The 131099-nt window shown below is 42.8% G+C and overlaps 1 protein-coding gene and 1 long non-coding RNA gene across 7 annotated transcripts; one reads left to right on the forward strand and one right to left on the reverse strand.

The window, feature by feature from the left end:
* The first annotated feature begins 12491 nt into the window (after positions 1–12491).
* On the forward strand, positions 12492–15775 carry LOC140719737 (uncharacterized). The gene is made up of 2 exons (XR_012096990.1): positions 12492–13505; positions 14882–15775. It is a non-coding gene; the product is annotated as an uncharacterized lncRNA (long non-coding RNA).
* A 3419-nt stretch (positions 15776–19194) lies between these two features.
* LOC140719736 (KH domain-containing, RNA-binding, signal transduction-associated protein 1-like) lies at positions 19195–85365 on the reverse strand. 6 transcript variants are annotated; one of them, XR_012096987.1, is made up of 11 exons: positions 85209–85365; positions 81425–81546; positions 79304–79420; positions 78033–78179; positions 74354–74475; positions 70855–71098; positions 66465–66532; positions 65487–65545; positions 64363–64543; positions 61300–61359; positions 19195–26554 (listed from the first exon to the last, which is right to left on the reverse strand). XR_012096987.1 is itself a non-coding variant. In XM_073034565.1 (9 exons), the coding sequence occupies exons 1-9, from the start codon at positions 85297–85299 to the stop codon at positions 64449–64451; spliced, it is 1065 nt and encodes a 354-aa protein (XP_072890666.1). In that variant the 5' UTR covers positions 85300–85365; the 3' UTR covers positions 62545–64448. The 6 variants fall into 6 exon arrangements, 3 of the variants coding, with proteins under 3 accessions (XP_072890666.1, XP_072890667.1, XP_072890668.1); XR_012096989.1 differs by lacking the exon at positions 19195–26554 and adding an exon at positions 50515–52855; XR_012096988.1 differs by lacking the exon at positions 19195–26554 and adding an exon at positions 50515–53483.
* Between the last annotated feature and the right edge of the window lie 45734 nt (positions 85366–131099).

The following is a 131099-nucleotide window of genomic DNA, read 5'->3' on the forward strand; positions in this document are numbered from 1 at the left end:
TCATTCACCACAGCCGCCTTTTTGAGCTGAGGTTACACACGGTAGCCTCAACTACATCAATGTTGTTGAGGGCACCAGTGTCATTGATAATAACTAGCCCATCTTGTCTGCCCCGATCTTGTTGAAAAAACATTTCAATTTCCCCAGTATGTACTGATTCATCAGCACCTTTGATTTGGCCTACGATATTGGTGTAATCAATAAAGCTGAATATGGCATTAGAGCTGTGCGTAGCCAGTCACAGGGATAAAACAAGTAGAAACAGGGGACGAAACACAGACTTGTGGTACAGTTGTGCTGATGGAGATCGTGGGACAGACGTTGTTGCCAATCTGAACTGATCTTGGGTCTGCAAGTGAGAAAATCCAGGATCCAATCGCACAAGGAGGTACAGAGGCCAAGGTGGGCTTATTGGTTAGTTTAGTGAGGCTGATGGCATTGAATACCGAACTATCATCGATAAAGTGGATCTTTGCTGTCCATTTGTTCCAAAGGTGAGTGAAGAGCAGGTTCCCACTCTCTTCTTTGGCACAGGGATAATTGAAGCCTGTTTGAAGCAGGTGGGTACCATACACTGCCAAAGTAAGAGGTTAAAGATCTCAGAGAACACACTAGCCAGTTGATCAACACAGGTCTTTAGCATTTGACCACCTTCAAAGCACGTGCCTTTCAACCTTGGGAAACAGATACCCCCTGTCCACATTAACAATGCTTCTCGTAATCTTGTAAATCCCTATCAGATCTCTCCTCAGCCGCTGATGCTGCAGAGAAACCACCCAGGTTCATCCAGCCTCATGTGATAGAACATGCCCTTTAAACCAGGCAGCCGCCTGGTAAATCTGTTCAGCACCCTCTCCAAAGCCTCACATCCTTCCAATTAGCGATTTCTGCACCAAGGTGCAAACTGCACTCTGTCTATGCCTCTCAACAAGTTCATTTTCTGGTTTTATTATCATTTAACCATACATGAATGCAGCTAAATGACCCAGAGTTAAGGTGTAAACGACATTACCAACAGCACACTGCACGTAACATGTAGCAAATGTGACACATAAACTTATGATTTCAGAAAAAAAAGTCACGATGGGAAATCCTATCACCCAAGAAGCTGAGTGTCCAGCTTGTTCTTCCATTGGGCAAACACTGGAGGGCAGCACCGAGCAAACTCCGGAGGCAGTGTCTTGCACACTTCTATCATGTCACCTCTGTACCTCCTTTGCTCCAAGGAGAAAAACCACAGCTCGTTCAATATATTCTGGCTAGCGATCAGTGCTAAAGGTGCAGCAATCTCTTCCCTTAATTTCTGTAGTAACGTGGGTTATCTCCTATTTTACACGAATGACTAATCTATCCAAATGTTTTTCAAAAGCTCCAACGCATCCTCGTTTCTGACCTCAACTTATTTCAGCACGTTAGCCTGTTCCACAGATTCATCAAAGTCTCTCCCACTGGTGAATACTGAAATAAAGTATCTAGAACCCATTGGAAATGCTCTCTAAACAACCTCCATATTTCTGTTGCACTTTTCCGAGGTAATCTTTGAGGAAATAACAGATAGGATAGACAAAGGAGAGTCAATGCGTGTTGTTTACCTGGATTTTCAGAAGGCCTTTAACAAGGTAGCACACATGAGGCAGCTTTACAAGATAAGAACCCATGGTATTACAGAAAATATACTAGATGGGTAGAAGATATGTCTTTTAATTGCAAAGAATCCTTTATTTATAAACAATCTAATATTTATCAATGCAGAATATTCCAAACATTTTCAGAGCACAAATTTAAACCGATTTCCCTTCCCAGAGTGAATGTAGTTTTTTGAAACCATAACTACTTGGCCTACCAAAAAATTATTCTTGTTTAAAATGCAACCCTTGTGAATGAGGGACAGGCAGTCAGCTGACAAATAGTGACACATTGTACAGGTGTCAAAATGGTGGTTGTGATGTGTCCAGTGCGGTAGTGTAGTGGGTAGTGCTTGTTGCTCTCACTTTCAGCTGCCACCGCTGACTAGCAGTTTTGCCAAAAGGAGAGCTGAATGTATAAGTCTCTCCCTGACAGTACATAGCCTCTCCAACAGTAAGCCTCATGTAGTACCTCCTCACAGGCAACACACAGAATCTGAGTTCCTTTCCGATTCAGGCTGAACTACACAGGGCGGGGAGAAGGTCTGGTTCCCTCACACATAGCATGCAGGCCCACTGGCGTGTGGACATACCTTGCTGCTCATGAACCAGATCCTCACCTGTGGGTAAATAGCCCCAATACCTTGTGGGCAGCCACGGGAGAGACAAAGGCTACTGGAGTAAACCCAGATAGAAAAACCAGAGTGGAGCCCCGAAGGCAGATGGACGTACTACCGGCAACACCTGCAGTCAAGCTGGTGCGAAGCGGATTGCTTCATAAGCGTTTCTGATGGATCTTGACGACTGGGCAATTCAGAATCTCCATACCTTCCGCCCAGGCCTGTAATCCTGATCATCGTCACCCATTGTCCTTCGAGACAGATGGATGCCAACACTTAGAGAACATAACGTTGGTCATCCAGTACTGACAACATTAGTAGAGTGGTGGGAGCATTGTATTTGTATTTGTAAGGTCTTCAGTTTGGGGGTGGATGGGAAATGACTGGGCACAAAACCTTGGGTTGTTTAATGTGGATCAAAGTCCAAGTGTAGCCCTTTCTGTCACTTCTCCAGAGTTTTTCCATTCCCAGTTTTACATGTGTTTTTCCATCAGGCTTGACATCCATTGAAATAGACATTTCAAATTGTAGGCCAGGCGTTCTTCTTGAGCTTGGATAACATCTGGTGTGGCTGCAGGATCTAGACCCGTATATACATTTCATATGGTTTCTTGCCCATATTGCGGTTGAAGGAAATGAGTTGGCAGATATTCTTGCTAAGGAATCATTTGAAATTAAGGATATTAATGGAGCGGTGTCTTTGCATAAGGGGGAGATGAAAGCCATAATTAAAAATTCTGTTCAATGACTGACAACAAAGTTGGAAAGGCAAAGAAAGGAAGATATTTATATAAAATCCAGAGGATGGTGGAAACTCAACTTGTAAATGTGTATAAAAGGAGAGAAGACGTTATATTTACATGTTTACATATTGGATATACTCAGTAGGATAATTCCCTGTTCAGAATTAACATGATACTGGCATCTGCACAGTGTACTCATACAAAGGAAACATCTTACTGCTAAATTGAGACTGACAGAATTTAGCATGGAAAGTTTGTTTGGATTTACTGCCATCGTAATGTATATAAATACGTATTTGACTTTCTGAAACGAGGTAGACATTTTGATGTTGTTTGAGTTTTATTGGTGGGGGGGAGTTTAGTGGGTAAACTTCCTGTCTCTGCTCCACACTCCAACTCATTAGTTGGCAGTTATGCACCTTATGTTGGTCCACCAAGTGTCACTAAATGTTACAAGATGAAGAAGCAGCAAAAGAAGAGACTTCATCAGAGCACGACAGGTTGTGGGCTCTTTGGGGGGAGGGAATTCTGACCCACAGTTGCCTGGCAACAGTGATCATTGCAGTTTTCAGAGAGTGCTGCCAACTGGGCACAAAGTTTGTTCCTTCAATGCTCCCAGTACACTGGAAGGAGAAGTGAAGAAGTGGCCAATGTCTCCAGTGTTCAGCCTGCTCACACCCATTCATTGTGGTCGCACACCTTTTCCTTTTGTGGTTATTACTTGTACTGGATTCCCAAAGCAATGTTCCGTCAATGATCTGGGAGCAGAGCGTCAGGCAGAGAGATTCAAGATCGTTTAGTCGTTCTTCAGTACACAAACGTAAAGGAGAACAAAATGATTGTTACTCTGGATCTGATGTTTTATAAAAAACACACAATAAGCATGAGGAACACAATAAAAATAAAATAAAGATAAAAACAAACCCATAAAAGACAATATACTAGTAACCGTTATATACATAGACATATATGTATGTACCTAAAGTGCCATTAGGTTTTCTCATCGGGTTGGGTGGGTAATTGTGTGGAAGTGTTTATCAGCCTGATGGCTTAGGAGAGTAACTGTTTTTGAATCCAGTGGTCCTGGCATAAATGATGGTGGTGGGACAAACGGTTCATAAGAAGGGTGTGTGGGATCCTTCATGATATTGCTGGTCTTCTTGCAGCACCTTTCTGTGTATAAGTTTGTCCTTCATGGCAGGTAGGCTGGTGCCAGTGATGTGTTGGGCAGTTTAACTATGAGCTGTAGAGCATTCCTGAAGTATCCTGAAAAGATGAAAGCTTCTTTGGGAAGCAAAACTGTAGTCTTTCAACTGACTCTTTGGATTATCTGGCCATTACTGCTCAAAGTAGAGAAGCATTTGGGACGATACTTGATTTCATGTAGTTTAAATATGCAGAAGCCAAAGTCGCCCTGTCTCCTGGCTCCTTCTGCCAGTCCCGTCAGAAATCTCTATCGGTGCTGGTCTGTGGTTACCAGGTTGGCTTCATTAGCCATCTTCCACCATCAACGCCACACACACTGGCATCTCTTCCATTTTGCATATGTCTGCCCTCACCCTATCCTCCCACCACTCCAACAGGGATAGGGTCCTTTTGACGTCACCTACCACCGCAGTAGCCTCCACGTTCAGCATGTAGTTCTCAATCATTTTCACCATCTCCGACTACCGAGCACATCCCCCCCCCACAACTACCCAGTTTCAGATTTCCACAAGGATCACGCCCTGCGTGAGTCCCTTGTCCATTTGCCCCTCCCCACTAATCTCCCTCCAGCTACTTCTCCGTACAAGTGGAACAAGTGCCACACCTCCTCTCTCATGACCATTAGGGGCCTCATACAGTCTTTCCAGGTGAGGCTCCAGGTGAAGCTCCAGTACATCAGTGAGATCCAACGTAGATTGGGAGACTGCTTTGCCAAACACCAGTGCTCCATCTGCCAGAAAAAGCTAGAGTTCCCGGTGGCCACCATTTCAATTCTACATCCCGTTCCCATATGTCAGTCGATAGACTCCGCACCTCTCACAATGAGGCCACACTCAGGCTGGAGAAGCGACACCTTATTTTCCACCTGGGTAGCCTCCAGCCTGATGGTAACAACATTGACGTCTTCAAATCGACTGCCTTCACCATTCTGCATTTGGGTTTTCCTCTCTCATCTTATCTCCTGACCTGCCAATCACCTCCCTCTACCTTTCTTCCATGGCCTTCTACCATCTCCAATCAGATTCCCCCTTCTCCAGCCCTTTATCTTTCACCCAAACACTTCCCAGCTCTTTGCTTCACTCTTCCCCCTCCCCAGTTTCATCTTTGAATCTTTTTATTGATTTTCAGTAAAAAAAATATACAAATCAGAGAAGTTCAGCAAACAGATAATGCAAAGGGCATATAAACAGCAATAAAGAAAAGTATATATTGTCAAAATCAAATAGGTATAATGTTACGCTGTTATACAGTATAATCAGAAAAAAAAGCCACAACTCCTCTTAACCGATCGTAAAAAAAAATTGTAAAATTTTATTTATATAAGGGAAAAAAAACTCTGCTAAACTAAATAAGAACAAAAAAAAAGAGAAATAAAAAAAGAAAGGAAAAGAAAGATTGGGCAGTCCATTTGAGGAAAAAAAATTTTAAAAAAGGAAGAAGAAAGAACATCCTTCCAGTCACCTCTGAACCTTCACAGATAAGGATTTTCCCCAAAGAGAATAAATAAAAATAAATAAATTAAATCATATGAAAATATTGAATAAAGGGTCGCCAAACTTGCTCAGAATTAAAAGATGTCCCCTCCCCAGTTTCAGCTATCATCTGTTACCTTGTACTTCTCTCATCCCCATTTCTCACTCTGACTTCTCATCTCTTTTTCCCCAGTCCTGCTGAAGGGTATTGGCCTGAAACATTGACTGTTTATTCTTTTGCATAGACGCTGCCTGGCCTGCTGAGTTCCTCCAGCATTTTTATGTGTTGCTTGGATTTCCAGCATCTACAGATTTTCTCGGCCAAGTTCTCCAAAGCGCTTGTAATAGCCTACCAGCCCATTTTCGTATAAAACTGCAGAAGAGTATACCCTAAGAGAATTGATGCACATTTAAAGGCAAAGGTTGGTCCCGCCAAATATTGATTTAATTTGGTGTTTAACTGTCTACTGCCCTTTATAGTATTTTTTTGATGTTGAAGTATTTTTCATTTAATTATTTTTGATTTACATATTTTTTCATTTACATATTTTTACAAGTCTACTGGAAAGAAGAGATAACTCATATCTAAGGGTGAGCACAGAGGTGTGAAAAATGGGAGCCTTGAAGACTTTAAGGAAATTGTATTTTTAGGCAGTTAACTGATATATGGTAAGCATGCTCAATTATAACTGTTTATGCATAGCGATTTTTATAAGTTCAAACAGTGTATATAATATATAGATATGTGTGTCTATAAGAATGCATACTATGTCCCATGCATTTTGTTACACTGTAGTATCAGACACTGATTACTGTCTTCAGTTGGTAACTTGCGAATTAACGATCACTCAGGAGTTCAGATGTACAGGTGTACAAGCCTTTATTCAGTTGATACAGGTGGGTAGAGAGGGCTTTGAGGGTCACTCCGTATCCCTGTAAACACAGATGTAAACATACAAATAAAAGCAAAGATGATGATTGTCTGTGTAGATGCCAGTGTGAACAAACAATGCCAACTCCACTTGTCCTTCATGTTGCTGAGACAGAAATCATCCTAACTCAACATACCATGTCACCAAAACTGATGTGCATGTTGAAACCTATCCATAGGTATCAAAGCTATCTCAGTTTTACTGCTGCCTTTACCGAGTATAACCTAAACCCACAGTGCCAGTCCTAACTTGCCATCAAATGTTCTGGCAAGGACAATGCTGCTGCTATCTGGGAATATCAGCTCTCAGACATCTCCCATTGGACCCTGACCCACTACCAAACACTGGTCTTTTGCAGCTTAGTCATTAATCTTGCATTGACAGTGTAGCCATGCAGTTCCCCAAACAGGATTGTCCTATTCACAATCTGTCCTTCACCCTCAGAACTTATTTTTCCCTTATCATCCTGAACATCATCTCCCACAGCCATCTGAAATGCACTCCCACCCACCTTGTCACTCTGTTTACTCTAATGACTCAATTCTGTTTCTAATTCCATTGTATCTTTTCTGATATCCAAAAGTAGTTCCTCCGAGATGCCCTTTTTTGCTGAATGGTGGGTACTGCTTCACGCCCTCCACACTTCCCAAGATTAGGTGGTCACTTTGCAGAACTCTTCTGTTTATTGTCTAGGGGCAACTTGAGCTTCAGATGGTCATGGTCATTCTCCATACCACTCCTTCCCTGATCTTTCTCTTTGGCTGTCTAAACTGATCCAGCGACGGCCTATCTGGAGATGAGAAACAGGATCTCATCTTCCAACTGGACACATTGCAGTCTTCATGAATCAATACTGAATCCAACGGTATCAGATAACTGCCCTTTAGTTGCATTAGAGCCATCCAGTTCTGATACAAGCTGAAACATTTCTCTCTCCACAACACCGCCAGACATTCTGGCTATTTCCAATATTCACTTTTGTTTCAGATTTCCAGTAACTCCTGTGTGTGGCATCACACAGTTCCAGCATGTTCTTTTTCTCTCTGTACCCATTCATCGATTACCCAGACATAACTGAAAGGAATTTTGTTCCCCAGATAACCTCGGTCTCTACCCAGTCACAGACATTCTCTTTCCATGTATCACTACAGCTTAAACCAGCATGTTTTCTCACTTTTCCCAGTTCTGATGTCCAGAATTACCAAAAACACAATTTCTCTTTTCACAGATGCTGCTGGGTGTTTCCAGTGTTTTATGTCGTTTAGGTTTCCATTATTTGAAGATTTTTCTTCAATTTCATCCATCTATCTCACGTTCCTTTATCATTTCATTCAGTTTTCTGGTTTTCAATGTTTTAACAGAGTTGACGTTCAGCTACATCTGGAGTGTAAATACTGAACTACTTAATCTTTTGCTTCCTTTCAGACAACTGAACCTTGGAGTTTGGTCAGATGTTACATTATGCCTTGTGGTTAGGCTACATGAATCACTCCAGTGAGGCAGTTAAGAGTGAACTGTGAGTGTGTTTGGACTGTCACTCTGGTAAAAGGAGGGAGGTTTTCAAATCTGTGGCTAGAACAAGATTTGCAAGGTGTAAGGGTTGATATTTTTTGATGAAGATTCAGCTAATATGCTTGAATAATGTCTGCCCCAAAAGGTGGCCGCACTGGTTGCATATAATGTTCATGATTTTATTGATGGTGTTTTGACTTTAGGCCTAGGCAGTAGTGACAGAATTTAAACCCAGGGTTTAAATGAAGTTGATATTTTATTGAACAATAAGGTTATTGGCATAAGGAAGCAATGTAAGGTAACACTTGCTCTGCATCCTGCTGTTCCTTTCACTTGCAGCACCTCAATACACTGATGTGATTAAATGATTTGTATATAGGCCGCTACACGTCCCACCTCCCCAAGATAGATGACCTATTTAAACTGAAAGCATTGATAACTGGGGCAATGACCATTCCTAGTTCTTCCCCTTTGCCATCAGTTTCTTTAACCAAATTGCTAATTCTACTTTAGACTATATTTTGCACAACATGCACTGTCATTTTAATATCTTAGTTGTGTCATGAACAGTTTAACAAATTTATGACCATGATTATGTGTTCTGCCTGAATGGTTTTTGTCTTGTAAAAATTATATGTAACTTACCTTTTGTTTTTTTTCTTGCTCGAGTGCTGCCTATCTGATACCATGTGCTGTGATGCTGGTGCAAGTATTTTTCTCATTTTATCTGAGCACCATGTACTTGTGCATATGACAATAAACTCCACTTTGACCTTGAGATTCCGGCTGCCAGACCTGGAAGTTTCTGAACTGGAAGCCCACATTCCTCTTCTGTTATGAAGAAATACAAGTGGTTTTAGGGACATTTTTCTTCTTTTGGTCAAATTTGCTGGAGTCATTTCTGAGGAGTCTCCTGCCGAGCGTGTGAGGCATGTCTATCAGAGAAGATGCTTCTACTCTGTCTCCATTTAGGAAGGGTCACAATGCTGGAGTTTTTCGAGGATGTAACCAGGAAGTTAGACGGGGGAGATCCAGTGGATGTAGTGTACCTCGATTTTCAGAAGGCATTTGATAAGGTCCCACATAGAAGATTGGTGGGTAAAATCAAAGCTCAGGGCATTGGGGGGGGGGGAAGGCATTGACATGGATAGAAAACTGGTTGGCAGATAGAAAGCAAAGGGTAGCGGTGAATGGGTGTTTCTCGGAATGGCAGGTGGTGACTAGTGGGGTGCCACAGGGCTCGGTATTGGGACCACAGCTGTTTACCATTTACGTTAACGATTTGGATGAAGGCATAGAAAATAACATCAGCAAATTTGCTGATGATACTAAGCTGGGTGGCAGTGTGACATGTGATGAGGATGTTAGGAGAATTCAGGGTGACTTGGATAGGCTGGGTGAGTGGGCAGATATTTGGCAGGTGGTGTTTAATGTGAATAAGTGTGAGGTTATCCACTTTGGGAGTAAGAACAGGAAGGCAGATTATTATCTGAACGGTGTAGAGTTGGGTAAGGGAGTAATACAAAGAGATCGCGGAGTCCTTGTTCATCAGTCACTGAAGGTGAATGAGCAAGTGCAGCAGGCAGTGAAGAAGGCTAATGGAATGTTGGCCTTTATTCCAAAGGGAATTGAGTACAAGAGCAAGGAAATCCTCTTGCATTTGTACAGAGCCCTGGTGAGACCACACCTGGAGTATTGTGTACAGTTTTGGTCTCCAGGGTTAAGGAAGGACATCCTGGCTGTAGAGGAAGTGCAGCGTAGATTCACGAGGTTAATTCCTGGGATGTCTGGACTGTCTTACGCAGAGAGGTTAGAGAGACTGGGCTTGTACACGCTGGAATTAAGGAGATTGAGAGGGGATCTGATTGAAACATATAAGATTATTAAGTGATTGGTCAAGATAGAGGCAGGAAATATGTTCCAGATGCTGGGAGAGTCCAGTACCAGAAGGCATGGTTTGAGAATAAGGGGTAGGTCATTTAGGACAGAGTTAAGGAAAAACTTCTTCTCCCAGAGAGTTGTGGGGGTCTGGAATTCACTGCCTCGGAAGGTAGTGGGTGCCAAATCTCTGGATGCTTTCAAGAAGGAGCTAGATAGGTATCTTATGGATAGGGGAATCAAGGGATATGGGGACAAGGGAGGAACCCAGTATTGATAGTAATTGATCAGCCATGATCTCAAAATGGCGGTGCAGGCTTGAAGGGCTGAATGGTCTACTTCTGCACCTATTGTCTATTGTAATGTTACCCCTGATGCCTGGTGAAGCAGGGATTTCAACAAGCTGCCCTTTTCTTTAAGCTTTAATTTTATTGCTGTGTCTCTTGTGTTATACTGTGTTGTCTCACTTCAGGCACAAGGGCAGCTTCTACCCTGCTGTTATAAAAGCTCCCTAGGACGATAAGATGGATTCTTCACCTCGCACTCTACTTTGTTATAACCTTGCATCTTGTTTATTTACCTGTACTGCATTTTCTCTATAGCTGTTACATTTTATTCTGCATTTTGTTATTGTTTTACCTTGTACTACCGCAAAGCATAGTGCAATGATTTGATCTTTATTACAGTTGGCAAGACAGACTTTTCATGGAACTTTGACATACAATTAATCAGTACCAGTACCAAAATATATACAGAAGATATCAGCTCAGATGGCATGAGTTTAGATTGAGTCATGAAAATTTAATACAGTTCTATTCCTCCTGGGTTAAACACAACAAAGTCCCAGATGACATAAATTGCAGCTCTGTTCTTATGAGAATTTCATAATCCAACTGATTTACAAAACATTGATAACTGAAGGCCAGTAACCGAGTTGCATTTTGTTCACAGTTTTTGAAAACTTTTTGCTAGATTGATAGATATAGCCACAACAATACTATTTTAAATATTCATTAATGTCTGCTAGATTTGTTGTTGTTTTGAAAATCAATCTCACTTAACTTCGTGGGTCATAAGTCTATAATTAAAATTTAGGATTACATGGATTGTTTACAAACATTTTAATGACCAACACAGACATGCCTTTCAAGCTGAGCACTACAACTGAAAGTGAAAGAAGAATGGGCAACATTCAGATTAATCAGCATGACTCACTTTACATTTATTCAATAGAGTGAAGAATATTTTATTATTTTCCTTGCATAAGGGTTAGGTGGCCCACAAGGGCAACACCAAACTTCTTCAGGTGAAAAATATTTTAATTGCAGATTATTGCCTGAAAATTAGAGGTTCAAAGAATAACTTTCTTTGTAACACCACAAACTGGTATCACTAACTACTTTAGCTAGGTTAGCTTTATTAGGAACTCTAAAGTTTTACATGTTCCAAATTTGTTATTTGAAGGCACGGGTTAACGATACCCAAGTAAGAAGTCCAGATTCCCATTCTGATAAATCTAGTTTAAAAATACCCCCACCCCCTTGAGGAAAGTGATGGACTACATGCAACTGTAGGCTTCAGGTAACTATTTGTAAATTAGTAAAGAGGAGACTTTTTTTTAAAAGATAGATTTGTTTCAGGACAAATTTTAGTTGTGGCCCCAAGCAATTGAGGTAATGATTTTTAAAAAAAAAAAAATGATTTTAGTATCTAATACTGTGTGTAAAATGTCACCTTGCCCTGACATGGAAAAGGCTTGTAGCCAATAGGACCTTGCGCCATAGTGACAGGTAATGTGTAGGTCAAAAGGTGCTCTTGCTTCTGTGACATAAAGCCTCTCAATAGGAATCAACAGATTTTAAGGAGTCCAGCGATCAGCAGAAGGCTATTTGACTTAAACTTTGTTTCTACCTCCACAGATGCTGCCTGACCTGCAGAGTATTCTCAGCATTTTCTGTTTCTAATTCACACCACGAAGCAGTCCTGACGTGGGCACAGCAGCCAAACTCCTTGTACTCAGTGCATGTGGATAAGGTACAGGACAGGAGCTCACCAATCGCTGGAATAGTTCTGTTATGTTTAGTGAGAACAGGAAATGGTCTGTGATAACACTCATTTGAATGTCAAATATACCAGGAAGAAATAAAATCATTCAAATGATTGGAGAAGCAGCAGAGATCTGCAACTTCCAGTAATTCCCTCCCTCTTCTTTCCCCCATCCTAGTTTCACTCTGCCCCCTCCTCCAGCTATCACCTCTCTCATGATTCTGCCTTCTTCTACTACACATAGTGCTTTCCCCTTACATTCCTTCTTCACCTTTCCTGCCTATCCCCTCCCCCACCCCTTGATATTTCCTCATGATTCTCCATTTTGTAGCATATGGAGTAAGTCGCATTTCTAGCGGCTCTCTCTTTTAATATATTTTATATCCCACTGACAGATCCCTTTTAGCTTTGATGATTTATTACTTCTACTGAAGGATTTATTACTTCTACTGAAGGATTTATTACTTCTACTGAAGGATTTATGACAATTACAATGGCCGAAAAAAGTCGTTCTGGTATTGAACTGAGACGCGGCAAGACTTGTTCTGAAACGGAGCAAATGGAACAAACCAAGAAAACTGAGGAATCTGTTACATTAGCAGGAATATTTTCTTCATTACAAGACATGAAATCGGAATTCAGTTCGCTTAATAATAAAATTGATAAGCTGGCCGGTTCAAACGGGAAGCTTGAAAAAGCTATTTCTACGATTCAAGACTCTTTGAAAAACTTGGACTCTCAACTTCAAACACGTCAGCAGACTACAACGTGAATTGAGAATGAGCATGATCTATTCAAGCAAACTATTAAAGATCAAGGAATGAAGATATCTTCGATGGAAAAGAAAATCAATGAAATTACCTCGGAACTATCTAAAACGAAGAAAAGAATGATTGATTTAGATAGTAGAGGGTGTCGGAGGAATCTGCGTATTCTGGGACTGCCTGAAAATACTGAAGCTGGCGATCTGTTAAAATTCTTCTCATATATGTTGTACTCACTTTTCAATGAGAGCCTCGAAGCTAGACCCTTAATTGACAGAGCTCACAGAACTCCATTTTCTCAGCGTTCATCCAAATTATGTCCTCGAGCAGTTGTACTTTCTTTGAATCATTATACGACTAAAGAAGCTATTCTTCGAGAAGCCAGAAAGAAGCAGAAATTAATCCTTAATTCAACACAGATTCGTATAGTCGAAGACTATCCTCCTGAAATCTTTGCGGAAAGAAAGAAATATCGAGAAGTTATGAGTGAAATGTATAAATTAGATTTAAACCCCTCCCTTCGCTTTCCAGCAAAGCTGATAATTTTTCCTGAAAAATCTGTCACTGAGAATCTACTCTCCTCAGGAGGGATGGGAATATATAAAAAATCTTAAAAGTTAAGCCTACAATAAAATATTAAGTTATTCCAATTACTCAATAGGCAATTTTGAAGTATTTGCTGTATGAGTTGTTTATGGATCTTCTGAGTTAAATACATTCTATACCTTTTCATTCTTTGGTATGGGACGTGGCTGATTTAATTTTTTTTTACCTTATTAATAATTAGTGCATATATAACTGTTTTGTAGGGATCCTTTATAGTATTGTATTTTAATGGTCCGTGTAGGACATGTTGCATATTAATCTTTTTTATTTTTTTTATTTGTTTCAATACTTATAGTTTTAGGTCTGTTAAATATATACTCATTTATTTTTATTTTTCCAGAGAAAGAATATTGTTTGTAATATTATTTGCTCAGATTTATTCTTTTTTTGAATATGTGTTTAAGCTACTTTAGCTGATTCTAAGATGGCCGTTGTTGATTGTTTTTATTAATGTTAGACATATTATAGTAGAATTCTGTTTCTGCCTTTTATTATGGCTAATTTCCGTGGGAATTTTGCTTTATTTTTATTATACGGAGCTGCAAGATGGAGAACAAGGTTAAAGGTTATTAGTTAGCATGGGACCAGCCTATTGGTTCCTTAATTCTTACCTTTTGGGAGGCGGGAGGGGTCTATTAGAGTAGGTACTTTTCTTGATTTGGGCAGTTCTTTTGATGGATTTCTCTTTCGTAAATGCGTCACTCCTTCTGGTTGTACCTGCGCCTTTAGGTTTAATCTGTACTTGCGTAACATTTCTTTTATATAATATTAAATTCAATTTTAAACATGGATGTTAATAAAATCAATATAATATCTTGGAATTGGAACGGTGTCAATCACCCCATTAAGCATAAAAAGATATTTAAATTAAAAACACTTAATGCAGATATTATTTTTGCGCAAGAAAATTATATACGAAAACAGGATGAGGACAGGTTTTTCTGCTTCTGGAAAGGGCCTCTGTTCCTTGCTCAGCCTCTTGTCAAACAAGTGAACAATGGAGTTCAGATTGGCCCATGATTTAATCCAGAGAACAAGGGGCCCACTTTGGTTTAATTAAACTCAGCATTCACCTGGCCTCATAGACGTAAATGAAAATCATCACATGCGGCTAATGTCAATTAGAGGCAAAACTGACTGACAGACGGCTATGGTGCTGCTTCTGTTAAACCTGGAAGGATATGATGCTGCCAAGTAGCTACAGGCCTATTGCTCTCACTTCTTTGCTATTTAAAATGGAGAAAATTATAGTAATTAGGCTGATGTTTGTTTTTGAAGAGAGACAATTACTTAGTCGCCATCAATGTGGGCTTCGGAAAGGGAGGTTTCCCTTCTACTACTGGGAAATGACTTGGATAGAGAGGCTTTTGATTAGACTCAGTAAGCTTGGTATTGGTGGATATTTGGATTTTTTTGTTTGCCAGTCATTCAGATTGAGGGTGGAGGAGGATGTGTCATATTTTCTGTTCTTTTGCAGTTTTCTTTCTGGGCCACTTGATCTGAAACTTCATCACAGTGACACTGATGTGCACGTAATACCTGGCAGCAACAATTCCCGTTTCCACACCGAGACACAGCAGTATCACAACTGAGATCTAGCGATCAAGACCATGTTTTGATTACCTTGGTTCACATTCATGACGACTCGTGCGGGAATCTGGCATCTGAGAAACCGCTGTCAAGCTGCTGAGAAAACCAGCGCAGCAAATGGCCACCGTGAGCAATCCTCTGAGCTCCTCCAACGGCAATTCATCCTTCAGAGAACGCAGAAAATGAAGCTGCAGATGAAATAACAATGCCTTTGGGTGTGGCCGTACCAGCCAAAGAACTGGTAGAGGGCGAGAACATCTCGGGAGCTGGTCTGAAAAAGACTCATCAATATCACACATAGACTCCGATCCTCTGGGAACCATGTTCAGCTGGGAGAAAAATGAAAGCTGGAGGGAAGTAACAGGGTTCAGTACATCAGCGGTAACTGTCAGTGACACTAGTTTGAGGGATCCACCATCTGACAGTGAGAAAAGTAGTTTTGGGGACAGTTCTTCCCACAGCTCCTCTTCACTGACTGAGTCTTTGGTCCCATAACGTCTAATACGGAAAAGAGACATTTTTTGCCCACTCGTGCTGAAACACAAACCAACCAGGGAAGGAATGGTCAACAGAAGTCTCTATTTGGAGTGTGCTGCATCTGGGTTCCACACCTGGAGAACTGGCTTCACTTCCAACAGAGCACACAGGTCCAAGCAACTGGGTAATGGAGAAACTGTGGCTGCATACACATTTTTGATGTAAAAATTTTTGTAATAATTTATGTATCTTCGTTATTAGAAGGAAATGGTATTTTTTAATAATAAAAGCATATTAACTTTTACTTTGCTGCAATCTCATTAAATACACCCCTTTACACCAATGGACCCAGAGTTTAATGCAGCTGCACAGTAGACGGAGATCGAATTCCATGCGGTTGGTGGAGCACAAACCATACCCTAGCAGGGGATCTGGCAAGACAAACAAGAAACTGGTAGGGAGAGCAGATTCGGATTTTATTATTGTTGATATCGATGTGTTTAAGGGCAATGCTGAGAGATAAAACTGGATTGATACCACTTGAGTTAACGATGGGTTGCAGTATGTGATTGCCAGGAGACCCAGTTACTGAGCTGAGTCAGGGTTGCAATTGGAACACCAGGAGAAAGAATATTTAGTTAAGTGAGGTGAGAAAAATGTCAAACAGGAAACTACCAATCTAAAACCAACAGGCGTAAGATGAAGACACTGCTCACAGATTAAGGTGTACAAAATGGAATGCTCCAGAACTGGGCAAATTAGACCAGGCCAGACTCTATCTATTCTAGAGCACAAAGATGATACAGTATAAAACATTCCTGGTCAGGATTCAGCTGGATACACAGCAGGAATATCAACATTGAAGGATTAACTGAGCATATCAAGACTCTCAGGTAGTTAGGCAAGTGATAGCGCAGGGTAAGAGATATTGTGAGATGAGCAGGACAGGAGAAAAGACAGCACATGTACTCTCGAAGGAGGTACGGTTTCTGATACCTTATGAGGAAATGACCAGCTAGCCAACACATCCTCCAAACAAAAAAGGAACATGTGTGCTCTGTGTTTTCTCCATGGCGACTTTCCTATGTGCATGGTACTTTGTTATGGTTAAATGGGCATCGAACCCCAAGTTTCTCATGGTTCCTAAGGGGAATACGTCATTGGAATAATACTGCAAATCCCTCAACAGCTTTGAAAGAAGATTGTTGCCCTACACCAAGTTCACAATATCAGGCAATAAAAGCATTGACATGGACTGCAGTGCATGATGCTCCAAACCACACAGTAATAATTGATGGGAAACACAGAGTGGTGAGAGCTCACTTGTGTTATCAACACAGAGCCCTCTGGACTTGTCAGGAGGAGGAATGGACATAGTAGAATCCAGTTGTAGATTTACCCATTACAATGACTGTCTTCTTATGGTTGATGTTAACCCTAATGACTCTTTCATTGTGTTGTATGCTCAGGGAAAAAAATTAATGTAACAACACTGCCTATGTCCTACACCAGAGGCAGTTTGAGGCTGTAATGGACCAGGCTATAACTTGCTGATCGAAGGACTTCGCACACCAATTTCAATCAGACCGAGGACACTGGCAGTTCCACGGATAGGAACACCTCAGATGCTTGACTTCATGACTGGAAGGAGTGACAATGTTGATCCATTGGTGCAACCTTCACCCAGTGGTCGCGCTGTTTGATTTTCCAGTTTTCGCCCTATTGTTGATATGATGAAACTGATGTCCACCCAGTAAATAGCAGCAACATCTCTGGTTCTTGCACTTGGACATAGTGACATCACTTCTCAGTATGATAAACCAAGACAATGATATTCGTAAGTTGGTTAACATTGCTGATGGCTTTTGGGGGAATCCAGAATGTTTTTTTTAAATACAGCACGATAATAGGCTCTTCCTGCTCAAAGAACCTTTGCTATCCATGTGACCACTTAACGTACTAAGCTGTCCATCTTTCATATGCGGAAGGAAACCCATGCTGTCACAGGGAAACATGCAAACTCCTTACAGACAGTGGTGGAACTGAACCCGGGTTGCTGGGACTGCAATGACATAAGACTAACTACTATGCTACGGTGTTGTGCTCTGAAACCTTTCTCAATCTGCTGCAAGGACCAATTCAACAGGTGATCATTATGAGGCAGAATGGAGCTCTCTGAATGAAGATAGGGCAGAATATTGTCTCCAAGTCCTGCACCACTCCACCAAATGCAAATAATCCCTGGCAGAGCAGAGAAAACAATATTGGAGATGAGGTGAAAACACCTCCTGAAGTGGCAGTACCACCCAGGGAAATGGCAGAAGGCCAGTAGGAGAAAGACTTGACATTTAAATATATTGTCACAGTGCAGAATTCTGGCAAATGGGAGAAGCAGGAGACCAGTCTGACCAGGAATAGTAGACAATTTTATTTTTTGTTCTTTTGCAGTTTTTTCTCGTTTGGAATGGGATGCCCTCGGAGAGTGTGATTAGTCCAATATTGTTTAATCTGATGATTAATGATATTTTTGGTGTTGCGCCTGGCTTTGATTTAGCTTTATATGCTGATGTTTGGACTCTGTGGAAAAGGGGTCATAATACTGCCTATGTGGTAAGGTTTTGTGCAAACAACATTATCAGCAGTGGAAGAATGGTCTTTGGACAGGTTTAAAATTTTGTTTCAAAGTCAAAATATATGTTTTTTTCTCAAAAGCATAGTGTGGATTATATTCACCTTACTCTGTATGGGTGCTTGCTGTCTAGGGTTCCAGTGTTTAAATATTTGTGGCTATGCCTGGATGCGAGATGACTTACAGAACACATATGAAGTTTTCTTGATGATAAATGTACACAGGTCATTAACTTTACGCTCTGTGTGGCTGGCTTCTAAGGGTGTTTTATTGACAATTCATCGCACTTTAATATGCTCTTGTTTGTATTATGGTTGTATGATTTATAGGGAGGCAGCTCATTCTGTTTTCTATAGGTTCTACAGACCAGTGCACTTAGAATCTGTAGAGCAGCATTCCAGGTGGCAGCTAGAGATGTACTGGGGGATTAACTAGGTGGGGTGTCTCTTAACCCATTGAGAAAAAATTCGAGCCTTACATCCTAAATTGGGGAGGGGGTGTTCCATTTTGATGTATTCTGTTTTAATGGATTGTGGGGAAAATACTAGCAGACTTGGTAAATGTTTTGGGTAGATAATTAGGGAATACGTGCTACAGTACGGTCTTGAGTATTTGAGGATTATCCCAACTGTGACCTGGCCAAGAGTTCCACTGTGGAAATAGATTTGATGCTACTGGAGGATAGACTGGGTCCTGTGGGAGGTGAGAGGATGTCTAGTCAGTTACCACAGTAGTGTATTTCCTTTTTACCTATCTTTATAGATGGCTCTAAGAATCCAGTTAGTAACTGGTTGGGCTCCGAGATATTTATCCTCTGGTTTAACGCTGAGGAGGGGAAAAGGCTGACAGATGGACTGTCTGTGTATACAGCAGAATTTATGGGCATTAGCATTAGTCTAAAATGGGTTGAACAAGTTAAGCCAAATAGAAACAGACTCTGCCTCATTACTGCAGAATTTGGAACCGAAGTGTTGAAGGAAACCTGATCTGTTGATGGAAGTGTATTATCTATGTTCTGGAGAGTGCACAAATAGCACTACAGTTTTGTGAGTTACCTGCACATGTGGGTGCATTGGGTAAAAAAAGTGCAGATGTTATAGCAAAACATGCATTTATTAAGTCTGAAATAGCTATTATAGTTAATATGGGGAAAGTATGCAACCAAATCTTGCATTAGGTTGGCTGGCATTGGGAAATGATCATGGTGCGCCACAGATATTCATTGGAACCTAAACAATTTAGACAATTAGGAATTGGTTGTTGTCTTCAGAAGGAGTAGCGGACCGCACAACCCCATCTACATCGGTGGTGCACAGGTGGAACAGGTCAAAAGCTTTAAGTTCCTTGTGGTGGATATCACAAATGACCTGACTTTGTCTAACCAAGCAGAATCCACTGCCAAGAAGGCCCACCAGCGCCTTTACTTCCTGAGAAAGCTGAAGAGATTTGGACGTACAAAAAAGCTGGATGAACTCAGCAGGTTGGGCAGCATCTGTTGAAAGAAGCAGTCAACGTTTTGGGTCGAAACCCTTCGTCAGGACAAAAGAAAGAGGGGGCAGGGGCCCTATAAAGAAGGCGGGGAGAGGGTGGAAAACCAATCAGAGGAAAGATCAAGGGGTGGGGGAGGGGAAGCAGGGAGGGGATAGGCAAGAGAGGTGAAGAAGGAATCTAAGGGGAAAGCACTATGGGTAGTACAAGAAGGCAGAGTCATGAGAGGTGATAGGCAGCTAGAAGAGGAGACAGAGTAGAGGTGGGATGGGGAAGGGAGAGGGAGGGAATTACCGGAAGTTGGAGAATTCGATGTTCATATCAAGGGGCTGGAGACTACCCAGACGGTATATGAGATGTTGTTCCTCCAACTGAAGTTTGGCCTCATCATGGCAGTAGAGGAGGCCATGTATGGACATATCTGAATGGGAATGAGAGGGAGAGTTGAAGTGAGTTGCAACTGGGAGATCCTGTCTGTTGTGGCGGACGGAGCAAAGGTGCTCGACGAAGCGGTCCCCCAATCTGCGTTGGGTCTTGCCGATGTAGAGGAGGCCGCACCGGGAGCAATAGGTTACCCCAACAAAAGAGATTTGGCCTATCCCCTAAAACCCTCACTAATTTTTATAGATGCACTGTAGAAAGCATTCTTCTAGGTTGCATCACAACCTGGTATGGAAGTTGTCCTGTCCAAGACCAGAAGAAGCTGCAGAAGATCGTGAACATAGCCCAGCACATCACACAAACCAATCTTCCATCCTTGGACTCACTTTCCACCGCACGCTGTCGGAGCAGTACTGACAGGATAATCAAGGACACGACCCACCCAGCCAACACACTTTTTGTCCCTCTTCCCTCCGGGAGAAGGTTCAGGAGCTTGAAAATTCGTATGGCCAGATTTGGGAACAGCTTCTTTCCAACTGTGATAAGACCGCTGAACGGATCCTGACCTGGATCTGGGCCGTACCTTCCAAATATCCGGACCTGACTTGCACTACCTTACTTTCCCTTTTCTAATTATGATTTATTATTTACATTTTTATTATATTTACTTCGATTTGTACTTCAGGGAGCGCGAAGCGCAGAATCAAATATCACTGTGATGATTGTACGCTCTAGTATCAATTGTTTGGTGACAATAAGGTAAAGTAAATTATTCGGTAGATCTGGGGCGCCTAGTTTGCAGGATATTCTGGAACCTGAGTTAAGTCATGTAGGGCCCTGGTGAACATTTTAATTGAAACAGAATTGGGATGCAAACAGGATTTGATCCTTGTCATGCCTTCATTCTCCATTACAGTAGGTGGCAGTAATGCACCTCCCCATTAGCACAAAAGATGACTGTTCAGATTTAGGCCGTCTCTGGACTTTGTCTGGAATCTGATATAAGAAAGGAACAGGTTGATATTGGAGAGGATTATGATATGCTTTGGAAGGAGAGACTGTTGATTACTGTTGTTACATACCCCGTGGGTATCTTGTCACCGTCTTATGACCATGATGTAATTGAGTATCTTGTGAGCATTATGTAATGGTCTTGTGATGGTGGGGTGAGGTAATTTTCCTGCCAGTGTGACGTCACATGATGTAATTTTCCTGCCAGTATGAGGTCACGTGATGGCATGTTCCAACAGGTATGTAAGGGAAAACACCTGTTATCATGCGGTTTGTTCGTTAGTTTTGCTGAGTATTCATCTCATGACACAGTTTCATTTTAAAGTGGAGTTTTACTTTCTATTTTAAGGTGCAAAGGTTGTTGCTGGCAGTTTCGCCAATTGCTGCCTGTTTTTGTTTGTTGCACCTTTCTTTTACCTTTACAGTCTAGTATTGGAGAGTGAAGACCTTACCAAAGTACAGGAACTAGAAGGATTGAGTAAAGTTGTTATCGTTTGGTGATTTTATAAAGGATAGACCTTATTGAATCTCCGATAAGGAATAGTGGCCTGCATCTGAGATAACCCCTGCAAGATCAGGAAGTGTTCACCTTCCAGCAAAAAGGTCAGTTCCTTTAAGCTGTTTTATTAAAGATGAAATAGTGGCATATCTAGATAGCAGTGATAGGACTGGGCAGAGCCAGCATGGATTTACCAAGGGCAAATCATGCTTGACTAATCTATTGGAGTTTTTCGAGGATGTAACCAGGAAGTTAGACGGGGGAGATCCAGTGGATGTTGTGTACCTCGATTTTCAGAAGGCATTTGATAAGGTCCCACATAGGAGATTGGTGGGTAAAATCAGAGCTCATGGCATTGGGGGAAAGATATTGACATGGATAGAAAACTGGTTGGCAGATAGAAAGCAAAGGGTAACGGTGAATGGGTGTTTCTCGGAATGGCAGGTGGTGACTAGTGGGGTGCCACAAGGCTCGGTATTGGGAGCTGTTTACGATTTACATCAACGATTCAGATGAAGGCATTGAGAATAACATCAGCAAGTTTGCTGATGATACTAAGCTGAGTGGCAGTGTGACAGGATGAGGATGTTAGGAGAATTCAGGGTGACTTGGATAGGCTGAGTGAGTGGGCAGATGACATTTAATGTGAATAAGTGTGAGGTTATCCACTTTGGGAGTAAGAACAGGAAGGCAGATTATTATCTGAATGGTGTAGAGTTAGGTAAGGGAGAAATACAAAGAGATCGCAGAGTCCTTGTTCATCAGTCACTGAAGGTGAATGAGCAAGTGCAGCAGGCAGTGAAGAAGGCTAATGGAATGTTGGCCTTTATTACAAAGGGAATTGAGTACAAGAGCAAGGAAATCCTTTTGCATTTGTACAGGGCCCTGGTGAGACCACACCTGGAGTATTGTGTACAGTTTTGGTCTCCAGGGTTAAGGAAGGACATCCTAGCTGTAGAGGAAGTGCAGCGTAGATTCACGAGGTTAATTCCTGGGATGTCTGGACTGTCTTACGCAGAGAGGTTAGAGAGACTGGGCTTGTACACGCTGGAATTAAGGAGATTGAGAGAGGATCTGATTGAAACATATAAGATTATTAAGGGATTGGACAAGATAGAGGCAGGAAATATGTTCCAGATGCTGGGAGAGTCCAGTACCAGAGGGCATGGTTTGAGAATAAGGGGTAGGTCATTTAGGACAGAGTTAAGGAAAAACTTCTTCTCCCAGAGAGTTGTGGGGGTCTGGAATGCACTGCCTCAGAAGGTAGTGGAGGCCAATTCTCTGGATGCTTTCAAGAAGGAGCTAGATAGTTATCTTATGGATAGGGGAATCAAGGGATATGGGGACAAGGCAGGAACCGGGTATTGATAGTAAATGATCAGCCATGATCTCAGAATGGCGGTGCAGGCTCAAAGGGCCGAATGGTCTACTTCTGCACCTATTGTCTATTTCCTTTGTTGTGAATCTTTTGGACAAGGCATCTCTTGGCTGGGATCAACAGTAACGTCACGTCTTCGAAGAAATCAGTTTTCAAAGAAGTCTCTCCTTACTGACTATATAAATCACTTGGACTTTCAAATTTACCACTATAAGAACTATTCCAGAGTTTGGCTGTTTGTTAAATTGCCGTATAGTAGTTAACTTCCGGTTAGGTTAGTCGTTTCACTTTTGTTGAACAGAGTTTAATAAACGTTATGTTTGTTTATAAAACCTGACTCAATTCTATATTCATTGTTGCCCATCACTTAACACTGTGAAGTCTTGGGATTGGTGGACAAATATATAATAGGTTTAAAAAAATTTTTTGTTTCGGAGGACCATACTGGTCAGGATGGGTAAGGAGCATTCTAAGGGTTATTCTAGATAATGGTACTCCAGAACGACATGTTTGTAGCCCTGTCCTGATCAGTTACACTAAGTTATATTTTTTCTGAAGTTGATCCTGACATTTCTAAGTCCTTGTATGCTGATGATAGAGCCGTTTGAAAAAGAGGCAGGAATCTAAAATATGTAATTAATAAGCTTCAGGCTGCTGCACTGAGAGTAATGGGGCGAGCAGTGAGGCTTACATTTTCAGTAGCAAAAGCTCAGGTTATTTGCTTTAGTAAATGGATCAACAGGCCAACTGTTGACCTTTGACTGTAAGGACAGATGTTGGAACAGGTGTCAGTGATTAGGTTTCTTGGTATGTGAATGGCTCTGAAACGTGCATGGCCACATCATGTCAATAAAATACTTGGCAGATGTAAGGCTGTCCTTCAGTGTTTGGTGGAATACGGTTGGGGGGCTAACAGGGTATTAAAGATTACTTTGTAATATGCAGTGATTAGAGCCGACAGATTATGGCTGTGTTTCATATGCGTCTACTGCCCCGACTTCTCAAATCACTGGATGTTATTCAAGCCCAGGTTTTATGTCTGTGTTGTGGTGCAGTTGGGGCTTCAGTTTCTGCTCTGCAGACAGAAATGGGTCAGATGCCACCTGTATTTGTGAAGATTGCAGATGGCTAGGAATTACTGGGTGCCACTCAGTGGTCATGAGAATGATCATCCAATTAAGAATGTACTGCAAGATTGTTGGGAACATCAAGATTGCAAGATTTGCAATTTCTGGATGGGAAGGAAATGATCAGGCAGAGAACGTGGATCTGTCTAATATGACCTATCATCCCAGTGTGGCTTTATCCATTATTCCTCCCTGGCTAACTCCTTTACCTGGAGTAGATTTGCTTTTGGGAGAAAGATGATTCACCAGGTCTCATTACTACATAGAAATCAAACACCCATCAGAGCCAGACACTAAGGAATGGAGTGAAGCAAATGACAAATTAATGGTTTTTGGCAGAAGATATGTCCTGAAGCAGAGAATAATTTCAGAGGCTTCTCCTGACGTAAGCAGCATCAAGAATGACACTGTTGTCCTGGTGGTGAGGCAGGCATTATAATGGGTGTTGTGGAGCCACTCACCTCACATGCTGAGGAACCTACAACTGAAGACATTTCATTTAAGTGGTAATGGACAATTTAAACCATTAATCTCTGCCTCCACCAGTTCAGTGCTTAGTACATCAACAAAAATTGAAGAAATACAGATTCTGGAAACCTATTATAAATGGAAAACACTGGTGGGAAAATAGGAGGCCAGGTGACATCTGTAGAAAGAGAAACAAAGTTAACGTTTCAGATCAGAGACAAAACCTCTCCAACCTGAAAAGCTAACATTTATAAAGCAGATGCAGGCTGATCTATCACACCTACATCAGCTGACCAACAGCAATACAGCCACCTTCCTTATCTGACTCATACACTTAAAATGTAGACCCTTTGCTTTCCAAGATATAGTATCTTATGCATTTAAACCAACATTTTGGTGCCATTTTGTTTTTACATTAGGTTAATAACAATCTTACTGTCAGGTACAAAGCAATTTTTCTATATAAAAGAATTGAAAGCAATATCCCATTATATGAAGTTTTGCCTAGAAGATGCTGAAGGGAGAAAAGCACATCTAACTTGTGTTCAGACATTTCTATTGAATATGATTCTGCCTTATTGTACATTAGTGCACCCCAGATCACAGAACTCTCTATGCAAGTAGGTCCCTTATTTGCTGCTGGTACTTGGCCAATTTTGTAAATTCAAAACTTCAAGTTAATGGCTATATACAAGAGAAAACAGGATTTTTTTTTTGCTGGGCTTGGTCCATCTAATTCTACCATGTCTCTCCATAATGCCCCATTTCCTCCATCATCTCTAATTTCAACATTCCACCATAATTGGATTCACCCAACCATGGCAAAGTTATTGTATTTATACACTCTCCAAAGCGCTGCAATTCCTCTACACCAGCCCTAACTTTATAGGACAATTTCCATGTCTGATGTTGCAGTTGCATATACACTTTATCACTTTTTCAATCCTACTCCAAAGACGAAAAATCTAAATCTGCAGATGCTGCAAATCTGATAATTGCAGAAAATGCTGGGAAAACTCAAGGCAGACAGCAATTCTGATAAAAGAAACAGTTAACATAATGAACGGAAAGTCTAACAATTTCTATCTCCACAGATCCTGCACGAACTGCCACATTTTTCCAACATTTTCTTCAAATATGTAACTTCAGATTTCGCCCACCCACCAGCCAGCTAAAGAGTAGATGCAAATTGCAGTATCTATCCACGTTCCATCACCCCTCTCCAGTGCATAATTTTACTGAGGTCCTACGGAACACCCATCTTATGTATTGCCTGTGTACAAGCAAGTGTTTGGGAGGCTAGTGGGATGGATTTGTGGAGCTGCAGGAATCTTCTGCCACGTGGGAACTCTTTACCCAGCTGCATTTCTGAATTGTGAACAGCTTGGGTTATGAACAGTACAGTTATATCCTCCAGTGTCACGTTCCTCCTGAAGTCCTGTGCAATATCTACACACTATCTTAACCACTGGATCACTAAATGGTGGTGAATCTGTGTAATTCTCTGCCACAGGAAACAGTTGAGGCCGGTTCATTGGCTATATTTAAGAGGAAGTTAGATATGGCCCTTGTTGCTAAAGGGATCAGGGGGTATGGAGAGAAAGCAGGTACAGGGATTTGAGTTGGATGATCAGCCATGATCATACTGAATGGCGGTGCAGGCTTGAAGGGCCGAATGGCCTACTCCTGCACCTATTTTCTAGGTTTCTATGTTTCTATAGATCCACCATTTTCTTCAGACATGATTAATTTTTCAAAAGTTTTGTTCTGGCCTTGTTTCTGACTGAGATATAACTTTGTTCTGAAAGGTCAATGGCATTGGGCTAAATGCTGTTACCAATCTCATGCACTGATGGCTCTATCTCTGCATCAGCTTTAAAGGTGTCCCTGTCTCTTTCCTCCTATAAAACTGTATTTGACAAGAGGATGTCAGTGATTAAGAACAAGGGACAAATCTGAAGTAACGCCACTTTGAGGCTGTACAATACAGAGTTCAGGAGCTCACTTCACGTAATGTATCAGTTGAGACAGCTCTAAATCCAGGCAGGCGATGGATAGTGCCAGATCCAGCTGAGGGGATTCCTCTGGCTCTGTTTGCAAACCTGAAAGATAAATGAGACAGTTACAAGCACTTTCACATTATTATCTCTTGATCAACAAAATAATTTTGCTGTAAAGCAGCTGGAAGTGAGTTTGTTCTAGATCTAATGTCTACATTAATCCTTTCCCAGAATTCAGCTTTCAAATACCCAATGGTGATCAGCATTTACATTGAAAGATCAGCCAGCACAGCTGGTGGTCTAGATTATCATCTAACATTTATGTTAACTTAGATTTTGGAAATGCAGCACAATTTCAAAATTTGAGGATTGTGATTTGAATTAATATCACGATATAATGGGGAACGTAAAAAAATGTTTGTTAAGTGCACAAAAATAAATCTTTCAAATAATTTTGATCAGAAGAACACTGAACAATAATACTTCGTTCTACTGAGTCTGATGCACCAAGGACTTATTGTTTCCAACTTCTAGCACCATTTGCTTGCAAAATGTTTCTTCACTTCCCAAAAATTCTGGCTCCAAGTTCTAAACTTATCTTCCAAATTCCTGGGAAATCTGCCTAGATTTTGTAGCATTTTTATTCAACTCAACCGATGGAACCGAGACATTATCCTGTCCATGGCCAAATATCCTTCTCACAGTGAGCTATCCAGAACTACTCACAGTACTCCAGGTGCAGTCTGAGCAGAGGCGTGTATAGCTGTATTTTAACCACTCTTGAAAAAATTCTTAACTATAATATATTCTCTGCAGGGTAGCTAGAAATGAATGAATGGCTCAAGCTTCAATGAGCCTAGGAAGCCACATGGCCCACATACTGCTGGCTAACCATTAATGTTTAACGCTAATGGAAGATTTATTACACCAGGGCAACACAGCCGAAGGATTCAATCATACAATCCAATACCCTTACTCCTATGGCTACAAAGGTCAGTTGTCAGCTTAAGATGCATTAACAGAAATATTAGTGAAAAAGGGTGGTACTATAGTGTAGCAGTTAGCTCAACTGCTTTGAATCACCAGCAAACACCACTTGGGATTCGATTCCCAATGCTGACTATAAGGAATGTGCATGTTTTCCTCCTGGTGGACCCATTCCCTCCCGCATTGCAAAGACAAATAGTTATCGGGTTAGTAGGTTGTGAGCATGCTATGTTGACACTGGAACCACACCCTTGATGATTTTTTTTGACGCAAATGATGTATTTCACTGTATGTTTCGATGCCTATGTTACAAATATGTGAACCTAATACATAAAGCTAACCAAGATGATTTTAAGAGCCAATCAAAAAGACCTAAAAGGTCCTCCTGTGAGAGAACAGAACTACCGAGGCAATTACAGTCGGCCCTCCTTATCCGCGAGGGATTGGTTCCGGGACCCCTCGCGGATACCAAAATTCGTGGATGCTCAAGTCTCTTATTCAACCTGTCTCAATACGGTGGACCTTAGGACCCAGCGGAGCCCAAGACCTTATTTAACCTGTCTCAGTGCGGTGGACATTAGGACCCAGCGGCAGAGATTGGAATCCGCAGTGTTTCTGTTCACGATAACGATTGAAAATAAAGTGGAAATAATAAAGCGATTGGAAAGAGGTGAAATACCATTGGCCATTGGAAAAGCGTTAGGCTATGTCGATCAACGATCGGAACAATTTCAAAGGATAAAGTGAGAGAGGCTGAGCCCCGATGAAAGCTACAATTATTACTAAGCAACACAGTGGATTAATTATTGGGTTTTGGGGTTTTGGGTTTTTGATCCTCCACATCAACCCGGCACGGCAGAGAGCGCACTCGATAGTGATCTGTCACTAGATCGAACTTGGGAACTTCCCAAGCCCAGCGCTGAAATATACGTTCTTAAGTGTTTTATATGCATAGAAAGGTAAAATATGTACTATATACGAATGCAAATGTTTGACTGACGCTAAATAATACCAGATGTACCTGTTAGTAAGAGAACTTACAATTTTTTTCGATACTGATCCGCGCCACGCACATCCTCCCATATACTTTAAGTCATCTCTAGATTACTTATAATACCTAATACAATGTAAATGCTATGTAAGATAGTTGTTATACTGCATTGTTTAGGGAATAATGACAAGAATAAAGTCTGTACATGCTCGAACAACAAGTGCTGGAACAGCACTTCCGGGTTTTCGCGATTCATGGATAAGGAGGGTTGACTGTATATTAATTTCCATGCTCTCCTGTAAGCAGATTCAAAGCCCTGGGCAGTTGAAGATGTCTTTGTAATAAGAGGAAGAATATTAGTGTCCCACAGTGATTGGTCTAAATATAAGTTCATCAGCACATTACATTGAGATCGCAGCTATTATTCACAAGGTTTAATAAAGTGTCGCTTACACCAAAGTCATCATTGAGAAAATAAACCAGATTTTTTATTTTGAAATACTTTTTCTGATTCTTGACGTGGTTTCAAACAAATTCTCTCAATTCCGCATTCATTGTAGAATCCATTTTTTTGATGTAATTATAACCAATGTCTTGCAGTTTCAAAAAAGGGAGTCCAATCAACATTCACAGGATTTGTTCATGAAATCAGACTTAGCAAGCTGGGGCTCATCAACTGCAGAGAATACTCATTAAGCACACATATATATTTAGAGAACTGGACAGGTGGATACAGAGCGAAAGTCTTCACTGGTTGAAGAGACTAGAACATGGGATCAGTTTAAAGATGTGGTACAAGTCATTGAGGACTCAATGAGAAGTTTCTTCACTCAGTGAGTCTTGGCAAGTCTCCATCTGGTGGATAAATTCCTGAATATTAGAGCAATCAAGGATATGACGGGAAAATGTTGTTGAAGTAGGAAAAAAAACAGCCACGTGGATGTGACTGGATCTTTCCTGCTCCCATTTCTATATCATGGCATTACTTAGGGGAGCAGCTGCAAAGTTTGACAATATTCAGCTATTTCATATTCAAATTAAAGATTGAAAAGTACATATGCAGTATACATTATTCAGATTTATCTTCCCACAGCCATAAAAAAGCAAACCATGGAGAGAAAATACCCTCCACGCAAGAAAAGCAAATTGAGGTGGGAAAACACAAGCGAAAAACACCGAATATAAAACATCAAACCAGAAAGTCAATGAAACAGTCCAGAAATGTGCAGTTTCAGATTCATTCAGTTCAATCTAGCGCTGTGTATTCTGTTGACTGTGGGCCACAGAAGCAGTCTGCCCTAATCAAAATCACACAACACAGCAACACAAAGTAAAGGTGCAGGCAGAAATCAGAAAGATGAACCACAGAGAGAGGTCCACAAACTACTTTGACTAAACCTTGCCCAAGACCCAAGACTCTCTGGTGTGTGTGTGTGTGTGTGTGTGTGTGTGTGTGTGTGTGTGTGTGTGTGTGTGTGTGTGTGTGTGTGTGTGTGTGTGTGTGTGTGTGTGTGTGTGTGTGTGTGTGTGTGTGTGTGTGTGTGTGTGTGTGTGTGTGTGAGTGTGTGTGTGTGTGTGTGTGTGTGTGTGTAAGAGAGAGAGCGCGTGCGCTCTGAACACACTCTCTCCTGCTCTCATCCTCGTTGATTTAAATCTTGATGCTTTATTGGGCAAGAAATGGAGTCAATCATGGACCCATGATTGGTCTCTAGGATTCCAGGTCTCGAGTCTGCAAACATCGCTTGAAACCTCACTAATTTCCCTCAGAGACAGCAAAGTTGCAGATCGCTCATCAGCCCGAAAACACACCACTAAACTGTAGATCCCAGGCTCCAATAGTAGCTGAATCACTTAATAGCCAGCATTACTAAAATGTGTAACAATGATCACTGTTACAAGTTAACTACTAAATGAACAAAAAAAATTGTCAAAAGCACAAGCACCATTGCAAAATAGTTGAGAGATCCACGGGGAAATAGTATAGGGAAGAGTAAGTGGATGAGAGAGGGGGACTGAATGATTGAAAAGATAAAGATTACATTGGTTTTATTTGCCACATACACATCAAAACATAGTGAAATGTATTGTTTGCATCAAATCAAATCAGAGAGGATTGTGCAGGGCAGCCTGCAAATATCAGCATGCTTCCAGCACCAACATACTGTATCTCTAAATAATAGTATGCTCACAATTCATTATCCCTTATTGTCTGTGGGATCTGAGACCCAAACAAGCTCCTTACAGACAACAGTGGAAACAGCTGGCACTCCAACTGCTATGCTACTTTGCCGCCTCTTGCTTACACTCCTTGGTTCAAGCATTAGATCTGATGATTGCATTCACTTCCTTAGTATCATGATTATTCTATGACTAACTTCAGAATCAAAGTGTTGTGTGGGGCACGGAAAGGAAGAGATAATTAGCAACTTAGGAAAAATAAGTTGTTTGAATGAATAATTACTTAGTTACAAAGGGTTAAATTAAAATGAAGTAGAAACACCACAGAATAATGGGAAGGAGCTAAAGATTGTATTTGTTTCATCCACCTGAGGCCAATGTTCTTCTCAGTGGCAAAGGTTATGGGGTTTCCGAAGTGCTGTCCAGATGCCTGAGCTAATGCAAGTGGTAGTAAATAACAGGAGAATAGGAGTAGAAGCAGGACTTCAGTCATATGTACAAGTGAAGAGGATGAACATTTTGGAGTTGGATGGAGTGCTAAGTACGCCACTGTATCTTGGGAGATTCTAGAGCCATAACAGCTGAATTCTTCCTGGTTAATGTGGGCTGATGGGCTTGGTTCTGTATCTCTATCATTGAATGACAGATGGAGAGAAATTCCCTTACACTTTTGACTTCTGCTTTGTGGCAAGTCAGGAAGTGGTCCACCTGCAGGATACCTAGTTTCTGAACCATATTCATAGACAGAATATTTATATGGATTTTCAACTTGAGTTTATAGTCAATGCTGACTAGCCAGGTGAGAGAATGTGATGCAAATGCCCTAAGATGTAAAAGGAATATGATTATATTTTTGTTGATGCCCATTGCCAGGTAACTGTGTGGAATGTATGTTGCTTGTCACATTATCAGTCTAGGTCGGGGGTTCCCAACCTGAGGTCTATGGATCCTTCAGTTAATGGTTGGGGTCCATGGCATAAAAAAGATTTGGATTCCCTGGTCTTGCTGCACACCTAAGTTTTAAATGGAATTGAACAAAGTGCCATCAACAAATGCCCTGATTCCAACAAATGAAAGGAGAAGGTTATTTATATGATCTAGGGCAATATATTGTAGTTGAATTCCAACAACCATTTTCCTTTGAGAGAGACACAACTCCAACCAATGCAAGCAGTGGATGCTCACTTACCCGATTTACCTTGATGTCACTCTCACTTCAAGAGCTGATCCATGCCTAGAACAAGGCTGCAGTCTAGAGGAGTAACTGTCAGAATAAGACTAACTAATGGTGGTGTTTGATGCAATCTTTCCAACAGTGTCTAGGGATTGATAGTTATTAGCCACTCTGAATTCCTGGACAGCAGTTTGGACGTATTGTTGGGTTAACTCTGTGGCTGTATTAGAAATTGCTCATTCTGAGCTCTAGTCTTCAAATTTATAGCCAGGCTGCTGGCCTCAATCTTTGCTATTTTGTGCTCCCAGCTATTTCTTGTCACCATGTAGAGGGGACTTAACTGGCTAAAACTGAAATGCTGGTGAATCACAAACAAAACAGATCCTCTTACCATTTCTGGCTAACGATACTTGCCAGTCCTTCTCGCTGGCATATAAGAATTCACACAATGAAGATCAAGAATGGGCATGTTCTTGAAGTTGCTTCCAAGGATTGCAGAATTTTGAGTGATAGCTTAATCGTATCTAATGCAAGCTGCCTTTGTAGGTCAACCTTTTTAGATGGTACCTTGTTCTAACATTGCTCCTTTATCCATTTCTCATTGATCTCCTACCTTGATGGTAATGGTGAAGGAAGGGATGTGCCAGGTGGTAGATTGTGGCAGAATTGAAGTTTGGTGCTGTTGATTGCCCAGATTCAAGTATGAACTTTCTTCCTTCAGGTTTGTTCGCTGCCTGCCTCAACTTGGTGCTAGCTCGATGATTCAGAACCTTCACTGGTGGTGGTATAGAACTCATCTTGGTGACCATATAATTCACCTTGCATAGATTCTGTTCTTTGATTTTGATGAAATACTCAATATGGTGTTCAATCTGCAAGAGTATCTTGGGTGAGGAAGCAAGCTTGCCTGTCCTTATTTGACCTGATAGCAAAGATAGGTCTCTCAAACCTGACACAAAACATTGTCTAGCAGACAGCAGTGATGGTGCTGAAACTATACAAGGCACCTCAAGGCATTAGAAAGATACCAACTTTCCAATACCATCTCTACAGGGTCTTCCAAGTTCTCTGGAAGGATAAACAAAGAGAAGTCAGTGCCTTGTCACAAATCTCTAATCCTTACATGTACTGTGGTGGCTACCTCATTAATATACCCAACATTACATTCCTGACATAAGACACCATTCCGAGTTCTATCAGGAGAAGAGCTCAATAAGCAGGCAGAAGAATAAAAAAATTAGCTCAACGTCTCCTTGAAGAATGCAACATCCCCAGACTCTTGGGTCCTTAACTGCTCGAGATGGAGATGGAAAATTCTGGATGGTGAACACGCAGAAAGAATTCTGGATTGGGAGTAAATATTAGGAATCACAAACAATCCAACTATCTTATCTGTGGAAGTGTGTGGTTTGCACAAGAAGGTCATAGTGCGAGCTCCTCAATCCATAAAACCAGAGTGGAAGTAGCCATCCTTAACCTTGAAGATCGCTCAAGAACAAGAGATAATGAGATACCCCCGACACCTGTATGTGGTCGTGCTGTTGTCACTAGTGGGATTGTACATATCTAGGAATTGTGATGGGGTTTGGGGAGAGCTGTGCCAATGACACAGCTGACTGGGTCTACAACCCTCTGCAGCCTCTTGCAACTCCACTGCGTTAGAGCCTCTATACCAGTCTGTATGGCAACCAGTCCGAATACGCAACCAATGTACATTTGTAGAAGTCTTTAAGTTCAAAGTAAATTTACTATCAAAATACATATATGTCACTACATACATCCCTGAGATTTGTTTTCTTGCAGGCGTACTCAGTAAATCCAGAAACATAATGAAAGACAACATCTGATAGGAGAGACAAACAACCAATGTGCAAAAAAAAACCCAAACTGTGCAACAATAAAAGGGAAAAAATAAATAATAATAAATAAGCAAGCAATAAATAGAGAATATGGCATGAAGATTCCTTGAAAGTGAGTTCAGCGTTCAATGATAGCGTGAGTGAAATTGATCGAAGTTACCTCCATCGGTTCAAGAACCTGATGGTTGACAGGCAATAACTCTCCTTGAATCTGGTTATGTAGGGCCTGAGGCTCCTGTGTACTTTCTCCCTGGTGGCAAGAGCGTGTTTTGCTGATACAGGCTTCCCCCGCTATCTGAAGGCAGAGCGTTCCTACAAAACGGTTCGTAAGCCGGAATGTCGTAAAGTGAATAAGCAATTACCATTTATTAATATGGGAAAAATTTGAGAGCGTTCCCAGACCCAAAAAATAACCTACAAAATCATGCCAAATAACACATAAAATCTAAAATAACAGTAATATATAGTAAAAGCAGGAATAATATGATAAATACACAGCCTATATGAAGTAGAAATACTTTTCTGCAATCATTGCAGCACTGTCTAGCGTAGCAAAAATCTCACTACTTAGCACTCCCTCCAGTAACCTTTAACCTATGAAGCTGCCAAATCATACCAAATAACACATAAAAATACACAGCCTATATAAAGTAGAAATAATGTATGGACAGTGTAGTTGCAGTTACCGGAGTCAGGAAGACAGCCAGTACACTGATGATGGTGTGTTAGGCTGAGTCGTCACAGGTTGGGGAGCTCCGCAATTTTTCCAATAAATGCAGTTTCATCACATTAAACGCTTGCTGTATCTATCAAGCTCACTATCTCCAAATAGTTGTAACCTCAAATTATTTTGGTACAATTTACAAATGTGTGCTGGGTCCATCAATACATACTTTCCCCGTGAACAATAATCTGGATAATTTCTAGCAGCTTCCCTCCCACAAGATTAGAACCAGCTTGATGTGATTGCTTTTATACTTGTACCTAATTAAACGATGCCATAATATAATGAATTCTCTGTTACCTGATGATTAATTACAAAGCTATGTCCAACGCAAATACATCCTCCACCCTTCCCTTAGAAGGTCAGGGTAAATTCTATTTTGACTTTATCTACTGGTTCAAAAAAAGAACCACCAGCCATTTTAAAAGTCTTTATCAGTATAACCTTAACAACATCAACCTTTCTTTTCCATCTTTTTAATAAAGGATATGCTGATAAGAGTTAATTATTACCCTTGCCTTGTGTTTTGAAAAAAGATCGAAGTGGAATAGAATCTATATTCTGCCTGGTATCTTCCAGATACTAGTCCCACTTAGATCTAACCAATGCCAGTTGGTATGAAAACAACTTTCAAACAGTTGTGTCCCAAATGTCCCTGCTGTTGCAAACATGCCATATGAGAATAAGCATGGCAGTCAATCAATACGTTGTCTTTGACCCATCATCCAAGCTCCACTGGTACAATCCAAAACTTGATCCTTTCAGATTTCTCAAAGGCAAATATTGCCAGAATCCAGTAAACCAGCTTGTATTTACTCTTCAAAATCATAGGACTTGGAGCACATTATGTAGATAGCAATTATAATGCCTAATATATACAAGATTGGTTGCAGACAAATCCTGTATTCTGTTCCAACACTTATCCAATTTGCAAACTACGTTGTGATCGTTCTCATGGCTGCTCGTTAAAATAAGCCATTATGATCACTATTCTGCCTTTCCAATCTGTGCTAATCTTTAAGACATTGTTCCCTCTCCGACTGTTATAAGCCGAATAAATTAATTAATTTGGATAAACATGTCATTGTTTTTTTTATTTAATTCAGTAATTACGCATGGAAGTTGACTCTGACTTCCTGATAAAGTAGATTAAAGTATATCAGTAGACCTGTAGATAGTGCATTTAATTCTAGTGTTAACCCATTTTCCTTTTTAAAAATTGCAATTAACAAACCCTTGTAGAAATTTATCTTCCATCTTACTGATTTTTCATGATATTGATTTCCATCTCTGTATTCTGCTCAAAATATCACAACTAAAGCAACCTTTACTTTCCTCTGAATTTTCAATGCTTCTGAATCTAGAATCACTACCGAATTTGAAAGTCTCACTTGCCACATAATGCTTGGAGTATCATCATCTTTGGAAGGAATTCTAGATATTATGACAGAACTCTTTAACATGAGTATTTTCAGGTGTTTGTAACTGTTAAGGCTGATTTAAACTTCTGCATCAAATGAACGCCGTCAGTATGACATAGCCGCGTAACCTACGCTGTACCCTACGCCATAGCCTGGATGCACACCTGTCCAAAAATGTAACTGTGCGTCGCGGCGACACAGACAGCAACAACTGTGATTGGTCCACATGGTAGCATCGCATTTCCTCCTGTCTATAGGTATACGGTGCGTACACTGATTCAAAATAAATGGTTGGAGACGATGAACCAAATCGTCAAATCTACCTGCCGACATCCGAAAATATTTGAAATGCATTTCCTTGTCCATGTCTCAGTGGCTGGACAAGCACAGAAAATTCATCCTCCTTCTGCTTCAATCCGTTCAATGGTCGTACATACCATCTCCTACGACGTTTTCTCTCTTTTCTGCGTTGCAGTAATTTCAATAAAAGTAACCCTTGTTCAACATTTATTAGCTCCAACTCCAACATGATGCGCTCAGTCGCCATTGTTTGAAGTACACGAAGAAACTCTACACAGTAGCAAAGGAACACCACCGCCAGCTAGCATTTTTGCAGTGAATTGCAGAGTGACGTAGACACACCAATGCACAGGTATAAATGCTCATAACGGCGTAGGCCACTTACGAAGGCTTCAGCGTAGGCTACTACGCAGAGTATAAATCAGCCTTTAGGGCATGGCACAATATAGACAATACAGAGTGCTGTAATATAGACTGGAGAAGATCAAAGGAATACACTAGTCAGCAGACAGAACTGAGGTGGAAATACAGTGCCATTGAACAACACTGAATCAGTGGGTTTAATTTGGCTTTTGTGACCAACAGAAAAAAACTCTTTACCACCAAAGTGAAAACCGATCTCTACAAAGTGATCTAAATTAATTACTAATATAAAACACAAAAAATTGATTGTATATCCGCCTGCTTTATAATGACACACCAAATCATCACTGGTGCACCTGACTGGTTTTAGAAGTCAAATAATTAGTTAAGGCTTCTTAGCTGTATTTAAACCTGTGTGCAGTCAAGGTGTTTCAATTGATTATAGCAAAAATAAAGCTGTATTTGGGAGGTCCAACTGCTGGTTTGTCAGTATCCTGGCAAAAACAACACCATGAAGACAAAAGAACACACCAAGCAACTACTCAAAATGGTTATCAAAAAGCACAAGTCAGAAGAGGGACACAAGTTCCAAGTTACTGAATATCCCTTGGAGTATCGTTGTCAATTATCAAAAAATGGAAAGAATATGGCACCGCCGTAAATCAGCCTAGAGCAGCCCATCCTCAAAAACTAAGTGACCTTGGGGTTGAGTAATTATGCAATCAATTATTTTGTGTTTAATACTGTAACTGTAAAAACTTAAGACCAATTTGTAGAAATTTGTTTTCATTTTGACACAAAAGAATCTTTTCTGTTGATCAGAGTCAACAAAAGCCAAATTAAATCACCTCTTGTAAAACAATAAACAATGAAAACTTCCAAGGGTGGAGCAAATTAAAATGTAAAATTTGGACCTTTAAAGCACCCTAAATACACTTAAATTTAATCAGGCACCAAATATGTCAAAAATAACAAGTCTATAGGAAATCCAAAGTAGATTGTGATCTTAACTGATTTAATGGTTATGGCAAGAGAAATACTATTCAAATCTACCCTGAAATAACTGAGAAACTCCCCAGAACCTTGTGTTTTTCCAAGTCTTACAGAATGGTCAAGAACAGTTACTAACAGGAGAAAATCTGCAGATGCTGGAAATCTATGCAACTGTTAATTCATCCAGAAATTCGATCTAAAGCCTCAATAATGAATGTACTGCAATTAACAAATGATTTGGCCATTCGTTAATATCTTTAGATCAATTATCCTTTGAAAGACAAATCTTTTGCAGAATGGTCAGAGAACTCTGATTATTAAGTAACAGGTCTTCTTTTGAGGAAAATAAAAACAAAGATGCAATGCTGATGCTTTGTAAGGCACTGGTGAGGCTCAGTTGGAGTTATGTGAGCAGTTTTAGGCCCCCTAGCTAAGAAAGGATGTGCTGACATTGGGGAGGGTTCTGAGGAGGTTCACAAGAATGATTCTGGGATTGGAAAGCTTATCACATGAGGACCAATTAATGGATCTGCGCCTGTACTTGCTGGAATTTAGAAGACTGAGGAGGGAATCTCACTGAAATCTATTGAAGACTTAGATAGCATAGATGTGGAAAGGATATTTCCTATAGTGACAGATTATAGGACCAGAGGACACAGCCTCAGAATAACAGAATGTCCATTTAGAAGGGAGCTGAGGACCAAAGGGTAGTGAATCTGTGGAATTTGTTACCACTGGCTGTTTTAGAGAAAAGGTTACAAGGTTTATTTAAGGTGGAGGTTGATAGGGTCTTGATTAGTCAGGGTGTGAGAGGTTATGAGAAAGTATTGGAGTATAAATTGTTTGCTGTGTAACCAAAACCATGTAGTCAGCTTTGAACTTGCTATTTGCTAGAGAATGAAATCTTAAGAATGTAGAAGACAATGGTGTGTTAATAAGAGGAAGCTAAGAGATGTGGATTATGTAGTCTGAGTTTGCTATTTGCTATGCTTGTATCCAATTCAGTAGGAGAATGAAATCTTAAGAATGTGGAAGACAATGGTGTGTTAATGAGAGGTAGCTAAGAGATGTAGATTAGAACATCTATAGGTAGAATATATAGTCAATAGGTAGAAACAATAGTGACGGGTGTACTTGTGATACGCAACTGTAGACCGATTGGATATGCTAATACAACTAAACCAGGAGATTGCTATAAAAAATGCTATGTACAAGGATCGGTGGGCAATCAGCGACTAGCTCAATGACTGTCTCAGCTTTGATTTGCAAATTAAAGTTTAACCCTTCTTGAAGAATCTTCTGCGTCTCCTGGTTGTTTGTGGGGCAAGAGAAACCACAACAAAAGCAGGAGAATGGGGTTGAGGGAAATGGACTAACCACGATGAAATGGCGGAACACATTCGTCAGGCCGAAGGACAACAATTCTGCTATGACTCAGGTCTTAGGATAATGCCCTGATAGTGGCATCAAGTCCCAAGACCAAGGGGAGACTTGTATATCAGACAAGATGTTTCTGAATCAAGGAACACTTGATGGAAACAAATTGAAATAGGAAATTTAAGATGATGGAATTGGGAACAGATTAATTTCAGGGGAAATATAAAAGAACTGCAAAGTTGATTTCATAAAAGTTTAGGTATCTTGTAGGAAAGGGCATAAGAAATATTATTTTTAAATAGTAAACTGGATACTGATGGGGATTAGATAACTCAACTAAATGGTTGCATGCCAGGGGAGTTCATGCAAAAATGCAGATTATAAATGCTGTAGTTCAAAGTGCATGTGGTATCAAAGGATTCATACAGTATGCAACCTTGAGATTCATCTTCTTGCAAGCAGTAACAAAACAAAGGTCACAGAATCCGTTAAAAGAAAAATCCCACACAACAAAGCCATCATATACGAAAAAAGAGCAAATCACAGCAACAGCAAAAAGCAAACAATACACAAAACACTCAACATCAAACCCCAAAAGTGAGTCCAAAGCCACAAGCCACTAAGGTGAGTAAAGCCAGTCCAGGAGCCAATGGCTGCGGCCACAGCCACTGAGTCGAGTCAATTCACTGCTGTGTTGATGGCTGCAGATCTCGATCAAATAGCAAAAAATAATAAAGTACATTCAGCGCTGAGGACATTAAGCATCAAATTGCAGCTGAGAGTGAGTCCACAGCCACAAGGCTCCAAAGTGATCAAACCCTGCAGTGGGATGCAAAGTTCCAGCACCTTCTACCAGCTGCAGCAAGAGGGAGATTGGTCAAACGTAGGCAGACAGCACTAAAAACCCGTTTATTTTCCACTCTTGACCTAATCAATTTAGCTTTATTTTAATCAGCACGGAATAATGGAGCCAACCACAGGTTTGTATTCTTTTCCACAATGGTTGCTCATTTGTCCCGTTGGGTGCAGTCTTTCATTGATTCTGTTGTCTACTGGATTACTGAGTATGTCAGCAAGAAAGTGAATGCAATCATATCATGCAAATAATAAAAGACATTCAGCAACATTAAACATCAAACCACAGCCAAAAGTGAGCTGCTGATTTCTGTTGAGATGATACTCTTTGACTTCATGTTCAACTGCTGTCTCATTACCAGATGAGTGAATAGCTGATTTGTATAACAGAGTGACCATACCAAGTGTTCCTTTTGAGGCATTGATGCAGTGAAGAAGCTTTCCCATTGACCTGTGGAGGTGAGAGACACCCTGATGGTAGGTTGCCTCCCAGGTGCCAGGGTCAGGAATGCTTCAAATTGTGTCCACAGCATTCTAAAGGGGGAGGGTAAACAACCAGAAATCATGGTACATGTTGGTACCAATGACATAGTTAGGAAAAGGGAGGTGGCCTTGAAGAGAGAACATAGGGAGTTCGGCAGAAAGATGCAAAGCAGGACCTCCTGGTTACTAATCTCTGGATTGTTGCCTGTGCCACATGTCAGTGAGAGAAGAATAGGATGACTTGGCAAGTGCAGGGGCAGGGATTCAGATTTGTTGGAGAGGGTGACGCGCATCTGCAACTATGCGTCGCGGCAACCCTCTGTTGGAGAGGTTTAACTAATTTGGCAGGCGAATGGGAACCGGAGTGATAAGGCTGAGCATGGGGCAGTTGGTAATTACGGTGGCTGGAGCTTAGGATGATGATGCCTAAAGGTGACTCCTTTGCTTGCATCTTTGGAAACAACTCTATATCTTTTTTCTTCCTTTTCAGGGTTCTTTTGAAGACCCCAACCTAGAGTTACATACTGACTTCAGTTATCTGCGGGAATGGGACCCACTCGCAGGGCCTCGCAACCAGCCATTTTTCGATATGCCAAGGATGCAGCCTAGAAGACTAGCACACCTTCAAGGTGCTGGATTTTTGTGGCTCTAGAGGCAGACGGATTTGAGGTCAGTGCCACTGCAGAAAACTGGTGTGTCATGATGTTCATGGAAGATCAAAAGCAGCGACACAAGACTTTTAACACCATGGATCGGCGAGTTGTTTTATGTCATGTCTCCCCTCTCGCTGTGAAACAGGGACACATCCTTTTTTCTTATTAGGAGAAGACAGAGGACCTCTGATATGTCGAATTACCAGGTAAATGAGTAGTCTTTGGGATTCTGTAAGCCTGTCATTATTGATGCCTTGCTGCACGCTTGAGTGCTTGGTGGAGGGTGCAAATGCATTTTTGCTGGTGGTGGAGGGGGTCGTCATGGGGAGGGTGTAGTTTCAGGGTTCTAACAAGTAACTGTCATTCATTCTTTGGGGCACTCCTCTGTTTTCGATGTTTACGAAGAAGAAGAATTTCAGGATGCATATTGTATACATTTCTCGGACTTTAAATTGAAACTACTGAACTAGTGTGTACTGAGGCTGTAAGGACTGATGGGGCAAAATTGCAGTCAGTGTGATAAAGTATAACAGGCCAGATCAAAAATGGGGATGAATACAGGACTGAAGGTGTTATACTTGAAGGTATGCTGAATACAGAAAAGGTAGATTAACTTGTAGTGCTGTTAAGGCTGATTTATACTTCTGCGTAGCAGCCTTTGCTGTTGCAAGTGGCCTACGACGATGTGAGCATTTATACTTGTGCATTGATGTGTCTGCGTCACTCTGCAATTCACCACCAAAACGGTTGGCAGTGGTGTTTCTATGCCACTGTGTTGAGTTTCTTCATGTTAAAACTCAAAACGAAGAAACTCAAACTTCAAACAATGGCGACTGAAAAGGATGGTGGATTTTCTGTGCTTGTGCAGCCACTGAGAGACATGGACGAGGAAATGCATTTCAAATATTTTGAAATATCCAAAAATTTCAAATATCCACGGCAGGTGGATTTGACGATTTGGTTCATCGTCTCCAACCATTTATTTTGCATCAGTGTATGCACAGTATACTCAAAGAGTGGCAATCACCATGCGAGTTTTAGCTTCAGGTGGAAGTCAACAGGCTAGCTACAAACTGGTGTCAAGTACAGTGTCCTGCATAATTTCTGAAGTCTGTAAAGCTTTATGGAAAGCATTGCAGCCAGAGTTCCTTCCCTGCCCTTCAGTCGCCCAATGGGAAGCTATTGCAACGTAGGAGGAAATGCAATGCTACCAAGCGGACCAATCAGTTGTTGCAAACTGTGTTGCCGCGACACATAGTTACAGATGCGCGTCAGGCTATGGCGTGGGGTACACAGCTATGCCGTACCTACGGTGTAGATTTGACGCAGAAGTATAAATATCCAACGATACACTATGTATCAATAGCGCAGGCAGGCAGAAGGCGTGGAATGGTTCTGCTGGCTAAAAAAAAAGAGAAACCAAATTCTTAGAAAGAGTTGACATAGGATCAGAAGATGTAGAATCCTTGTGGGCAGAGTTACGAAACTACAAGGGTAAAAAGACCCAGGTCTCCGAACAGTAGCTAAGATGTGGGGTACAAATGACAATGCAAGATGGAAAAGGTTTACAAAAAGATGCAACAATCATGGGGGATTTCAATGTCCAGGTAGAATGGGAAAATCAGGTTGGTGTTGGATGTCGAGAGGGAATTTCGAGAATGCCAATGAGATGGCTTTTTGGAACAGTACTAGGGAAATGGCAGTTTTGCATTGGTGTTATGTAATGTCCCATATTTTGTTTGGAGCTTAAAGTAAAGTAACCCTTTGGAGACAATGATCATAAATGATTCCGTGTTATTTGCTCATATTTTGCTCTTTGCACGATTTGTCCTTCTTTTAACGCATTGTGTGTTTGATGTTTTCTTTCAACGGGTTCCACGGTGTTGCTTTGTTTTGTGGCTATCTGTGTGAAGTCAAATCTCAGGGTTGTATACTGCATATTGTTTAACTTTGAACTTGATAGAATACTCCCTGCAGTTTGAGAAGCTAAAATCTGATTTCAGTATTGCAGTGGAGTAGAAGTGGTAGAGGCAGGTTTGGTATTGTCATTTAAAGTAAAATTGGTTAGGTACATGGACAGGAAAGGAATGGAGGGTTATGGGGTGAGTGCAGGGTGGAGGGACTAGGTGAGTGTAAGCGTTCAGCACGGACCAGAAGGGCTGAGATGTCCTGTTTGCATGCTATAATTGTTATATGGTTATATATAGTGTGGACGGGGTAACAAAGATTTCTAGAAATGCTGTCATGACGTGCTGGAACAGGTGGCGGCATTTCATTGTTTTCCTGAACGCAACCCCCCCACACAACCTAACAATTTCAGAACTGAGACTGAACTGAGACTGAAGCCAGAAGAATTAGAAATGTACTCACCAAATACTTTGACCCATAACTTACTGAATAAATAAGTATACTTACTTTGCTGTTTTCTGTACTTGCTTGTATGAATGTGGTTTACGTATTTATGCAAGTTCTTTTCTAACAATAGATGTGTAACAGCCTAATGTAACATTACATGTAAATACAGGATAACAGTGATGCAGACATGTTTTATACATTTAACAAGGTGCTTTATTAATGCAAAAGAGTTGGTCAGTTTTTCAACGTTCATCAGTCAGGTCATACTGTCCATGAACTCCCTGTCCATTCCCTCCATATGCTCCAGTATGTTTTTTTTTGTTTTAAGTCCTCCCGCGCGAGAGCCAACAGCTGTCCGTCGTTTGGCAACTTCATTTTAAGTTTTTCTAGTTTATAACTGCACAAACGCACTTTCACTGTGAGATTTGAAACCAAACATGTTGCTTGTTTTCTGTAGATGTGTCCTGCACATGCCCAGTAGATTTGCCCAAATACCCATTTTAATGTGGACATAGGTATTTTCAAAAACGCTTGGTGTGGATGCCTTATCGTTTTTACTTGAAACAGGCATTTTCAAAATTATCCGGTCTACTGTGCACGTAGCCTCAGTGTCTGAGGCTTCTCGCTTTAAGTGTCCAACAATAATTTGCCAGCATTGATGGATTCCAGTTGCCCTACTATCTTTTCTCCATGACCGCAATGTCCTGTTGAAACCTTTCACCATGTTCGTCACTAACAGCACCAAGATTTGCAGGGAAGAAGTCTAAATGGGAATGCAGAAAATGACTCTTTAGTGATACGTTGTATTTCATGCTTTTATATGCTTGAAGCATGCTTTCAACCAGCTGCATGCAGTTTGGTGCTCTGTAGATGGAGAGAAAAATTTCAACAACTTCCTTGAATGCCTTCCATGTGATTTCTCCAGTCTCACTTCAAACTGCCTGTCATTGATGACCCATTTGATTTGTGGACCAACAAAAATGCTTTCCTTAATCTTGGCATCAGTTATTCTGGGAAGCATCTGACTCAAATATCATAATCCTTCACAGAAGTTTTTGTGTCTGGTGATAGCAAATTCTATCCTTACAGTCCTGAACCCAATAATTATTACTGAAACCTGTCCTGCCATGCAGTAGCCATGCTGCCTAAGAAGATAGGAAACTTTCCAGCTTACATTGTAGGCAATATTTTAATTGCCTTGAATTATGAATTGAAATAATAAACATAAGTGATTTCAAAAAATGGTGCGTAATAGGGAAATTTCATGGTGATTTTCATGATCAGTAGCTCAAAATTCGTAAGATACACCTAAAGGTATTCAGAAAGCAAATTCTTTGTTGTCCAGTGTTATGGGTTTTGAGCACAATGCACTAAATGTGCATTCTTTAAACCAAGCATCAACATATCGATGTAGTTATACAGAAGGCTAGAAGGTGGCTATACTTTATTAGGAGTTGAAGAGTTTTGGCACGTCAACAAATATACTCAAAAACTTCCATAGCTGTACTGTGGAGAGCATTCTGACAGGCTACATCACACTCTGGTATAGAGGGCTACAGCACAGGACCAAAAAGAAGCTGCAGAAGGTTGTAAATCTAGTCAGCTCCATCTTGGGCACTAGCCTACAAAGTACCCAGGATATCTTCAGGGAGCGGTGTCTCAGAAAGGCAGCGTCCATTATTAAAGACCTCCAGCACCCAGGGCATGCCCTTTTCTCACTGTTACCATCAGGAAGGAGTTACAGAAGCCTGAAGGCACACACTCAGCAATAGAGGTCCAGCTTCTTTCCCTCTGCCATCCAATTCCTAAATGGACATTGAAGCTTTGTACACTATCTCACTTTTTAAAAAATATACAGTATTTCTGTTTTTGCACATTAAAAAATCTTTTCAATATCTGTAATTGATTTACTTGTTTATGTTTTAATTTATTTATTATTATTTCTCTGCTAGATTATGTATTGCATTGAACTGCTGCTGCTAAGTTAACAAGTTTCACGTCACATGCTGGTGATAATAAACCTGATTCTGACTTAACTGTGGTAACATAATTAATGCACAAGGACTATACAAATGTGCTAAGAAAATATAAACAGTGGTTGATACCCCAAGGCTACAAGGCATGACATAGTTGTGGTCCTTTTTAGGATTTGTCAACTACTTTAACAGGTTCCTGGCAAACCTGGCTACTGAGCTTGAACTCATTACTAAACATTGTGAAGAACTGGCCACGCACAAAGCAGCGTGAGATGGCTTTCAAAAATGTAAAGGAAATGGTGACATCAGACACATCATGATCCACATCGCCCAGTGAAACTTGCCTATGCCACCTCACCTTATGGTTTAGGTGCAGTCATATCACGTAAGTGATGGAAATGAACACCCCATAGAATCTGCATCATGTTCCCTCATTGCTGCAGAGAAAAATTATGCAGATTGACAAGAGGCCTTGAGTCTGGTTTGGGGCAAACATGTTTCAAGCAAAATTCCCTCTAATTTGTAATGACCAGTGTGCGCAAAAATCTTGTACTGAGTAGTCCATTGCTTAGTGACAACCGGTGCACACTGAATTTTACAGGTAACTTGCCCTTGACGGTGGTTGCCTTAAGTGGGGATTGAGAGTTGTTATACCATCCATGCTGAGAAGAGCTACATACTAGTTAGTTAAACGTGGCCAAAATGCAAGTATTGGCTTGAAGATACCGTGGAATTTTCCAGACCCTTCCTTTCTGGTCACTAATTACTTGGTAGTAGTGGCTGCGACATGACACGATAAGCAAAGGCTTTGGGCCTACTCCCGGGTTTTGATCTCACGGCTCAATCTTGGTTTAGAATGTTGTTGTTCGCTTCAATTGTTTGCATGATTTGTTTTATTTTTCCTCATGCATCAGGTGCCGATATCATCTGGAGAGGACACATCAATCAGTTGAAGAGAGCAGAGTCCATTGTTAAGAGAAGAAAAGCGGCCATAGCTGTCATAGTCCATGAGCCAGGACACCAAATTTGGGCCACCGGTACCATGTGGGGGGAATAATTCTTATTGTGATTTTTGGCGAGGTATACACCCCTAGTGCTAGAAAATATGTGATAGCATTGCAGCTGTGGTAGCTTTCTGTGTGTTATCACTTGATTTCTAACTCCATGCTTTTCGAAACTATACATAGCACAGAATAAAGCGTTCTACTTCAAACTGATGGTTCTCTATATCGACGCTTTGTCTTTGAAAATTGGTGGGAATATAGCTCAGACTGTATGTTTTTCAGGAAAATTGTTAATATTAGCATTTCTACAAATGTCATCTATTACTGGCAGTGACAACACAGTGACTATATATTACATAAGATGTACTTCTGTTTTCATGTTCTGTATCACAGTTATATCTTGTATATCACCATTTGTATATGCTCATACCTCCATACTGGATCAACTAGAGCAGCTTCTTGTTGGACTGCTCACTGAATCCTGACACCAAGACTCAAACAGAGGGTCACTACTCTGGTTCAGTCAGTTAGTCAGGACATAATATATGCTGCGACATGTGGTCAACATAAACCACCAAAGCACCTTTTAAGTCCTTATGCAGTAAAAACACTGAGCTCATCCAAACACTGAACAGGCTTGGGCATGGGGTGTCTTACTCCCAACTTGAAGAGAACGACACTGCTCTGTGTCTCCAAAAGCTAGCAACAGCCTCCGACCAAAGAGTTGTACTTCCAGCCTCCATTTAGCCTCATGTCTTCACCAATCTTGCATGGGACAATATCAACAGAGATGAGGAAGCTCTCACTGGAAAGGGTATATCACATAGAGTCATGGCATAGTGGTACAGGCCAATGAACTGAAGCAGAGATCAGTCACCACTGAGGATTAAGAACTGGAAGTATATGTAGCAGGTGCACGTGTGGGCCCACAGACTCTCCCAACCAGGGAACACTGAGTTCATGAAACCAAGAAAGCTGCTCCTCTTGCCTGCGAGAACCTGGTGAGGACAATTGCAAGGCAAACAGATCCAGAGAATCAGACAATCCCAAGATGGACTGGTTTTAATATCAGCACCAGGGGAAGAGGTGTTGGCTGTCCACTCTATCTATTCCTCTTAATATCTTGTATACTTCTATCATGTTTCCTCTCACCCTCCTCCTCCCCAAAGAGTAAAGCCCTGGCTCCCTTAATCTCTGATTATGTATTCCAATGCTTCCACATCCTTCCAATAGTGAGGTAACCACAACTGGACACAGTACTCCAAGTGTGGCCTAACCAGAGTTTTATAGAGACTGCATCATTACCTCACGACTCTTAAACTCTACCCCTCAACTTATGAAAGCTAACACCCTTTCTTATGTCCAACAGTAGTTGAACAATCTGCTGCAAAGTCCACTCTTAGCTGAACTGATAACCCTGTGGACAGACTTTCTGGAACACCTCCATCACAATAATGCAGAGCTATCCTCAATCTGGATATCATACATTGACACAGTAGAAAACATAGTACTTGGGCTTCTGCGCGCCTCTCATGAGGGAGACTAGAGGTTGCACCTCCATTTTATAAGAACCATGATCCCATGGTACTTTGCCTATGATAAGATGAATTATGCCAGGTATCTGTCCCCTTACTTTGCTCTGATGATGAACCTCCCAGAGAAGAATCCTTCTGTGTATGAGGCCTTCAAGACAAGCCAATTCTCACTGCAGCTGTCAAGTAAAAACCCCTTTGGGCAGATCCCTGTGGACCAGACTATTGAAGCCACAGTGAACAAACCACAGACTCCAGGAGGCACATCACGGTTCAGCCTGAACGCTGGAGTTATCAAGCGTTACTACATAACAACTGAGCACCGCAGTACTTTCCTGGGACAGTTAAGGGAGATGGTGCAAGGCAACAAATCAGAGCTTTGTCATGCAGAGCTACAGCAGCCAAGAATCCAGAAAGATGAGGAAGCAGTTTCAGCAGTGGTTAGCATCATACACGAATGGGTCAACCCATCTGCAGAGAAGCCGGAACTCACTAGCATCTCTACGGCAAATGCAGCCTCCAAGGACATTGCCTCTGACCTAATGAAGGCACATGAGATTGGTGAGCAATGCCATGCAACCTTCAAGGATGAGAGACTAGAGGAAGACCCATCAGCAAAGAAATTCCATGACCCAATGAAAGCCAACAAGCTGAAAACATTCAGTGATATGTGTAAGAAGAGAGAAGTATAATCAAATGGGAGGGCAATCATCTTGAAAGCAGACAGGTTTTTGTTTGGACGCACCATAGTGATGGCACAAGGGCGCAGTCTACGTATGGAGGATATCCTTTCTCATCCCCTTGGACCATTGCCCTGAGCCCTGTCCACACCAGAAGGGTTGCTGCGAAAGACAAATAAAGCTACTTTAGCCACTACCTTGCAGAAAAATGTAGCAGTAGAAAAGCAACGCCCAGGAAATTCTGCTACAGTGGTTGATGGAATGAACTTGGTCCAAAGAGTGAAAGGTAATCAAGTTACTTTCAGAGATGTTGCCACAACAATTCTGGGTGTGGCTCTGAGGGAAGGCAGTCAGAGTAGCAGAATAGATGCTGTGTTCGACACATACAAGGAGAAGTCTATCAAGAATAGTGAAAGATCTCTACGGGGTGAAGAGACTGGTCATGAGTTGCAAGATATCACAGGCACACAGATGATGTGGAGGAGCTTCCTGACCAAAGTCAGTAACAAAAATAGTCTCATTAGCCACAGTCCATGAATGCAGGAAAGCGGAGTACAGAGCAAAGTTACAGAAGATTCTGTATACAACTGTGAATGACAAATGTTACAGAATCACATCTCAAGACAGTGAGGAGGTGTCGGCTCTTCAGTGTCAACAAGAAGGTGGCCGCCTACTTCTCCATGCTGCCCATGCCACAAGAGAGATACCAATCTGTAGTGATCTGCTCAGAAGACACAGATGTCTTTAGCAGTTTGTGTCAAGATTGAGGCCCCATTGTTCCAGAAGTGTGGCACTAGAACCCATACAAGGCTCACAGACATCAGGAAGGTTGCTGTCACTGTTGGCACAGAGGTTTGTAAGTCTCTCACTGGGTTGCACACATCTACAGGATGTGACACTGTAAGCGCTTTTGCAGGCAAAGGGAAGACTAGTGCCCTAAAACTTCTGACCAGCAACAGGGAAACTCAGGACATATTCTTAGAGTTGGGTCAGGAATGGGACCTCTCCCCAGAACTGATGGACAAACTGGAGGCATTTACATGTCTCCTGTATGCCCCAAAAGGATTGGCCACCAAGGTCAATGAGCTCAGGTATCAACTCCCACCATGCAGACACTGCGTAACAAAACACGCACAGCGAGCTAACTACCAGGCTGGTATATGGAGAAGATGTTTGGAGAAGGACCCAAACCCAAGCCCTGTTGGCACAGGATGGAAGATGGAGAGAAAAGACGAATCTGAACAGTTGGAGGTGCACTGGATGGAAGGCCAGCCAACACCCGATGCCATCCTGGATCAACTGGCCTGTAACTGTCCAAAAAAATGTTCACTCCCAAGATGTATGTATGTTGCAAATGGCCTCAGGTGTACTGACATGTGTAGACTGGCAGACTGTGAGAACCAGGCATCCGCCTCAGAGGTGTGGAAAGTTCAGATGAAGACGTGGAAGACTTGGAAAATTATGATTATTAATAGGTTATGAAAGCATGGAAAACAAAGTATGGAAAGCAGTCTTTGATTAAATATGCTCATTTTACAACCAAATGGGGCCTAGGTTATGGTTGTGTGGAACCCCACATTTGAATTATTGTACTGTAATTCTCTACGCTATGACAAAAGCTTAAGATTGGTTTGATTTGATACAATATGGAAAATATCATGACTTTGATAAAACTCCAGAAATCTCTCCAAATGAGATCTTTTAACCTTTTGGGGGGGGGGGGGGGGAGAGACATTTTCTGCTGTACTGTAGTTAATACAGAATATATACAAAAAGTGATTACTTATTTGAATTCCTGAATAAATTCTCTACAAATCCAGGTGATTATATGTGTCCTAGGGCTTTTATTTACTTCTCTGTAGCGGTGTGTTATATGAACTCCTCAACCCGGGCCGCTGTTTCCTGGTCGAGGGAGCTCACCACGTAGTAGTAACGTGTGTCCTCTGAGGTTATCTGCCGAACGTGGAATTGGGCTTCTGCTTGCTGGAACCATAGGTGAGGTCGCAGTGTCCAGAAGCTTGGCAGTTTCAACGAAACCGCATGAACAGATGCGGCGTCGTTCATCTCCGGTCCAAATATCGTTTGGGCCGTCAGGGTCACCAATTGTAGCAGTGTGCTACACGCAGCACTGAAATAACGACACGGAGTCGGTAAACTGCAGTTAAAAAAAGATTTTAATCGAACTTCGCGGCCTCGCTTTAAAGCCTCCCTGATCCCGCCCTCCCCGGGCACGGATGCTGTAGGGGGGCACGTATTCACAGTCCCGCACGGGCTTTTCCCTTTGTTGGTGAAGCAGACTTGGTGCCCTTTTGGGACTGGCCTTTATGCTGGCGCGCTGGCTATTTATGAGCCGGTTCGAGTGCGCTAGGAAGTGGGTCACCCCATCTCCAAAATAAACAACAAATATTTTTATAAAAATGAAATTATTCACTCTACTGAAGTTGGGCTCTGTAACTGGGAGTGCCGCCAACGAGTTTTCAATGTTGAGAGATCACTGATGACAAAATACCACTAGGTTGAATATATATGTTGTACTTTATATTGGCCACTTTTCAGAAATGCTTATTTTAGGGTAGTGTTATAAAATGCTATCACGTATTTTCTAACTCTAGAGATGTATACCTTGCTAAAAATCACTAAGAGCATTATTCCCCTCAGATGGTACCGACCAAACCTACTGGTTCAGACTATCAGAACCACTTCCAGTAGTCCCAGAGTCAACTCCTACAACCATAAAGAAGACCCCTGAACCTGATATTGTTTCACTGCCACAAGTGTCATCTGCCAAGCAGAGTGATCCCACTTGTCAGGAATAGTGTTTATCCTACAAAATCCTCCACAGTGATTAAATCTCTAGGCCTGAATGGGACAACTTAAAATTACTATCATATGGATGTCTGTATATAATAGAGATGCATTCTGCATTGAGTTTAAAGTATGTTGTGTATTTAATATTTCAGTAAATTTTGAATGATCCGTGTGTGTGTGTATACACAATGATTAAGCATTCGTGTTTGCTGAAATAACTCATTGGGGGTTATGTTATAACGTAAATTGCATGTCACACGTTACCATTTGACACATGGGCATCTCGTTTAAAGTAAGCACAAAGTTAGACACGAATTACTGGACTCCTGTGTCTTCCTTTGAATCAGTTTAATGTTTTGAAATTACCAAACATAATGCTGGCAACGAGGAACTGCTCATTGGAGTTTAAAAGAATGAGGGTGAATCTCACTGAAACTTAATGAATATTGAAAGGCCTAGCTAGAATGGATGTGGAGAGGATGTTTCCTATAATGAGGGATTCTAGGACCACAGGGTGCACAGACTCAGAGGGACATCCATTTAGAACAGAGATGAAGAAAAACTTCTTCAGCCAGATGATGGTGAATGTGTGGAATTCATCGCCACAGATAGTTATGCAGGTCAAGGCACTGGGTATAAAGTTGGAGGTTGACACGTTCTTGATTAATCAGGGCGTCAAAGGTTACGGTGAAAAGGCAGGCAAATGGGGTTGAGACGGGTAATAAATCAGCAGTAATAGAATGGCAGAGCAGAAGCAAATGGCCTAGTTCTGCTCCTATGTCTAGTCTAAGAAAGTGATGCAGAAGTAGATGTCAGAATCTGGAGATATAAAATTTACTGGAAACACTTTAGCAGTTCAAGCAGCAACTGTGGGAGAGAAGGAATTGTTAATGTTGACAATTAGAACCATAGAACATTACAGCACAGAAACAGGCCTTTTGGCTCTTCTTGGCTGTGCCGAACCATTTTTCTGCCTAGTCCCACTGACCTGCACCTGGACCATATCCCTCCCATCAAAGCTGCTTGACCTATTGTTTCTGCAGCAGACTGCTCCTCATTTGAACTGAAATGCTCACACGTGCAACATATGAACATCCCTCCACACCCAGCCCTAAGTTTAACTCATTTAGATTTCAGTATCTATTCCACTAAATATACTTTTTCACGACTATGATTAGTGCATCTTCAACCTGTAACTTCCCTTTGGGATTTGTGCTTTTGAACCATCTGTAAGACCTAGTGTTTTTGGTTGTATCCTGAAGGATTCAGTGACCTGCACTGTTGAGAAATGCAGGTACGGCCACGAAGGCCTTTGCTGGAGCAGACTCGGGGCTGGATTGAAGTGGCGGGGCCCGGGCCTGGGCCCAAGAGCTAACAGCAAACTGAATTTTAGCTGAGGCAGGTTACAAAAAATTAAGGTATTGGGGTCGAGGACAAATGATGAACTCCGTGAGACTTTATTTGGCTTAGCGCTAAATGGACTGCAGCCATCCACAACAGACCCAGTGCTCAACTACCTTCACGGCTATGGACTCATTTTCCACGATTCTGTAGTTCACACTCAGTGTATTATTTGTTTACTTTTTAAAGATTGCATGATTTGTTCTTTTCTTCGTACATTAGATGTTTCACCGACTTTGTTGTGTGGATTTTTTTTTCACGTAGTCTAGTTTCTTTGTCTTGTGGCTGCCTGCAAGAAAATGAATCTCAAGGTCGTATATGGTATACATACTTCGATAATATATGCCACCTTATACTTTGAACTTAAATGCCACCTAAGCCTTGACATAAGCAAAACTTTCCACAGTAACTCTCAGAATGGATTAATTGAATTATAGTGTTCCAACTCAAAAAGCCACATGAATAGGAAATGAACATTGTTGCAAACTCTGTGGCACATCAACGAACAGCATGTGTATCAAACTTTACAAGTTGCTGCTTGTTTGTGCTTACATTCTAGAAAGGTAGGGGTGGATCCTGCATCACTGAATGCAAACAGTTAACAGCCAGAAATCATCATGTGACATTGCGAGGCTCACCTCAGAAAGGTACAAATCACAACTTTTCCCCGAAGAGCCTTGTTTTGAAAAGGTCAAATTAAGTAACAATTGCAGCTATTGAAATCAATTCAACCTTGAATTATACGAGGGGTGATGGATAAGTTCGTGGCCTAAGGTAGAAGGAGTCAATTTTAGAAAATCTACCACATTTACATAGTCCCCTCCTCCATTTACACATTTAGTCCAGCGGTCATGGAGCATACGGATCTTGGACCTCCAGAAAATGTCCACAGCAAGGGTGATTGATAAGTTCGTGGCCTAAGGTAGAAAGAGATGAGTTATTAACCAAACTTTTTGCATAAAATCACTCAGAGTTGAACTGCATATGCATGTAACAAGAGCTGTATAACTCATCGCTTTCTACCTTAGGCCACAAACTTATCAATCACCCCTTGTATTTACATCAGCCAAATTGCTGAAATACCCTGGCAAAATTTGCTGTACAATTTGTTCTCTGCATCTTTTTTCACCCACTAGAAAGTTATCTTCCACTACTGGCCACTGGAGTAGTTCCAGATAAGTGCACATCAAATGTTATTGCTTTGTTCAAGAAAGGGAGTAGGGATAACCCTGGGAATTATAGACCTGTGAGTCTTACCTTAGTGATGGGCAAATTACTGTAGACAAACTATAGCGACAGGACTTGCGAGTATTTGGAGAAGCATTGTGTGATCAGGGGTAGTCAGGATAGGTTTGTGAGAGGCAGGTCATGCTTCAAAAGCCTGAATATATTAAGGATGTGGCAAATGACATTCATGAAGGTAGAGCAGTGGATGTGGTGTATATGTAACATTATAAAATCTCTAGTTTGGTAACATCTGAAGTACTGCATACAATTCTGATGGCCTCACTTGCTGAAGGTGCAGAAGAGCTTTTCCAGGATGTTGCTGCTGCCTGGTTTAGAAGGCATGTGCTATCATGACAGGCTGGACAAACTTGGGTTGTTTTCTTTGGAGTAGCAGAGGCTGAAGGGAGATCTGATAGCTTGTAAGTGGCATAGATAAGAATAAGAGAAGATAGGGAGCATCTGTTTCCCAGGATAGAAATGTCTAAATACCAGAGAGCATAAATTGAAGGTGAGAGAGGGAAAGTTCAAAAGGGGATGCGAGGAGCAAGTTATTTTACTCCGAGAGTGGTGGATGCCTGGGATGCATTGTCTGGTATGGTGGTAGAGGTAAATACATTAGAGATTGTTAAGAGGCACAGAAAGGCACATAGATGTGAGGAAAATGGACGGATATGGGCATTGTGTAGGTGGGACAGATTACTTTTTGGGTGTTTTGATTTACTTTCCAGCTGGTTTGTTCCAATGTTGTACTGTTCTAGGTTCTGTGTCCTATTTGATAAAGGATCCCCATGGTGTGCTTATTCTGAAAGTCAGGAGGCACTGGATCCCAGGAAAATTGGTTGTGTGGATTCAGAATTAGCTTGCTCATAGAAGGCAGATAGTGGCAGTGAATGGAGAGTATTCTGCTTGGAGCTCAGTGACCAATAGTGTTCTGCAGGGATCTGTTCAGTGACCCTGCTCTTCCTGATTTTTGTAAATTACTTGGGTGTGGAAGTGATAAGGTGGGTTGGTAGGTTTGCAGATGGCATAAAGGATGGTGGAATTGTGGGTAGAATTATAAAACAGTACAGCGTTGTAACAGGCCCTTCAGCCCATCTAGTCAGTACCAAACCTTTCAAACTGCCTAGACCCATCAATTTGCACTTGGACCATAGTCCTACCGTCCATATTCCTATCCAAACTCCCCCAAAACGTTGAAATCGAACTCACATGCACCGTCAGCTCGTTCCTCCCTTGCATGACCCTCAGAGTGAAGAAGCTTCACCTCTTATTCCCCTTAAACTTTTCATCTTTTACCCATAACACACAACCTCTAGTTGTAGATACACCCAACCCTCAGTGGAAAAACACTGCTTGCACATACCCTATCTATACCCCTTATTAAAAAAAATGCCATTTGTTATCCCATAACAGCTTTGTAGACAGTATTTCAACATTTTACTGCACTAATCTAAATTCACTCAATTCTTTAAAGATAGCGTATTATCAAAACACTGAAATCAAAAACGTTTATCTTTTCACTTCTCATTTGAAGAAGGAGTACAGTCGGCCCTCCATATCAGCGGAGGATTGGTTCCGGGACCATCCAGAGATACCAAAAGAGGCGGATACTTAAGTCCCTTATATAAAATGGCATTGTATTTCCATATAACTTACGCACATCCTCCCATATGCTTTAAATCATTTCTAGATTACTTATATCTAATGCAATGTAAATACTATGGAAATAGCTGTTATACTGTATTGTTTAGGTAATAATGACAAGAAATGTCTGTTCATGTTCAGTACAGACGCAACCACTGTAGCTCTTCTGGGAACGCTGATGCCGCCTTGGCATCAGCTGATCCCCATTCTCCCGTGATCTTTAAGTTCTTGAGACTGTGGCGCTTTACATAGCTAGCCATCCCTTACTAGCTTTAAACTCCTTCCTCTCGCTCACAAGTAGCGAACGAACCAGACGCAAGGCGAACAATGCTCAAACAAGGAGTAATCATCTCCAGATTACAGTACTTATAATACCTAATACAATGGAAATGCTGTGTAAGTAGTTGTTACTGTATTGTTCAGGGAATAAGGACGCTTTGGAGGAGGCTCAATAATACTAAAGTCAGGATCTGTGGAGGTTGTGCACTTTGGCAAGCGATATGCCACTTTTCAAAAGATCTAAGATTTCTAATTTCTCGTCGAAAGATAGCACTTTACACTTCCTCTTAGCCTTTGAGGAATTGCTCTGACCACTGAATTGCTATTGGGAACCATTTTTTCACAGAAACAAAGCAGCGACCGAATGAAAAGCCAGGCAAACAATGCTCAAACGAGTGCTGGAGAGAGAACTTCCTGGTTTTCCCGATCCGCAGCTGGTTGAATGCGCGCATGCGGAACCCATGGGTAAGGAGGGCCGACCATACAAGATTTATCCCTTAAACAAGTCTGACTGGATCTCACTGTTTTCTTGGAAGTTAATACAGCCAAAATACAGCAGTACAAAGAACAATTTTTATTTAGTTATACAGTACAATAACAGGCCCTTCCAGCCCAAGCCTACACTACCTAATTATACATGTGACCTAGTAAACAACTATCCCACGTCTTTGGAATATGGGAGCATTCAACATCAACTGCCTACAAAAGTCCTATCTAGTTTGATATCATCTTTAGCAAATTAGAACTCCAAGGAATCTCCACATCCTCCACTTGCTGGAGGGCAGATTAATCTTTCTAAATACTTGCAACATTCCACTCCAATTGATTGTGATCTTTCTAGCATAATACGATTTTCCCATACACTGTTGATCTCAGGACAGAAAACATCCTTACAAAAACAAAACATTTCTTGCCTCATTGTTCTGTTGTAGAATAATCAGAACATACATTACTGAACAAAAATATATCTCACCAGATAAGTTAAATCTTATGTTTCTAAACTTTTTGCAAAAATGGAAACATTACAATTTTCAGCAATCTACTGAGACTACGATAAATGATCCTGCAACAGTAACTTTCTCAGAAGTTTACACATTTGTTACAGCAATAATCAAATAAGTCTCCAACCACCTAGGCTTGGTCATCTTTAAGATAAAAAGATCCCAGAAATCACACATTATTGTCACAGTTTAATAAAACACAGTATTCATCATTCAGACGTCCCAGGATACTACATAGTAATTAAATAACCCAAATGCAAAAGTTTAAATACTGATTAGGCAATTTCTGCTACTTTGTTGCAGGCTTCAAAGGACTGAGAATTCTATTTTTTCTCCAAAAAACTAACAAACTTTTAGAGGTAGAATGCATGTAAAGTGTTGTCTAAACCAAGACTAATCTCAAATTTACCAATAAATGTAAGAAAGGTTTGTGGAAAAAAGGTGGAGATTCAACTTCACGAGTAAGTAGGAAAGAAAACTGAAATAACCGATGTACATGGTCTTCAAATGTAACCTCACTCAGGTTGGGTAGCAACTTTTCACTGGAAAAAGGGCAGTTGTATCAAGGCTGTTTCCATTGCAGCATGGTACATTCCCCTCAGCCCACGAAGTGTTACATTTTAACCTATCAATCTAACCCTACCCTCCTAAATAGATCTCCATTCTTCTATCATCCATATGCCCAAGAGTCTCTTAAATGTTCCTAATGTATCTGACTCCACCACCATCCGTGGCAGTGCACTCCATAAAACCACTGGGTAAAAATAAAATACCTTTGGCATCCCTTGTTACTTTCCTCCAATTACTTTAAAATTATATCCCCTCTTATTGGCCATTTCCACCCTGGGAAAAAGTCTTGACTATCCACTCAATATATGCCTCTTATCACCTTGTACTTCTCTAACAAGTCACTTTTCATCTAAGACCATTATAACAGACTATTTGTAAAACTGCTGAATAAAACTAAAAGTTGAGCTTTAGAGTGGACAGCCTTTTCCAAAATCAAAGCATAAATGATGTAACCTCATCATGAACATCACTACTGTGCCTGTTCCCAATACCCTTCAATTTCCCATAGCCAAAATATACCTGACCGCCATTAATCTCAGCACAGGAATTGAAAGATTCACACCCCTTAATTTTAGTCTTAAATTGGAAACCCCTTATTCTGAAGTACAACTTCAGTTCTACATTTGCCCAGGAGAGGAAAAGCCTTCATTGTATTTACCTGTCAAGTTCCCCTTGAATTCAATGGTCATTGAGTCATAACTCAAATTCCAGTGTCCTTCCTTGCAAAGTAATCCCTTCAACCCAAGAAACAATGTAGCAAATCTTTTCTGAACTGCTAAGTATATCCCATCCTAAAACTGCACACAGATGTGGTCTTATCAAAATTCGTGTTGGCGAGTGGCCTAGTGGATAAGACATCTGAAGGTCACTGGTTCGAGCCTCAGCTGAGGCAGCGTGTCCCTGGGCAAGGCACTTAACAACACATTGCTCTGCGATGACATCATTGCTAAGCTGCTTGGGTCCTAGTGCCCTTCCCTTGGACAACATCGGTGGGGTGGAGAGGGGAAGGCTTGCAGCTTGGGCAACTGCCGGTCTCCCATACAACCCTGCCCAAGCCTGCACCCTGGAAACCTTCCAAGGCGCAAATCCATGGTCTCATGAGACTAACGGATGCCCATATATTATCAAAATTCTAAATTCCTGAAACATTCTATATCCTAAACACAAGGAAATCTGCAGATGCTGGAAATTCAAGCAACACACACAAAATCCTGGTGGAACGCAGCAGACCAGGCAGCATCTATAGGAAGAAGGGTCTCGGCCCGAAACGTCAAGTGCTTCTTCCTATAGATGCTGCCTGGCCTGCTGCGTTCCACCAGCATTTTATGTGTGTTGATTCTATATCCTATTTCCTTCCTTAATTGATAACTTTGCATACAGATAAAACACATGAGAACATCCACAACCTCATGTACAGCAGCATCTTGCACTTTCTCCGCTTAATGTTTTGTCTTGTCTCTACTCCTTAAAGTGGTTAGACATGATGCCTACTGTGTCCAAAACTATCGCACTTTACACTTGGTCCTTCTTACATCTTGCATTCCTACCTGATATCAAAGCTTGGCCACACATGTCCCCATAAGACATTAATTCAGATGAAGTGTCAATCACTCTCAACTTGCCAACCTCAAAATGAGCCACTTACTGTAAAACTGCCAAACAGGCAGCCCTTTATGATCAGTGCCAATGGTTACCTCCAGCCACTATGAGTGCTCCTGATGCATTTTAAACATAAAACTTAATTATCTTGATTATCAAAACAAATTCAAAGTAAGGAGATCTTTACTTGTTTACTATGTAATAAATGAATCCAAACTATTTCACAATAACAGGTGTTATTAAGTTGTGTTAGATTTGCAGTTTTCTTGCTCCGTTAGACTTTCCCAAAAGATGAAGTATTTATTCCAAAATGTTTCATTATCACTGTGATCACTTCTAATAAAACCCAAGATTTTGGCACATCAGGTCTCTAGATCCATTAGCTTCATTTCTATGATTACGGCCATTGTTCAATTTTGCTTTCAGATTTTCTACTATAGGGGGACCTTTAGTGTCTATATTGTAAATGCAAAAGTTTCTCCAATTCTCTTCCATTTCCATATTCCTCATTCTTCAGTCTCATCCTCTGCTGACGCTCCACTTTTATTTTGTAGATCTCACTGCCTATTAACCTTTCTTGCACAATTACCATGTCCTTTCCTTTGTTTGCTGATCTAATGTTTTTGCAGCATTTTGTTTTCCTAATTATAGCCAAGCTAAACTTGAGCTTGAGAAAGGTGGTCTGCCCTTGCCTATTTTTTTTTGGAAAATATTTTTTGAAGTGTCTGCCACTGAATTTATCGTGTTTTACTTCTGTTTTCCCACTACAGCTACCATCCACTGTAACAAAGTGCTTTGAGAGGTTGGTGATGAAACATATCAACTCCTGCCTGAGGAGCAACTTGGATCTGCTCCAGTTTCCCTAATGTCACAAGTCAACAACAGATGACATTTTATTGGCTCCTCGCTCTAACCTGGAACATCTGGACAGTAAAGGTGCATGCATCAGGATGTTCTTCACTGACTACAGCTTTGCATTCAATACAATCATCCCCTCAAAACTAATCAGTAAGCTCCAAGACCTAGGCCTCAATAACTCCTTGTGCAGCTGGGTCCTCAATGTCCTCACTTCAGCCAGTTCGGACTGGCAACATCTCTTCCACTATCGCCATCAGCACAGGTGCACCACAAGGCTGTGTACTTAGTCCCCTGCTCTGCTCGCTTTGACTGTGAGGCTAACACAGCTCAATTGCCAAATTGATGTTTGCTGACAACTCCACTGTCATTGGCCAAACAAACCAAAGGTGGTGGCAAATCAGCATATAGGAAGGAGAGGGAAAATATGGCTGAGTTGTGTCATAACAACATCTCACTCAAATGTCAGCAAGACCAAGGAACTGATTATTGACTACAGGAGGAGACTGGAGGTCTATGAGCCAGTCCTCATCAGGGGATCAGAGATGTAGAGGGTCAGCAACTTTAATTTCCTTGGGATTATCATTTCAGAGGATCTGTCCTATTATCTAGCATATAAATGCCATTACAAAGAAAGCACAGCAGTACTCTGCTTTGTTAGAAGTTTGCAAAGATTCAGCATGTCATCTATAACTTCGGCAAACATCTCTAAATGTGCGGTGTAGAGTATACTGGTTGGTTACAACATGGCCTAGTATGGAAACACCAATGCCCTTGTACAGAAAAGCCTATAAATAGTAGTAGATACAGCCAGCAGGTTGTGGGTAAACCCCCCTCCCCCAGCCACCGAGCACATCGGCGTTGAACGTTGTCGCAGGAAAACAGCATCCATCAGGCCATGTTCCTTTCTCGCTGCTGCCATCAGGAAGTACATGACCTTCAGGAACAGTTATTACCGCTCAACCATCAGGCTCTTGAACCTGAGGGGATAACTTCAATCACTCCAACCATGAACTGTACCCACAACCTAGGTACTCACTTTCAAGGTCTCTTCGTTTTGTTCTCGATATTTATAGTTTATTTTGTTTTATTTCTTTCTGTATTTTCAGTTTGTTGTCTTTTTCACATTGGTTGTTTGTCCATCGTTAAGTGTGTTCTTTCACTGATTCTATTGTGTATCTTTGTACTTACTGTGGCCATCCAAAAGAAAATGAATTTCATGGTTATATGTCACCATATACATGTAATATACTTTGAACTACAGCTCTGAGCCATTGAGTTAGTGTAATTAATACAAAGGAAAAATGATCAACCACAAAATAGAATGTCATCCAGAAGAATTTCATTCTAAGTAAATCTGAGGTACCTAGATAAATACGAGCAAATGCAGCTTAAGGTAGTTTGTCTATAAAGTAGCTATCTCTTCCAGAAGTACATGTTTTCCAGCAACCAGTCTGAGGCGAAGTAAAAGAGTTTTCATAACTCAGACTCATCAGTGACTAGGGCACTAAAGACTGGTCTTTAATAGAACAGCATGAAAATATGCATTTATACATACCCAACAAGCCTTCTCAAGTGTCCATGGATGCAGAATTCAGCAGGGCTTTCTACCCCGTGCCTGTGAAAGGAACAAAAACATGTAAATACTCCATAGTTTGGGAATGGACATGGGTGAACATCTGAGTACTTCCATGCACACTAGATTTACATCACACAAGGGCAGCATGCAACTCAAGCTTTTACAAATAGTAACAAACTTCAAATTTAAAGATTGGAAAATAGATAAAGTAAAAAATTAGTCTTAAAATTGACAATATCTAATGCATTTTATTACTGCTTGAGGACAAAAATCAAATTTTCTTTTAAAGTTTTACCTGCACTGATCTACATTTTGTGTGCTTTGTTTCAGGTTTTAATTTAAAGCATTCAGCGTTTAGCAAGAGTTGCATTACATTCATGTTATGATGGGCAAATTTAGACTCTTTAATCAAGACAGGGTTAAAACAGAACAAGTTTATCACTAGTTAACACTAATTAGAAATTTATTTGCCTATTTTCCTATTTTAATGTTTGGAAGTTTACATTTTTTAACAATTTATAACTATAATAGTTACCAAGAAAGGTTGTATATACACATCAGTGCCTTAAAATTAGAGATTTAGCATTACGGTTACCTTGTGCATTTTGCGAGGTGGTTAAGGTTTAGTCATCCGTCCTGCGATATATTCCTTTAAAAAAATCAGCCATCATCTTTCATTTCATCATAAAGACATTGAGCCATGTAAACTGACTGGGATTGCCGAGACTTAGTCACATTAACACTGAAAATTGCAAATACATTTTAAAATTCAGTATAGAAAGACATTAACTTTTTTTGTAGTCATTAACCTCGTGCATTTTTTTTTGTTTGGTGTTTGTTAACTGTGACATCGGTTATTAGACTCCAAACACTGCAGTGCTCAGGACCCCTGTTTGGCATAATATCAAACGTAAGATTTTAACGGTGTTAGTCACAAAATAGAATCTACAAGGAATATTTTGTCTTTTAACAGTTTATGGTGAAACAGTGGTCTTACCTCTATCTTCTTTATGTTTTGTTCACATAAAATGCAGGCATAAAAAGTCCGCTATGTTTATTTTAACAGATGAAACCATTTGTGTGTTTATTTCACCGTTTCTGTACATATTAACCAAAATACATGCAACAGGTTTAAACTGTTTTCTTTTAACTTTCAACTCAATCCAAGGACTTTAACCAAACTATTTTTTGTTGGTAAAATAAAATCATTAGAACACCAAGGTCTTTAAATTTAGTGAAAGTGTTTATTGTACTGCAGGAAAAAGTTTTTATTTCTAAGGAAAAGAGGGAATTCGATTTAGTTCTATACAAAAGAATTGAACTTTATTGACAAACTGTTGCAACTGTGTCTGACAAATGTTTAGCTACCTATTTAGGCAGGCTCACACAGGAGTGTAATGCATGTTTATGACCAGGCACAGATTAAAGATAACAGACAATTGTGGTTATAAACTTCCAACTACACACACACACTCAATTTTAGCTGCAGTGTCCCTTTTTACATTAGCAGAAAGACCCACTCAAAAATCGCCATAAGCATAGAGAAGGGAAATGGAAAAAATCGTATGATGGAGAATTGGGAATGAAATGAAGAAAATCCAAGAGCTTCCAAAATTATTTCTGACATGATGAACGATAAATTTAGGTAAATGTTCAACTTCAAGTTACTAAAAACGCCTGAATATAAAGATCCCAGCTACCCAAATTCTTGAAACACTTTTATACAAAAAGATAGATACCCTCCATGAAATGCAAGTTGTTACAGATCCAATGAACATTGCTTCAACATAAAAATCCTGAAGCGCATGACTGTAATCTATCCACAAGTACACAAATAAATATAATGGTGTCAAAAGTCCTTCGATGTTTTTTCCTTTGACATCACTAATGTTCAGCATATACTGCGGAAATATGCATTCTGCCTCAGGTAACCCAAGTTCATGGAAGATCAATAGGGGAAAAGACAATCAAATTCACCACAAGCTGAAACTACAGCAGTTTTTGCAACGGTTCCTGGCAGGGCTGACAATTACATTGTTGAAGATGCCCACCTAATAACTCAAATTTCAATACAATGCTAAGGAACATAACAGCCAAGTAGAGAGCAAACACTGGGAGTTAAATGGCTGTCGCAGACTGTCCATTTGAGAATAATGTTCAATTTGGAGTATACAGTAATGCACTTTCCATAATTCAAATCAACCCATATTGATAAAATAAAATTATGTTCTATTCCAGATGCCAAGCTGGCACTTATATTGAACAATCCGATTAATAATAAGAAAGGACAGCAACCAAGCTTTCTGCAAGCTGGAAGCAAATTTGTTAAAGAATATTTACATTGACAATGTATTTCTCTTCCACCAGAAGTGAAAACGTTGCCTTGGGCAATTCTAATGGATCACCAACATGTAAATCTTGGTAGGGTCTTTGAAAAATAAAACACACACAAATTAAATGTACACAACATCCCTTTATAAAAATCCTTAAGATTTGCTTTCTGGTTAAACTAGTCTTTATCTGATATTGAAATACTACTTAGGTTTAAAACAATAGACTAATACAAGCCTCAAACACTAAGGATAGTACCAAAGAGACTGGCGAAGCTTCATTAAAATGAATAATTCTGTAAAGAGGCAGAGGGTGAATGGAATGTGGCGAAGATTTGATTTAACAAGTTTGAAATGCAGCTCATTTAATCCAATGGGATTCTGCAACTCCAAAGATCATTTAAAACATTGTCTGAACTGAATCAAAAATGTCCAGGTAAACAAGCCTTAATATACCTACATAGCAGAATGAAATTCAAATGGCAAATAAAGGCCATCTTTACACATACATGTAAATTGACAGATGTGCCAACAGTATAAAAACAAAAGCAAAGCATTCTAATCATTTGGGTTCAGCTAGAACTCATCGCCTGCTAATTTACTGAAACAATCATGCCAGAGTTGCACTATCATAGGTTTTAATTATCTAGACATGTACATAAATCAGTCCACCCAGTAAAATTTCCAGAGTAGAAAACAAACGGACTATTACTTGTCTCACAGCTGATAACAAGATGGTGACCACAGAAGATTGAAGCAATTTATAAGGACGCACACAAGGTTGGTTGGAGGCTGGCCTTAGTATCGCCCGTAAGGATGTTCTCTGTACATTCCCTTCAGTGGCCTTGCTGGTGCCTTCCTGCTTGTTCGTCCTGCATTCCATTCCTCCTGACCTGTAAATATATTAATGTTTACATTAGAAAGCTGGCACCAAATGTGCAAAACATCCAAATTCACTACAACCTGGTGCTGGACTACTTGTAACCTCACTGCCCTTGGAAAACATCACAGTCGACCAGTCAGCAACAATTGACATTCAACTGCATCTCAAAGTCAGGTAGTTAACGAGTGAATTCAGGAGTTAACGTCAATGGATGAACATGGTGAGATGATAATATAATCTCTAGAATAATCCATTTTCTGAAGTGCAAAAGGAGCCTGAGAGACAATGTGACTATGACATCTCAAATGCCAAATTCCAAACATGAAACACAAAACATTTTCTGGCTGAATTAAAAAAACTGCCCTACTATAACAAAAGGCCAGCAAATAACCGGGGAAGGGGAACAGATGCACATGACCAAACACAGTGGAAATCAAGAACTTATTTATGCATGGAAAGATAAATGACCAGTTAAATAAAACTTTTAAGATGACATTTACTTATTTCTTGTGAAAATTCTCAAGTTGTGATACAAACCTCAAGGTAAGCACAGCTGAATGATTCTAGAGTATACACTACATTTCCATCAATCTAATCTTATTTTAACCATGAACAGGATTTCTGAACATGACTACATTTTATCAAGGCAAGCAGGAGCTGCAAATGGCAAGCCAGAAATAGAATGAAGCAGAGGAAAAAGAGCAGTTTGTCAACTTGATTTCAACGTCTGAAAGTCAAAAGCAAAACATTTGTGGATTGATGAGAATGATGTCAAAAAGCTCCATTTACTTCATTTATTATGATGTAATGTGGCCATAATGGGTCACATATCAACACCCATCAATTATATAATTTAATGCAGCAAGACAGAACAAACTTGTTCATTTTTACCTTAAAAACATTTTAATCTAGCACTGGATCAGCAATCAAAAGATACAATGAAATTCACTCACCATAATCATCATATGCATCCTGTACTTCACCATGTCCATAGTCAAAATATTCAGCGTCACTGTAAATAGAATGCCAAATGTCACCAGATAATGTATTGAGGCTTTCAACGCAGACAACAAAGTACTTTGGCACTGGTTCCATATTACAATCTTGATATTATCAAATAATGCTCTGGCTTGTTTCTGAAAACACTGACCACAAGCTTACTTAATCCAGATCCAAAACTTGACACACTGTACATTTAATGCCAACTACATGGAGGATGAACAGCTACAAACATGATTATGAGATAAAGTTATGCTTTTAATCCTAAAAAATCAAAACATCTGAACATTTTCTAACAAAATATGAAATCTGTGTTGTCAATGTACCTTAACAATTATTTTTGAAATGCCTGAGTTGTGCACAAACTTTGAGAAAATAAAATACATTGAAGTATTTCTGGGCAACAAGTATGGTGCAGGTATGGCAAGGTAGTCAGAGACATGGATCACTAAAAACATGAGGAACAAGAATGACTTGATGCATTACTAAGAACTAAAAATCACCTAATTTTCCAAAAGACAAGTCATTAAAAAGCTGTCAAATCCTTTGTAAAATGTAATGCTTACAGCAAACAGTGGATTCAAAGTATTCCACACTACTGTGATTCAAGAACATGGATCACTAATGTAGAACAAAGCACCAAACAACTTTTTGAGAGAACCATGTGAACATTTCAATCGGTAGAAGTGGGATTATACCTTTCAGTCAATTTTTGGAAATCTAATATCAATACAACAGAAATGCAGTCAAAGTGACAACACATGTACCTCAGGCTAACATGCGTTAACCAATCCATATCAGAGAGAAAATAATCATGGGCCGTGGCTTGGAAAGACCCCTCATTTCACTGTTATACCAAACCACATACTAATTGAACTGAAATATCCTCATGAACTGATCTATTAAATTTATCAGCAGTCAATTCCACTTACCTCTGGGCTTGATCATAATAGTTTTCGTAATTATCATAATTTTGCTCTGAATAGCCATCATCATAGCCCTGCAATGTTTAGAAACAAATTGGATTATTCAGTCTTATTAAAAACTACTTTAATTAAAATTGTGAAGAATAATTATCACTCTCTTCAGAGAAATATTTAACAGAAAATTTACATCAAAACAGGTTATTTTTAAAACTATCTGCAATAATCTTGCATAGAGCGGTAGTACTGTGCAAAAGTCTCAGGTACGTGAAGAAAATAATTCTGTAAAATAAAGATGCTTTCAAAAATGAAAAGTTTCTAAATATCACAAAAATTACTATAAAGAGCAGTAAACAGTGCAAAAACTAAATCAAATCAATATTAGGTGTGATCACCCTTTGCCTTTAAAACTGCATCAATTAGTAATTTGTTCCAAGTATCTTGGAGAAGCTGCCACAGTTCCGCAGACTTTGGCTGTCTCACTTGCTTCTGTCTCTTCAGGTAACCCCAGACAGCCTCAATGAGGTTGAGATCAGGGCTCTGTGAAGGCCATACTATTTGTTACAGAACTCCTAGCTCTTCTTTTTACTGAATATAGTTCTTTATGACCGTGGCTGTGTGTTTGGGGTCATTGTCCTGCTGCATAATGAAGTTGGGACCAATCACGTGCCTCTCTAATGGTATTAAATAATGGATAAGAATCTGCTTGAACTTCTCAGCATTGAGGATTCCATTAATTCTGACCAGATCATCAACTCCATTGGCAGACATGCAGCCCCAATGCAGGGAACCTCCCCTGTACTTCACCGTTGGCTATAGACACTTATCCATGTAGTACTCTCCAGCTATTCTACACACAAACAACTTCCAACCTGAGCCAAAAAATTTCAAATTTTAACTCGTCAGTCCAGTGCCTTTGCTGCCAGTTTTCAGCACCCCAGTCCCAGTTTTTGTGCATTGATGAGTCTCTTGCTTTGTTTCCACTTGAGGTGTAGCTTTTTGGCAGCAACTCTTCCATGAAGACCAATTCTGACAAGACGTCTCCAGACTGCAGAAGGGTGTACTTGGGTTCCAGTGGTTTCTGAGAGTTCAGAACTGATTGCAGTGCTGGACTTCTCGCTTAGAAGAGATGTCGGTTTGATATATCACTGATCTGCTGCACTCAGCTTCCGTGGCAAGCCATTGTGTCTGGTCCTCAACCTTGTCTGTTTCTTTGTGTATATTCAAAAGAGCTTGAACAGCTCACCTTGAAACTCCTGCCTGCCGCAAAACTTCTGCCTGCCACAACACTTCTTGTTGCTATGGTCACTCATGTTATGGTGTAAGAAATGATGATTTGTCACATCTACCATGCATTCGCCTTTTAGTTTGTCCTGTACCAGTTTGATTCCTTCTTTACTCACTCCAGTTCATCAACTTAGTTCATTAATCCAGTTCATTCAACTCATTATGTCATTGATCATTAGCACCTGTTTGTTATCTTTGTTTAAACATGAACTGAATTATATACCTACAATGATCATGTTTTTATTTGAAAAGTGGTCAATTACTTGAGTTACCTTCTTTAACAAAATACAAAAAATTCTTTTGTTGTTTTGGCAAATGAATGTTTATAAATCTAAAATTTGCTCCTTTGCACTGACACACCAATGCAGAAAACAAAAAAAATCTAAAACACTATTTATATAAAATAATCTAGGGTGCCTAAGACTTTGGCACAGTTCTATATTTACATCGTGCAAGGGAAATGAAACCCTAGCACAACTAAACAGGACTACATAATGCACCTAAGCAGGGAAGCAAATGCTCCAGGGAAGGACAACATATAAAATACAAAACAGAGAGATCAGTGGGGCCATAACTAATGCATTCACCTCTGGTCAATATATGACACGAAGCATGAAAAACATTAAGGTGCACAGAATATTTAACTGAAGACATTGCCAAAGCTAAAGAAATTGACACAAACAAAATACTTCAGCTCAGAAAAATCTCTTTTCTACTTTGGAACAACTAACACAAGGGAAAATGCAAACAGGTGCATAAAATTGAGATGTCTCAGCAGTGTAAACAGGTAGAACCAACTTCCCCAAACAAAAAAGTCAATTATCAGATGGAACAGGAAAACCTTTTCCATCCAACTACAAACAGTATCTGGAACTTTACACTTCAAAAGGGTAGTGAAAGCAGCAACATGTTGATTGATACAGGTACTGTGTATCATAACTACAAGCTATCCTAACCAACTCTATCTAAAGTACCATCTTGCAGATATTAATGGTGGAGAACCCAAGAATTATGGCATTCATTTATATTACTAAATAATTTATACACTAGCTTTAGGCTTTCTGTCTACATAAATACATTCTTCTACAATCAGATGGCAGGCCGTGGTTCACTGTAGGTATTCAAGCAATCCAAAGCAATTACTAGATAATGTCAGGCTCAAAAACCTGCCACAAACAATGTCTGCTCTAATTAACCTCAGCATGAAGTCTACATTATAACAGACTGGTTTACTTTAAGGACAATAAAAACAGACTCTGATTCAAGCACATATCAACAGTTCTTCCTGGGATTTACAACTTTCAGCACTAGTTAGCCTTTCAATTCTGTGTAGCTCATCCCTTATCAACCATGCAGTACTTTACGGGAAAATATATAATCCCATTATTACATACATGGAGAAGAGAAAAAGACCTAATACAATGAGAATTTGAGCCACAGGCTGTATTGTTTTACAAGAGCTTGCATGGCTCATTCCTAGTACATGTTTATGGCTTATGACTTAAAATACTAGACGTTCAAAGATCAGACCTGCAGTCGGCAAAAAGAGATTTAACCATCAGTACATAGAGTCTTGCCAGTTAAGAGGAGAAATATGAGATGATGCATTTGGGGACAGCAGAGGTGGGGGGGGGGGGGCTTAACAATGGAAGGGAAAACTGAAATGGGAAGAACAAAGAAATGTTGCAGTTTGCCATGGGATGCTCTCCTTTATGAAGTACAGGAGCATAGAGGATATACTAGATAAGTCAATTATTGTTGGGCTACAGTTTAATTACTTTACAGGAAAGAAGTGATTATATTGAAGAGGACACCAGGGAAGCAATCAACAGAAATTGATGGGCCTGGAAATTAGTAGCTACAAGGATTAAAAAGGCTTATGTTTCTTTATTAAAGAGAAGTCTGAGGGGAGATGTCACTGAGGCATACAAACTCGAGGGACATAGATAAACTACATAGGAACGACCTAATTTAACATAGGGGTAAAAAAAAAAACACCCAGCATGGAACTAACAAAGTTCAAAGTAAATTTATTGGCAAAGTATGTGTCACCATATACAACCCTGAGATTTATTTTCTTGTAGGCACACACAATAAATCAATATGAGAATGATAACCGTAATAGAATCAATGAAAGTCTGCACCAACTCGGCACTCAACCAGTGTGCAAAAGACAACAAACTGCAAATACAAAAAGAAATAATAAAAAATAAACATGCAATAAATATCAAGAACATGAGAAAGTCCTTGAAAGTGAGTCCATAGGTTGTGGGAAGATTTCAGTGATGGGACAAGAAGTTATCCCCACTTAATCTTTCAACTATAGTGGAAGGACGAATTTCAGTTTCTTTGGAGGGCAGCAGTGATCTAGAATTCTGCATTAAAAAGCATTAGCCTCCATCATGCCCAGAAATATTTGCCACTGCACTTGAAGATTTGTGACCTGCATAAGGAGGGGTAAGTAGATGGGATAGCACATTCGACCAGCACAGGCCAATAGCATCCCACTGTACCTTAAATTTTGTGCTTCCATGATAAGTAAACTATATTTGAGAAGGCAAATCTTTTTGCTGCATTACAGGAACAATGTGATGCCCTTGAAGAGGGTACAAAAGTAGTTTCCCAGGACATTAGCAGGACATGAGAGTATTAGCTATAATTGGAGGTTGGACAAATTAGATAATAGCATCAGAGGCTGAGGAGTGTCCTGACATTAATATATCATGGATAGGGTGGATGCAGTCTTTTTACCCAAGACAAAAATGTCACACACTAGTTGCATAGCTCTCGGGTGAGAGGGGGAAGGTTAAAAGAGATGTACTTAGCGAACTTCCTTTCGCATGCAGAGATTGGTAGGTGTCTAAAGAGCACTTCTAAGTGAATGTGGTAAAAGGGTATGATACTAACACAATTAAGAGGCATTTAAACAAGCATCTGAACAGATGAGAAATAGACCATGTGCAGGCAGATGTGTTGCTTAAATTGGCATCATGGACCCATTCCTGTGCTATTCTATGTGAATGGTTAACATCACCCATCACTAACTACTACTAAACATGTGTTCCAACAGCAAACAATCTAAATTTCAATGCAGCAAATTTGGGACACTTACATATTCATCATAACTCTCTTGAGCAGGTGGCGGGTGCAGTGGCTGTCTATACACTGCAGGTGTCCCTCGAGTACGAAGCGCTGGAGCACCCCTCTGTGCTGGAGTGGCACCACGCCCACTTGTCACTTCCCTGCGGCCTCCTGGTGCTCCTCTCACTGCTACTCCACGTGTCATTGCACCTCGCGGCCCATACTGTGGGGAGGGTGGAGGTGGAGCGACACCACGGCCCCTAGGAAGAAGCAGACTGCTCTTAAATAGATCAGCCAGCTGCTGAAATGGTGCAAAGTAAATCCCTTAACTACCAGCCTAAATAAACAAGCCTCTCCACTCTCATCAACAGAATCCATTAGAAATACTGGCAAAGGCTTTGGGCACAACTGTGTCTACAAGCTTTGTGACACAAATCTGGAAAATCCCAGGAGATTCTATAGCAAAATTAAGGGTTAAGGAGTGACTAGAAAGAGAGTACGTCCTTGTGTCTTAACACGGCTAGATTATTTAATGAATATTTCTTTGTGTTTACTGAGTAGAAAATCATCGTTGCTCATGAGAGAAGGGAAATAAATGGAGATGTTTTGAAGAAACCAGGTGGAGGTTTTTGCAGCTTTACTGCACATTAAGATGGAAAAATCCCCAGGGCCAGACCAAGTACATCCTCAGACTTCATGGGAGATCTGAGGCCCTTGTGAAGATATTTGCTTCATCATTAGCCACTGGATGAAGTTACTGAAGACAGGGAATTGGCTAATGTTATTCTACTGTTTAAAAAGGGCAGTGAGTACAAACCAGGGAACTACAAGCTGGTCCGCATGATATCAATAGAGTGGAAGATACTGCCGGGAATTCTGAGGGACAGGGTCTACAAGCATATAGACAGAGTCTGATTAGGAAGTTTGTGGGAAGTTGTACTTGATGAATCCTTAAGTTACTCTTGAAGGTACCAATAAGATAAATGAAGGCAGTGAATGCTGTCTATTTGGGCTTTAGGAAAGACTATAACAAGGTACATATGATAGGTTTAGATTAGGCCCCATGAATCTCCTGGGATTTTCCAGATTTGTGTCACAAAGCTTGTAGACACAGCTGTGCCCAAAGCCTATGCCAGTATTTCTAATGGATTCTGTTGATGAGACTGGGGAGTGTAGAAGGATGAGGAGAGATTTGATAGAGGTATATAAAATTATGATGAGTAAAGATAGAGTGAATGCAAGCAGGCTTTTTCCACTGAGGCTAGGGGAGAAAAAAACCAGAGGACATGGGTAAAGGGGAAAATTTTTAAAGGGAACATGGGGGGGAGGCTTCTTCACACAGAGAGGTGAAAGTGTGGAATGAGCTGCCAGATGAAGTGGTAAATGCAGGCTCACTTTTAACATTTACAGGTACATGGATGAGAGTTGTATGGAGGGATATGGTCCAGGTGCAGGTCAGTGGGACTAGACAGAAAAATTGTATCAGCACAGCCAAGGTCCAAAAGGCCCGTTTCTGTGCTGTAATGTTCTATGGTTCTATGAAATTCTGGGAGAACTAGTTAGGTGGGATTAATTAGTTAAGGACTCTACGGTAGTGTACAGCTCAGGGCATCACAGAGTTCAATTCTGGCGCTATATGTAAGGATTCAAAGATGTTGCCAGGACCAGAGGGAGGTTGGTTAGGCTTTATACCTTGGAACACAGGACAATGAGGGGTGACCTTATAGAAAAGATTAAGATGATGAGAGGCATAGATAAAGGGGACAGCAAGTCATTTCCCCAGGGTAGGGGAATCCAAAAATAGGGCATATAGTTTTAGGATGACAAGGCAAAAAGTTAAAAGTGACCCAAGAGGCAACTTTTTCTCTATTCAGAGTGATGAGCATATCGAATGAGCTGCCGGTAGCAATTAAGACAGGTACAAATGTATAATTTAAGAAGCAATTGGATGGGTCCATGATAAACTGGGAAATTTGTAGATGTCATCAAGAATGGGAGTCACTGTGGACAGTGAGGAAGACTATCATTGTTTGCAAAGTGATTGGTACCAGCTGGGTATATGGGCTAAAAGTGTGAGGTGTTTCATTTTGAGAGAACAAACCACATCAATGCTTGCACAGTGACAGGGCAATGAAGCATGTGGAAGAACAATGGTACCTGGAAACACAGGTTAAAGTAGAGCAGATAGATAGAATCATAAAGAGACCTTTTGGCACATAGCCCTTCAAAAATTAGGATATTGAGTACAGGAATTAGGATGTTATGTTGAGGTTATACAAGCTGCTAGTGAGACCAAAATTTGAGTGTTGTGTGCAGTGTTAGCCACATAATTACAGGAAAGATATCAATAAGATTGAAAGAATGCAGTGAAAATATAAACAAATGTTGCCAGCAATTAAGGAGAAGAGCTACAGGGAGAGGTTGAATAGATTAATAGATTCAGTGAATAGATCACTGGAGCTCAGGAGAATGAAGGGAGATCTTACATAGGTATACAAAATGAATTGGGTATAGATAGAGTGAATGATTTTTCATCTCAGGTTTGGTGAGATGAGAACCAGAGGTCAAAGATTTAAGGTGAAAGGCAAAATATTTAAAGGAATATGAGAAGGAACTCAGAGTGGTGCAATTGTGTAATGAACTGCCAGCAGATGTAGATGTGGGTTCAATTGTGACATTTAAGTTTCGATAGGCACATGGATGAGAGGTATGAAGGGTTATGGTCCAGGTGTAGGTAGATAGGACTAGGCTGAAAACCAAGCCAGCTAGGAGCTTGTTTCTATGTAGTAGCGCTCTCTGACTATGGAAGGTAGACTTAAAGGATATTGGCCAAAACAGAAAATTCAGATTAGGTGGATGGACACTATGGCTGGCATCAACTTAATTGTACATTAGCTATGTTTATAAAAATAAACGAAACATCCATGAGGGCAGTGCAGTTGGAACAGTAAATAAGCTAATTCTTCTTCCCAAAAATGCAGAGAATTGACAATAAAATGCCTTCAAGTATCCATGAAAATTTGTAACTATGAGAAAAAGGATTCAGTGATGTAATGCAACATTCCGAATGGATGTTAACAGTCAGCTTACATGGAGCTTGCCTGTAAATGAGATAATACTTCTCCAGAGCTGTGCAGTATCATTCATACTTCATATAGATATAAATCTGTCTATATAAAGGGTAGGATGTTTATTGAAGATAAACAATTTAATTTTTCCAGGTAAGCCTGAGGTATGCATGCCTACAGAAGGGAGGAAACGTGGAAATGTTTAAAAAGGTAATTTCTGAGAAGATGCAAAAATGACAGCCCCGTGAAGATGGGAATGGTGAAAGTGACATACTTAGCATGTATGAAAGGAAACCAGAAAGATTATGCCATCAGCTGTGAACGTGTTCAACAACTGAGATGCTTTAAAATAACCCACACTAAGAGCAGAAGGGAAATAAATGTTTACAATGAATGAGGCAGCCCTACTAAACTATTACATCCCTAGCAATGACTCTTTCAGCACACTATAGATCTTTTTACCTTGCAAGCGGTACAGGTGGAGCGCCTCTGGCACGTACACCTCTCCCACGGGATGTATCTTGTCCACCATTCAAGTACGCCAGCTCAGTTAGCTGCTCTTGCCTTATTTCATCATTGTAGTCCTGTTAACATGATTACAGATCCGTGACGTAAGCAAATATTACACTGCTTCAACATCGGCCTGCATAACTCAAGTTCTGTCAATTCCTCCTAATTACCTCAGTTCTGACCAACAAATCAAGTACAATATTTTATGATCTCTGCCAGGTCTGTGTTTCTGTGGCTGGACAGGGGCCATGTATTTCCCCCGACACAAATGTGACCTGTGTTACTTACTTACTTTATTGTCACCAAACAATTGATACTAGAGTGTACAATCATCACAGCGATATTTGATTCTGCGCTTCGTGCTCCCTGAAGTATAAATCGAATTAAATATAATAAAAATTTAAATTATAAATCATAACTAGAAAATAGAAAAGGGAAAGTAAGGTAGTGCAAGTCAGGTCCAGATATTTGGAAGGTACAGCCTAGATCCAGGTCAGGATCTGTTCAGCAGTCTTATCACAGTTGGAAAGAAGCTGTTCCCAAATCTGGCCGTACCAATCTTCATGCTCCTGAACTTTCTCCCAGAGGGAAGACGGACAAAAGGTGTGTTGGCTGGGTGGGTTGTGTCCTTCATTATCCTGGCAGCACTGCTCCAACAGCATGTGGTATAAAGTGAGTCCAAGGATGGAAGATTGGTTTGTGTGATGTGCTGGGCTACGTTCACGATCTTCTGCAGCTTCTTCCGGTCTTGGACAGGACAACTTCCATACCAGGTTGTGATGCACCCTAGAAGAATGCTTTCTACGCTGCACCTATAAAAATTAGTGAGGGTTTTAGGGAACAGGCCAAATTTCTTCAGCTTTCTCAGGAAGTAAAGGTGCTGGTGGGCCTTCTTGGCAGTGGATTCTGCTTGGTTAGGCCAAGTCAGGTCATTTGTGATATTCGCCCCGAGGAACTTAAAGCTTTTGACCTGTTCCACTTGCGCACCACTGATGCAGATGGGGTTGTGCAGTCCACTACTCCTTCTGAAGTCAACAACCAATTCCTTCGTCTTGCTGACGTTGAGGGATAGGTTACTGTCTTCGCACCATGCCGCCAGGTTCTTAATTTCCTCTCTGTACTCAGACTCATCATTACCCAAGGTCGGTAGTCATTCAGGCATGTCACCTTGCTTTTCTTCGGCACCGAGATTATCGTTGCCTTCTTAAAACACGAGGGGATCTTAGACTGAAGCAGGGAGCAGTTGAAAATGTCAGCAAACACTCCAGCTAGCTCGCTTGCACAGGCCCGGAGAACCCGTCCTGGGATGCCATCTGGGCCCGTTGCCTTCCTTGGATTTATCTTCAGGAAGGCTCTTCTAAAGTCAGAACTGCTTATGCTCACCAATACAAAATGTCTCTAGCACCAGCTCTAGAACATCCTGCTTGTTTACATTCAACGTTAAAAACACTTTAGGAAATGCACAAGGAAAACAAAGGTATGTCAGAATGCTGACAACCTAATTCTCAATTCCTTGATGGAAATCAAGTTGTTTTAAATTTCTCTCACTGCAGCAAAACAAAAATGTATCCCTTTCAAAACAACAAGCACCTCAGACTAAATAGTTCATCACTAAATCATTCATAGTGTAAGGTATCCAAAATACATAGTGCACACAATCTCTAGACTATATCATCACCCTGATAAATACAAGCAATGCTTCGGCTTGAATAATCTTTTGATTGACAAATAAAATCTTCAAGTTACATAAGGTACTAAGTTCTTCTCATGAAAAGTTATTTCCTGCATTGTTGACAGCACTGAACCAAAATATGTTACTTGGCATGTCTTCTCCCCATAACGAGAACACCCACAACATACAATATACTCCCATCTATATAGCATCCAAGAGGAACCAACAAAGATGGAAGCATCTTCCAGACACAGAGTAATCCTACAAACAAGCAACAGGAAATCTATTCTTCAGTAAATGTTAACCCCAGGCATAAAATCAAGAGAACAAATGGTGTTACTGTGTTTACTTGTATTCTGATCAACCTAGAAGAACTAAGTCAAATAGTATATGCCAGTGAATTTAATTTCCAACATACCAACACAACAAATTATCAAATCTAATGGCAGTGGCAGCCATTCAGGTATTTATGTTGTATTTAACTTTGAGATAAATTCATTTTGGTCAAAGACTCCAGTCAAAAATAGTCTAAAGAAAAATCATGATCAACAAGACTGGTTTCAAACATTTTTGTTTTTAAAAAAAAAATGGAAATAATTATAGCAATCCAGGCTAATTAAAAAAGACTAAACAAAAAGAGGCAAATTTGCTTAACTTTGAAGGTTAGAGCATGAAGTGGCACATTTCAGCAATGGCACTAATTCAGCAGCAAGGTGGCATTCAATATGGACTGACATCTGTTCTGGCTTCACTTTACCATCATGTTTTACAATATATTAGTATTAATTTTAACTACTTCCCAGATTGGCAGATCACCAAACAATAGACCTTCCTGCAATAAAATCCATTTTAACTCAGGTTATTACTTTTCTCTTGACTATTTCTCCACTCATATTATTGTACCAACATGTTGCTATCTTATATTACTTCTCACTTCCTTCACAGCAAACAGGTAGGGCCCACTGACACACTTTAATATGTGTAGCAGGATCTGCATCTTTCTGAGCAGGCACCCAGTTTCACCTCACTTACTCTATGGGTCTTCGTCGTTAGAGTAAATTCAGAGAACCATAGCACATCTAAAATGATCTCGCAAAAGGTTAAACTTTTCAATTTGTACAATTTTCAGATCAAAGAACCTTTCAACTCCTAGCTTGAGACCAGATCCCATGCCTCCTTCTGCCAGAACGAGACCTGGAGCCAAGATTGATTAGATTTATTTATACTGACCCCAACTCACACTGCACTACTGTCCTCAAAACTCTGCCAACTGGCAATACCAGGTGTAGCTGATATATCTCCATGGACACTAACTATGTACACTTTCATGCTAATAAAAGTTAAAGCACAACTTCATCTTGACTCATTTGTCTGAGAATTGAATTGAATAAACAATGTGAAAATAGATTTTTCTCACTTTGTATAATTTAAAGAGTGGAAAATATTTGTGTATAAACCCCTCCCTCCAAATAATTTAATCACTGTGCAAAAATTCCATTTGATGACACATAGTGCATTCAAATGTAGAAATTCTTCACTTGGGGAGGTTCTATCTCGGTCAACAATTCACAATACAGTTGTTAAATTTATGATGTGATTCATCCCAGTTAATCACCTTTACATTTATTGATCAACTCTCAATACAGTCGTTCATCCAAAAACAAAAAATTTAATGTAACTGAAAAAAATTGTATACAGCCCAGATTTAAGTTATACAACACTAGTAACACCCACTTCTGCCCCCACTCCACTAAAAGATCTTCATGGTTATTAATCTAAAAGCTACTGACATCTTAACTTTCTTTGGCTGCCAGCAACAGAACACAAAGGTTAACAGAAGTAAAAGGTCAGCCAACGATCTCATATTTCACCGACGTAGCACTCATTCATTTTACACCCTGAGACAGACAGCAATGAGATAAAGCAGAAGCACAAAACTCAGATGGAAATAGCACTCACAGGTATAAGGAATTTTTTCAGCTCTTCCATTGCATGGTACATTCGGGAATAGGCTTCAGTTGGAGGTGCAAAGACTTCAACAAGAACATGGAGATCACTGTTCAAGTGTGCATACTTAGCTTCACCTCCTTTACGGAGCTCGTCTTCCTGGAATGAGAAAAAATTCTCATGAGAATAAAAACAAGCATGATAGATGATGATAACGCTAAGTATGATAGCGCAATCATTAACTGCCAAATGACTACATTCAAAGCTATCAAATTGTAGTACAAAAGAGGTGGCACTAAGGATCTTGTATTAAAATGGACACGTATATTGATACTGATCTACCCTTCGATACTCTTCAGCTTAATTCAAGGAAACTACCAAATTCAATATTGTTTCCACAAATTATGTAATGAAAAACACTGCATAAACTCAAAAGATGTTCTCCTTCCCACCCTGCTTTCATAGCAAAAGGCAATTTTAAATGTCCACAGTAGCAGGTGAACAAAGATGCATGCTTAGCCCTCTGACCTTCTCTCTACATTCATGACTGTGTGGCTAAGCAGAGCTCAAAAGGTCATATATGAAATCACTTTTGATACAATCTCAGGGAACAAAGAGGCAGTGTGCAGGGGGAAGCTAGCTCAGCCAGTTGAATGGTGTCCCAACGTCTACCTTGCATTCAATGCTACCAAAACTGAGTAACTGATTGCAGGTTTCAGGAAGGGGAAGTCAGAACACACACCAATCCTTATTGAAGTGTTAGCAGTGGAAAGGGTGAGCAGCTTCAAGTACCTGACTGTCAACATCTCAGCATCTATCTTTGCTCAACACATTGATGCAATAATGAAGGCAGCAGACCAGCAGCTACACAGCATTAAGAGATTTGATATGTCACCAAGGACTTCAGGAAATTTCTACAGTTGTACGGTGGAGAGCATTGTAATGGGTTGCATCACTCCCTGGTATGAAGACACCACAACATATCAGTGATAGTAAACCTGATTCTGATACTAGTATTCTTTAAATAGCAACAGATGCAATGCAAGATACAAAAATTGATGGTCTGCAAAATCTTAACACTTCACTCTATCTTACATCAAATGACTTAAGCATCTGACAGGTTTAAACAGACTATTACAGTTAAAACAATGGTGGTGTTCCAGCACAGAAATGAACTTGAAGCTATATTTCCTGTTTCAGGTTCCATTGTTTATATAGAAAGCAAGCTTTGCATTCAAATGCCATCCCAACAAGCTTAATCAATTTCTCTCAGGTATTCCTACCTTGGCCTTATCTCTCATTGAACCTTTCCCAAGGATGGACATTTTAGTGCCAGTGTCCTCTTGTAACCGCTTCAAAGAATTTCCTCTTGGTCCAAGCAGTTTCCCTACAAAGTTGAACTGTAGAAATACTAAGTATTAATATAAAACTTACATAAAAATGACTAGGCTTCAAACATACTCACGCAAAGTACTTTTGTTAATCGATTTATTACTGTCACAAGTACTAAGGTACAGTGAAAAACTTGTGTGTTACAAATCCATGTAGTCGATATACAATTTTTAATTATCTACGTGAAGCAAAGGTCAATTGTTCTCTCCATCTGTTGTCCTGGTCAAAACTTGGCATCCCTGAATACAAAGAGGAAATGTCCAGATACACTATCTTCTATCCAACAACCTCAATTCAACATTACTACAGTAATGATAATGGAGAGATTGAGAAAACTAATTTAGTCATTCATAGGAATAAACAGGTACATATATCAAGACTTTTGAAAGTATTAATATTGTGGGAGCTCATTCATACGCCCAGTGTTTGAAAGTGGCACCAATCTAAAGGTGCAAACTACTAAATAAACTACCAACAATATGATAAGTAATCCAAACCCAACTGTGCCAACAGCAAAGCTGCTGCAATCAAGCTACAACACCAACATCTCATTAAAAATAGCAAATGGTCTTTTTATATCTTGTCCACTAGCAAGGCAAACCAAATAAGGGCAATAACTCAACTATCAGGCTTTTGAACCACAGAGGATAAATTCACTTAACTTCACTCGCCCCATTAATCGTTCCCACAACATATGGACTCACTCTTAAGAACTCTTCAACCCATGACCAATATTTATTACTTATTTATATCATCTCTTTCCTTTCGTACTTGCAGAGTTTGTTGCTTTTTCCACATTGGTTGTTTGTGCATCCTGTTGAGTGGGTCTTCACTGCCCGCAAGAAAACCAATCTCAGGGTTGCATATGGTGACATATTTCTATTTTGATCATATTTTTACTTTGAACTTCCTCTACAATCTACTTGTGATTAAGAAAATAATTAAGATAATTGCCCATGCTGGTAAATAATACTTAAAAACAACCTAGCTTCAGCTGAAGAGCCACCTGGTTCCAGATATTACAGCCTGATCCAAAAGCACTCATCATTACTGATATCCAGAGAAAGCTTAGAGAGACCATCTTCAGTTACTGTTAAGGTTCTGACCAATAGCATTAAGAACATGCTCTAGTAACTCAAATCAATATGACTTGACGTATCATGCCAGTGCCCCAAGCCCAATCACTATTGTTATGGAGAAATAGCAACAGATGTAGTGGGAATAATTACTGACAATAGCCCACACTCAATTGAATTTACAATTCCTCCAGTGATGCCCTTTTACACCTGGGTAACTTTCAGTTTGGGATTGATTAGGCAATGATCTTCAAGAAAATCCCAACACCCCCCTTAATGAGCATCAGCATCCTAGGAAATTGTACCATCAGTATCCTGGAGGTCACAATCAACATCACAACACATGCCACATAAATACAGTAACTATGGAAGCTCTGTGACTCGCTCATTATCACATTTCCAAAACCCTTCTGATAAGAAATAAATTAGAAGCATATGAAAATTTAGCCTGAATGCTGACAGCTCTAAGAGGCAACTTCACACATCCAGAGTAAAACAACCCCAAGTAATAGTATCAAGGCAGCAATTAGGAACAACAGATGCTGGACTTGACTATACCTACAAGGTATATCCCATGAAAATAATAAATTTTAATTTTCATCTCGCATCCCCTACATAGGGCTTGAAGTTAAACATGGATAATTAATTTTCCAATTTTGCACTCTAAAGTACCTGCTCATTTCTCTTGTCACTGCAATCTGTCCTCATCAAGTTAGTGAACATAACTTACTCTGAAATGAACAATACCAGATAGGTGTACAACATTGCAATTTCCAAAGGTTTGATACAAAGCAGATTACATTTCATTGCTCAACAATGGAGGCAGAACCTTTAACTACAATAAACACTATCCTCCCCTAATCCAAACCCTGAAAACTATTCAAATTTCAAAGTGCAGTCAACTAAAAGACATGCAACCCAAGAAAAACCTCGCACCTTTGGAAACTGTGCAACTGGTATCAGGCATCGCTCAGAAAGCTTGATGTTCTTCTGTGTCAGAATATCAAGAAATCTTTTTTCGTCTTCCTTTTTCTCTCCTTTTTGAACCTTTTCAATTTCTATAAATTAAAAATACAAAACAATTAGAAGGTTTTCTACCAAATTCATGACCATGAAAGTGATGACAATCCTCACTGGAAAACAGACAGAGGGAAACAGCCTTCAGTTTGTATTTTGTTATTCTATAAACCCACTAACCTCAATGCACTCTTTCAATCTGCAAGCACCAAGAGGGATGAGTCAGGGTATGGAAGTTTGTAGACAGTAATATGAAACAAAGTCTAGCAATATAAAGGAACATTTAATAAGGCTCAAGCAATGTGGAAGGAGAAATTACTCTGTTGTGGCCAAAATAGCCCTTCAAAAGAAAGGTATTGCACATTTAGGACATCAAGTTTCCAGACACCATCTCTTTTGTCCCTCATCTGCAAAGCAGAAGACATATACACTTACAGTGGCATGCAAAAGTTTCAGCACCCCGGTCAAAATTTCTGTTCCTGTGAAGTTAAGTGAGTAAAAGATGACCTGATTTCCACAAGGCATAAAGCTAAAGATGACACATTTCTTCAATATTTTAAGCAAAATTACTTTTTATTTCCATCTTTTACAGTTTCAAAATAGCAAAAAGAAAGGAAAAGGGCCCAAGCAAAAGTGTGGGCACCCTGCATGGTCAGTACTTAGTAACACCCCCTTTGGCAAGTATCAAAGCTTATACACGCTTTCTGTAGCCAGCTAAGAGTCTTTTAATTCTTGTTTGGAGGATTTTTGCCCATTCTTCCTTGCAAAAGGCTTCCAGTTCTGTGAGATTCTTGGGCCGTCTTACATGCACTGCTCTTTTGAGGTCTATCCACAGATTTTCGATGATGTTTAGGTCAGGGGACTGTGAGGGCCATGGCAAAACCTTCTGCTTGTACCTCTTGAGGTGGTCTATTGTGGATTTTGTGGTGTGTTTAGGATCATTATCCTGTTGTAGAAGCCATCCTCTTTTCATCTTCAGCTTTTTTTCCAGACAGTGTGATGTTTGCTTCCAGAATTTCCTGGTAATTAATTGAATTCATTCTTCCCTCTACCAGTGAAATGTTCCCCATGCCACTGGTTGCAACACAAGCCCAAAGCATGATCAGTCCACCCATGTGCTTAACAGTTGGAGAGGTGTTCTTTTCATGAAATTCTACACCCTTTTTTCTCCAAACATACCTTTGCTCATTGTGGCCAAAAAGTTCTATTTTAACTTCATCAGTCCACAGGACTTGTTTCCAATACATCAGGCTTGTTTAGATATTCCTTTGAATACTTATTCCTGACATCCCCTCTGTAACTACTTCCTAGCACCTTAAATCTACTCCCCCTTGTGTTAGCCATTTCAGCCCTGGGAAAAAGCCTTTGGCTATCCACACAATCAATGCCTCAATCTTTCTTGTAGGTAGGTTTGCAGTTTTAGTCACAATACTCCAAATTAGGCCTCACCAACGTTTTACACAACTTAACATACCTTTTCCTGGACACAAAACCTTTAAATTTATTACTATTTTTAACAGCAATCTACCATATAGCAGCACCCAAATCTTGGGGAAAGGGAGTAAACACATTTTAATATAATAATGGTTTTATTTTGCACTTAGATTTTGTGATCAGTAGTATTCATTGTTGGATCAACACAAGTCACTTAACTCAATACTCAGTAGCTTTAAATTCTTGGGTGTAAGCATATTGGATGAGGTGTCCTGGGCCCAGCATATCAATATAACCATAAAGAAAGCATGCCAGTGTTATTTTCTCAGGCCTGTCACTAAACTTCTACAGATGTGCTGTTGAAAGCATCCTGACTGGTTGTGTGGTCTGGTACTGCAATTTGAATGCAGGAATTAATGAAGCTGCAGGGAGTCACCAACTCAGCCCAAGACATTATGAATGCATTCTTTCCCACCTTTAATTGTATCTAAAGGAGGCACTTCCATCCAAAAGAGCCAGGGCATGCCTCAAAGTGCCACGCCACCATGCTCAACATCAGCTATACCCCTTCAACCATTTGGTTTTCCAACCAATTAGCAAAACACTAATCACTACAGTTTAGCAAACTTCTGAGTGCTCTGAACTAAAATGGGGCTTTTGTTTTAAATAGGCGATCGTGCCGAACTACATTATGTTTAATTTGTGGTTTTCATGCTACCGCTGCCCTCAATGGCAACGATAGCGTAGCGGTTAGCTCGGGACATCGGAGTTCAATTCTGGCAAGCTCATGTACCTTCCTTCCTGTGTGCGTGCTAATTGTCCCGTGATCAGGCCAGAATTAAATCAGGTTACTGCGTGGCGCAACTCGAAGGGCCTACAGCACGCTGTTATTTCTAAATAATTCATTGCAAGTGTTGCACGACCTGCTGATTTCTCTAATATTTTGTAAGTTGGGACTAACGGGGCAGGCCGAATGAAAAGCAGAAATCATTCTGTGAGCGATGTTTAAGTGAGACCGAGCGATGACTTTTCTGCAATAAGTTCCCTATCCACATCCTAATAATCGAAGCAGATTTTACTAGAACACGAAAAGTAAGCGATCACCCACTCAAAGCAACAGGGAGCTGGAAAAGTTACAAATCAGAAGTAACACACACGAAATGCTGGAGGAACTCAACAGGCCAGGCAGCGTCTATGGAAAAAGAAATGTTTCGGGCCAAGAACCTTCATCGGGACTAGAGGGAAAAAAAGATGAAGTCAGAGTAAGATGGCGGGGAGACCAGAGTTACAAAGCAAGTTATAGGTCATTCATGGATTGATGAGACCCAAGGGCTACCGGTCAGCAGAGACTAGGGGAGGAGTCCGTCTACCCTCCACCATAAGGCAAAAGAACAAGAACCTCTGTCCACAGGTCGTAAAACTCCCCTACAATGACAAGTCGGGCAGCCGAACTACCACCACCTGTCGCGCTCCCTACAGACAGCACCAGCTGCGCCAAATGAGGTGGATGCAACGGGCGGGAGGGGCAGTCGAGCCCGGAGGGGAGGGGGGGGGGGAAGAGAGGGGCCGGTCGGGGGACTTGGTGGGGAGTAGGTCGAAGGGATTCTGCGGAGGAAGAAGGGCGCTGGCCGGGGGAGGGGAGAAGAGGGGGCGCCCGGGGGTAGGGGGGGAAGGGAGAAGAGGGGGCGCCCGGTTGTGGGGGGGAAGGGAGAAGAGGGGGCGCCCGGGGGTGGGGGGGGGAAGGGAGAAGAGGGGGCGCCCGGGGGTGGGGGGGGAAGGGAGAAGAGGGGGCGCCCGGTTGTGGGGGGGGAGGGAGAAGAGGGGGCGCCCGGGGGTAGGGGGGGAAGGGAGAAGAGGGGGCGCCCGGGGGTAGGGGGGGAAGGGAGAAGAGGGGGCGCCCGGTTGTGGGGGGGGGAAGGGAGAAGAGGGGGCGCCCGGGGGTGGGGGGGGGAAGGGAGAAGAGGGGGCGCCGGGGGGAGGGGTCTCTCGCACGTGCTACTTCCTTTGTTCTCCGCCGCGCCGTTGGCCCTCGTCTCCGGCAGCCTCGGGCCTTCCCAAGAGGCACCTTACAGTCCAGATGCTCCTATGGAGCCCCAGGTTTGCCCACCCGCTCCCCCTGGGATGAGAGGGCCAAGAGAAGTCGAATGCTGGATGGAAAGGGCGCGCAGGCTGCCATTCGGGCCTACATGGTAGGCCCAGTGGGTTAGAACACCCGCGCAGAACCACCGCCTTCCTCATCCTCACTTCTACCCGCGGGCAGTCGACCCACCTGCCGACAACAGCCTAGAACCGTGCACGAAAGAGGGATCTAGGCTGTCCCGCTCCGCCATCAGTTCGGGTAAGTATTTATCCTCCGCCATGTCGTCTTAGTCCGCGCTCGTTACCTCACGGTGCACACTGACGTCCGACTTAGACTTGGCCCCACCCATGTGGCGTCACAGCCCGCCACTTAACTGAGCACTATTGGATGTAGATCCTGTCTATCAAGAAATCCCACGTCTCAATTCGCCAAGCAACTGTCAATTGAGCAAATTGTCTACATCACCTCCGATCCTAGCACTGGCGAACCTTATAGGTCAGAATAACCATCAATCATCTATAGCCTGATTCGTTATTTGACTATCAAAATTCGCATTTCAATTGGCTAATATGCACTTCAATCAAGAGTTCGTAAAATGATTCCGCCTTCAATCTATATAACTATTCCCCACTCTGATTTTGTCTTTTTTTTTGGTACTCCGCTCAGTGGAAATGAGAATCTGAAGTGAAGGGACGATTCTTGCAAACCAAGTGAAATAAAAGGTACAATGGCCTGTGGTGTCGGAACAGCCTTCGTCACAAGACGATGGCGCTTCCAGCGAGGGCATCCGGACAGGGACTGTGCTGATCCGTTCTATTCCCTTCACTCTCCCCACATCGGTGCCTGCGTTGCCTTCTCTGATTACTAACTGAAAACTGCCATTTAATCTGCTTCCATCACCTTCTACGTCAGTAGTCTTGCGGGTGAAGATGTCCTCTCTGACGGTGTTCACTTTGTTCATTATTCTCCAGTAAAGTATACCAGCCGTCAAGATGAGGCCACACGCAGGTCGATGGAGCAATACCTTATCTCCCGCCTAGGTAGCCTCCTGCCTGCCGGCATGAACATCCAACTCACAGACCCCTGCCGCCCCTCCCCCTTACCCCATCCCTATCTATAATTTTAGTCTGGTTCTCTCTTCCCCCCCTCACTATAATCTCCCCCCAGCCCTACCTTTCTTTCTCTTTTATTTCCCCATAATTCTCCACCAGCCCATTTCCCTCCAGCCTATCACTTCCCAGCTCTCTACTTCTTGTCCCCCCTCCACCATCCCATGTTACTTCACTCCTGATGAAGGGTTTCGGCCCGAAATGTCGTCACTACCTCCTCCCATAGATGCTGTCTGGCCTGCCGAGTTCTGCCAGCATTTTGTGTTTTTATTTGTTTCCAGCATCTGCAGATTCACTCGTGTATACCAACCTTCACTGTTTTTAGGACAACAGTCTGGTTACTGTCCTCTTTCCATTTCCAGTCCCATCGGAGGGTCTCGGCCCCAAACGTTGACTGTCCATTTCCATCCCAACATTCTTCCACTGTTTCTGTATGTTGTTGACTGTTTCTTTAAAGTGTAAATTAATAGAAGGTCCTTGACCCTGAAACCATCTTCACACTGAACCGGGGTTCCCAACCTGTCTTATGCCATGGACCTAATGCTTTTTAACAGAAAAATAAAACAAGACCTGGAAAGTATGAGGGCGCAGAGTTTCCTCTATGTACCCTAGATTTCCCTCGCATTCCAGTTAGGTTTAGTAAATTATGGGACCCCAGAAGCATGACCACACTTGCAGGCTGTCCCATCACAATCCTTGGACTCTTGCACATTCATGCAAACAATTCTCTTCACAGTTCTTTCAATGTATACGTGACAAATAAAACAATGCAAAACAGGCCTCTGCTTTCTTTGTCCAAGCAAGCTCTGTGCAAATGCGCCTGGGCCACGAGAGCCATCCATACCCCTTCTGACCTCTTTCTGTTTGCTCTGTCAACTCATACTGTTTGAGAAATTGCTCAAATGCTCAACTTGGACATCTCGGACTTCAACGTAAAGAGAGCTTTGTTCACCCTATTGTAGGGAGTGGATCCACTATCAGTGGGTTTCAAACTCAGAATAACTCAGAGAGTACACGTACAACTCAATTGCAAAAGCAAAGTCTGTTGGATTCCCTTGTGTATTACAAAAAAATAAGCTCGGTTCACACGCAGTTCTCTTGTGATAAGCTCTACCCATAGCAACAGTCGAAGTTAAAAAATATATTATTAACAAAGACTGTTTGTCTCATATCCTTGAGGCTAATTCTTACAAGATAATCCACTGCAAATTCTAAGAATTATTGCTGCTAAAAGCCAAGGCCATATCTATAACAAACTAAACTGCAAACATTTTCCATACTCAAAATGCCTTTAGATAGATTATTGATTCCAAGGAAAATTACAATGTCACAGTAGCATTACAAGTGCACAGATATTAATATTAGAAGAGAAGTAGAAAGAAAAAAAATGTTGCCACAAACAGTCTAACAGGAGGGGGTCATCACTTCCCCAGCTAGAGGTTGACTCATAGAGCCTAATGGCCAAGGGGTAAGAATGACTCTTTGGAGCTGCACTATTGTCTTAGTCTGTTACTAAAAGTGCTCCTCTGTTCAGCCAAGAGAGGGTGAGAAACATTGTCCAGAATTGCCAGGATTTTCTGTAGGGTCCTTTGTTCTACCACTGTCTCCGGTGTGCCTAGTTTAACTCCTACAACAGAGCCAGTCCTTCTAATCAGTCTGTCAAATTCTTTAACTCATTTTCTTTCCTCCACATGTAGCTTAACAATTCTTTCTCCTCAATTGTTCCCCAGTTACTGTCCTGTTTCCAACATCTGAAACATCATATTGGCCCTTGTTAGTCCCTGCCAATCGCTGCTCATTCTTAACCACTTTTTCCTTTTTGAAGTTCTTCAATATAAATGTTGGATAGAGTGTAGAAATATTTCATTTTGTCACTGGGGTGATGATATTTACAATCCATGGGTGTTCAGTGGTCACATTAGATAATTTACTAGGGGGCATATTTTTAAGGTGAGAGTGGCCAGATTTAAAGGACCTGAGAGCCAACTATTTTGTGCAGAGGGTGTTCAGTATATGGAATGAGCTGCAAAGAGTGGCTGAGACAAGTACAATCATATCACTTAAGAATCACTTGGACGGATACACGTAAGAGAGGAGCCTGGAGAGATCTGGGCCAAATTCAGGAAGTTGGGTCTAGCTGATCCGCAAGGATTGCTGGTGCAGACCAGCCTGTATTAGTGATGTCCTGCTCTGACTCCAAGACCTTATCTTCTTTTACTGAGTCCCCTTTCTATGTAACTGTACTTCAATAAACTGTTATTCTCCAATTCCATTATTCTTTCATCTCACATTGAATGTGAAATTTCAGTTCTATGAGCCTTCGTCAAATGAGCAGCTTTGCACTATCTTACCCGGGGATTTGAAAATGCTGCAATTTTAATTAGGTACGTACTAAGCTGTTTGTTCACACAGGACTGACTTACATGTTCATGTTATACAGGTGCATGAGACTGAAGATGCTGGAAACTGGAGCACACATAAACTGCTGGAGAAACTCAGTGGGTCAGGCAACATCTGAGGGGGGGGGAATGAATGGCCAACATTTTCGGTCGAGACCCTCCGTCTGATACAGGGTCTTGACCTGAAATTTCGTTTGCACATTTCCCTCCACAGACGCTGTCTGGCCCACTGAGTTGCTCCAGCCGAACATTATGGGCATGCTATGCTGGTGCTCGGAATGTGTGGTGACATTTGCAGGTTGCCCCCAGCACGTCCCCAGATTGCGTGGGCTGTTAGCGCAGACGATGCATTTCTCTGCAAATTCTGATATGCATGTGATAAATGAATCTGAATCTAATCTGCTGGCGTGTAATCTGTGCAAATTTTTATGATGTTCAGAGCATAGTTAAGGAGAGATTCAATTGTATTTAGTGTGACAATTTCTGTAGCAAGTCCACTTGTGCTGAGTAATCTGAACTTAGTGTCCCATGTCATGTTGACTACAACCATTACAGACACTTAGCTGTTGATTTCTGAGTGGCATGTTTAAAGGTGAGGACGCAAACTAGTGTCACACCCAGGTAGGTTACTGCATTTCACAGACTGCAGAAAATCTGCAGATGCTGGAAATCCAAAGCAACACACACACACACTAAATGCAGGAGGAACTCAGCAGGCCAGGCAGCTTCTATGTAAAAGAGTGAACAGTCGACTTTTCAGGCTGAAAACCTTCCTCAGATACTGTGCTTCCTTCCCTTCTCTAATATTCAGCAGAGTCTGGCCTCCTCACCTAAGTCCAATGGCGTGTGTGTGTGACTTACAGATCGGGATGGCTTTGGGAAAAATAGTAGGACCAGGGCTCAGGTGGGGTTGGGTTTCAATTTGGTTCCTGAGATGCCATCTACACAATGTCTGATTAATCACTTGTCTCTCTGGCATTTGTTTTTACTTCCAGGGTGATCTTGTTTGCGGCATGGCACGATGGATATGATTAAATATTACTGTTACAGCATGCCACAGCTGTACAATTATTAAAGATGTTTTAATGTGATTGTACAATCTATCGCTGCGTAAAACCGATGGAAGCAATGCCAATTGTAGCTGTCCTTCTCATCGGACTTCTGGAAGGAAATGTGGCTGCCAGTCCAGGCTACAAGTGCATTTTAAAAATGGAGTTTTCAACTCCCGGGTACCGACTATATTGCTGGCAAATGTACAGTCTCTAGAAAATAAAATTGACGATCTCAGAGCTAAGCCAGTGTATCGGAGAGACATTAGGACAACATGCGTCCTCTGCTTCATGGAATCCTGGTTAACCCCTTCCATAGTGGATACAGTGATTCAGATAATAGACAATAGACAATAAACAGTAGACAGTAGGTGCAGGAGTAGGCCATTCGGCCCTTCATGCCAGCACCGCCATTCACTGTGATCATGGCTGATCATACACAATCAGTACCCCGTTCCTGCCCTCTCCCCATATCTCTTGACCCCGCTATCTATAAGAGCTCTATCTAACTCTCTCTTGAATGCATCCAGAGACTTGGCTTCCACTGCCTTCTGGGGCAGAGCATTCCACATATCCACCACTCTCTGGGTGAAAAAGTTTTTCCTCATCTCTGTTCTAAATGGCCTACCCCTTATTCTTAAACTGTGGCCTCTAGTTCTGGACTCACCCATCAGCGGTAACATGCTTCCTGCCTCCAGTGTGTCCAATCCCTTAATAATCTTATATGTTTCAATCAGATCCCCTCTCATCCTTCTAAATTCCAGTGTATACAAGCCCAGTCGCTCCAATCTTTCAACATATGACAGTCCCGCCATTCTGGGAATTAACCTTGTGAACCTATGCTGCACTCCCTCAATAGCAAGAATGTCCTTCCTCAAATTTGGAGACCAAAACTGCACACAATACTCCAGGTGGGGTGTCACCAGGGCCCTGTACAGCTGCAGAAGGACCTCTTTACTCCTATACTCAATTCCTCTTGTTATAAAAGCCAGCATGCCATTAGCTTTCTTCTCTGCCTGCTGTACCTGCATGCTTGCTTTCATTGACTGATGTACAAGAACACCTAAATCTCGTTGTACTTCCTTTTCCTAACTTGACTCCATTTAGATAGTAATCTGCCTTCCTGTTCTTGCCACCAAAGTGGATAACCTCACATTTATCCACATTAAACTGCATCTGCCATACATTTGCCCACTCACCCAACCTGTCCAAGTCACCCTGTATTCTCATAACATCCTCCTGACATTTCACACTGCCACCCAGCTTTGTGTCATCAGCAAATTTGCTAATATTACTTTTAATCCCTTCATCTAAATCATTAATGTATATTGTAAACAGCTGCGGTCCCAGCACCGAACCTTGCGGTACCCCACTGGTCACTGGTCCGAAAGGGACCCGTTAATCGCTACTCTTTGTTTCCTGTCAGCCAGCCAATTTTCAATCCATGTCAGTACACTGCCCCCAATACCATGTGCCCTAATTTTGCCCACTAATCTCCTATGTGGGACTTTATCAAAAGCTTTCTGGAAGTCCAGGTACACAACATCCACTGGCTCTCCCTTGTCCATTTTCATAGTTACATCCTCAAAAAACTCCAGAAGATTAGTCAAGCATGATTTTCCCTTCATAAATCCATGCTGACTCGGACTGATCCTTCTACTGCTATCCAAATGTGTCATAATTTCCTCTTTTATAATTGACTCCAGCATCTTTCCCACCACTGACGTCAGGCTAACCGGTCTATAATTCCCTGTTTTCTCTCTCCCTCCTTTCTTGAAAAGTGGGACAACATTAGCCACCCTCCAATCAGCAGGAACTGTTCCTGAATCTATAGAACATTGGAAAATGATTACCAATGCGTCCACGATTTCTAGAGCCACCTCTTTAAGTACCCTGGGATGCAGACCATCAGGTCCCGGGGACTTATCAGCCTTCAGACTCAACAGTCTATCCAACACCGTTTCTTGCCTAATATAAATTTCCTTCAGTTCATCCTTTACCCCAGTTCCTTTGGCCACTATTACATCTGGGAGATTGTTTGTGTCTTCCCTAGTGAGGACAGATTGGCGGGTTCACTATACACTGTCAGGATAAGACTGTCAAGCCGCTCAAAAGCAGAGGTGGAGGAGTATGCCTCATGATCAACCCCTCTTGGTTCACTAATGTATCAGTGTTGTCCCAATTCTGCTCACCAGACCTGGAATTAAGTGCCGTCCATTTTACCTGCCATGGGAGATTTCAGTGATCATTTCTGGAACGGTGTACTTTCCACCTCAGACCAATGTCAAATAGGCTCTGGATGATCTGAGCAATGAGATCGACCTGTAGGAAACTGCACACCTTGACGCCTTCACTATGGTTTTGGGGGATTTTAACCAGGCCAACTTGAAAGAGTCACTAAATATTTGTCTCATTAATGGAGAATGTGTGGAGCAGGTTAAGACCTACAAGTATCTGGGAGTACAGTTAGACGAGAAGCTAGACTGGACTGCCAACACAGATGCCTTGTGCAGGAAGGCACAGAGTCGACTGTACTTCCTAAGAAGGTTGGCGTCATTCAATGTCTGTAGTGAGATGCTGAAGATGTTCTATAGGTCAGTTGTGGAGAGCGTCCTCTTCTTTGTGGTGGCGTGTTGGGGAGGAAGCATTAAGAAGAGGGACGCCTCATGTCTTAATAAGCTGGTAAGGAAGGCGGGCTCTGTCGTGGGCAAAGTACTGGAGAGTTTAACATCGGTAGCTGAGCGAAGGGCGCTGAGTAGGCTACGGTCAATTATGGATAACTCTGAACATCCTCTACATAGCACCATCCAGAGACAGAGAAGCAGTTTCAGCGACAGGTTACTATCGATGCAATGCTCCTCAGACAGGATGAAGAGGTCAATACTCCCCAATGCCATTAGGCTTTACAATTCTACCGCCAGGACTTAAGAACTTTTTAAAAGCTATTATTAATGCTTTTTGAGATAGTGATTTAGATGTATATCATATTTTTTACTGAGTTAAGTATTGTATGTAATTAGTTTTGCTACAACAAGTGTATGGGACATTGGAAAAAAGTTGAATTTCCCCATGGGGATGAATAAAGTATCTATCTATCTATCTATCTATCAACAAAACACTTGTAGTACCAAAGGAAACAACACACTGGACCATGGTTGCACAACCATCAAGAAAGCCTACTGTGCTATTCCACGCCCACATTTCAGAAAGTCTGGTCACCTGGCTGTACTACTCCCTGAGTATAGACTGAGACCGAAGACTGCAGCACCAGTAATGAGAACCAAGAGGGTATGGACGAGGGAAGCACAGATGTGCTTGGAATCGGTGGACTGGACTGTATTCAGGGATTCATCTTCGAATTTGGATGAGTATGCTGCAGTTGTTACTGATGTCATTAAAACCTGTATGGATGAGCGTGTGCCTACTAAGACTTGCTGTACATTCCCAAACCAAAAGCCATGGATGAACCAGATATATATGATGCGTCAACTGTGGCAGGGTTTGCAGGACATTACTACATACAGAGCGAAATCCAATAGCATGAATGGCAATGATACTTCACTACCAGATGAGCTCAATGCCTTCTATGCCCGCCTTGGAAGGGAGAATATAACTACAGCTGTGAAGATCCCTGCCGCACCCAGTGACCCTGTGATCTCCGTCTCGGAGACCTATGCCAGGCTGTCTTTCAGGAGGCAGAACCTTTGCATGATGACAGGCCCCAATGGAGTATCTGGTAAGGCTCTGAAAACTTGTGCCAACCAACTGGCCAGAGTATTCAAAGACATTTTCAACCTCTCACTGCCATGATCTGAAGTTCCCACCTGCTTCAAAAAGACAACAATTGTACCAGTGCCGAAGAAGAGTCATGTGAGTTGCCTTAGTGACTATAAGCCAGTAATGCTCACATTTACGGTGATTAATGCTTTGAGAGGTTGCTCATGGTCAGCCTCAGCAGGGACCTGGACCCCCTGCAATTTGCCTATTGCCACAGTAGGTCGATGGCAGACGCAATCTCAATGGCTTTTCACGTGCCCTTAGATCACCTGGACAATACAAACACCTACAAACAGTCAGGATGCTGTTCATCGACTGTAGCTCAGTGTTTAATACCATCATTCCCACAGTCCTGATCAGTACACTACAGAACCTGGGCCTCTGTATCTTCCTCTGCAATTGGATCCTTAACTTCCTAACTGGAGGACCACAATCTGTGTGGATTGGTGATAATATTTCCTCCTCACTGATGATCAACACTGGAGCACCTTAGGGATGTGTGCTTAGCCCACTGCTCTACACTCTATATACGCACGACTGTGTAGCTAGGCATAGCTCCAATACCATATATAAATTTGCTGATGACACAGCCATTGTTGGCAGAATCTCATGGGGACCAGAGGGCATACAAGAACAAGATATACCAGCTAGTTGAGGGTTTCACAGCAACAACCTGGCACTCTTTCAGTGAGACCAAAGAGCTGATCGTGGTCTTCAGGAAGGGTAAGGTGAAGGGACACACCAATCCTCATAGACGGATCAGAAGTGGAGAGAGTGAGCAGTTTCAAGCTCCTGGGTGTCAAGATCTCTGAGGATCTAACCTTGTCCCAACATATCGACACAGTTATAAAGAAGGCAAGACAGCAGCTATATTTCATTGGGAGTTTGAGGATGTTTGGTTTGTCATCTAAAACACTCGAAAACTTCTACAGGTGTACTGTGGAGAGCATTCTGATAGGCTGCATCATTGTCTGGTATGGGGGGGATGTAATTACTACTGCATAGGATCAAAAGAAGCTACAGAAATTTCTAAAATTAGTCAGCTCCATCTTGGGTACCAACCATTGTATCCAAGACATCTTCAAGGAGCGGTGCTTCAGAAAGGCAGCATCCATTATTAAGGACCCTCTTCTCATTATTACCATTATGAAGGAGATACGGGAGCCTGAAGGCACACACTCAGTGTTCAGGAACAGCCTCTCCTCTGCCATCAGATTCTTAAATGGACATTGAACCCTGAACAGTATCTGACTTTTCTTTTGTAGTATTTTTAATTTAACTATTTAACATGCATACTATATATTTAATACATCTAATATATATTGTAATTGACTTATTTATTTTTCTATATTTATTTTGTATTGCTGCTGCTAAGTTAACAAGTTTCATGACATACACCTGATTCTGCCCCTCAAATTTGTTTTGAATCTTTTCCTTCTCATCTTAAACTAATGCCCTCCAGTTCTTGATACGTTAACTCTGGTTTAAAAGAATGAGTGCATTCACTGTATCTATACCCTTCATGATTTTATGCACCTGTTCCTGTCCCTCTTTCAATCAAGTCTCTGTATTCTATGCTCCGAGTTCATCACCTTTACCCATAACAGTCCGAGCATTAAAATACACACACTTCAAACTATCCATCTCATTGTATCTATTACTTTGCTCCTGACTTTTTTTACTGACCCTGACATCTACCTTTCTCTCCCACCCTCCACTTCCTCACCCGGTGCTCTGGTTCCCAACCCCCTGGTCAAACTAGTTTAAACCTTCCCGAGTAGCACTAGTGAACCTCCCAGCCAGGATATTGGTTTCCCTCCAGTTTAGATGCAACCCATCCCTCTTGTACAGGTCCCCTCCGCCCCAGGAGAGGTTCCAATGATCCAAGCACCTGAAACTCAGCCCCTGCACCAGTTTGTCAACCATTCATTCACCTGTACTCGTCATCCTATTCCTCCCTTGAGTAGCACATGGCACCAGAGATGGCTATCGTGGAGGGTCTTGCTCTTTGGCCTCTTTCCTAACTGTATTCTCACTGCTCAGGATCTCTTCTCTTTTTCTACCTATGTCATAGGTGCCAATACACACCACAACCTCCAGCTGCTCACCCTCCCCCTTGTGAATATTCTCAGTCGCTCTGAGAAATCCTGGACCCTAGCACCTGGGAGGCACACACCATACTGGCTTCTCTTTCACAGCTGCAGTCCATCTACCTGACTAGTGGGACTCCCATCACTATTCCTCTGCCTGACTTTGCCCTTCCTTGCAGAGTCCCAGAGCCAGCCACAGTGCCTCTGGCCTGGGGCTGTTGCTGCACCCAGATAAAGCCTATTCCTGATAGGTCCCTTTAACCTCGTCCTTCATTCAGACAGCCAAACTGACCTCTTAGAGAATCAGGATTTCACATGGAACAAACTTTATAATTTACTCCTTTGTATCCAATACCCATCTTGCAGACTCCTCTACACTAGTTGGTTATTGCTTTGCTAAATCCCTCAATTCAATCTGCTGAGTCGACCCTGAGCTTCCAGCTTCTTGTCAATTTAACTTCCCTTATGTTCCATCTGCCCCTCCAATGATGTCCATCATAAGCTCACAGGTCAACATCTCATTCCCTGACCTATGTAGAACGTAGAATGTAGAACATTGAACCACACAACACAGGGGCAGGTTCACTCAGTGTGCTAAAACTATAATTATATCACTAACTAAACTAAAGTTCAAATAAAGTTTATTATCAGAGTACATACAACCCTGAGATTCCGTTTCCTGTGGGCATACTCAGCAAATCTATAGGATAGTAACTGTAAGCAGGGTCAATGAAGGAGCGAGAGCATTGAAGACAACAAACTGTTGAAATGCAACTATAAATAAATAGCAATAAATACTGAGAACATGAAATAACAAGATAATGAGTCCTTCAAGTGAGATCGTTGGTTGTGGGAACATCTCAATAGATGAGTGTAGTTATCCTCTTTTGTTCAAGATCCTGATGACTGAGGGGTAGTAACTGTTCTTGAACCTGGCAGTGCGAGTCCTGAGGCTCTTGTATCTTCTGCCTGATGGCAGCAGTGAGAAAAAAGCATGGCCTGGGTGATTAGGATCCCTTCTGCCTACACATTGGCCACATTGCTCCATACTCTGCACATTCATATGCCTTCCTGAAAGCCTCTTAATCATCTCTACCATATTTGCTCCACTACTACCCCCAGTGAATTCTAGATACTCACTACTCTCAATGTAAAAAAGCTGCTCCCCAAATCTGCTTTGAACTTACCCTCTCTCAGCTTAAATGCATGCCCTCTGATATTAGACACTTCAAACCTGGGGTGGGGGGTAGTACCAGCTCTCTATTCTATCTACACTTCCTATAATCTTATAAGTTTCTATCAGGTCTCTCGCTAAGCCTCTGGTGTTCCTGAGAAACCAATCCAAGTCTGTCTAACCTTTCCTAATAGCACATGCCTCTAAACCAGGTAACATCCTGGTAAACCTCCACTCATTCTCTCCTAAGCCTCCATGTCCCTCCTGTGGAAGGGTAACCTGAAATAAATGCTCCGAAGACTTTCAACTTAATATTGAATCGAACACTTCAGGTTAGGCCTTTCTTTTCTCTCACATGACAGATATGATGGTAACATCTTGCTTCACTTATCTGTCTGCACCATCTTCAAATAACTTGGTATCCGTAACTCTCTAGGGTAAGGTATACCAAACACTTACAACTCTGTGAGAAGAAACTTCTCATCTCAGTCCTAAGTCTTTGTCCTGAAACTATGCCACTCCGTTCACCTGTCAGGGAAACACCCTCTCAGTACCTGCCCTAGGCTTCTTATTGGTTTTGATGAGTTTACCTCCGGCTTATTCTGGTCGCCATTTCTTCACAGACAAATCCTTCATCTCGACAATCAATTTGGTGAACCTTTGATGTGCTGCCTAAATGGCAGGCACAGTATCTTCGTTCCTCAGATAACGAGATGGAAACTGAGTGTGGTGTTCATATTGTTTAATCATTTTTGCCCAATACACTTGTAGCAAAGTCCATCACTGTTGCATTCCACCTTGCTAGTAGAGAAAAACCAACCCTCCTTTTGCTTACTTAATTATATTGATGTCAACTTTCTGTTTCTTCTGAGGACATTTGGATCTCTGAATACTAACATTTAACAACCTTGCACCACTTTCCAACATTCTGCATTTGAATTTTCTTACTGAAGTCCATAACCTCACATTCCCCTTCGTGATTCTCCATTAGTCATCCTTTTTGCTTAAGTTGTCTCTTTGCAGATACTCATGATGTTTTTCCATCTTCTTATTTGCCCTTGTGTCTTTGGCAGAACTGGATTCCATATTCTAAGACATTACTGTAGACTGACATAGCTGAGGCTCCTGCTAATCACTGCTTGTCACCTTGAAAACTCTCTGCTTTATCTTAGCCAATCCTCTTTTCAGAATTACAATCAAACATCTGAAATAAATAAAAACAGGACCTGCTGGAGAGACTCAGCTGATCATGCCGGAAGTTTCCAGCATTTTCCATTCTTATTCCGCCTCCAATATCTTCTCTAAACCCCGCGAGCCTTTATCTTTTAATCTATTTGATGAATGCCTTTTAGATATCCATGTCCATTGCAACACCTTTATACCTCTGGCTACATACATCCCCCAAAGCACAATGTTCCTTTCATAAAATCACAATGACTCTGAATGCTGTTCTGTGCATAAAGTATCTTGCAACACTTTCCTAATAACTGATAAAGAATGCTGGAACTAAAGCAGGCGACACTGTGAGGCGGAGGGAAAGAATGAGCATCATTTCAGATCAAAAACCTTTCATTACAATGGATATTAGATGAATTGACTGTAAATGCATTTCATCTTCCCTTCTCTCTCGTTCAATACTCTGTTTTGTGTAGAAGCTGGATTCAACCTCACAGAAAATTACCTTAAATTTTTGACAGAAGAGGTTCTGCGGATGCTGGGAATCCAGAGTAACACACACACAAAATGCTGGAGGAACTCAGTAGGCCAGGCAGCATCCATGTTTCGGACTGAGACCCTTCAGCAAGACGGGAAAGAAAGGGTGAAGAAACCAGAATAAGTAACTGTGATAAGGGGAAGGAATACAAGCCAGAAGGTGATAGGTGAAGCCACGTAGGTGAGGGAGGGGGTTAAAGTAAGAAGCTAGGAGGTGATAGATGGAAAATGAGAAAGAGGAATCTGATAGGACAGGAAGGTGGACCAGGAGAGAAAGGGAAGAATGAGGGGCATTGGGCAACTTGATAGGCAGGAGAGGAGAAGAGAAGTGGTGGGGGGGTTGCAGAATGGGGAATTGAAAAAGAAGGGGAGGAGGAAAGGTTCTTCATGGGAGAACAGGAAGAATGAGGGTCACCGGCAGGAGATGATGGGCAGGTGAGAAGGAATTTTGAAGTGCTTTGTGGAGCATTGTATATGGATACCAGGTGATCTTTCCGTGTTAATCCATGGAATGCCGTTGATTCTTGTTCTTTCAAAAACACACATTGATAGTGTTCACACATTCTGTTTTCAGCACGCCATTGCCACTCATGTGGCCTCCTGGGGCAATACAAACTTCCAATGTTAGAGAGAATTTTACCCCAGATTTAGCCCCTCTTTGTCCAGAGGCAGAAGGACCTTGGAGTGCAGTAATTCCCTGGAACATTGTTGAAATATGCAGACACCAGACAAGCTGTAGCATTTGGAAGGAGAGAACATACTAGGAACACAGGAAAGATCAGAGCACAGTAATTCTCAGTTACACGTAGGGCTGTGAGATGGTCAACACCAGGGTAAGATTGGGCAGTTGAACACTGTGGGCCAATCAGAAATTCAAACCCTGTGAACATGAGGCAACAGATGTAAAGATCTGCTTTCTGCTAAGTTCAATCTACCTAATGCCCACTTCTTTAGATACCTTCAAATTAGACATTTCATTAATCCCTTATTATCCAATTTTCCTGCGATGCCCAAGAAAAATGTTGTGGATCTGTTTCTTTCTATTAATCCATTGGGCAAAGGCTTAATATCTTTTATTCATGATAAATTAGTGACCCTAAGGGGTGCTCCCTTTGATAAAATTAGAACTGCTTGGGAGCATGATTTAAATATTTCTTTATCTAATGTGGCTTGGGACTCAATTCTCAAGTCAGTTAATTCAACCTCTCTATGTGCTCGCCACGGTCTTTTACAGTTTAAGGTTGTACATAGGGCTCACATGTCTAAAACTAAATTGTCCCGATTTTATCCTGACATTAGTCCTGTTTGTGACAAGTGTAAAGGTGGCGAGGCTTCTCTTATCCATGTGTACTGAGCCTGTCCTAGTCTAGAGAAATTCTGGAGAGAAGTTTTTTTAACTGTGTCCCATATTCTTAATTGCCACTTAGAACCTAATCCTCTGATTGCTCTTTTTGGTGCTTTGGCTGAGGCAAATATACATTTGAGTCTGACTAAACATTGAACATTATCTTTTGCTTCTCTTTTGGCTAGACTTAGGTGGAGGGATGTTGCCCCACCCACCCATGCTCAATGGCTTAATGATATTATGTCCTGTTTAGACCTTAAAAAAATTCACTACTCACTTCTCAACTCGGACGTAAAGTTTCAAAAGGTGTGGGGACCTTTCCTTGAATACTTTCACAACTCCTCTTTAGATTAAGTCTATTTTCTTTACGATAATCCCTTACTTTCAGCTTTTTTTCTCTCTCTGTAAGTTCTATGTTTTTTTTGGTTTGAAATTTCATTTTAGTTTTGGTAGTAGGCATTACTATTTGGTGAGGTGTTGATCAGCCTTATTGCTTGGGGAAAGTAACTGTTTTTGAGTCTAGTGGTCTTGGCATGGACGCTATGTAGCCTCCTTCCCGATGGGACTGGGACAAACAGTGTACAAGCAGGGTGGGTTGGATTCAAACAGCTGGCCTTTTATAGGCATCTTTCTGTAATATGTCCTTGATGGTGGATTGGCTCATGCTGGTGATATTCTGGGTAGTTTTGACTACCCATTATGGTCTTCTACAGATGTCAGGAAATACAGAGAAGGCTTGACTGAAACGCTGAGCAGTGGATTCGATTCAATGGTGAACAATAAATTTAATAATAGACTGCAAAATAACAAACCACGAGGAGCCACAAAGCAAGAGAGAACAAATACTAAACACAGCAGGCAACGAGGTAACTGGAGGCTAGCAGTGACTGATTGAGGCCAGCTGTTTGAATGAGTCAACAAGGATTGTGGCCGAGAGCGGGGGTTAAATGGGCTGCTGGTGATGAGTTGGAAATGATTGGCAGGTGACTCCTATTAGGTGGGTGGTGCCTGCATGTGCAGGCCTGACGGAAAGAAGTGACATAAAAACCTTGTGGGTAGAGTTAAAATACTGCAAGGGTATAAAGACATTAGGTGTTTACAGTCCACTGAGTGGTAGTCAGAATGTGGGTAGCAAATTACAATGGGAGATAGAAAAGGCATGTACAATTGTCATGGGGATTTCAATATGCAGGTAGATTGGAAAAATCAGTTTGGTGCTGAATCCCAAGAAAAGTAATTTTTAGAAGGCCTATGAGATGGCTTTTTAGAGCAGGGGAATGGCAATTCTGTGATTGGGTGTTGAGTAAAGAACCAGGTTTGATTAGGGAGCTCAAGGTAAAGGTAAAGGAACTTTTAAGAAGCAGTGATCATGGTAGGATAGAATTCACCCTGCAGTTTGAGAAGGAGAAGCTAAAATCAGATGTATCAATATTACAGTGGAGTAAAGGGAAATACAGAGCATGAGATTGGATGGGATGATGGTGGATAGAGTTTCTAGGAGTAATTCAGAAGATCCAGAATTGGTTCATTCCAAAAGGAGGATGATACAACTATGACTAACAAAGAAAGTAAAGCACAGATAAAAATGAAAGAAAGGGCATAAATTGGTGTGAAGCTAGAGGATTGGGACACCTTAAAAACCAACAGAAGGCAACTAAAAAGTAAAGAGAGAAAAGATTAAATATGAAGGTAAGCTAGCCAATGATATAAAAATGATACCAGAACTTTTTTTTCCAGACGCTGTATATAAATAGTAAGAGAGGCAGAAGTGGGTGTTGGACAGTTAGAAAATTACATTGGAGAGGAAGTCACGGGGGACTAAGAAATGAACTGAGTAAGTATTTTGCATCAGCCTTCACTGAGGAAGACACTAGCAATATGCCAGAAATTCAAGAGTGTCAGTGGGCAGAAGTCAGTGAAGTCATCATTACTGAAGAGAAGGTGCTTGGGAAACTGAAAGGTCTGAGAAAAGATAGGTCACCTGGACCAGTTGGATGACACCCCCGGATTCTGAAAGGGGTAGCTGAAGAGGTGAGTGATGATCTTTCATGAGTCACTGAATTCTGGGATGGTTCTAGAGGACTGGAATGTTGAAAATGTCACTCTTTAAGAATGGAGGAAGGCAAAAGAGAGGCCAGTTAACTCAACTTCAGTGATTGGCGAGCTGTTGGAGTCTATTACTAAGGGTGAGGGTTTGGGGTACTTGAGGGCACGTGATAAAATAGGCCAAAGTCAGAATGGTTTCTTTAGGAAAATCTTCCTTGACAAATCTGTTGGAAATCTTTGAGGGAATAACAGGCAGGACAGACAAAGGTGAATCCGTGGATGTTATTTACTTGGATTTTCAGAAGGCCTTTGATGAAGTAGTGCACATGAGGCTGCTAAACAAGATAAACGCCCCATGACATTGTAGGAAAGATACTAGAATGGTTAGAAGATTGGTTGACTATCTGAAGGCAAAGAGTGGGAATAAAGGAGCCTTTTCTGGTTGCCAGCTGGTGACCGGTGGTGTTCCACAGGGGTTGGTATTGGGTCAGTTACTTTTCACTCTGCCTGTTCCTCCAAAATCTCTTTTGTGTGTTGCAGCAGATTTCCAGCGCCTGCAGAACCTAGTATCTGCACTTTAATACCGATTGTCTTTACCAGGAACTGCCCCAGTGCAGAGTGTCCTTGCTGTGATGGCTTTGAACTGATTCTCTGAGGCCTCCGGCCTTCAGTACTGACATGCTGCTGTGTCCAGCTGAATTTGAATCTAACAATGAACGATCACAACCAATAGCAGACACACCACAGTACATTTCCTGTCTGTTCGACTCTAGCTTTGTCTCCGTGAACAATTTCACAGCCCTCCAAATGAAGGCAGAGTTGTGTGCCTGTCAGTACACCGGAAGCCGGTGCTCAGAGCTGTGGGCAGGAAGCTCGCACCAGTGCAATCCTTCACGCATGTTGCAGGAAGGGCCCGTCCAAACCTCCAGAGCTCTCCAAACTTATCACGCACGATTGGAGATGCTACTTCACTGTCACTTGCAGGCTTCTGTTTTCAGACAATCACACATCCCTACTGCTGTGGGGCTGGCTCACAGCTGCTGGGTGTGCGGTGGAAATGGCTCCTGGTTCTGCCTCTCTGGGAGGTGATGTTGAAGCCGATGATCCAATCCTCGCCGAGACAGCAGGCAGCAGATAAGTTGAATCAACTTCTCAGGTTGGACCTTGAGAGGAGACACCTTTTCAGGAAGCAGATGGCATTGGAAGGGACTATTGATGGTCCAGAGCAGTAAGGCCGGTGTATTTGATTTCATGTAGTCGGACATTAGCAAAGCTTTAGAAAAGGTTGGTTAGAAAGTACAGTGGCATGGGATCCAAGTAAAACTGACAAATTAGACTGCAACTGTGTAGGATAATTGTTGACTGGTGTATTTATGCCTAGGCTGTTACAAATGGGTGTCCAAAGGGTTAAATTCTTGGGCCTTTACTCCTAGTCATATATATTTATGATTGAGCAATGTAGGGCTTCTGATAGAGTATTGAACAAGAAGTGAATATCACCACTGGCCACCAAGGCTGAGCAAACTCTGAGACTGCCACCAAAATGATAAAGTTTACAGAATGCTGTGTGCTTGATGAGGGATGAGGAAAGCACTATACTGCAGGACGATAGGTGGTTTCGTCACTTAGACTGAAAAATGGTAAACGGGATTTAATGCGGAGAAGGCTGAGGGGATGTGGAGTCTGCACGTTCTCTCTCACTGTGCTCCAGTTTCTTCCAGGGGCTTCAGTTGTCTCCCACATCTCAAAGGTGTTCAGATTGGTAGGTTAGTGGATGCAACCGATACATTTCACTGTACAATGTTTTGATGTAGATGTGACATATAAATCTCTTTTAATCTATTTGGTCATTGTAAAATTGAACGTTGAAGGGGTTATACGGAGAATTAAAAAAGAATGGGATTATGTGGGACTAGTGTAAATTGGTGTCTGATGGTCTACCCCAGTATGATTGTGTCTCTAACGTATTTGGCAGCCAGGGTGGGGGAAGGTGTAACTGGGACAGCGAAAATACAGTAAATGTCAGGAGACAGTGATGGGAAGGTACAAATCTGTGACATCGTAAGCGTAGAGTCGCACTGTTCTGTAATTTATTTTGAAGCACTTTTTATCACCGTATTCGCAGCTGAAAGAGGATTGTGATCTTTCCCCCAGTCAGACTCAATTCACTTCTTCCTCCCCACATCTTGTTCTCAACATTCAGGACTATGAAACCCGCTGTCCCAGTCACACACCTCAGTTCCAAAATAATGCTCCAGATCTACTTTTCTGTAATCAATGAGAGTGGAAGTGGGGAAGTGGTGTCACACACTGGTTTTGGTTCATCTTTCCTGTGTCAGCTTTCATTTTGAAAAGCATCAGCCAGTGAAAGGAGAGCTGGAAAGCAGTTATTCAGGCAGGTGTGATATCCGTATTAACCCTGTAGTAACATGGCCAGTGTAAAATACAGAATCAGTCCGTTCAAGGCAAGAGCAGGAAGGATGCTGTAAACGAGTGTGTAGAAGGGAGGCCAGCTCTGATCACTATGTTGGGATTATTATTTAACTAACGTACAGCGGGGAACCCTGCTTTAGTAGTGTCAAGTTGGTAACATAACTAGAGTGAATGTAATGGGGAATTCCACTCTGACCCTCATGTCAGGAATGTAATGGGACTGGGATTAGGGTTCATTAGACAATCCTGCAGAGCTCAGGCTGCAGGGCCTACTGCCAGCCGAAGTTAACAGTGTCCCATTCTGGCTGAGTACCACTGGCACACAGGGATTCTGAATGACACTGCAAGCCAGTTCAGAGGCCCATTTACACAGAACATATCTTACTTCGACATGAAGGCACAAATGTTGGAAGGTATTCACCTCTGGTTTCAATTCTTATTACCACCAAACAAGAAGCAATAGTTGGTTTCCTTAATTAAACTGCAGCGATTGCTTCCTTGATGTTTTGCATTTGGTAACCTGCTCGAATTTATTAGTACAGTCGGCTCTCCTTTTCCGCGGGGGATTGGTTCCGGGACCCCCGCCCCCCCCCGCGGATACCAAAAAAACGCGTATGCTCAAGTCCTTTAAATAAAATGGCGTAGTATTTGCATATAACCTACGCACATCCTCCCGTATACTTTAACTCATCTCTAGACTACTTATAATACCTAACACATTGCAAATGCTATGTAAATAGTTGTTATACTGTACAGTATTGTTTAGGGAATAATGACAAGAAAAAAAGTCTGTACACGAGACGTGAGGCGAACAATGCTCAAACAACGAGTGCTGGAGAGAGAACTTCCGGGTTTTCCCGATCCACGGTTGGTTGAATCCGTGCGTGCGGAACCCGCGGGTAAGGAGGGCCGACTGTATTACCAGTCCAAGGGACTCTTTAAAGGTATGTGCTTTTATCTAGAAAGCACAGCCAAAATTAAGCATTTAATAAATTCAATAAAACTTTAATAAAATGCGGTAAAGCTTCTGACCCACCCCTCACTACCAACATTAGTCCTGCCTACTGCATGGTGCTGAACCCACTCTGTTGCATTTACGGTTAGGCTAGTGGAAAGACCAGTCCCAGGCTTCCCCTGGAGCAACTAACGAATGAAAAATCAAGCGTCAAACAGATTTGACTTTCCATCAGGGTATTTACTATGGAAACTAATGCAACAGCACTCCGTGGAAGCAGTCTGCGAATTTCCTTGGGAGTGCTCTTAGGATACCGGCACTCCCACAGTCACTGCAAGGGGAGAATGGGTGAAGCCAATTACCTCCTGTGCCTTCTCCTCTCCTCCCCCAGAAGTGTTTGCAGAAGAAATGGCAGGTGTGGGGAGGAGGGGGGAAGGTGGAGGTGATAGTGATAACAGAGTCCACAGGCCAATAGGGTTCTGTCGGATAGCTTTGGAATCATGTGTTACAGAACCGTATGGAACACGCTGCCAGAGAAGAAGTTGAGGCAGGTTCAGTAACAGTGTTTAAAACTGGATAAGTGTGGATAGAATATAGAACAGTGATGTTATGCCAACCTTTTAACCCAATCCTTCCCTCCTACAAAGCTCTACATTTTTCTATCATCCATGTGCCTACCTAAGAGTTTCTTAAATGTCTCTAATGTATCTGTCTGTACCACTACTACTGGCAGGGCGCCCCACGCACCAATCACTCTTTGTGCAAAATAACTTAGCTCTGACATCCCCCCTATACTTACCTCCAGTCACTCTAAAAATATGCTTCCTTGTAATTAGCCATTTCCACCCTGGGAAAAAAGTCTCTGGCTATTCACTCAATCAATGTCTCTTAAAACCTTATAGAGATCTATAGAGTCATCTCGCATCTTACTCCGCTACCAAGAGAACTGCCCCGCTCAATCTTTCTTCATAAGGCACACTCTCTAATCATGCAACATCCTGGTAAATCTCCTCTGCACCCTCTCTAAGGCTTCCACATCCTTCCTTCAATGAGGTGACCGGAACTGAACACAATACTCTGAATGTCATCTACCCAGATTTTTATAGAGCTGAAACATTATCTCGCAGCTCTTAAACTCAATCCCTCCATGAATGAAGGCCAACACACTATCACTCTATCAGCTCAAGGGATCTATGGACGTGGATAGTAAAGGTTTAAAGGGATATGGGCCAAATGTAGGTAAATAGGACTAGCTTAGGTGGGCACTTTGGTCAATGTGGCTGAATTGGTCTGATCTGTTTCTGTGCTCTATGACTCTAACAAGAGACAAGAAGTGTTGAAGCATTCGAGTGCACATTATTAGAGACAGGAAGTGTTGAAGCATTCTGGTGCACATTAAAAATTCAGTAAAGGAATCGATTCAGTAAGTGCAGAGAAGACAGGCGAGTCAATTTGAGGATCAGCTGTAAATGTTGAGCAGAGCCAGATTAAAGCACTTGTGAAACAGAGAGAGAGATCTGCTGGGATGTACCTGCTAATTCAGTGACCCAGGAGAGATGTACATAAGACCATAAGACAAAGGAGCAGGAGTAGGCCATTTGGCCCATCGAGTCTGCTCCACCATTCATTCATGGCTGATCTAATTTTTTCCCTCTCTTTGTCCCCCGCTATTATTTCTCCAGCCTCATTTTCTAGTGGTCCTAAATCCACTCTCATCTCTTTCATTTTTTACATACTTGAAAAAGATTTTTCTATCCACTTTGATATTATTTGCCAGCTTGCTTTCATGTTTCATCTTTTCTCTCCGAATGATTCTTTTAGTTGCTCTCTGTAGGTTTTTAAAATCTTCCCAATCCTCTTTCTTCCTGCTAATTTTCGCTTTGTTGTATGCCCTCTCTATTGCTTTTACATTAGCTTTGACTTCCCTTGTCAGCCACGGTTGTACTATTTTACCATATGAGTGTTCCTTTGCTTTTGGAATACAGCTACCATGCACCTTCCTCAGTTTTTTCAGAAACTCACACCATTGCTGCTCTGCTGACATCTCTGCCAGCATCTTCCAATTTACTTTGGCCAACTCCTCTCTCATACCACTGTAATTTCCTCTACTCCTCTGAAATACAGTCAGGCTTCACTTTCTCCCTAACAAATTTCAAGTTGAACTCAATCATATTGCGATCCAAAGGGTTCTTTTACCTTAAGTTCCCTAATCATGTTTGGTTCATTACCTAATACCCAATCCAGTATAGCTGAACCCTTAGTAGGCTCAATGACAAACTTCTCTAAAAATCCATCTTGTAGGCATACCACAAACTCACTGTCTCGAGAACCATTACCAACCTGATTTTCCCATTCATCCTGCATGTTGAAATCTCCCATGACTATCATAACATTGCCCTTTTGACACGACTTCTCTATTTCCCGTTGTAATCTGTGGTCCAATGTTGGGGGGCCTGAATATAACTGCCATCAGAGTCCTTTTACTCTTGCAGTTTCTTAACTCAACGCACAAGTGATGTGAAGCCATTCCTTACCAGCAGAGCCACACCACCCCTTCTACCTACCTTCCTATCCCTCCGATACAACGTATAACCTTAGACATTCAGCTCCCAACTACAACCATCCTTCACAATTCAGTGGTGGCCACATCATACCTGACAATCTGTAATAGTGCAGTAAGATCTTATACTCTCTACATTTAGATATAAGACTTTGAGTACTGTATTTGCTACCCTTTTTGATTCTGCGTCCCTAAAGCACTGATACTCACCCTGCTGGCTGCAGTTATGTCCTATCTTCTACCTGCCCTTCCTGACAGTCTGACTGCATGGTATCTGCTTTTTTACCATCCATTCTATCCTGAGTCCCTTCATTCCAGTTCCCACTCCCCTGCCAAATTAGTTTAAACTCTCCCCAACAGCTTTAACAAACCTACCCGTGAGCATATTGGTCCCCCTAGGGTTCAGGTGCAACCTGTCACTTTTGAACAGATCATACCTCCCCCAGAAGAGATCCCAACAGTCCAAAAACCTGAAGCCCTGCCCGCTGCACCAGCATCTCAACCACATATTCATCTGGAAACCATCCTGTTTCTGCCCTCACTGGCACGTGGCACAGGCAGCAATCCAGAAATTACCACCCTGGAGGTCCTACTTCTCAGCTTTCTAGCTAGTTCTTTAAAATTCTCTTTTCAGGAGCTCTTTACTTTTCATTCCTACCTCATTGGTAGCAATATGTACTAAGACATCTGGCTGCTCTCCCTCCACCTCCAAAATGCTGAAAGCAACCAAATCAGTTTCATGGCATTAGATCCCAGAAGCTTGTCAGCATGACAGAAGGAGACTGGGACAATGAGAGGGAATTTGAGTCCAACATCCAATGCCAATCGGGGACGTTTGAGCATCTGGTGTGTTTTACAGTGGCTTTGATGGACGTTAAATTTCTGTTTGTGAAAATGTATTCGAATGTTTGCCTGCCAATTCTTTGCAAGACAGTGTGTTTTTCAGAAAGTATCTGCCGTTTGATTTCTCTGTCAGTTGCTTACACAGGTTTGAAAATTGCTAACTTTTTATATCTGTAGGTGGGTCAATTCCTTTAAGTTTATAAACAAAGTCTTTAAATTAAAGGCCAAAGATCAAAGCTTTATTTGAAGATATTGGCATTCTGTCATTTAATCAATCGAATTGGTTAAATTGCTATAGACGTTTGACATTTTGGAATTAAAGATTATGGGGAAAAGGCAAGTAGGTGGAGATGAGTCCATGGCCAGATCAGCCATGAACTTATTGAATGGCAGAGCAGGCTCGATGGGCCAGATGGCCGACTCCTGTTCCCATTTCTTATGCTCTTAAGTTCTTGATTAATGTGGGGAAGATTGAATGCATGTCCTTGCATGATCGAAGTACTAAAGCTGTAAAAGTTTGAAGGGCTTCCTTGAGGTATGTGTGATTGTGTTGCACCTGTGTTTGGATTTGAGAATACGTGATACTCTGTTTGAAGTGAGTGTATGTTGATTGAGATTTGAAATGTTGTATGAGCCTTGGAAAATGTTGAGTTTCATGTGAGATGAGATCGCTAGGACTTAGTTGGGGACAGCTGAGGACTGGGCTGGACTATCTATGTGTTGCCCTTAAGGCATTTATTTAACTTTATTACATTTCTGCTTTAAATAATTTGATTGCAACTGTTTCTAGTTAAAGATAAAGTTCATTGTCTGTGATGTAATGTGACCCTGTCATCACGTGATGATGTCACCCCTGGTTTCGCCACGTCTTGTGGGTAAGTTCGGAGAAGGTGGAAAGGTAAAAATATTAACGCGGATTCTGTTAAAGGAAGCGGCAGTTGGAGCAACGCGTGTGGCGGCTTTTCGATTTCAAATCGGGGGTCGGCCCGAGCCCGGCGGTGGTTTGACGCGACCCCCTCCCTCCCCTGGGCGGCTGAAGATACTCGCTAAAAGAAAAGAGCACGCGTGGTCTCAAGAATGAAACAGATACTGTATATATTTTGTATTATTTTATCAACAGTTTTCACCATACGTTCATGTGGAGGTGTGAACAGTAAATGGTAAATCTTACTGTGACTCTGTCTTCATTGGCTGCGGTTTAACTTGGTGGTTAGTCAGAGTTCCAACACACTGCATGAGAACACTACAATCTATGTAGTACAATCTCAGTGAAGTGCAACAGAAGGAGTAGAAGAGAGATAGGTCTTGGAAACAGGATTTGACTCCTTTCTGAACCCTGGGATAGCAGAAGAACCTGAGATCACATAGACTCAAGGATGAGCACACGCAGGGAGGGATCCCGAGTCCTGAACTTGTAAAAGGAGGGAAGCCACCAGTATGACCAGGAATGAACAACTGACATCCTGATGGGTAGAGACAGATACACGACCGTCATTGCAATCAAGAGTTGGAATAAAGCTGAGCAAGCCTTTCACCGGCTGTCTGTCAGTTCACAATTCAAGTGCAACTTCAGCCTTGTTTAATCATCTCCCAACCACTTCACCGTGTGTCTAGTTATCTATAACCAGAGTGTGTACTTCAGTTCTGAAGAAGGGTCTTGGCCCGAAACGCCGACCGTTTATTCAATTGCATAGATGCTACCTCAACTGCTGAGTTCCTCCGGCTTTTGTGTGTGTTGCTCAGGATTTCCAGCATCTGCAGAATTTCTTGTGTTTATCTTGGGCTTCTTATTTCTCTTCACAGATGTTGCCTGACCTCTGAGTGTTTCAGCATCTTCCACTTTGTGTGTTTTGTTTTTAATCGTGTTAAGTCTAGACTATCGGGCAATTCTTGCTATCTTGACAATTTCTTTCCTCGTACTGATGCTGCTCGACATGCTGAGTTCCTCTAACCATTCATCACACTGACCCAGATGCTTAATGTGCCAATAACTTGTTCCTGTTGATCCATTTTAATGTCTTAGCGCTGACTTGTAACCTCTCCCTCAATGTAGTTGCAATAAAAGAGCTGGCCGTTGACTTCAGGAGGGAGGTGGTGCACACGCTACTGTCTACATCAACGATGCTGAAGTTGAGAGGTTTGAGAGTTTCACGGTCCCAGGAGAGAATATCACCAATAGCCTGTCCTGGTCCAACCATGTAGACATCATAGCCAGGAGAGTTTCACCAGTGCCTCTACTTCTTCAAAAGTCCAATGAAGTCTGGCGTGACCCTTTGACTCTCACCAGCTTTTATAGACGGGCATCACGGCTTGGAACGGCAACTGCTTGGTCTTGGAAACAGGATGTTGGGCAGCACAGTAGCATGGCGGTTCGTGCAAAGCTTTACAGTGCCGGGGACCTGGGTTCATCCCACTGCTGCCTGTACGTTCTCTCCGTCACCTCCTGGCCTTCCTCCCACATTCCAAAGACGTACGGCTTAGCAGCTTAATTGGTCACATGGGTTTAGCTGGGTGGCATGGGCTCGTTGGGTTGGAAGGGCCAGTACCGTGGTGAGCCTCTAACTAAATATATAAACTCTGGCCGTGACCGCAAGAAACTGCAGAGAGTGGTGGACACAGCTCAGGACATCAGAGAAACCAGCCTCCCCTCCATGGACTCTGTCAACACCTCTCACTGCCTCAGTAAAGCAGCAAGACTAATCAAAGACCCCACCCACGCCAGACTCCCTCTCTTTTCCCCTCTCCCATCGGGCAGAAGGTATAAAGCATGTACCTCCAGGCTCAAGAATGACATCTATCTCACTGTCATATGACTACTGAACCTAGTGCCATAAGAATGGATCTTGACTTTACAATTTTACCACAACACCCCACATCATCCCTAATGGGGCATAGGCCATGGGAGTCCCCTGTCCTGGGCCAGTCTTTCACATTGTCTCCGGGTGTAGCCCACCTTCCTGGTGTATCCAGGGACGAGGTCTTTCGAGCTTCTGTTGTTGTTTCTGTAGCTCCGGGTTTTTATGGGGTAGGGTTGCTTGCCCCATGCCCAGCCCCCCTCCTTTCACAGCCGGGCTCGGGACCGTCCACGACAGAGTTACCTCATCACTGCCTCGCACCTTGCAGTCTGTCTGCCTGCACTTTCTCTCTAACTGTTGCACTTCATTCTGCATTCTGTTACTGTTTTCCCTTGTACGACCTCAATGCACTGTTGTAATGAAATGATCTGCATGCAAAAAAAAGATTTTCACCGTACCTTAGTACATGTAACAATAGTAAATCCATTTAATGATCCACATTTTTTCCCCACCGATTTCCCCCCCCGTTCTCTCCTGCTGATAAATAACTTATTTTGCGACCTTACCCAAGAAGACCATAGTCCTGAACTACTGACCATTTCTCCTTCCATAGATGGTGCCTGAGGTTTTCCACCATTTCCCGTTTCCAGTGTCTGCAGTTATAGACAATAGACAATAGGTGCAGAAGTAGACCATTCGGCCCTTCGAGCCTGCACCGCCATTTTGAGATCATGGCTGATCAACTACTATCAATACCCGGTTCCTGCCTTGTCCCCATATCCCTTGATTCCCCTATCCATAAGATACCTATCTAGCTCCTTCTTGAAAGCATCCAGAGAATTGGCCTCCACTACCTTCCGAGGCAGTGCATTCCAGACCCCCACAACTCTCTGGGAGAAGAAGTTTTTCCTTAACTCTGTCCTAAGTGACCTACCCCTTATTCTCAAACCATGCCCTCTGGTACTGGACTCTCCCAGCATCTGGAACATATTTCCTGCCTCTATCTTGTCCAATCCCTTAATAATCTTATATGTTTCAATCAGATCCCCTCTCAATCTCCTTAATTCCAGCGTGTACAAGCCCAGTCTCTCTAACCTCTCTGCGTAAGACAGTCCAGATATCCCAGGAATTAACCTCGTGAATCTACGCTGCACTTCCTCTACAGCCAGTTCTTTGGGTTTTCATGTTAGACCATAAGACCAGGAGATATAGGAGCAGAACTAGGCCATACAGCCCATCGAGTCTGCTCAGGAATTCCCTCTCGATGGATTTATTGTCTTTCTCAACACCATTCTCCTACCTTCTCCCCATAACATTTAACACCCTGACTAACCAAGAGCCTATCAACCTCTGCTTTAACGCTACCCATTGGCTTGGCCTCCACAGCCGTCTATGGCAGTGAACTCCACAGATTCACCCTGTCTAGCTAAGGAAATTCCTCCTCACCTTTCTATTCTGAGGCTGTGCCCTCTGGTTCTCGATCTCCCGTACTTGAAAACTTTTCCTAGGCCTTTCAATATTTGGTAGCTTTCGATGGGATGCTCCCCCATACTTCTAAACGCCAGTGAGTACAGAGCCTGAGTCATCAAATACTCCTCATACGTTAATCATTTTATTACCAGGATCATTCTCAGAAACCTCCCCTCGACCCTCTCCAATGCCAGCACCTCCTTTCTTAGCTATGGGGCTGAAAACTGTTGGGGAAGACTGTACTATGTCAGAACACTGGCTGCTTGTTTGCACTTGGACCCGTACCCCACGTGAGATTGCCAGCACCTCACGCTACAACAGCAACTGCATGGGAGAGAAAGAGATAAGCAGCCCCCAGCCACTGGACCTGATTGAAGCTCTGTGGATCTGCAACGGGGGCGGGCAAAGCGAGGAGCAGTTGACCTGTTGAGTTCTTCCATTACTCTATTTCCTTCAGAGTGTTAAAGGCCAGTTCAGTCAGAAGTACTGGGTGAATGATCCTGAGATCCCACCATCACAGATGCCAGCCTTAAAAAAAAACTCAGTTTCATCCTCTGCACGACATTATGAAATGGCTGAGAGCATTTTTTTCCCGGGGCAGAAATGTCAAACACTTGAGGAGGTGTATTTAAGGTGAGAGGGTGATCCAGCGGATATTCAATGAATATTTCAATAATCTCATCACCACCTGAGATTCTACCAACAATGGTTGTATTGTCAGCAAATTTATAGATGGTATTTGAGCTATGCCTAGCCACACAGTCATGTGTATATAGAGAGTAGAGCAGTGGGCTAAGCACACACCCTTGAGGTGCGCCAGTATTGATCATCAGCGAGGAGGAGATTTTATCGCCAATCCGCACAGATTGTGATCTTCCAGTAAGGAAGTCGAGGATCCAATTGCAGGGGGAGATACAGAGGCCCATGTTCTGCAACTTCTCAATCAGGATTGTGGGAATTATGGTATTAAATGCTGAGCTATAGTCGATGAACAGCATCCTGATGTAGGTGTTTGTGTTGTCCAGGTGGTCTAAAGCCATGTGGAGAGCCATTGAGATAATATCTGCCATTGACCTATTGTGGCGATGGGCAAATTGCAATGGGTCCAGGTCCTTGCTGAGGCAGGAATTCAGTCTAGTAATGACCAACCCCTCAAAGCATTTCATCACTGTCGATGTGATTGCTACCGGGTGATAGTCATTAAGGCAGCTCACGTTATTCTTCTTAGGCACTGGTATAATTGTTGCCTTTTTGAAGCAAGTGGGAACTTCTGCCCCTAGCAGTGAGAGGTTGAAAATGTCCTTGAATACTCCCGCTAGTTGGTAGGCACAGGTTTTCAGAGCCTTACCAGGTACTCCATCGGGACCTTCTGCCTTGCGAGGGTTCACTCCCTTTAAAGACAGCCTGACATCGGCCTCTGAGACGAAGATCACAGGGTCACCGAGTACAGCAGGGATCTTCACAGTTGTAGTTGTGTTCTCCATTTCAAAGCGAGCACAGAAGGCGTTGAACTCATCTGGTAGTGAAGCATCGCTGCTATTCATGCTGTTTCGTCCGGTGACAAAAGCGACTGCAGATGCTGGAATCCGGATCGACAAACACCTGCCGGAGCAACTCAGTGGTTCAGTCCCGAAGCAGGCACTGAAACGCAACAAGTGTCTTCCTTCCACAGATGCTACTTGACCTGCTGAGTTCTTCCAGCAGATTCTCTGTCCATCAAAGTTCAGATTCAGATACGGATTTATTCATCACGTGTACATAGTAACATGAAGTGAAATGCATTGTGTATGTTAGGACGTGCTCTCCGTTTTTCCGCGTCGGCCCGGAGTGTGATGGGATGCTCTCTTTACTGGATCTGCGCATTCACCTGGAATAAGGCTTCAAGTGCAGTTGGACACTGCCATCTGCTGGTTGCTTTGGACATTGCCCAGCATTCTGACCTGTGAATACACACACCCAGCAGCAGGAATGCCTTCACTACAAAGTTCTCTACTTCACTGTAATGGTTCAAAAAGACAGCTCATCACCAGCAACAAGAAATGAGCAATGGATATCAGACGCAGCCCACTGATGCCACCACAAGGAAAGCACAGAAGCTTAAGGAAATTTGCCATGTTACCTAATATTCTCACTAACTCCCACAGATGTACTGTTGAAAGTATCCCGACTGGTTACATCAAAGACAAAGATTATAGAAGATAAAAGATGTGTCTTTGAGACATACTGTGAAAGCCATCGTTTTCAAAAAGGTACACTTAATGTCAGAGAAATGTATACAATCTATATCCTGAAATGGTTTTACTTTGCAACTATCCTCTAAAACAGAGGAGTGCTCCCAAAGAATGGATTACAGCTAAATGTCAGAACCCCAAAGTCCCCCACTCAGCACCCCTCCCTCCTGCTCATAAACGGCAGCAAGCAACAATCCCCCCTCCCCCATCGTCACCCGCCACCGAGCACTCAAGTGTGAGCAAAGCAACAGCAAAGACACAGATTTGCAGTTACCCCAAAGTCAACGTTGTTCACCCAGCATTCAACGTACCACAGGCTCTCTCTCTCCCTTTCACAGTGACTGGGGAGACATAACAAACAACTCGCTGGTTTACGTTGTTAAAAGTCTGTCGCGTCGCTTTTTCCGAGCTCCGTGCCCAAAGATCTCGGGTCTCTGGGCACACAGCCTTAGATCTTCCATCTCCCGCGACACACCGATCTGCCCAGACACCGACCTCTCGTTTTTCCCACCTGCCCCCACCCCCATCTCTAGAGCCACCAAATCTGGAACCTCTGAAGGTGAGCGAAGATCTTGGGCCGTACCCTTGGCGTTCCGAATAACGGCCAGTTGTGAAACCCTGAGAGCGGGCCCCATTCCCACAAAGAACCGTAGTCAGCATGTAACTCCAGGTCAGGGTCTTCAAGAGAACCCTGAAAGGGAAAAATAGAGACATTAAAGATGGAAATAGAGCTGTTTCCGCAGATACAAGTAAAAGAGTCACCGTTAGGCACCTCCAAAGCATCAATAACCAACAGTCTGTTACAAACAGGGGTCGATTCTAAAACAGATCTTTTGTCAGTTACTATGTTGTCTGTATTTGCTGAATGTCAGCCCATGGATATTTGTTGTCCTTGTATTGTTTATCGTTTGTGTCTAATTTGGGGATGATCATCAAAGGCTGGTCCAGGGTCTATTTCAGGGGGTCATGCCAACCTCTCTCCGTTGGGTCATTGTGGTTCCTTGTTGGGTGAAAATCAGACCGAGTTCTTCCACGATAGATTAGTGATTTCTGTTCATCTTGATCCTGTAGTTTGTCTGAGCTCCTGTTAGCTTTTCTAGTTAATTTAGTTGTGTTTGAGTTGCCAAAGTCTCTGTGATTCCTGCACTTGAGTTTACTAGTGACCCGAGGGTTGTGCTGGGGCAGACCACTTGTGGCACCAACGTGGCGTGCCCACATCTTCACAACCCCGATCTGTGCACTTCTGTAATGTTGGAGGAAGCTCGCACAGTCCCAGGGAGCGTGTATAAACCCCTTACAGACAGCAGCAGCGAACTGAAACCCAACTGCTACCCTGTCACCCTCATCTGGGACACAATCCCAATGCACAGCAACGCAAGAAGCTGCAGAGAACAATGGACACAGACCGCTCCATCACAGGCACAGTCCTTCCCATCATTGGTAGGTGTGGTGAACTACATATACCTGTCTGGACACGCCCCCTGATGACAGCTCCTGTGGCTCCTCCCACAGACCCCTGCTGACAGCTCCTGTAGCTCCTCCCACAGACCCCTGCTGACAGCTCCTGTGGCTCCTCCCACAGACCCCTGCTGACTGCTCCTGTGGCTCCTCCCACAGACCCCTGCTGACAGCTCCTGTGGCTCCTCCCACAGACCCCCCTGCTGACAGCTCCTGTGGCTCCTCCCACAGACCCCTGCTGACTGCTCCTGTGGCTCCTCCCACAGACCCCTACTGACTGCTCCTGTGGCTCCTCCCACAGACCCCTGCTGACAGCTCCTGTGGCTCCTCCCACAGACCCCTGCTGACAGCTCCTGTGGCTCCTCCCACAGACCCCTGCTGACAGCTCCTGTGGCTCCTCCCACAGACCCCCCTGCTGACAGCTCCTGTGGCTCCTCCCACAGACCCCTGCTGACAGCTCCTGTGGCTCCTCCCACAGACCCCTGCTGACTGTTTCTGTGGCTCCTCCCACAGACCCCTGCTGACAGCTCCTGTGGCTCCTCCCACAGACCCCTGCTGACTGCTCCTGTGGCTCCTCCCACAGACCCCTGCTGACAGCTCCTGTGGCTCCTCCCACAGACCCCCCTGCTGACAGCTCCTGTGGCTCCTCCCACAGACCCCTGCTGACAGCTCCTGTGGCTCCTCCCACAGACCCCTGCTGACAGCTCCTGTGGCTCCTCCCACAGACCCCTGCTGACAGCTCCTGTGGCTCCTCCCACAGACCCCTGCTGACAGCTCCTGTGGCTCCTCCCACTGACAGCTCCTGTGGCTCCTCCCACAGACCCCTGCTGACTGTTCCTGTGGCTCCTCCCACAGACCCCTGCTGACAGCTCCTGTGGCTCCTCCCACAGACCCCTGCTGACAGCTCCTGTGACTCCTCCCACAGACCCCTGCTGACAGCTCCTGTGGCTCCTCCCACAGACCCCTGCTGACTGCTCCTGTGGCTCCTCCCACAGACCCCTGTATAAAGGTGATTGAGGTCTGAGCCCGGCCTCTCTGTCTCCAGGATGTAGTATGGTGGTCACTCACTGCTTGTTCCTTCTTCCAGTCAATAAAAGCCGATACCTCGTTTTTACGTCTCAGAGTGAGTTATTGATGGTGCATCAATAGGTAACATCTACATGAGGCGCTGCCTCAAGAAGGTGGCATTTATAATGCAGAATCCTCACCAACCAGGCTATATACCCCTTCTCACTGCTACCATTGGGCAGGAGGTATAGAGGTCCCATAGCACCAGGGTGAGGAAGACCTACATTCCTACCATCAGGCTCTTGGACTGATCCTGCTCCCACCACGGTGGAACATCTTGTACATAATTTACATCGTGTGTGCCCGATACTGCTGCTGGCAAGGTATTATTGTATCAGACCTCACCGTATACAGACACATGACCACAAACTAGACTTGAGCTTGATAGCTGGCTCTGGAAAAATGGATTTAAAAAGTCAGCGCATTCCACTCTCTCAGTATGGTGCAGAACTCCAGCTGTTTGAGATATTCCCCACACGAAGGGGGTTGGTTTGTAAATGATCATCCCAGTCCCAGGACGTCACTGAAGGCGCTCCTTGGGGCAGAAGTGCATCGGCCACCTTCATCAATGATTTCTTCCCTCATAGGGTCAGAAGTGGGGTTGTTCATTGGCGATTTCGTTTGCAACTTTTTACCATCTGAGCAGTGCACACAGTCAGACCCGGGCAATGTTCAGGCATGACCTGAGAAAGTAACATCCATAGAACACAACATAGGAACGGGCTCTTTTAACTATGTTAGTCCCTTCTACCTACACATTGCCCATGTCCCTCCATTCTCTGCATAATTTTATAAAGTTCTAGCAGATCTCCCCTCTGCCTTCACTGTGGAGAAAACAACCCTAAATCGTCCGACCTCTTCCTACAACTTAAACCCTCTAATCAGAATCAGATTTAATATCACCGGCATATGCCATGAAATTTGTTAACTTTACAGCAGCACTACAATGCAATACATGATAAATATAGAGAAAAAAACTGAGTTATATTAACTAAATATGTGTATATTACAACTTATGAAACATTTGTAGAAGTTTTTGAGTGTTTTAGTTGACAAACCAAATCTCTTCAAATTCTTATTGAAGTAAAACCGCTGTCTTGCCTTCTTTATAGCTGCAGCAATACGTTGGGACCAGGTTAGGTCCTCAGAGATATTGACACGCAGGAACTTGAACCCGCTCACTCCCTCCACTCTGATCCCTCTGAGGATTGCTTTGTGTTCCCTCTCTGAAGTCCACAATCAGCTCTTTGGTCTTGCTGATGTTGAGTGTACTCCACTCCACTAACTGGTGTATCTTGGCAAAAACCCTGCACCTCTGGCGCTCAGCCTTCCTACCCTCTTAAAAAAGGTGCTTCAACCATGGGTTTCACAGTCCCTCTCACAGTGACTCTCTCTGTCTTGGAAACACCCCTACTCACGGTGTGGTGTGGTGCTCCCTCGGTACCGACCCTCGCACGGTGTGGTGTGGTGCTCCCTCGGTACCGACCCTCGCACGGTGTGGTGTGGTGATCCCTCGGTACCGACCCTCGCACGGTGTGGTGTGGTGCTCCCTCGGTACCGACCCTCACACGGTGTGGTGTGGTGCTCCCTCGGTACTGACCCTCGCACGGTGTGGTGTGGTGATCCCTCGGTACCGACCCTCGCACGGTGTGGTGTGGTGCTCCCTCGGTACTGACCCTCGCACGGTGTGGTGTGGTGCTCCCTCGGTACCGACCCTCGCACGGTGTGGTGTGGTGCTCCCTCGGTACTGACCCTCGCACGGTGTGGTGTGGTGCTCCCTCGGTACCGACCCTCGCACGGTGTGGTGATCCCTCGGTACCGACCCTCGCACGGTGTGATGTGGTGCTCCCTCGGTACCGACCCTCGCACGGTGTGGTGTGGTGCTCTCTCGGTACTGACCCTCGCACGGTGTGGTGCTCCCTCAGTACCGACCCTCTCACGGTGTGGTGCTCCCCCGGTACGGACCCTCGCACGGTGTGGTGTGGTGCTCCCCCGGTACCGACCCTCACACGGTGTGGTGTGGTGCTCCCTCGGTACCGACCCTCGCACGGTGTGGTGTGGTGCTCCCTCGGTACCGACCCTCGCACGGTGTGGTGTGGTGCTCTCTCGGTACCGACCCTCGCACGGTGTGGTGTGGTGCTCCCTCGGTACAGACCCTCGCACGGTGTGGTGTGGTGCTCTCTCGGTACCGACCCTCGCACGGTGTGGTGTGGTGCTCTCTCGGTACCGACCCTCGCACGGTGTGGTGCTCCCTTGGTACGGACCCTCGCACGGTGTGGTGTGGTGCTCCCCCGGTACCGACCCTCGCACGGTGTGGTGTGGTGCTCCCTCGGTACCGACCCTCGCACGGTGTGGTGTGGTGCTCTCTCGGTACGGACCCTCGCACGGTGTGGTGTGGTGCTCTCTCGGTACCGACCCTCGCACGGTGTGGTGTGGTGCTCTCTCGGTACCGACCCTCGCACGGTGTGGTGTGGTGCTCCCTCGGTACCGACCCTCGCACGGTGTGGTGTGGTGCTCTCTCGGTACCGACCCTCGCACGGTGTGGTGTGGTGCTCTCTCGGTACCGACCCTCGCACGGTGTGGTGTGGTGCTCCCTCGGTACCGACCCTCGCACGGTGTGGTGTGGTGCTCCCTCGGTACCGACCCTCGCACGGTGTGGTGTGGTGCTCTCTCGGTACCGACCCTCGCACGGTGTGGTGTGGTGCTCCCTCAGTACCGACCCTCGCACGGTGTGGTGTGGTGCTCTCTCGGTACTGACCCTCGCACGGTGTGGTGTGGTACTCCCTCGGTACCGACCCTCGCACGGTGTGGTGTGGTACTCCCTCGGTACCGACCCTCGCACGGTGTGGTGTGGTACTCCCTCGGTACCGACCCTCGCACGGTGTGGTGTGGTGCTCCCTCGGTACCGACCCTCGCACGGTGTGGTGTGGTGCTCCCTCGGTACCGACCCTCGGACGGTGTGGTGCTCCCTCGGTACCGACCCTCGGACGGTGTGGTGCTCCCTCGGTACTGACCCTCGCACGGTGTGGTGTGGTGCTCCCTCGGTACCGACCCTCGGACAGTGTGGTGCTCCCTCGGTACCGACCCTTGCACGGTGTGGTGTGGTGCTCCCTCGGTACCGACCCTCGCACGGTGTGGTGTGGTGATCCCTTAGTACCGACCCTCGCACGGTGCGGTGTGGTGCTCCCTCGGTACCGACCCTCGGACGGTGTGGTGCTCCCTCGGTACCGACCCACGCACGGTGTGGTGTGGTGCTCCCTCGGTACCGACCCTCGGACGGTGTGGTGTGGTGCTCCCTCGGAACCGACCCTCGCACGGTGTGGTGTGGTGCTCCCTCGGTACCGACCCTCGCACGGTGTGGTGCTCCCTCGGTACCGACCCTCGCACGGTGTGGTGCTCCCTCGGTACCGACCCTCGCACGGTGTGGTGTGGTGCTCCCTCAGTACAGACCCTCGCACGGTGTGGTGTGGTGCTCCCTCGGTACCGACCCTCGCACGGTGTGGTGTGGTGCTCTCTCGGTACCGACCCTCGCACGGTGTGGTGCTCCCTCGGTACCGACCCTCGCACGGTGTGGTGTGATGCTCCCTCGGAATTGAATTCCAGACGCTGGAACGAACTGATCTGTAGCAGCGTCACGCTGACAGCTATGTTGGCGCAGCTTCAGAAAAATCCTCATGTCCCAGTCCACCCCCGAGGCGAGAGGTGACAGTGCACATCAACACTGAGGTTAGAGGTCACATTGTACAGACCCTGAGGTGAGATGTCACCCTGAGGCTTGTTTGTAGGATTACCTGTTATCTGTGTCTCTCCGACTGAGCGTTCCTGCCCTTCCGGCTCATCTGCTGACATGTGGCAGATTATTTTACCATTACTGCATGGTGTCTGCATATCCCATAGTGTTCTTATTTGCTGTACGCATGGGGGACTTGCCTTGTCAGCACTGTGCAGTTCCAGGAAGAAGCTCCCTGTCCAGTTCCCTGACCCGTGTGGGGTTTGGAAGTTCCCTGGGTTCCCCGTGACCGTGTGTGCAAACTGGCCCGAGTCCCCAACGCGAGTCGATGAGCAGCCCTCCGCGCCGGTACTTTTCCCTGGGGCAGGTCGGCGAGGCTGGCCGTGAATCAGCGAGCCACTGCAGCCTCGGGTGCTGGATGCCAGCGGGCCTCGGACTGGCACGGGGCCAGCCCTGCCTCCGCCGAGTTTCATGTTGTTCCAGCAACACCTTTCAGAGTCAGTGACCGGAAACATGAGCTTGTCAGGCATCACAGCAACAATACACTGACACTTCTAACAACAAGGCAGTAGCTCGCTGCTTCTCTTCAGAGAAATATCACAACAGTTTAGCGGTGAGCCCTGGCGTCTTTATCCAGCAATTTGCTCTGTCTCCTTTCCAGTTCGTTCATGGCACGTGGCTATCTGTGTTATTGGGATTCCGAAGAGGGACCAGGACAAAACTGTGGAGTCCTCCAGGGGCAGTGGACAAGCAGGTTGAGGGAGATGGCAGAATCGGAATTAGGACGAGGTTTAATATCACTGGAGTATGTCATGAAATTTAGTGTTTTGTGGCAGCAGTACATTGCAATATATAATAATTTTTAAAACTACAAATTACAATAAGAAAAAATATAAAATAATAAAATATAAATTAAATTCAATAAGTAGTGTAAGAAGAGAGCAAAATAGAAAAACGTTTATAGTGAAATAATGTATGAGGTTTCAATGTCTGTTCGGAAATCATATGGCAGAGGGGAAGAAGCTGTTCCTGAATTGTTGAGTGTGTGTACCTCCTCCCTGATGGTAGCAATGAGAAGAGGCCGTGTCCTGGGTGACGGGAGTCCTTAATGATGAATGCGATCTTTTTGACCCATCGCCTTTTGAAGGTGTCCTGGATGCTGGGGAGGCTGATGATGGAGTTAGCCGAGTTTACAACTTCCTGCAGATTTTTCCAATCCTGTGCAGCGGCCGCTCCAAACCAGATGGTGTTGCAACCAGTTAGAATGCTCTCCACAGTAGAAATTTGCTCGAGTCTTTGGTGTCATACCAAATCTCAAACCCCTCATGAAATATACTGAAGCATGACTTCTTTGTAGGGCCCAGGATAGATCCTCTGTGATGTTGACATTGTTACGAGGATTTACCCCTCGAAGTAGTGATCAGAGAGGATCAGTATTTACCTGATTGGCTCAATTGGCAAGCGCGTGAATTTGCACAACTACATTGGTAGTGTAGTGGTTATTCCAACACTTTACAGTTCCAGTGTCCCAGGTTCAATTCCCACAGCTGCCTGTAAGGAGTCTGTACATTCCCCCCCCCCCACCCCCCGTGACCGTGTGGGTGGCCTCCAGGTGCTCCAGCTTCCTCCCACAGTCCAAAGGGGCACTGGTTGGTAGGTAAATTGCCCTGTGATTAGGCAAGGGTCAAATCGGGGGTTACTGGGCGGCACGCCTCTGGAAGGGCCTATTCTGCAGTGTATCTCAATAACTGAAAGTGAAAATTAAGTGTCTGTGTGCACACCTACCATGTTACCCTGGCCCTCCATGGACAGTCAAAGCAGAGAAAAGGTAATGCCTGCAAAAAGAAGTTCTTGAACCCGTATAATCTCCATGTTTCCGATGTGGGGGTCATCCACTTATTACGAAAGCTGGTCTGCACAGCGCTGTCACCGCTCCTGCCCCCAAATCCCCACCCCCTCCGCCCCGCCATTCTTATTCCTTTCCCTGTCGGATCAACTCTATGATTTTTCAAACACAAACACGAGGAAATCTGCAGATGCTGGAAATTCAAGCAACACACACAAAATGCTGGTGGAACACAGCAGGCCAGGCAGCATCTATAGGGAGAAGTATAGTCGACGTTTCGGGCCGAGACCCTTCGTCAGGGCTAACTGAAAGAAAAGATAGTAAGAAATTTGAAAGTGGGAGAGGAAGCTAAGAGCTGGAAAGGTGATTTGGCAAAAGTGATACAGAGCTGGAGAAGGGAAAGGATCATGGGACGGGAGGCCTAGGGAGAAAGAAAGGGGGAGGGGATCAGCAGAGGGAGATGGAGAACAGGCAAAGAGTGATTGTGAGATGGGCAGACAGAGAAAAAAAAGAGAGAAAAAGCGGGGGAGAGAGAGAGAGAGATAAATAAGGGATGTGGTAAGAAGGGGAGGAGGGGCATTAACAGAAGTTAGAGAAATCAATGTTCATGCCATCAGGTTGGAGGCTACCCAGCCGGTATATAAGGTGTTGTTCCTCCAACCTGAGTTTGGATTCATTTTGACAGTAGAGGAGGCCATGGATAGACATATCAGAAAGGGAATGGGACGTGGAATTAAAATGTGTGGCCACTGGGAGATCCTGCTTTCTCTGGCAGACAGAGCGTAGGTGTTCAGCGAAACAGTCTCCCAGTCTGCGTCGGGTCTCACCAATATATAAAAGGCCGCACCGGGAGCACCGGACGCAGTATATCACACCAGCCGACTCACAGGTGAAGTGTCGCCTCACCTGGAAGGACTGTCTGGGGCCCTGAATGGTGGTGAGGGAGGCAGTGTAAGGGTAGGTGTAGCACTTGTTCCGTTTACAAGGATAAGCCTTATACAACGGGCAGCGGGTGAGCCGGGAGCAGAGTGAAGGTTTAAGGACTTTGGCTCAACGGGTTTAGACGGAAACGGGCGAGGCAAGGTAGGTTTAGGTTTCAGTTTTTCCTGTTATTTGAGGAAAGGGGGAATTATGAGTGTGAGGGCAGCTTGTTGTTCTCGGTGTCGGATGTGGGAGATCCTGGAGTCTCCGAGCCTCCCGGACGTCCACATCTGCGCCAGGTGCACCGAGCTGCAGCTCCTAAGGGCCCGTGTTAGGGAACTGGAGCTGCAGCCCAATGACCTCCGTCTGGTCAGGGAGAGTGAGGAGTTGATAGAGAGGAGTTACAGGCAGGTAGTCACACCAGGGCCACGGGAAGCAAACAGGTGGGTCATGGTTAGGAGGGGGAAAGGGAAGAGTCAGTTACTAGAGAGTACCCCAGTGGCTGTACCTCTTGACAATAAGTACTCCTGTTTGAATACTGTTGGGGGGGAACAGCCTACCTGGGGGAAACAACAGTGGCCGTGCCTCTGGCACAGAGTCTGGCCCTGTAGCTCAGAAGGGGAGGGAAAGGAAGAGCAAGGCAGTAGTAATAGGGGACTCGATAGTTAGGGGGTCAGATAGGTGATTCTGTGAACGCGATCAGGAGACCCAGATAGTAGTTTGCCTCCCTGGTGCCAGGGTCTGGGATGTTTCTGATCGCGTCCAAGATATCCTGAAGTGGGAGGGTGAGGGGCCAGAGGTCGTGGTACATATAGGTACCAATGACATAGGTAGGAAAAGGGAAGAGGTCCTGAAAGGAGAATATAGGGTGTTAGGAAGGGAGTTGAGAAGAAGGACTGCAAAGGTAGTAATCTCGGGATTACTGCCTGTGCCACGCGACAGTGAGAGTAGGAATGGAATGAGGTGGAGGATAAATGCGTGGCTGAGGGATTTGGAGCGGGGGGCAGGGATTCAAGTTTCTGGATCATTGGGATCTCTTTTGCGGCAGGTGTGACCTGTACAGAAAGGACGGGTTACACTTGAATCCTAGGGGGACCAATGTCCTGGCGGGATGGTTTAATAGAGCTGTAAGGGAGGATTTAAACTAATTTGGCAGGGGGATGGGAACCGGAATGAGGGAGTGAAGGAGAGGGAAAACAGAAATAGATCTAAGGTAGTGAGCATTAAGGATGTCAGGAAGGACAGGCAGCTGATGGAGCAAATTTGCAGCCATTGGGATGAGTTGCAGTGCAATAAAGTTGCAGTGCAATCAATGCAAAAAGTACCAAATACTGGACTTAAGGTGTTATACTTAAATACACGCAGCACAAGGAATAAGGTGGATGATCTTGTACAGTTACAGACTGGCAGGTATGATACTGTGGCCATCACTGAGACGTGGCTAAAGGATGCATGTCTCTGGGAGCTGAACGACCAAGGATACACGGTGTATCGGCAGGATAGGCAGGTAGGTAGAGGGGGTGGCGAGGCTTTAATGGTAAGAAATTATATTAAAACATTAGAAAGAGTTGACATAGGATCGGAAGGTGCAGAATCTTTATGGGTTGAGCTAAGAAATCACAGGGGTAAAAGGACCCTGATGGCAGTTATATACAGGCCTCCAAACAGCTGCAGTGATGTGGACTACAAATTACAACAGGAAATAGAAAAGGCTTGCCAGAAGGGCAGTGTTATGATAATTGTAGGGGATTTTAACATGCGAGTGGATTGGGAAAATCAGGTCGGCACTGGATCTCAAGAGAGAGAATTTGTAGAATGTCTACCAGATGGCTTTTTAGAACAGCTTGTTGTTGAGCCCACTAGGGGATAGGCTGTACTGGATTGGGTATTGTGTAATGAACCAGAGGTGATTAGAGAGATGGAAGTGAAGGAACCGTTAGGAGGCAGTGATCACAACATGATTGAGATCACTGTAAAATTTGAGAAAGAGAAGCCGAAATCTGATGTGTTGGTATTTCAGTGGAGTAAAGGAAATTACAGTGGCATGAGAGAGGAACTGGCCAAGGTTGACTGGAAAGGGACACTAGCGGGAAGGACGGCAGAGCAGCAGTGGCTGGAGTTCATGCGAGAAGTGAGGAAGGTGCAAGACAGATATATTCCAAAGAAGAAGAAATTTTCGAATGGAAAAAGGATACAACCATGGCTGACAAGAGAAGTCAAAGCCAAAGTAAAAGCAAAGCAGAGGGCATACAAGAGAGCAAAAATTAGTGGGAAGACAGAGGATTGGGAAGTTTTTAAAAGCTTACAAAAGGAAACTATGAAGGTCATTAAGAGGGAAAAGATGAACTATGAAAGGAAGCTAGCAAATAATATCAAAGAGGATACTAAAAGCTTTTTCAAGTATATCAGGAGTAAAAGACAGGTGAGAGTAGATACAGGACCGATGCTGAAAATGATGCTGGAGAAATTGTAATCGGAGATAAGGAGATGGCAGAGGAACTGAACGAGTATTTTGCATCAGTCTTCACTGAGGAAGACATCAGCAATATACCGGACATTCAAGGGTGTCAGGGAAGAGAAGTGTGCGCAGTCACAATTCCGACAGAGAAAGTACTCAGGAAGCTGAATAGTCTAAGGGTAGATAAATCTCCAGGACCAGATGGAATGCACCCTTGTGTTCTGAAGGAAGTAGCAGTGGAGATTGCGGAGGCATTAGCAATGATCTTTCAAAAGTCGATAGATTCTGGCCTGGTTCCGGAGGGCTGCAAGATTGCAAATGTCACTCCGCTATTTAAGAAGGGGGCAAGGAAGCAAAAAGGAAATTATAGACCTGTTAGCTTGACATCGGTGGTTGGGAAGTTGTTGGAGTCGATTGTCAAGGATGAGGTTATGGAGTACCTGGAGGCATATGACAGGATAGGCAGAACTCAGCATGGTTTCCTTAAAGGAAAATCCTGCCTTGACAAACCTAGTGCAATTTTTTGAGGAAATTACAAGTAGGCTAGACAAGGGAGATGCAGTGGATGTTGTGTATTTGGATTTTCAGAAGGCCTTTGACAAGGCGCCGCACATGAGGCTGCTAAACAAGATAAGAGCTCATGGAATTACGGGAAAGTTACATACGTGGATAGAACATTGGTTGATTGGCAGGAAACAGACAGTGGGAATAAAGGGATCCCATTCTGGTTGGCTGCCGGTTACCAGTGGTGTTCTGCAGGGGTCGGTGTTGGGGTCGCTTCTTTTTATATTGTATATCAACTATTTGGATTATGGAATAGATGGCTTTGTGGCTAAGTTTGCTGATGATACAAAGATAGGTGGAGGGGCTGGTAGTGCTGAGGAAACAGAGAGTCTGCAGAGAGACTTGGATAGATTGGGGGAATGGGCAAAGAAGTGGCAAATTAATTACAATGTCGGAAAGTGTATGGTCATGCACTTTGGTAGAAGAAATAAACGGGCAGACTATTATTTAAATGGGGAGAGAATTCAAAGTTCTGAGATGCAACGGGACTTGGGAGTCCTCGTGCAGGATACCCTTAAGGTTAACCTCCAGGTTGAGTCAGTGGTGAAGAAGGCGAATACAATGTTGGCATTCACTTCGAGAGGAATAGAGTATAAGAGCAGGGATGTGATGTTCAGGCTCTATAAGGCACTGGTAAGACCTCACTTGGAATACTGTGTGCAGTTTTGGGCTCCTTATTTAAGAAAGGATGTGCTGACATTGGAGAGGGTTCAGAGAAGATTCACTAGAATGATTCTGGGAATGAGAGGGTTAACATATGAGGAACATTTAACCGCTCTTGGACTGTACTCCTTGGAGTTTAGAAGAATGGGGGGGACTTCACAGAAACATATTGAATGTTGAAAGGCATGGACAGAGTGGATGTGGCCAAGTTGTTTCCCATGGTGGGGGAGTCTAGTACGAGACGACATGACTTGAGGATTGCAGGGCGCCCATTCAGAACAGAGATGTGAAAAAAAATTTTTAGCCAGAAGATGGTGAATCTGTGGAATTTGTTGCCACGGGCGGCAGTGGAGGCCAAGTCATTGGGTGTATTTAAAGCAGAGATTGATAAGTATCTGAGTAGTCAGGGCATCAAAGGTTATGGTGAGAAGGCGGGGGAATGGACTAAAGGGTAGATTGGATCAGCTCATGATGAAATGGCAGAGCAGACTTGATGGGCCGAATGGCTGACTTCTGCTAATTTGTCTTATGGTCTAAGTGCCAGGAGGGAGATCAATGGGAAGGGATGGGGGGGGGGGGGGGGAAGACGAATGGACAAGGGAGATCCCTGCAGAAAGCTGAAAGGGGGGGAGCAAAAGATGTGCTTGGTAGTGGGATCCTGTTAGAGGTGGCGGAAGTCCATCCCCTTCGCGAAATTCCTCCATCTCCACTGCATCTGCTCTCAGGATGAGGCTTTTCATACCAGAATGAAGGAGATGTCTTCCTTTTTTAAAGAAAGGGGCTTCCCTTCCTCCACCATCAACTCTGCTCTCAAACACATCTCTCCCATTTCACGCACATCTGCTCTGACCCCATCCTCCCGTCACCCCACTCGGGATAGGGTTCCCCTTGTCCTCACCTACCACCCCACCAGCCTCCGGATCCAACGTATAATTCTCCGTAACTTCTGATATGTCTATCCATGGTTGGAGGAACAACACCTTATATTCCGTCTGGGTAGCCTCCAACCTGATGGCATGAACATTGACTTCTCTAACTTCTGTTAATGCCCCTCCTCCCCTTCTTACCCCATCCCTGATTTACTTATTTCCCCCCTCCCTTTTTTCTCTCTCTCTGCCATCACTCTGCCTGTTCTCCATCTCCCTCTGGTGCTCCCCTCCCCCTTTTTCCTATGGTCTCATCCCATGATCCTTTCCCTTCTCCAACTCTGTATCCCTTTTGCCAATCAACTTTCTAGCTCTTAGCTTCACCCCTCCCCCTCCTGTCTTCTCCTATCATTTTGCATTTCCCCTCCCAGTTTCAAATCTCTTACTATCTTTTCTTTCAGTTAGTCCTGACGAAGGGTCTAGGCCCGAAATATCGACTGTACTTCTTCCTATAGATGCTGCCTGGCCTGCTGCGTTCCACCAGCATTTTGTGTGTGCTGCTATGATTTTTCAGCTTCGTTGGCTCAAGGTCATCTGACTGGCCTGTGTCAGCTTCTCATTTGAAGTGGCCCAAGGCTACAAGTTGAATTGCTTTACGACTCTCCCTTCAGCTTCCTGCCTTAGGTGGTTGCTTTTGTTCTTTCCAACTCAGACTGGTTCAAACCAGTTGAACAAGGTCAGCCAAACACTGACCAGATAACAGGCTGTTCCTTCTGTAAATAAAGAGCTTCTTATCTGAAAATAGTCTCAACTGGAAACTAAAACAAGAGAAAATCTGCAGATGGTGGAAATCCAAGCAACACACACAAAATGATGAAGGAACTCAGCAGCGTCTATGAGAAAAAGCACAGTAAACTCATTGTGTCCAGGCTCTGTTGCTCTGATTAAGTTATCCCAGAGTAGGAGCCAGTTCAACAAACAGTTCACAAAATGGTGGCTGAAATAGCAGTTTCACAAAATGGCAGCCTCCATTTCTGCAACCATATGGCAAGAACAAGCACTTCTGCCTTGTCTGTTTCCACCACCCTTGCATTATTTCTGTTCACCGGTTTGTAGATTGTAGTTCTTTCTGGCCAACAACACTCAGGAACTTGAAACGGCTCACCATTTCCTCAGCTGATCCCTCGACGAGGAGTGGTGTGTGTTCCCTTGGCTTCCCCTTCGGAAGCCCACAATCAATTCCTTGACATTGAGTGCAAGGTTATTGTTGCACCAGCACTCAACAAGCTGATCTATCTCACTCCTGTACACCTCCTCGTCACCAACTAAAATTCTACCAACAATCGTTGTGTTATTGCCAAATTTATCAACGGCATTTGAGCCGTGCCCAGCCTCACAGTCTTGGCTGTAGAGAGAGCAGAGCAGTGGGCTAAGCACAAATCCTTGTGGTGTGTCAGCGTTGACTGAGAGTGAGGAGGAGATGTTCTTTCTTATCTTCACTGAATGTGGTCTCCTGATGAGGAAGTCAAGGATCCACTTGCTGAGGGAGGTAGAGATGCCCAGGTTTTGGAGCTTGCTGCTTGGCCTGGAGAATATGATGGTGTTAAATAAAGATTTAAAGTAGGTAGGTGGGCCTCCGTTAGTCTCGATAGACCGTGGATTTGCACCTTGGAAAGTTTCCAGGGCGCAAGCCTGGGCAAGGTTTTTTTTAAATGGAAGACCGGCAGTTGCCCAAGCTGCAAGTCTCCCCTCTCCACGCCACCGATGTTGTCCAAGGGAAGGGCATTAGGAAGATCCAAAGTACATTTATTATCATTGTGTGCACCAGCCAACCCTGAGATTCATAAACAGCCATGAAACAGGGAAAAATCATGGAACCTGTCCAAAGAAAAAAGACCAGACCCTCTCACTCCCCCCAATATTCAAAAAGATGATAGCCAAGAATGAGCAAAAACACAGAATATAAAACACAAAACAATAGTCATAAATCAATTTAGCTCAGTGTTCATTATCTGCAGACCCCGAACCAAAACCTAGAACACATCATCAATGTGAATTAGAGTCCACGATCCACAAACCGCATCAATTAAACATCGCCCTGGCGCCATTGTCCAGCAGCATCGAGGAAGAGAGCTCATTCAACTCGAGGACCTTCCTTCAGGAGCAGAGAGTGAGAGGGCATCAGACTCAGAAACCCTCCGCCGGCAGAGGCTGGTGGACAGTGCTCACCCTCGACAGCCTGGTGCAGGCCTTGCTGTTGTAAGTTTCAAAGGGTCTCGATCCAAAATGGGAATGGAGGATTTGAGGAAAATGCGGTGGCGGGTATTCAGGGATCGTTTCTGCAGAGGAGGTTTATCAGGAAGCAGCCTGGATTAGACAGCATGTCTTATGAGGGTAGGTTGAGTGAACTAAGGCTCTTCTCTCTGGATCAAAGGTGATTTGATAGAGATGTACAAGATGATAAGAGGCATAGGTGAAGTGGATAGCCGGTCTGGTAGAGGCAGCTATGTTAGAGTA

Source organism: Hemitrygon akajei, chromosome 32 (genome assembly GCF_048418815.1).
Source record: "Hemitrygon akajei chromosome 32, sHemAka1.3, whole genome shotgun sequence".
Classification (NCBI taxonomy): domain Eukaryota; kingdom Metazoa; phylum Chordata; class Chondrichthyes; order Myliobatiformes; family Dasyatidae; genus Hemitrygon; species Hemitrygon akajei.

Bases quoted from the DNA above. Each gene is read 5' to 3' on its own strand.
- LOC140719736 (XM_073034565.1), bottom strand. From the start codon at position 85,299: ATGGCGGAGGATAAATACTTACCCGAACTGATGGCGGAGCGGGACAGC. The intron at 78,180-79,303 runs GTAGGAATACCT...TTCTCATTCCAG, and splicing joins CAATGAGAGATAAGGCCAAG to GAAGACGAGCTCCGTAAAGG. The intron at 74,476-78,032 runs GTGAGTGCTATT...TCATGTTAACAG, and splicing joins TGAAAAAATTCCTTATACCT to GACTACAATGATGAAATAAG.